At 43.9% G+C, this 117,545-nt stretch overlaps 1 protein-coding gene across 1 annotated transcript; it reads right to left on the bottom strand.

Annotated features, from left to right (window-relative positions):
- Window positions 1-9,540: 9,540 nt before the first annotated feature.
- Window positions 9,541-105,342, bottom strand: LOC139404698 (microtubule-associated protein 4-like; the record flags this gene model as incomplete). Its single annotated transcript, XM_071147311.1, has 17 exons — window positions 9,541-13,509; window positions 14,037-14,184; window positions 16,888-17,000; window positions 17,265-17,346; window positions 20,093-20,185; window positions 30,405-30,467; window positions 32,305-32,579; window positions 36,638-36,700; window positions 37,020-37,173; window positions 40,750-40,992; window positions 42,928-44,031; window positions 44,107-44,711; window positions 95,027-96,376; window positions 102,139-102,249; window positions 103,779-103,868; window positions 104,972-105,085; window positions 105,204-105,342. Coding segments are annotated over 17 exons (4,752 nt in total), but the record flags the coding sequence as incomplete, so codon positions are not given.
- Window positions 105,343-117,545: the final 12,203 nt, after the last annotated feature.

Genomic DNA, 117,545 nt, shown 5'->3' with positions numbered 1-117,545 from the left:
TTTCTGTGTTATGCACTAGAGCCTGTTACCATATATGTGATTGAATATTATCTGCTGTTGGCTTGTGTGGATGTATGTGTGTGTTATGCAACATAGCTGACTTGAAACATTGTTAACAGTTTCAGGACCATGGGCCTTTCTCATGATGTAAAAATACAGAATAACATAAAAATGGACACATACAGAACGTAGTGTAGCAAACCACAGACTGTTTTTGTTAGAACTCAAACTTAACAATAACAGAAACCAGATATGTGATAACGGTATCTAGGGAATGAGCGCATAGATACTCGACACAGCAAGTTACATCTATCAACTGGAGCGCCCGGGGGCTAGTACCAGCTCGTACGACAACAATCAACGATAGGCTGGGTGAGTTTAAACCACGCCCAGTCTCTACTCTGACAGGCCGCTCGGAAGCAGGAACTACTACTGTCATCTGGGTATATTATAATATCTTTGTCAGGAAAAAGTCAGTTCTCTGCTTGCCCTGCGAGGTGGGACAGAGAGCCCGTATATACGAAAATTGCATTTACCACTTATTGCTTAGCTAATAAAAAATACATAGTATACAATCGGTGACTCATTGTCATATTTATCCTGATACCAGATTCGAATTGACGCAACTCTAACACTATCCCAAAAAGGTTCAAGAGACAGCGCACTTCTTAATCAAATAAGCTACTTTAACGCAAATGTTGTTATCATCTGTTGCCCTGTGAAATCAGCAAAACAAGCTCAATAACTCAATGCATGCATGCACTCCTATTGAATATGTGACTCATTTCAGATAACTAGGCATATGTCACACGTCACTACTTCACAGGAGAGGCATTTCATTTTTTTTTTTTCATCAAAATTAATTTTTTGGGAGAAATGCCTTCTGGAACATGTGGACTTTCATGTGCATTAATAACAACCTTGTATTCCATCTGTAAATACAAATAAAATAGTTCAATTATGAGCCTAGTTGGTTTAGACACCAGGAACCAGGAATTTTCCCGCTAGCCATGATTGGGTGAGATAATGGGTGGGCTGGATTTGTCGGGAGATTAATTTGGATTGGTCTGTAGAATCTGTCTATAACGTGAGCTTGCTCGTTATGTGTTGATAGACCTTTCTACCGCGCCGTTTTTGAAAGATATAAAATTAGCCACCAAGAACTACAAAAGTTTTGCTACTTTTCTCAACAACATTGATAACCTGAAATTATCAGGCGCTATCATTAGATCAGTTGGAAAAAGTGACGGGCTACTTTCTGCACTAGCCACGGTCAGTGTGAACCAGATGACTTGACACAACGCTGGCCAAAAAAATTGTAATAATTGGCCACAATTAAAACTGGCTACAAAAAAAAATGTGTTAAATGGTTTCAGTCTGCTGTGAAGTGTTCATCCATGTGTACGGGTATAAGTCTAGCTACATTTTCAGATATTATACGTTTCTAATTTGGTCAGAAAGTCCTTTTCATTGCAAGTCAAAGCATACTGTTCACTAGCTAGCGAACGTTAGATTGCTGGCTCGCTAGCTAACATTTACGTGTATGAATCAGAAGTCCATTTGCATTGCTAGTTATAGCCTAATGTTAGCTAGCTAACACTGGACCTAGTTGTTAGCTTTAGCTACCTGCAGATTCATATTACAGCTATGACAATGTTTGTACTGGTAGTAGTATGAGTTGGGATTATGCCAGTTCATTGTTTTGCTGGATAGGTACAAGGCTAAACAAAAGACTCCACTTCGCCAGATGATACAGGGATGCAAACTTGTGAGGGCCCAAAAAAGTGATACTTTTTTTTTTGCACTGAAACATGCAAAGAAAATCCCCGCCAGGGGGAAATGCAGGTTTTAACTAATTAAACAACAAAGAATATGATCTACATGATCAGTCTCTATGTGTAAAATAACAAGTGGTTAATGTGAACCTAACTCACAGCTAAAACATTTTTAAAGAAAGCAATCCAATTGTTGCCTAGACTTTCCTGCAAATGACACTCAAGTCTTGAGAAAAAACAATACACTAATATTGCAGTTAGCCATGACAGCCTGTATAATAGAACGCTTGTGACCACACACATCTAAATATTGCACTTGTGAAATAAACATCTTAAAGTAGAAATAGAATGAAACAAACAGGCATTCTATTTTTGCTCTATTATAGTGGCCACTATAGTAGATGTAGATCAAGTGCACAATGCTACATGTGTGAAAAAATAACATTCACCAAGTAAAAAATTTAATAATCCCCTCTCACTCACGTGTTACTGTCTAGTTCAACCTAACAAAAACAATATACTTGGGCTACTCTGCACATTATTACATTGTTCACGTCCTGCCTGTGGACATCTGTTCTACAATGTGCCAGCAGGGCATGATACCCTTTGTTGGTATAATTGATCTCTTTCAGGCAGAGAGTACACCTGGCATACCCCTTTTTATCCACTGTATTGAAAAAGTGAGAAGGAAGGAAAGTGTGTGGTGTTTCTTTCAACTCTATGGTGGCATCCAGCTTAAGCCAGGCCCAGCTCCAGCTACATTTCATCCCTGAATCCACTTGTTTAACAAGCAACGCCTCATTTTCACGTAATTCTCTCATTCTGAAAATTAACCACATACTGTAGAGGGAAAACATTAGTTCACCGATAGTACTCTAGTTAGTTTGTTAACTTGTTAACATTTCACACAGATCAAGTAAGCAACTAACGCGTCATAACTTGAGGAACGGCAAGGAGTCGTATACCAGTTAATACTATAGAGAATGGTTAGGTTACTAACGTTAGCTCATCTGATGTTGTAACGTTAGCTGTTTGCTCATTTTCACACCATAAACTCAATTATTCGATCAGTTAAATTGGCTAATGTTGCTCAACATTTCTCTGGCTAAGCTAACAGAGAATTCGACCCAGCTACTGTAGCAAGATCCTTAACAATGCTAACAATACTTGTTCCACCACACTTTCTCCCTCACCTCAAACTTTCCAAATGCCAGTTGTTTTTCGGTTACAGCTCATGAAGTACGCTTCCTCACTCCTGTCTCCGTGGTCAGGCTTCTGTAAGAATTATAAGAATTTCTAGCTTAAAGTATGCCTAGCAATGTAATAACCTTATTAATATAATGTAGCTGCCATAACACATATAACTCAACCTATTTTCATTTAGACTATGCACATACAAAGGAACAGAGCTGGCTTACTGCTGAGCACTGATAACAGTATCTCATGACAAACACCAGCTGCATGTACACTCCCAACCTTGAGAAACAGGAGCAGACAAGCACACACACTTAATCTCCTTCTTAGCTGAACATTGTGTGACCAAGAACAGGCACGACGAGATTCTATGATGACGCATGGTCCAACTGAGCCAATCCAAGAAGACTACACCTCAGCCTGAACCAACCCGAAGACCCGATCTTCTAGAATCAACCTACTTTCTGTTCTGTATATAACGCATGTGCAAACTGTTAGCAGGCTTCCTTTTGCTGGTTCCACATTGAACTAACAGAAGGGCCCGTAATTACGCTGTACCAGATATCTTTACTCATAATTAAACTGTCACTTGTCATACAATTTACCACCTTGTCTGAATCGATCCTTGGCCGACTCATCCCTCTTCATGTCCCATTATCAACACTTCTCACCTACCTCTTCGTTACTGCTCAGAGGACGCGCTGCTGTAGGTGTCAACTGCCATGCCATTCCACTCACCGCCCTTTCAACACGCGCTGATGCTGTCTTGTTCGCATACAACCAGTTGTGATCCGAAGACCCCCCCCCCCCGCCTAAACTTTTCTCATCGGAGCTACACGAATCACGTAGGTCACCTATTTTGGAATCAAAACGGCAAATTTCGCTGAAAGGTGAGTAGTTTCCATCCCTGATGATTACATGACCCATCAAGTTAGCCTGGTGTGTCTGAGAGTGATTAAGGCCATCTATTTTTTTTCATGATCATGTGTACATGTCTAGACAAAAGTGACCATTTCCTTCACATGACCCATACATTTACCCATACAAGTGTGTCTGGGTAAGAATCATCTAATAATAATAAAATATTGATCAAATATTTTTATCTGGACACTTTCAGTTTTTGATTCTGAATGGGTGTAGCCACACAAATGCTCTCCAGTAGCTCTTCTGTGGGGTTACAAGTTAATACACTTTTAAAGCAGAATGACTTTCCCATTGTTCCTCAACTGCAGTGTATGATATACCATTTTCTAGTTCTGGGTCTCTACTTTTATCGAATGTAAAAAACACTATTTAAAATTTTGCTACATAAAACCGAATGGAGGCATCTGGTCACATATGCATTCACCTGTACTGTTAATAGGCCTAGGCTACATCTTGATTTACCCAGTTTATCAATAGAGATATACCATTCAAATAATTTATTACCATTATGTTGTTATGGCGTTAGATTGGTAAAAAAAATAAAGTCAAATTGATTGTATGATTGTACAATTGCTTCATTAACGTATACAGTGCTTTCTGAAAGTACTCAGTCCCCTTGACTATTTCCACAGTTTGTTACCTTACATCCTCATTCTAAAATTGATTTCTTTTTTTAAACAAAAAATCCTCATCAATCTACACACAATACCCCATAATGACAACGCGAAAACATGTTTTTAAATGTGTCTTCCGCAGAAAGACAGATTTTTACCTTGTCAACTCGTGGATTTGATTTAGCAATCTTTCGGTTAACGTTACTGGCCCAACGCTCCTATCCACCTGGGCACTATAGTCCTGCCAGTATGTTATGTAACGTTAACTAACTAGCAAACCAAGAACATTTAACATGAACTAGCTAGCTTTGACAATTACATTGTATTTATTACCTATATCATATTAACTAAACACGTACATTTCCAGAACAATTATTCTTACCTTGGTCAGTAAGTGGCAGTTGTTGGCAACTGGCAAGCTAAAGCTAACGTTAGCTGTTTTAACTAACATTAACGTTACAAGCTCGATGAAAACTCTTGCTTGCAAGCAGTTCCGAATTTATTTATTTTCTTCCTCTGTCAGGTGGAAATATATTTTAAATCAATGTTATACATATGTAATTAAATAAAATGTAATTTTCCATGAGAAAACTTTTGGTAATGACTGGTCTTCTCCTTCGTCAGATGTATTTTTCTTTTTTTTAAATAGTAACGGTCGCTCTGTCTGTTAATGGGGATCCTCTATGGAGGGAGATAGCTGCCAAAAGGTTGAATGTACTTATCGTTAGGATTGTAATAAAATCCATATGTAAATTGTTAGGATCATAAGAGAAGCCATGTGAAACGTGAAATGTAAACTTTAAATCAGATCTGTAAATGTACTATATTACGACTACGAATTAACATTTACAAGTACCATTTTTTGTCATTTACATTTTTGGGGTATATATATATATATATATATAGAGAGAGAGAGAGAGAGAGAGAGAGAGAGAGATTTTTAAAAAAAAATTCTTACTTTACCCTTTACTCGGTTATAGATATTTTTTATACCTACAAACTTTTGTAGGTAATGTGGCGTCTGCAGTGGACATGAACCAAATGTAGCTAGTTGGAGTTAGCTAGTCAATCAAGCAACTCTAGCCCAGATATTAGAGTCATTTTTGCAGCTTCTGGTTTAATTTCCAAAATAAAAGTCTAGAGCTTATTTTAGAATGTTACACCAGTAGATGGCTTAGTATAGGCTTGGGCCTTCAGCAAATGACTTGTGTGAGAATGATAAAGACACAGAATAGTCTTGTCTAGAATAGCCACCTGAGCTGCAAAATAGAAAGTAAATGTGATTTAGGCTAGGCCTATTCTGCCATCTACAAATGCCATGCTGTTGTGTGTTATTTAAAGGCCATATAATTGCATAATTTGATTGTTCTCTATCAACAATGACAAGCCACCGGGGTCTGACAATCTGGATGGAAAATTACTGAGGATAATTGCAGATGACAAGTCCAGAACAGACTATGGGAGGCACACAGTACTATATAGAGCCATGACTACATGGAACTCTATTCCACATGAAGAAACCGATGCCATCAGTAAAATTAGATAAACACCTTAGGGAACAGAGGGGACTGTGAAGCTGCCTTTTCAGCAGCTAATGGGGATCCATAATAAATACAAATACAACTATTTTGTTTAACATTTATTTAGAGAAGATATTTAGAGGACTGTGAGCTAGGGTCTCTTTTTACGGGGAGCCCTATAATAAAAACAGTTATAAAACACAATTACATTTAATTTGAAATTATTCCTCAAGACACCAGTCCCCAGAATGATGGTCTAAATTGCAATGCCTACAAGTTGAAGGCCTATTGTTAAAAATTTGGATAGGCCTAAATTAAACACAGAATTATTCAAGTGATAGGCTAAATAACTTTGGAGAGTTTAGATCATTTTGAATACACACATGGATTTAAATAAACAAATGGATAAGACTGTTCTATTGTCTTTTATTTAGTTCCTATTGCAACTCAGACAAATGACTGAATGGATGCCATACTGACTGACTGAACTGAATGAATGATGAATTAAATGTTCAAATATGTTGGAATGACGAGTTGCACGCGTCATGCATGCCCTGCACTTTATTTGGCTAGTAGGCAAATAGGCCCACATTAGGGTATAAAGACTCTATATGGCTACATGACTCCAGAAGGGCATCTTCTGAGGGCTGCTTTTCCGAAGATGCGAGGTGCTGCATGGAGATCACAAGCTCTTCAACTGGGCAGCAGTGTCGTGATGGAGGGAAGAGCCTACACGGAGACTACCTAAGACCACTGCAACAGAGTTATTGTAAAGAGTGGGAATGAGCTTATGCCAGATTTAGCCGACGTTTAACCTCTCCCTTGTTAATTTCAAAGTCAATATGTTCATGACTCGATTCATATAAATAATGTAAAATAATTTTTTATTCATATTAACCTACATGATATGCATTGGCCAGATTTTGAGGAATGAAATATCTAAATATTCTACACAAAAGTGGTCATAATTAATAGATTCACAAAACATCTATTATTATTTGGTTTCATTATTCCTGATAGATACTGATTATGATTCATTATTTTTTTTAAATGTATTTAACTAGGCAAGTCAGTTAAGAACAAATTCTTATTTTCAATTACAGCCTAGGAACAGTGGGTTAATGGCCTTGTTCAGGGGCAGAAGGACAGATTTTTACCTTGACAGCTCGGGGATTTGATATTGCAACCTTTCGGTTACTAGTCAAACGCCCTAACCACTAGGCTACCTGGTAGATAATACTGATTATGATTCATTATCAAAGGTAGATACTACTGGTTATGATTAATTATTCCTGGAAGATACTAAAAATCAAATCAAAGTTTATTTGTCACGTGCGCTGAATATAACAGGTGTAGATCTTACAGTGAAATGCTTACTTACAGGCTCTAACCAATAGTGCAAAAAAAGGTACTAGGTGAACAATAGGTAGGTGCTCGGTCTTCCTTTTCCTGTAGTCCACAATAATCTCCTTAGTCTTGGTTACGTTGAGGGATAGGTTGTTATTCTGGCACCACCCGGCCAGGTCTCTGACTTCCTCCCTATAGGCTGTCTCGTCGTTGTCGGTGATCAGGCCTACCACTGTTGTAACATGGTGTTAGTATGTTCACAAATTTCACGTTTACGTGAAATTTGTCTCGCTCCATAGGGCTTGGGAAAATTAGAAATTGTGATTGACAGCTCACTGAAAAATATATTTACAGATATGTTATAGATTCACATGTCTCTTTCATCTCATTATGTTTAATAAGTAGCAGATATACCTCAAGGAATATGATAATAGGCTAGCTACGTAATTCCATTTCTGATCCAACTTTTGCATGCAACTGTCACGTTCTAACCTTTATTTCCTTTGTTTTGTATTTATTTAGTATGGTCAGGGCGTGAGTTGGGTGGGCAGTCTACGTTTGTTTTTCTATGTTTTGGGGCATTTCTATGTTTCGGCCTAGTATGGTTCTCAATCAGAGGCAGGTGTCATTAGTTGTCTCTGATTGAGAATCATACTTAGGTAGCCTGGGTTGCACTGTTTGTTTGTGGGTGATTGTCTATGTTGATGGCTTGTTTCAGCGCAGCTCGCATTAGCTTCACGGTTGTTATTTTGTTTACTGGTTTTGTATAGTTTTCAGTGTTCAGTACTTTCTTGACTAAAGATTTACCATGGACACTTACCACGCCGCATATTGGTCCTCTGATCCTTTTCGCCTCTCCTCTTCAGATGAAGAGGAGGACGACCGTGACAGCAACGCCCACTTTGTGAACCTAATGCCAAAGGTCAATAGCATTACCATCAGGTTAGAGAAGGTTATAAGATGTGACTGTGTATTTTACACACATATTTTAATGTCAATTTCTTTATGTATTTGATAAATACATTACCAAATATATTTACATATGTTTCAATTGTATTTAAATATATTCCAATATTTTTTCCGTATGGGTTAGGCTTACACCGAAGCGAAAAACTACAAAGGACTTATTATATGTGCACCAGACAGATTTTTTAAAAAGGAAATAGAGGGTAGACTTTTCTCATGTGAGGCCTAGTCCCATCACCCTCGTTGCCATCCAGGTTGCTTGGTGGAGGAGTGAATTCATAATTTATTGTCTCATAGGGAGATTTGCTTGTCAAAAATACAAGAGTAGGCTATATGAGACTATAGCTGAGATCTATTGGCCGATTATAGGCCAACAGTTTCCCCCCAAAGCCAATGTTTCTTTGCGGACACACAAAAATAAGATTGATCAGCTCCAGTCAACTCCAAATATTTCTGTCATACACTAGCATACACTCAATGGGGATTATAAAATGCCTGTCCAATTTCTTTTTAAATAAGCAGATTTCCCCATGTCCACCCTGAATGGACAATGCTTTGACTTCTGAACAAACTATTTGACCTAATAATCATTTTGGTGGATGCAAACATTTGTCCTATTTCACATTTGTACAAGTGTGTATTATACACATTTGAATTGGAAATGTATTTAGTTGCATATCCCAACTCCCCCTGAGACCCTCAGAGAGTGGGGTCATAGCCAGGGTCAGTAAATATCAGGAAGTGGACCAGGAAGTGATGAAATGTGTGCAGCTTGTTTAAATCTACAGTTCACTGTCACTATGTGACTTGAATTGATTCCTCTTATGCATAGCCGCGGGAAGTTGCGGTGCTGAGGACGCAGCAACCTGATTAAAAAAAAAGTAATAGTGATTTGTGAACTAGGCCTTTATTACTCCTGTATTAACATGGGAAATACTCCTCAGCACCAAGCCCCCAAATAGTTCATGTGAGATTGTCTTCCGACAGGTAGGACTCACTTCTACAATACCATTTCGCTGCTCTTCACTAATCAATTGCAGTCATAATCAACAATGTTATCATGCCTCATTAAGTAATTCTCCAAAGGGAATGTGTCAAAATGTTTCCTGCTTTCTATTTGCAATGTAAATCTACATCCTGTACGTATGGCTCATCTGTGGCAGAGAGGATTACGTAATTAATCAAAAGGCAAGCATAATATCTTAAACATTTGTATTTTATTACATTTTTAATCATCACATCACTAATGAACAATTAACCACAACAAACACTTCTTTCAAAACCCAAAAAACAAATCCTAAATAAATGAAAAAACAAAAATCAAAAATAAAATAAATTGACATAAGTCATCCTAACACATCCCAATTGTTTCTGCTCTTGAGTAGGTGTTTTCTATCAGTACACTTTGTGTGAGCTAACAGCTAGAAGCAGATCTATGGAGCTCATTGTTGCATCACTGGAGAACTCTAAGTATAACACAAGCCAAACCTGACAGCTGCTGTTAGTCTTACACAAAGGTGTGTTAGGACGTGGAGCTTTCCATGATACTCCAGGGCAGAACAATGTTACTAAATGACCCGATACAAACTCTGATTTCTAATCCCTCTTCCACGCATTTTGTATGTTATACAGTGCAATTCATACATATTAGTTTCAATCCCTTTCATGTTACATGCATCTTGTTTTCAAATCAACGCGAGGTCGTCCACTGTATCCTACAATGTCAAAATCACATCTAAAAAGACCTTCCTGTAAATAACACTATTTAAATTTCTTAAGACTGGGGTTGTGGGGATGGACAAAGGTTATGTGAAAGTTAACACAACTCTTACAATTTGTGAAAGAAAGGCTGTTCAATAGACAGCAATGCACAAACTGGACCAGATCCCACTATGCCTTCCATAAGCCCTCTAACACTCCCCCCCCACTGACACAACCACACACCAATGGGAACACAAGATAAATACACAAGATAAATACACATAGAAAAAGTGTTGTTTCTTTAGTACACTAAATCTCCAGAACATTCTTTCACTTTAGCAGCCCTTTTCTTGGAAAAAAAGGTAGACTTGCTCAATAATAATAATAATTAATATTACTCATTACCATTAAATCTGTTAAAGGTAGATGAACATAAAAGCTATACTTAACATCCTTATTACACCCCCCCCCCCCCCCCCCACACACCTCCCACAATTGTTGTTTTCATATTGTTGTTGTTGCTGTGGTGAAATAGTGTATAAACAGTCCAAATCTATATTTCTAAAAAAAAAAAACGTGTGAGATCTCAAAGAGAACATGAAGACCAGGGGTGAAAGTGATAGTAAAAGTGGTTGTGGACAGGCACAAGGATGTCCCCATCAGACGAGGAACGTGGCACCAGAGGCCATACTACGATCCACCTCAGCAGGCGCTCCTCTGATGCACGACAAACCTCTCAAATATCAATATCTACAAACCTATAGAATTTAAAAATAAAATATTGTCGATAACAATAAAATCTATTTTCTTAAAACATTTGGCTCTGGGGATTATTCCACACATCTCAAAAGATTGTTACCCTCAAACAATATTTCATGGTGGTCCTAGGAGCAAAATGGGAGGCCATCAAGATGAAACACAGTTCTATGCTGTACAGGAGTGTGCTAAGCTCCTTAACAGTGTTTGTTATGTGGCCCTTATGCATTGCAGACATATCCAGGGATAGCTTCAATCAAATACACATTTCCATCACGGTGAACCCTCTTTGATATATTCAAGCCTTTAAGGTGCTATTAATAGTTTCCATACCTCTGATTTAAGAGCATATTAAAAATGTCAGTTGTATTATTCTTGCACATTTTGGAGTGTTGGTGCTACTTTTAGGAGGTCTACATTTTGACTTGAATTAGCGGGGCGTGGGGGGGGGGGGGACGACAGATCATTACTCAAAAACATTACTTGATGTATTGTCCTCATTTTGAGTACAACACAAATAAACCCGATGAACGTATAGCTGATTTATATACCAAACTGCAATATAATTTTCAGGCAAAATGACAACCTCTGACTCTCTTCCTGCCCACTGTCTAAAGCAAAGAACGCAATAATAAGGAAAGATAAACCACTGACTATGATTTGCCCCCCAAGGACAAATATATTGAACCACAACACTGCAAGTCATAATGCACATAGGCTTTCTGCTCTGGGCATGATATTACCTGGCCATGCACTAAAATTAAGCAATTGGAGGCAATCGTTGGATACATTACTACATGTACAATAAGCCACATCGAATGTTCCACTGCCAATAGCCTGACAAAAGAAGTCCTTCAGCTAGTCCACTTATAACTGTCAAAAAACAGAACCCTCAGAAAAGAGCTGAAATGAAACAACAAGGATTAGTTACAAAATATAATTATTGTAAATCCTAATCAGACTACAGAGCCACCAGGCGGCTTTAGGGGTCTGTTACTCTCCAGGGACAAGGGCCCATCAGCTTGAGCTTCCAGCTCGAGTTCCATCCCCGTTTCAGGTAAACAGGACAGGAGGCACGTACAAGACACGCAGCTCCACCAATAACCAAGACCCTTCCCTTCAAATAACTCATCTTCACACAAGTCCCTTGTACTGTATTCAAAATAAAAGTTTCCAAACTCTACTTTCTTCAACTTTCCCAGACTACTATTCTGACAGTGGAATATTCAACGTTCAGAACAGTTTGTACATATTATATACGCAAACTGTTTTGATCATTGAATGTTCCACTGCCATCACATTGTTGTTTTAACACACTGAAGTGGACACGTCTTTCACTACGCCTCAGTGTTCGTTGTCTCTCTGTTCTTATCCGTCTTTATGTCCCTCCTCACATTCCCAACATGCTTCCTCGGTCTCAAAGCCCTAAACAGAGTTGCGTCTTCATGACTGTGAGCCTTTGTTTCAAGAAAAAAAAAACGTTTGCATGTATTCAAGAAGCTCTCCGAGTCCTAACGGTAAATAGACCATCCAGCGTATTGCTTGTACGAGAAAGAATACTAATAAAGAAGGAAACGATGAGAAAAACCTTCTACCAAAACAGCAAAACAGATGAGGAAAATAAACCAAAGTCGAGAGAGAGAGAGAGAGAGAGAGAGAGAGAGAGAGAGAGAGAGAGAGTAAACGGAACAGAACACCACAGCTCATTGTAACAGCAGAATTCACTCAAACACACCATCACAAACACATAGATTAAAGAGAGTTAAATAGCCTACTGTTCAAACAGTCTACTAGTTTCAAATGCTCTGACGATGGACAGTGAAGAGAGGAAGGAGGTGAACCAGTGAGTGAGTCGATGGTTAGTGAATACTGAGTGAATAGTCAATGGTTATTGGGAACACACGGCAGACCTACATGCTCACAAGTAAAGGGGTGCTACACACATATTAGTCTCCGTACGTAACCCACAGGTGAGTCTAGGAGGGTTTCCCATTGGGTAGTGTCTATGGGGGTGTCTGTACGAAGCAAACAGGTTTGTTCAAGGCCGCTGTTGCCTGGTAGATTACGCTCTCTCTAAAACGGCACTAGTACGTACTGTAATACTGGACATGACTGGCGTCTGCTACTGTGACTGCCATGTTCTGCTCTTGTAGAGACCAGGAAACATGATCTAAAATGAGTGCTGTTGTCAGAAAGCCATCACCTGATCAGAGGGACCAACGGAAAACCATGATCCTAGGAAAGTCCTCCGAGCACATTAATACAAGATTAGCACAACCAGACAAATCAGAGAGAACATGGCAAGCCTCCGTTACCCTCCCATTGATATCCCACCCTGCCTGAAGCTTGGCCTACTGTATGTACAATGTCAGCTCAGCCAATGGGAACAGGACAGCGGTAGGTAGGTAGCGCAGGGTAGGCGTAATAACATGATACATGAATTAGATCATAGGAAGGGTGAGGTGTTTGGAACTGGGGTGTGGGGTTGAGGGTCATGATCCGAGTCCTGCTAGTGTGCCGTTGCCCCATGCCCTGGCGGGGGGAAGAGGGAGGGGGCTGGGGGTAGCCGGCAGAGGCCAAGAAGTCATTGAGAGAGACACTGGGTTGCAGGTGTGAGGGGCTGTTGTCTGGGGCTGGCCAGGTTATGATGTCGGCGCCGTGATCCGTGCGAGAGCAGGCGTTCTAGCAGAAGTTGAGCTTGAAAGACTCAATCTGTAGCAGGAAGAAAAGGAAAGAGGAGAGAAGTTGAGAGAAGGATAGAGGAGAGAAGGAGAGAAATGGAGAGGAGAGAAGAATAGAGAGGAGAAGAAGAGAGGAGAGAAGAGAGGAGAGGGAGGAGAGAAGGGGAGAGAAGGATAGAGAGGAGAAGAAGAGAGGAGAGAAGGAGAGAGAGGAGAGAGGAGAGAGAGAAGAGAGAGAGGGGAGAAAGTGAGAAAGGAGGGAAGGAGAGAGGAGTGAGAGAAGAGAGAGAGGAGAGAAGATGAGAGAGGAGAGAAGGAGGGAGGAGAGGAGAAGAAGAGAGGAGAGAAGGAGAGAGAGAAGAGAGAGACGAGAGAAGGTGAGAGAGGAAAGAAGGAGAGAGGAGTGTGGGACAGGAGATGTTGAGATGAAGAGGGTAGAGGGATAACACAAAGAAGAATTAGAAGCCTGTAGAATAAGAAGTCAAAGGTAATGTGGAGGTCAGGGACTTTGTATCCCAACTTCAATAGGCCCCTCTCCAGACCAGACTCTCTACTTACTTGTCTCAGGGATGCTTGAGTCCAGGCCCTGGGGGTCATGGAGGCCCTGGCAGGGGGCATCCTCCTTTACCCCATTCTCCCGGGCTGGAACTGGGGTATCACTGGGGGGAACATCATTCCCCTCTGCTATCTCCTGGGCCCCCTCAGCCTAGAAACAAACGCAGGGTGTCAGTTGGGGCAATGGAACAGGGGTTTCAGTGTGTGTACAGTAGGACAAGTGGGATAATAACAAAAAGAGTACTCAAAGAAAACAGGCGCTGACGTTGTCTTCAAATGGTAAGAAACTCATTAAAGCTATTACAGTACCAGGGTGAGTGGTTTAACGGTATCAAATCATGTGGAAAATAACATATATATTCAATCAAAAATATTAGATGAGGAATATAACTTTCAGCTATATTTAACAATTGGAATAATAATAATCGGAATCTTTAGACTGGGGTTTAGGAGTACGGTATGTCAGGGTCCATAAATCATGTGTCTCTATTTCACAAAAAGACTACAATGGAAGAGATCAATGACAAAATCCAGGGGAATTTAGATAGTTTGGTAAATGTGTTTGTATTTCAATATATTTCAAACCCATTAAACCCTTGTTTTTTTTTGACCATTTTCATTCAAAGGAAATGTTCCTACCGAAACCATAGAGAGTACCAGAACAACAATGATGTAAACATGGACTGGTCAAGTGTTGTGTTAGATGATAGGTATGTGTAGGCATACTACAACATCTCTGAAACAGACCTATAGCACATTACTGTCATTATATTCTCAACTGTATACAAGTATTGATGAGATGAAATCCTAAAGAATGTGATGGAGGACCAACTGAGAACATGTCCCGTCGTGTGTGTTTATGATCAACTATGTACTCTCTATGCATTGTAGAAAGATCAAGTTCATTCCCAGTGCCAGAGGAGATGAATGGTGCAGCCATTGAGATGGTGGTCATGTGACTGATATTATGGGCTGTGATAGGCTGAGGGGACAGGCGACATCACACTAGATAGGACTGGCTGATGCACAGACATCCCCTACCCACCTAGATGATTGTAAAAAGATGGAGGGTCCCTAGGAGAGGAGCCATAGTAGTTCCTTCCTGTATTACCAGCCTCTCCTCTTGGTCATCCTCATTCCCTTCACACATGTCCTCTTATGGGGGAATCAGTCTGACCCTCATTCCCCCTCATCTCCCCACTGTAAGGGTGCACATTCCCCTCCTCTGTCTCTCTCTCTCTCTCTGTCTCTCTCTCTCTGTCTCTCTCACTTTATCTCTCTCTCTCTCTCTCTCTCTCTCTCTCTCTCTCTCTCTCCCTCTCTGTCTCTCTCTCTTTATCTCTCTCTCTCCCTCTGTCTCTGTCTCTCTCTCTGTATCTGTCTCTCTCACTTTCTATCTCTCTCTCCCTCTGTCTCTCTCTCTGCCTCTCTCACTTTATCTCTCTCTCTCCCTCTGTCTCTCTCCCTCTGTCTCTCTCACTTTATCTCTCTATCTCTCTCCCTCTGTCTCTCTCACTTTCTCTCTCTCTCTCTCTCTCTCTCTCTCTCTCTCTCTCTCTCTCTCTCTCTCTCTCTCACTTTCTCTCTCTCTCTCTGTCTCTCTTTGTCTCTCTCTCTGTTTCTCTCTCTCACGTTCTCTCTCTCTGTCTCTCTTTGTCTCTCTCTCTGTTTTTCTCTTTCTCTCTCTCTCTCTCTCTTTGTCTCTCTGTCTCTCTCTATCACACACACACACACACATACGCACACACACAAACAAGCAAAATAGTGGGGAGCGACACATTCCACAGCCGATATTGTCCACAGTGTAATAACGTGACTTGATTATCGGTCAGTAAACAGGGCCAGATAGTACTTACCGTACCTGTGCCATTGGCTATCTTGGCTATCTTCCCTTAAATGTTTTTCAGAATGCTATCATTGTGTTGATCACATTTCCAAGTTGTTATCTCGACTATGCCATTTGATACAGGTTGAACATCTGACATGCAGTAAACCTACGAGACTAAACCAGGCTGAACATATCAGACATACGAGACTAAACCAGGCTGAACATCTGACATGCAGTAAACCTACGAGACTAAACTAGGCTGAACATCTGACATGCAGTAAACCTACGAGACTAAACCAGGCTGAACATCTGACATGCAGTAAACCTACGAGACTAAACCAGGCTGAACATCTGACATGCAGTAAACCTACGAGACTAAACCAGGCTGAACATCTGACATGCAGTAAACCTACGAGACTAAACCAGGCTGAACATCTGACATGCAGTAAACCTACGAGACTAAACCAGGCTGAACATCTGACATGCAGTAAACCTACTAGACTAAACCAGGCTGAACATCTGACATGCAGTAAACCTACGAGACTAAACCAGGCTGAACATCTGACATGCAGTAAACCTACGAGACTAAACCAGGCTGAACATCTGACATGCAGTAAACCTACGAGACTAAACCAGGCTGAACATCTGACATGCAGTAAACCTACGAGACTAAACCAGGCTGAACATCTGACATGCAGTAAACCTACGAGACTAAACCAGGCTGAACATCTGACATGCAGTAAACCTACGAGACTAAACCAGGCTGAACATCTGACATGCAGTAAACCTACGAGACTAAACCAGGCTGAACATCTGACATGCAGTAAACCTACGAGACTAAACCAGGCTGAACATCTGACATGCAGTAAACCTACGAGACTAAACCAGGCTGAACATCTGACATGCAGTAAACCTACGAGACTAAACCAGGCTGACATCTGACATGCAGCAGACTAAACTGTAATGTGTATGTAAGTAGGAGTACAAAGTTACTCAGTATGAGGTTCCTCTGTCTGGTGACCTCACCTCGATGTTGCCACCGCTGGGCCCGTGACACAGGTTGTCCATTGAACCCACTTTGGATTTAGCCTTATCCTTGAAGTTCACTTTCTGGGACTCGATCTTCACATCGCCGCCCCCTGCAGGAAACACACAGTCACTGCATAGGTCTGAGGAATATATCAGTTGGTGATTATGGATGTTTTGTTTAATCTTTATAATCATCTTTGGTAGTCATGTTTGAATGTTCCTTGATTACTTTTGGATTTCATCTATCAATACTTGTATAGAGTTGAGAATATAATGACAGTAAGGTGCTGTGGTCAATCAAACCCATAGAGATACATGAATTACTGTGTACATACAGGATGACAACTCAACAGGTCTACCCAAGAAAACCTTACCAGGCTTGTGTTTGATGTTGGCCTTGGAGCCACACTTTGATGTCACTTTGCTTAAGTCCACCTTTTTGTTGAGTATCTGAACCTGCAAACCGTACAACAGACCCAGTTACACACACCGAAGAGGTCAAAGAGCCATGGCAGCCATCTTCTTCGCCGTGCAGTTGAATCTATTTACCTTTATCATCAGCCATCTGTTCTGCACTTCCCCTTCTACCAATGTGTCCAGCGCATACAGTAGCAATAAGAGCACAATCAATCAAAGGAGGAAGTATACATGGAGAGCCAATCAGAGTTGAGTGTCTGTGCAGGTCAGAGGTCAGACAGGGAAGGGTGGTGTTTGGTGTTGAGTGAGTTAGAGAGACAGAGACAGGGGAAGTCTAAGCCAAGGGCAGTAGCAGGCACTACGGAGGAGGGTTATCTAGAGCTACCATGCTGTCTGAAAAAAATATATCACACAACAGCCTCTTGTCGCCAAGGTCCAAAAACAACAGAAAGAAAAAACTGTGATTGAGTGACGTGTCTCTGGGCCTCTCGCTTGGACCAGCAGTCTAAGGCGTTACTACAGACCCGGGAGTTCATTCCGGGGCTGTGCCACAACCGTCCGTGGCCGGGAGTCCCGTAGGACGGAGCACAATTGGCCCAGTGTTGTTCGGGTTAGGGGAGGGTCGCCAGTTGAACGGTGTTTCCTCCGACACATTGGTGCGGCTGGCTTCTAGGTTAAGCTGGCGGATGTTAAGGGGCGTGGTTAGGTGGGTCATGTTTTGGAGGACGCATGACCCCACCTTCGCCTCTCCCGAGCCCGTTGGGGAGTTGCAGCGGTGAGGAAAGATTGCAAATTGGGGCCACCAAAATACAGTGGGGCAAAAAAGTATTTAGTCAGCCACCAATTGTGCAAGTTCTCCCACTTAAAAAGATGAGAGAGGCCTGTAATTTTCATCATAGGTACACTTCAACTATGACAGACAAAATGAGAAAAAAAATCCAGAAAATTAAATTGTAGGATTTTTTATGAATTTATTTGCAAATTATGGTGGAAAATAAGTATTTGGTCAATAACAAAAGTTTATCTTATACTTTGTTATATACCCTTTGTTGGCAATGACAGAGGTCAAACGTTTTCTGTAAGTCTTCACAAGGTTTTCATACACTATTGCTGGTATTTTGGCCCATTCCTCCATACAGATCTCCTCTAGAGCAGTGATGTTTTGGGGCTGTTGCTGGGCAACACGGACTTTCAACTCCCTCCAAAGATTTTCTATGGGGTTGAGATCTGGAGACTGGCTAGGCGACTCCAGGACCTTGAAATGCTTCTTACGAAGCCACTCCTTTGTTGCCCGGGCGGTGTGTTTGGGATCATTGTCATGCTGAAAGACCCAGCCATGTTTCATCTTCAATGCCCTTGCTGATGGAAGGAGGTTTTCACTCAAAATCTCACGATACATGGCCCCATTCATTCTTTCCTTTACACGGATCATTCGTCCTGGTCCCTTTGCAGAAAAACAGCCCCAAAGCATGATGTTTCCACCCCCATGCTTCACAGTAGGTATGGTGTTCTTTGGATGCAACTCAGCATTCTTTGTCCTCCAAACACGACGAGTTGAGTTTTTAACCAAAAAGTTATATTTTGGTTTCATCTGACCATATGACATTTTCCCAATCTTCTTCTGGATCATCCAAATGCTCTCTAGCAAACTTCAGACGGGCCTGGACATGTACTGGCTTAAGCAGGGGGACAAGTCTGGCACTGCAGGATTTGAGTCCCTGGCGGCGTAGTGTGTTACTGATGGTAGGCTTTGTTACTTTGGTCCCAGCTCTCTGCAAGTCATTCACTAGGTCCCCGCGTGTGGTTCTGGGATTTTTGCTCACCGTTCTTGTGATCATTTTGACCCCACGGGGTGAGATCTTGCGTGGAGCCCCAGATCGAGGGAGATTATCTGTGGTCTTGTATGTCTTCCATTTCCTAATAATTGCTCCCACGGTTGATTTCTTCAAACCAAGCTGCTTACCTATTGCAGATTCAGTCTTCCCAGCCTGGTGCAGGTCTACAATTTTGTTTCTGGTGTCCATTGACAGCTCTTTGGTCTTGGACATAGTGGAGTTTGGAGTGTGACTGTTTGAGGTTGTGGACAGGTGTCTTTTATACTGATAACAAGTTCAAACAGGTGCCATTAATACAGGTAACGAGCGGAGGACAGAGGAGCCTCTTAAAGAAGAAGTTACAGGTCTGTGAGAGCCAGAAATCTTGCTTGTTTGTAGGTGACCAAATACTTATTTTCCACCCTAATTTGCAAATAAATTCATTAAAAATCCTACAATGTGATTTTCTGGATTTTTTTCTCATTTTGTCTGTCATAGTTGAAGTGTACCTATGATGAAAATTACAAGCCTCTCTCATCTTTTTAAGTGGGAGAACTTGCACAATTGGTGGCTGACTAAATATTTTTTTGCCCCACTGTATATATAAATTTAATCTAAAAAATAAATATATAATTGCGTTCAGGCAATGACGTGCCAGTGCCAAAAGGGGGCAGCACTGTAGCATTTCCTAGACTGGAACAGAATCCTGAAAATAATTGTCAATTGCAGGACAGTAACTCAGATCATTCGAGTCAGGTTCTTGAAAAAGGTCTCCAACCGAAAAGTCTCCAATAAACGGGCGGGAGTTATTATTTTTTGTATCAGTCTAGTTCAGCCTGTCTCAAACCTGTTCCAGCGGAGGCTTCAGTAGACTAATAAATAAAACCCCCCGTGGTATTTATTGGTCATGACGTGCGGTCGGTCGTATGGGGTTGGGGGCCATTGAAGCTAAGCTGCAATCCGGTACTAACCTTCCCTCCACCAGGAACATGCTTGATATTGTCCTTGGAACCCAAGCGTGAGGTGACGTGGCTGAAGTCCAGCTTTTTGGAGACTATCTGAACCTACAAACACAGCATAGCAGGCAGAGAGGAAGAGTAAGGGTCACCGTGGGGGTTAAGGTTAGAAGGTCGGGATAGTGCTGTGACGAGGAAGGAAGAGAAGTGTGCAGAAACATCGAGAGGCCACAGACAGAGAGGTGTATTAAGTCACACATGCGGGTCCCACATCCACACCTGCCCTTTGAGGACGCTCAATTGCTGCCGTATTGAAACAGGCCCCTCTTTAAATGGGATTGTATTATGATAGTGATGCTTCCTCCTGTTGTGTATTGTATGTTGTTGCTAATATACTTGTGTTGTTACGAGTGCTAATTACAAGAACTGTGGTGATATTGCTATGTATATTGCTATGTATATTGCTATGTATATTGTATATTGCTATGTATATTACTATGTATATTGCTATGTATATTGTATATTACTATGTATATTACTATGTATATTACTATGTATATTGCTATGTATATTACTATGTATATTGCTATGTATATTACTATGTATATTGCTATGTATATTACTATGTATATTGCTATGTATATTGCTATGTATATTACTATGTATATTACTATGTATATTGCTATGTATATTGCTATGCATTTTGCTATGTATATTGCTATGTATATTACTATGTATATTGCTATGTATATTACTATGTATATTGCTATGTATATTGCTATGTATATTGCTCTATATATTGTATATTGCTATGTATATTGCTATGTATATTGCTATGTATATTGCTATGTATATTGCATATTGCTATGTATATTGCTATGTATATTACTATGTATATTGCTATGTATATTGCTATGTATATTGCTATGCATATTGCTATGTATATTGCTATGTATATTGCTATGTATATTGCATATTGCTATGTATATTGCTATGTATATTGCTATGTATATTGCTATGTATATTACTATGTATATTGCTATGTATATTACTATGTATATTGCTATGTATATTGCTATGTATATTGCTATGTATATTACTATGTATATTGCTATGTATATTGCTATGTATATTGCTATGTATATTACTACGTATATTGCTATGTATATTACTATGTATATTACTATGTATATTGCTATGTATATTGCTATGCATATTGCTATGCATTTTGCTATGTATATTGCTATGCATATTGCTATGCATTTTGCTATGTATATTGCTATGCACCGCATTGTTGGTTAAGGACTTGTACGTATGCGTTTCACGGTAAGGTCAAATCATATGTTATTGGTCACATACACGTGATTGGCAGATGTTATTGCGGGTGTAGCGAAATGCTTGTCTACACCTGTTGTATTTGGCGTATGTGACAAATACAATTTGATTTGATTGGATATGCCCTTTTAATGGTCTTAAGTGGATGGAGTAAGTCACTGTTAGTTTAATAGTCACTCTGATGATATCCAGCCATATTGAGACATTCGTACTTGTTAGCACATAGACCGATAATCACAGTGTGACAATATGAAATTAGTGCTACGAACCCACAAACCCACTACTTGGATTTAGACAGGAACGTGACAAAACGTCATACTGTTCACGAGACATTTTTGTTAGAAATCACTGCACCCACCCTTGTGCTGACAGTTAAGTAAAGGAACCACACACACACACACACACACACACACACACACACACACACACACACACACACACACACACACACACACACACACACACACACACACACACACACACACACACACACACACACAGCTATCCTTGTGGGAACCAAATAATTGATTCCCATCCAAAATCCTATTTTCCCTAACCCGTAACCCTAAATCTAACCCGAACCTTAATTATAACCCGAACCTTAATTGTAACCCTAAACCTAAAACTATACCTTACTGTAACTCCTTGCCCTAATCTTGATTCTAACCCTAACCCTAAACCTAACTCTAAACCTAACCCTAAAACTACATCTGACCCTAAAACTACACCTGACCCTAACCCTAACCCTAAAACTACACCTGACCCTAACCCTAAACCTAACCCTAAAACTACACCTGACCCTAACCCTAAACCTAGCCGTAAATCCTAAATCGAACCTTAATTCTAACCCTACTTTAACTGTAACTAAACCTAACCCCTAAGCCTAAAATAGCTTTTTTTTTGCCTCGTGAGGACCGGAAAAATGTCCCCACTTGTCCAAATGTTTCTTGTTTTACTATTCTAGTGAGGAATTCTGGTCCGTAACAAAGGTAGTTAAACAAAAACACACACTAAGCAGTAGGAGGTTTAAGCTCAGATCCCTGACAGCCATAGGAGACTGGTGGGTATCAATGTGGTAATTATAGAGATTTAGTAGAGTGTGACTGAGCAGAACTCAGAAACACATAATGACTTAATGACTGAGAACAGCCCTCAGCAATGACTCTGTCTCAGGGCATTTAACACTATGCGGTATGGCAGGCAGGCCCATGTTAAAACCATCAGTCAGGATATACTGTATATATTCGTACTGCTGTCAAGCAACATTGTCAATATGGACTCCCGTCTCTCTGGCTCTGGTTTGAGCCTTGTGTTACTGTATGAGGTCCTGTGAGGAGTACGCCATCCGATCTGGTATCCCATTTACCATTCTTCCATATCTCAATAATCACTGTGTTTTTGAGGTGAAACCTGAAATACAACATGAATCAGAACGGTTGTATTTTAAACGCTTGTTTCTTTTCTGTGGTCCGCTGCCACGAAATCTCACATTGATGATAAACTCCAGAGAGATGAGAGCTGTCTGGCTGTAAACACACTGGTGTGCAGTCCACTGTGAGGGCTGTCTGGCTGTAAACACACTGGTGTGTCGTCCACAGTGAGGGCTGTCTGGCTGTAAACACACTGGTGTGCAGTCCACTGTGAGGGCTGTCTGGCTGTAAACACACTAGTGTGTAGTCCACTGTGAGTGCTGTCTGACTGTAAACACTCCGGGGTGCAGTCCACTGTGAGCGCTGTCTGGCTGTAAACACACTGGTGTGTAGTCCACTGTGAGTGCTGTCTGACTGTAAACACTCCGGGGTGCAGTCCACTGTGAGCGCTGTCTGGCTGTAAACACACTGGTGTGTAGTCCACTGTGAGTGCTGTCTGACTGTAAACACTCCGGGGTGCAGTCCACTGTGAGGGCTGTCTGGCTGTAAACACACTGGTGTGTAGTCCACTGTGAGTGCTGTCTGACTGTAAACACTCCGGGGTGCAGTCCACTGTGAGCGCTGTCTGGCTGTAAACACACTGGTGTGTAGTCCACTGTGAGCGCTGTCTGGCTGTAAACACACTGGTGTACAGTCGACTGTGAGCGCTGTCTGGCTGTAAACACACTGGTGTACAGTCCACTGTGAGCACTGTCTGGCTGTAAACACACTGGTGTACAGTCCACTGTGAGCGCTGTCTGGCTGTAAACACACTGGTGTGTCGTCCACTGTGAGGGCTGTCTGGCTGTAAACACACTGGTGTGTCGTCCACTGTGAGCGCTGTCTGGCTGTAAACACACTGGTGTGCAGTCCACTGTGAGTGCTGTCTGGCTGTAAACACTCCGGGGTGTCGTCCACTGTGAGGGCTGTCTGGCTGTAAACACACTGGTGTGTCGTCCACTGTGAGCGCTGTCTGGCTGTAAACACACTGGTGTGTCGTCCACTGTGAGAGCTGTCTGGCTGTAAACACACTGGTGTGCCGTCCACTGTGAGGGCTGTCTGGCTGTAAACACACTGGTGTGCAGTCCACTGTGAGCGCTGTCTGGCTGTAAACACACTGGTGTGCAGTCCACTGTGAGCGCTGTCTGGCTGTAAACACACTGGTGTACAGTCCACTGTGAGGTCACACCAGTGAATCATGACTCTCTTTTCAGGCTTCATTCTCACAATGGAAAAGTCAGGAAGAGTGTCAGTCGGTCGGTCAGTCACTTGTTCATCTACTTTTAGACAGCAGTCCGTCAGTCCATGCAGTGAATGAGGGACAATCAGAGAATGAGTGAGTGCATGTGTTTCCGTGTGTGAAGAATGAAATGTGTCACAAAAAAACTGTAAAACCGCATTGTTTTCATTAACAAACAGAAGGCGGAGATATGAGCAGCTTGGGGAAGGTTGGAGGAGATATGAAGAGACACTTTAGAAGACAATGACAAGAGGATAGAGACAAATAAAGAGAGAGAATAGTAAACAGTGGGTAGTAAACAGAGAGTAGTAAACAGAGAGTAGTAAACAGAGGGTAGTAAACTGAGGATAAGAGAAAGAGTAGTAAACAGAGAGTAGTAAACAGAGGATAAGAGAGAGAGTAGTAAACAGAGAGTAGTAAACAGAGGATAAGAGAGAGAGTAGTAAACAGAGAGTAGTAAACAGAGGATAAGAGAGAGAGTAGTAAACAAAGTAGTAAACACAGAGAGTAGTAAACAGAGAGTAGTAAACAGAGAGTAGTAAACAGAGAGTAGTAAACAGAGAGTAGTAAAAAGAGAGTAAGAGCGAGAGTAGTAAACAGAGAGTAGTAAACAGAGAGTAAGAGAGATAATATTAAACAGAGAGCAGTAAACAGAGAGTAGTAAACAGAGAGTAGTAAACAGAGAGAGTAGTAAACAGAGTAAGAGAGAGAGAGTAGTAAACAGAGAGTAGTAAACAGAGAGTAAGAGAGTAGTAAACAGAGAGTAGTAAACAGAGAGTAGTAAACAGAGAGTAGTAAACAGAGAGTAGTAAACAGAGAGTAAGGGCGAGAGTAGTAAACAGAGAGCAGTAAACAGAGAGTAGTAAACAGAGAGTAAGAGCGAGAGTAGTAAACAGAGAGTAGTAAACAGAGAGTAAGAGAGATAATATTAAACAGAGAGCAGTAAACAGAGAGTAGTAAACAGAGAGTAGTAAACAGAGAGTAAGAGAGAGAGTAGTAAACAGAGTAAGAGAGAGAGAGTAGTAAACAGAGGGTAGTAAACAGAGAGTAGTAAACAGTGAGTAAGAGAGAGAATATTAAACAGAGAGTAGTAAACAGAGAGTAGTAAACAGAGAGTAAGAGAGAGACTATTAAACAGAGAGTAGTAAACAGAGAGTAGTAAACAGAGAGTAAGAGAGAGAATATTAAACAGAGAGTAGTAAACAGAGAGTAAGAGAGAGACTATTAAACAGAGAGTAGTAAACAGAGAGTAAGAGAGAGAACATTAAACAGAGAGTAGTAAACAGAGAGTAGTAAACAGTGACTAAGAGAGAGAATATTAAACAGAGTAGTAAACAGAGAGTAGTAAACAGAGAGTAAGAGAGAGTAGAAAACAGAGAGTAGTAAACAGAGAGTCATAAACAGAGAGTAGTAAACAGAGAGTAGTAAACAGAGGGTAGTAAACAGAGAGTAGTAAACATAGTAGTAAACAGAGAGTAGTAAACAGAGAGTAGTAAACAGAGAGTCATAAACAGAGAGTAGTAAACAGAGAGTAGTAAACAGAGGGTAGTAAACAGAGAGTAGTAAACATAGTAGTAAACAGAGAGTAGTAAACAGAGAGTCATAAACAGAGAGTAGTAAACAGAGAGTAGTAAACAGAGAGTAATAAATAGAAAGTGAGAGAGAGAGAGTAGTAAACAGAGAGTCGTAGTAAACAGAGTCGTAGTAAACAGAGAGTCGTAGTAAACAGAGTCGTAGTAAACAGAGAGTCGTAGTAAACAGAGTCGTAGTAAACAGAGTCGTAGTAAACAGAGAGTCGTAGTAAACAGAGTCGTAGTAAACAGAGAGTCGTAGTAAACAGAGAGTCGTAGTAAACAGAGAGTCGTAGTAAACAGAGTCGTAGTAAACAGAGTCGTAGTAAACAGAGTCGTAGTAAACAGAGTCGTAGTAAACAGAGTCGTAGTAAACAGAGAGTCGTAGTAAACAGAGAGTCGTAGTAAACAGAGAGTAGTAAACAGTGAGTAAGAGAGAGTCGTAGTAAACAGAGTCGTAGTAAACAGAGTCGTAGTAAACAGAGAGTCGTAGTAAACAGAGTCGTAGTAAACAGAGAGTCGTAGTAAACAGAGAGTAGTAAACAGTGAGTAAGAGAGAGTCGTAGTAAACAGAGTCGTAGTAAACAGAGTCGTAGTAAACAGAGTCGTAGTAAACAGAGTCGTAGTAAACAGAGAGTCGTAGTAAACAGAGAGTCGTAGTAAACAGAGAGTCGTAGTAAACAGAGAGTCGTAGTAAACAGAGTCGTAGTAAACAGAGTCGTAGTAAACAGAGTCGTAGTAAACAGAGTCGTAGTAAACAGAGTCGTAGTAAACAGAGTCGTAGTAAACAGAGAGTCGTAGTAAACAGAGTCGTAGTAAACAGAGTCGTAGTAAACAGAGAGTCGTAGTAAACAGAGAGTCGTAGTAAACAGAGAGTCGTAGTAAACAGAGAGTCGTAGTAAACAGAGTCGTAGTAAACAGAGTCGTAGTAAACAGAGAGTCGTAGTAAACAGAGAGTCGTAGTAAACAGAGTAGTAGTAAACAGAGTCGTAGTAAACAGAGAGTCGTAGTAAACAGAGTCGTAGTAAACAGAGAGTCGTAGTAAACAGAGTCGTAGTAAACAGAGAGTCGTAGTAAACAGAGAGTCGTAGTAAACAGAGTCGTAGTAAACAGAGAGTCGTAGTAAACAGAGTCGTAGTAAACAGAGAGTCGTAGTAAACAGAGAGTCGTAGTAAACAGAGAGTCGTAGTAAACAGAGAGTCGTAGTAAACAGAGTCGTAGTAAACAGAGAGTCGTAGTAAACAGAGAGTCGTAGTAAACAGAGAGTCGTAGTAAACAGAGTTGTAGTAAACAGAGTCGTAGTAAACAGAGTCGTAGTAAACAGAGAGTCGTAGTAAACAGAGAGTCGTAGTAAACAGAGTCGTAGTAAACAGAGTCGTAGTAAACAGAGAGTCGTAGTAAACAGAGAGTCGTAGTAAACAGAGAGTCGTAGTAAACAGAGTCGTAGTAAACAGAGAGTCGTAGTAAACAGAGAGTCGTAGTAAACAGAGTCGTAGTAAACAGAGTCGTAGTAAACAGAGAGTCGTAGTAAACAGAGTCGTAGTAAACAGAGAGTCGTAGTAAACAGAGAGTCGTAGTAAACAGAGAGTCGTAGTAAACAGAGTCGTAGTAAACAGAGTCGTAGTAAACAGAGTCGTAGTAAACAGAGTCGTAGTAAACAGTCGTAGTAACAGTAAACAGAGTCGTAGTAAACAGAGAGTAGTAAACAGTGAGTAAGAGAGAGTCGTAGTAAACAGAGTCGTAGTAAACAGAGTCGTAGTAAACAGAGAGTCGTAGTAAACAGAGTCGTAGTAAACAGAGAGTCGTAGTAAACAGAGAGTAGTAAACAGTGAGTAAGAGAGAGTCGTAGTAAACAGAGTCGTAGTAAACAGAGTCGTAGTAAACAGAGTCGTAGTAAACAGAGTCGTAGTAAACAGAGAGTAAACAGAGAGTCGTAGTAAACAGAGAGTCGTAGTAAACAGAGAGTAAACAGAGTCGTAGTAAACAGAGTCGTAGTAAACAGAGTCGTAGTAAACAGAGTCGTAGTAAACAGAGTCGTAGTAAACAGAGTCGTAGTAAACAGAGTCGTAGTAAACAGAGTCGTAGTAAACAGAGAGTCGTAGTAAACAGAGAGTCGTAGTAAACAGAGAGTCGTAGTAAACAGAGAGTCGTAGTAAACAGAGAGTCGTAGTAAACAGAGAGTCGTAGTAAACAGAGAGTCGTAGTAAACAGAGAGTCGTAGTAAACAGAGAGTCGTAGTAAACAGAGTCGTAGTAAACAGAGTCGTAGTAAACAGAGAGTCGTAGTAAACAGAGAGTCGTAGTAAACAGAGTAGTAGTAAACAGAGTCGTAGTAAACAGAGAGTCGTAGTAAACAGAGTCGTAGTAAACAGAGAGTCGTAGTAAACAGAGTCGTTGTAAACAGAGAGTCGTAGTAAACAGAGTCGTAGTAAACGTCGTAGTAAACAGAGTCGTAGTAAACAGAGAGTCGTAGTAAACAGAGAGTCGTAGTAAACAGAGAGTCGTAGTAAACAGAGTCGTAGTAAACAGAGAGTCGTAGTAAACAGAGAGTCGTAGTAAACAGAGTTGTAGTAAACAGAGTCGTAGTAAACAGAGTCGTAGTAAACAGTCGTAGTAAACAGAGAGTCGTAGTAAACAGAGTTGTAGTAAACAGAGTCGTAGTAAACAGAGTCGTAGTAAACAGAGAGTCGTAGTAAACAGAGAGTCGTAGTAAACAGAGTCGTAGTAAACAGAGTCGTAGTAAACAGAGAGTCGTAGTAAACAGAGAGTCGTAGTAAACAGAGAGTCGTAGTAAACAGAGTCGTAGTAAACAGAGAGTCGTAGTAAACAGAGTCGTAGTAAACAGAGTCGTAGTAAACAGAGAGTCGTAGTAAACAGAGAGTCGTAGTAAACAGAGAGTCGTAGTAAACAGAGAGTCGTAGTAAACAGAGTCGTAGTAAACAGAGTCGTAGTAAACAGAGTCGTAGTAAACAGAGTCGTAGTAAACAGAGTCGTAGTAAACAGAGTCGTAGTAAACAGAGTCGTAGTAAACAGAGAGTCGTAGTAAACAGAGTCGTAGTAAACAGAGTCGTAGTAAACAGAGAGTCGTAGTAAACAGAGTCGTAGTAAACAGAGAGTCGTAGTAAACAGAGTCGTAGTAAACAGAGTCGTAGTAAACAGAGAGTCGTAGTAAACAGAGAGTCGTAGTAAACAGAGAGTCGTAGTAAACAGAGAGTCGTAGTAAACAGAGTCGTAGTAAACAGAGTCGTAGTAAACAGAGAGTAAACAGAGAGTCGTAGTAAACAGAGTCGTAGTAAACAGAGTCGTAGTAAACAGAGTCGTAGTAAACAGAGAGTCGTAGTAAACAGAGTCGTAGTAAACAGAGAGTCGTAGTAAACAGAGAGTCGTAGTAAACAGAGAGTCGTAGTAAACAGAGTCGTAGTAAACAGAGTCGTAGTAAACAGAGAGTCGTAGTAAACAGAGAGTCGTAGTAAACAGAGTCGTAGTAAACAGAGAGTCGTAGTAAACAGAGTCGTAGTAAACAGAGTCGTAGTAAACAGAGAGTCGTAGTAAACAGAGTCGTAGTAAACAGAGTCGTAGTAAACAGAGTCGTAGTAAACAGAGAGTCGTAGTAAACAGAGTCGTAGTAAACAGAGTCGTAGTAAACAGAGAGTCGTAGTAAACAGAGAGTCGTAGTAAACAGAGTCGTAGTAAACAGAGTCGTAGTAAACAGAGAGTCGTAGTAAACAGAGAGTCGTAGTAAACAGAGAGTCGTAGTAAACAGAGTCGTAGTAAACAGAGTCGTAGCAAACAGAGTCGTAGTAAACAGAGAGTCGTAGTAAACAGAGAGTCGTAGTAAACAGAGAGTCGTAGTAAACAGAGTCGTAGTAAACAGAGAGTCGTAGTAAACAGAGAGTCGTAGTAAACAGAGTCGTAGTAAACAGAGTCGTAGTAAACAGAGTCGTAGTAAACAGAGAGTCGTAGTAAACAGAGTCGTAGTAAACAGAGAGTCGTAGTAAACAGAGAGTAATAAATAGAAAGTGAGAGAGAGAGAGTAGTAAACAGAGAGTCGTAGTAAACAGAGTCGTAGTAAACAGAGAGTCGTAGTAAACAGAGAGTCGTAGTAAACAGAGTCGTAGTAAACAGAGAGTCGTAGTAAACAGAGTCGTAGTAAACAGAGTCGTAGTAAACAGAGAGTCGTAGTAAACAGAGTCGTAGTAAACAGAGAGTCGTAGTAAACAGAGAGTCGTAGTAAACAGAGTCGTAGTAAACAGAGTCGTGGTAAACAGAGAGTCGTAGTAAACAGAGAGTCGTAGTAAACAGAGAGTCGTAGTAAACAGAGAGTCGTAGTAAACAGAGAGTCGTAGTAAACAGAGTCGTAGTAAACAGAGTCGTAGTAAACAGAGAGTCGTAGTAAACAGAGTCGTAGTAAACAGAGAGTCGTAGTAAACAGAGTCGTAGTAAACAGAGTCGTAGTAAACAGAGTCGTAGTAAACAGAGAGTCGTAGTAAACAGAGAGTCGTAGTAAACAGAGAGTCGTAGTAAACAGAGAGTCGTAGTAAACAGAGAGTCGTAGTAAACAGAGTCGTAGTAAACAGAGAGTCGTAGTAAACAGAGAGTCGTAGCAAACAGAGAGTCGTAGTAAACAGAGAGTCGTAGTAAACAGAGAGTCGTAGTAAACAGAGAGTAATAAATAGAAAGTGAGAGAGAGAGAGTAGTAAACAGAGAGTAGTAAATAGAGAGTCATAAACAGAGGGTAAGAGAGATGGGGGTGAGAGATGGGGGTGAACTCACTTTGGCCTGTCTGGTCTCTTTGGAGGAGGAGCCTTGGCCCAGGGCGTCGCTCCTGCCAGAGACCTGGGGAGACAAGGCCCACCTTGGGTCAATACTACACACAGGAAAACCAACGGAGGGGTGGAGAGAGGAAGGGAGGGAGGGAGGAGAGGGGGCTGCAGGACTACCTCCTCTAATTTGAGGATGTATCCAAAACAGCAGGGCTATGTTTATTTCAGAGAACGTGCAAGCCTGTGTTACTGGGCACATGCAGTTTGGGGTCCATAGCTCAACATGTGGAACCATATTTCTATCAACGTTGGTTATTGGTTAGTCCAACATTGGACTTGGACATTCCATCATGTTGACACTTGACAGTAGAAGTGAAAGGTATAGTATAAGGGGACAGACAGGAAAAAGAAAGTGAGAGGTGAAGTTGTACAGAGGTTAGATGGATGCAAGATGGATGCAAGATGGTCAATGGAATCAAATGGAGATTTATGGCGGAAGTCACAGAGTTAACTGAGGTTAACTGGGAAACATTTTGAATGAAAATAGAAGACAAGCTTGAACCAGTTACTAGGTGGGACCAGTTACTAGGTGGGACCAGTTACTAGGTGGGACCAGTTACTAGGTGGGACCAGTTACTAGATGGGACCAGTTACTAGGTGGGACCAGTTACTAGATGGGACCAGTTACTAGGTGAGACCAGTTACTAGATGGGACCAGTTACTTGATGGGACCAGTTACTAGATTGGACCAGTTACTAGATGGGACCAGTTACTAGATGGGACCAGTTACTAGGTGGGACAAGTTACTAGGTGGGACCAGTTACTAGATGGGACCAGTTACTAGATGGGACAAGTTACTAGATGGGACCAGTTACTAGGTGGGACCAGTTACTAGATGGGACCAGTTACTAGGTGGGACCAGTTACTAGGTGGGACCAGTTACTAGGTGGGACCAGTTACTAGATGGGACCAGTTACTAGATGGGACCAGTTACTAGATGGGACCAGTTACTAGGTGGGACCAGTTACTAGGTGAGACCAGTTACTAGGTGAGACCAGTTACTTGATGGGACCAGTTACTAGATGGGACCAGTTACTAGATGGGACCAGTTACTAGATTGGACCAGTTACTAGATGGGACCAGTTACTAGATGGGACCAGTTACTAGATGGGACCAGTTACTAGGTGGGACAAGTTACTAGGTGGGACCAGTTACTAGATGGGACCAGTTACTAGGTGGGACCAGTTACTAGATGGGACCAGTTACTAGATGGGACCAGTTACTAGATGGGACCAGTTACTAGGTGGGACCAGTTACTAGATGGGACCAGTTACTAGATGGGACCAGTTACTAGGTGGGACCAGTTACTAGATGGGACCAGTTACTAGGTGGGACCAGTTACTAGGTGGGACCAGTTACTAGGTGGGTCCAGTTACTAGATGGGACCAGTTACTAGATGGGACCAGTTACTAGGTGGGACCAGTTACTAGGTGGGACCAGTTACTAGGTGAGACCAGTTACTAGGTGGGACCAGTTACTAGGTGGGGCCAGTTACTAGGTGAGACCAGTTACTAGGTGGGAGAAGAAACCAGCAGGAGGGGGTTGTTAACTGGGAAAGCTCTGATGCGGGACCTGGCGTTAGGAGCAGGGTACTATGGGAAAATAGCGTGTTAACTGGGGCATCATCTACTGAACATAACCTGGCTGTAGGAGGTAAAGCCATTAGATGGTCAACACTGAGACTCAACATGGAGAACCCTACAGAATATTAGAACAACAGTGTCTGTAAAGCAAGGCCATCTGTGAAACAGAATACCTAATGTTTAAAACCCAACCTGGCTCATCAACATGGTATCCCCCCCCCCAATCCCCAAAAGCACCCCCTCCATCACTGATGCACGACTCCCTACCTTCCCCCCTCCGGGCTGGTACTTCATGTTGTCCGTGGAGCCGATCTTGGAGCGCACGTTGCGGATGTCAGGTGCGGGGGCTGTGCTTGGGTGGGAGGTGGTCCCTGAGGCGCTGACATTGCCCCAGGTGGTGTTAGAGGTGGGACGGGGGACACGGGGCCCAGGGGGCTTCTTCTCTGGTACTGTGGAGGAGGGGGCGGGGGCTGGTTTAGTGGTGGTGGGGCGGACACGGGGGGTGGCATTGGTGGTGCTGGTCCGGGGCCGGGTGGAGTCAGCTAGAGGATGAGGAAGAGGAGGAGGAGGAAGAGGAGGGAGAGAGAGGATGAGGAAGAGGCGGAGGGAGAGACGGAGGACGAGGAGGAGGAGGAGCAGGAGGAGGAAAAGGAGGAGGACGAAGAGGAGGAAGAGGCGGAGGAGGAAGAGGCAGAGGAGGAGGAAGAGGAGGAGGGAGAGGAGGAGGGAGAGGAGGAGGAAGAGGAGGAGGGAGAGAAGGTGAAAGAGGAAGAGGAGCAGGGAGAGGAGGAGGAAGAGGAGGAGGGAGGAGGAGGACAGTAATAAAACAGGTTATGAAGCTGTAAAAAGTAAACAGATAAATTATATACAGTGCCCTCCGCAATCATTGGAACAGCAACACGTTTGTTGTTTTGGCTCTGTACTTCAGCACTTTTTACAGTTTTTACAGACACACAAATATCATACCCCCAAGACATGCTAACCTCTCACCATTACAATAACATGGGAGGTTAGCATTTTATATCATACCCCCAAGACATGCTAACCTCTCACCATTACAATAACAGGGGAGGTTAGCATTTTATATCATACCCCCAAGACATGCTAACCTCTCACCATTACAATAACTGGGGAGGTTAGCATTTTATATCATACCCCCAAGACATGCTAACCTCTCACCATTACAATACCTGGGAGGTTAGCATTTTATATCATACCCCCAAGACATGCTAACCTCTCACCATTACAATACCTGGGAGGTTAGCATTTTATATCACACCCCCAAGACATGCTAACCTCTCACCATTACAATAACTGGGGAGGTTAGCATTTTATATCATACCCCCAAGACATGCTAACCTCTCACCATTACAATAACTGGGGAGGTTAGCATTTTATATCATACCCCCAAGACATGCTAACTTCTCACCATTACAATAACTGGGGAGGTTAGCATTACTGGGGGGTATGATATTGGTGCGTCTGTAACTTTCTCACTCATCATTATTCACGATTCATCCAGGACTATCTGAAATCATGGTAGAATCCACATTTATGTGTTTAGAGACATATTCTATTCTTATTTACAATAAAAGTGACTGCAAAATGACACAATACATTATTTACCATTCATTTCTATTGGGCAAAAAATAATCTGAAACACAACCAAAACAAACTGCAAATGAATCCAACAAGTTTGTAGAGTCACAAGCTTGATGTAATCATTGCGTGCTAGGAATATGGGACCAAATACTAAACTTCTGACTACTTTAATACACATAAGTGAATTTGACCCAAAACTTCTGGTCCAAAAAATAATTTTAATTTCGGAACGGCTCACCTGACATGGATGAAAATACTCTCAAATGAAAGCTGACCGTCTGCACTTTAACCTCATAGTCATTGTACCATTTGAAAACCAGAAAACATGTGTCACTGTCAGCCCAATAATTAATGAGGGCACTGTAGGTCAGCTCAGAGTATAAACCAGACAGGCGCACCATAAACCCCAGTATAAACCAGACAGGACCACAGTAAACCCCAGTATAAATCAGACAGGAGCACCGTAAACCCCATACTAAACTAGACAGGACCACCGTAAACCCCAGTATAAACCAGACAGGACCACAGTAAACCCCAGTATAAACCAGACAGGACCACAGTAAACCCCAGTATAAACCAGACAGGAGCACCGTAAACCCCATACTAAACTAGACAGGACCACCGTAAACCCCAGTATAAACCAGACAGGACCACAGTAAACCCCAGTATAAACCAGACAGGACCACAGTAAACCCCAGTATAAACCAGACAGGAGCACAGTAAACCCCAGTATAAACCAGACAGGAGCACCGTAAACCCCATACTAAACTAGACAGGACCACCGTAAACCCCAGTATAAACCAGACAGGACCACCATAAACCCCAGTATAAATCAGACAGGACCACAGTAAACCCCAGTATAAATCAGACAGGACCACAGTAAACCCCAGTATAAATCAGGCAGGATCACCATAAACCCCAGTATAAATCAGGCAGGACCACTGTAAACCCCATACTAAACTAGACAGGACCACCGTAAACCCCAGTATAAACCAGACAGGACCACCATAAACCCCAGTATAAATCAGACAGGACCACAGTAAACCCCAGTATAAATCAGAGAGGACCACAGTAAACCCCAGTATAAATCAGGCAGGATCACCATAAACCCCAGTATAAATCAGACAGGACCACAGTAAACCCCAGTATAAATCAGACAGGACCACTGTAAACCCCAGTATAAATCAGACAGGACCACAGTAAATCCCAGTATAAATCAGGCAGGACCACTGTAAACCCCAGTATAAATCAGACAGGACCACAGTAAACCCCAGTATAAATAAGGCAGGACCACAGTAAACCCCAGTATAAATAAGGCAGGACCACAGTAAACCCCAGTATAAATCAGGCAGGATCACCATAAACCCCAGTATAAATCAGACAGGACCACAGTAAACCCCAGTATAAATCAGACAGGACCACTGTAAACCCCAGTATAAATCAGACAGGACCACCGTAAACCCCAGTATAAACCAGACAGGACCACCATAAACCCCAGTATAAATCAGACAGGACCACAGTAAACCCCAGTATAAATCAGAGAGGACCACAGTAAACCCCAGTATAAATCAGGCAGGATCACCATAAACCCCAGTATAAATCAGACAGGACCACAGTAAACCCCAGTATAAATCAGACAGGACCACTGTAAACCCCAGTATAAATCAGACAGGACCACAGTAAATCCCAGTATAAATCAGGCAGGACCACTGTAAACCCCAGTATAAATCAGACAGGACCACAGTAAACCCCAGTATAAATAAGGCAGGACCACAGTAAACCCCAGTATAAATAAGGCAGGACCACTGTAAACCCCAGTATAAATCAGGCAGGACCACAGTAAACCCCAGTATAAATCAGGCAGGACCACCATAAACCCCAGTATAAATCGGGCAGGACCACTGTAAACCCCAGTATAAATCAGACAGGACCACAGTAAACCCCAGTATAAACCAGACAGGACCACAGTAAACCCCAGTATAAATAAGGCAGGACCACTGTAAACCCCAGTATAAATCAGGCAGGACCACAGTAAACCCCAGTATAAATAAGGCAGGACCACAGTAAACCCCAGTATAAATCAGGCAGGACCACAGTAAACCCCAGTATAAATCAGACAGGACCACAGTAAACCCCAGTATAAATCAGGCAGGACCACAGTAAACCCCAGTATAAATCAGGCAGGACCACTGTAAACCCCAGTATGAACTGCTACATGTATTATCCCACTTCATATCTAACTGTTATCGCATGATGAACTACATGTGCCCTGCCTGCCAAGACTTAAACCTTACATCCTCCCTGAAAGAGTCTTATTTCTGAGCAGACAGACATGCTCGGTTAATAAAAATCATCACTCTTTACGCGTATGGAAACGGCTTCTGCCTACGTTGCTGGTTATGCAACGTTGAGATGTAGTGTCAGTGTCAGCAGGGTGACAAACTCATGTCAACAGCAGGGGAAAGTAATCCCTAGAGTGTTGAGATGTAGTGCCAGCAGGGGAAAGTAATCCCTAGAGTGTTGAGATGTAGTGTCAGCAGGGGAAAGTAATCCCTAGAGTGTTGAGATGTAGTGCCAGCAGGGGAAAGTAATCTCTAGAGTGTTGAGATGTAGTGTCAGCAGGGGAAAGTAATCCCTATAGTGTTGAGATGTAGTGTCAGCAGGGGAAGGTAATCTCTAGAGTGTTGAGATGTAGTGTCAGCAGGGGAAGGTAATCTCTAGAGTGCTGTGTCAAGGTTTTCCTCTCTTCGGCTTTTAGAAATACATTTTCCTTTTTTTTTCTCTGAGACTTCACCACCTCTTTGTCACGGCCTGCATGCGTCATCTATGTGTTTCTGCGTGACCACTGTGTCACTCTTCATTTCTGTCCCACTCTGTGCAACAGCCGCCTCTAATCCCCCAGCTGGAGTTACAGTCCTGTCTGGCTGAGAGACCTCGTGCTGCCTTTAAAAGGAGGAGAGAGAGAGAGAGAGAGTGGAAGAGAGGAGTGTTTCTGTACCTGTTGTTGACTTCAGAGTGCTGGGCTTGATTTCCTCTCCTGGCTTGCTGTCAGTCTTTGATGCTGAGAGGCAAAACAGAAGAGATCGTTCATGATCAGAGCTCAGCCTGTTCCTGTTCCTCCAAACAAACTTGCCAAAGTTTGTTTGGCAAAGCAGTGAAGTCAGGTTGTGGAATGCAGAAACAGTTTTGTACCCTGCTGGCTCGACATCAGACACTTTGAGTCACCAAAATAATTGGTGGCAGTGTGTGTGTGCGCACGGGTGTGTGTATGCGTGTGTGGGTGTGCACGGGTGTGTGCGGATGTGTGTGTGCGTGGGTGTGCGCGGGTGTGTACTGTATGCGTGTTCAAAGATGTGTAAGTGTGTGGTATAGAGACTCACCCAGGGGGCGTCTGGTTGCGGGTGTGCTTGTGGCGGTGCGGGGCGCCATGGCTGGTTTACTGGTTGCCGTGGTAGCAGAGACGTTTTTGGGGGCAGCATTTGGAGCCGTGGAGGTGGTGGTCGCCTTTGGTACTAGAGTACGTCTCTCTGTGGTCTGGAGGGAGAGAGAGACAGGGAATGTGTGGTAAACAGAGAGGAAGGAAGGAAGAAAGGAAAAAGGAAGGAAGGAAGGAAGGAGGGAGGGAGGGAGGGAGGGAGGGAGGGAGGGAGGGAGGGAAAGGAAGGAAGGAAGGAAGGAGCTCCACTCTTCAGTCACAAATAATGGAGTACTGGAATTCAATAGAAATAAAAGGTTGAATGTATTACGTAGCACTCTAAAAAACTTAAGCTGTGGGAAAGAACCTCCTCGTGGCATCATGTTACATTCATAAAAAACATTGGATAATGACATATTCGTAAAAAACACTTACCATAAATATGTCTTATTTGATGTACAACAAAAATATCAACAAAATCCTTATAATGTAATTGCACCTTGTAGGATTATTTATGATATCACTCTTATTGCCATCTGTCCTCTGTCCTCTGCAATCAGAGCAGAGCAGAACAAGGGCCAGGTCCCATGGTGTGTTTTGAAGCATTTTCATAATGCACTGCTCTATGGGGTATTTTCACAACAGTGGGCACGTTAAATTGCCTCACCCCTCATGCCCCTGGGATGTTTTTCAGACAAAGTTGTGATAATGTCCCTGTTCCTAGTTAAAGAGGCCACCACTAGAGGACAATTGCAGATAATTACTGTCTGGAGCATGTGTGGAACTCCTAGTTCAGACTTAGTTACAACTATGGGCCATCATACACAGCAGTAGCGGGCACTATCATCCAGAGAGGGCTGGTGTTTGTCCAGACCTTCGCTCCAACCAAGCAGTAACACAGGTGATTCATTCAACTAATCAAGAGTCAAACTAAATCAGGTGTGCTTTGGCTTGTCTGGAACAACAACCTGGACTCACACTGGCCCGCTGTCGAGAAGATTGGACACTTCTTTTACTGAATACGGTCTACGGTAACAGATGGCCCTGCTTTACACCATCTATCACCTCAGAGAGCACAGGTCAGATTAATACGATCAAGATTTCAGGAAAGAAGTGCTTATTTATGTCCTATTCCTCTCCAGACAATCTTGTCACGGAAGCATCTGGAATGTGTTGCATCGGAACTGGGAGGAATCGAATGGCATGCGACAGAATCCTCAATACACAGGAGAGGCAGGTGTTGGCAGGTCTCTGGTTTCACAATAGGATGTGTGTTGCCTTGGCGCTGACGTAAGGATTGCACTGGGAACCAGGGATATTAAAAGAAGGCCAATGCCTGTCTGATTTCCCCATGCGTGGACACACCGCCCGAGGGAGGCTTTACATGGAAACCCGCCTTGTTTTCCCCACAGCCTCCTCATTCATTCCTCTGTCATTCATGTCTTGCGATACTTTGAGCTGCCGGACCTTTTGCCCTAGACGTCATTACCGTACTACAATAAACATTAGTGTCATACATACAGTACCAGTCAAACGTTTGGACACACCTACTCATTCAAGGGTCTTTATTTCATTTAGACTATTTTCTACATTGTAGAATAATAGTGAAGACATTAAAACTATGAAATAACACAATATGGAGTCATGTAGTAACCAAAAACGTATTAAACAAATCAGAATATATTTTAGATTCTTCAAAGTAGCCACCCTTTTGCCTTGATGACAGCTTTGCACACTCTTGGCATTCTCTCAACTAGCTTCACCTGGAATGCTATTCCAACAGTCTTGAAGGAGTTCCCACATATGCTGCTTTTCCTTCACTCTGCAGTCCAACTCATCCCAAAATACTCAATTGGGTTGAGGTCTGGTGATTGTGGAGGCCATGTCATCTGATGCAGCACTCCATCACTCTTCTTCTTGGTCAAATAGCCCTTACGCAGCCTGAAGGTGTTGAAAAACAAATGATTGTCCCACTAAGCGCAAACCAGATGGGATGGCGTAACTCTGCAGAATTATGTGGTAGCCATGCTGTTTAAGTGTGCTTTGAATTATAAATAAATCACTGACAGTGTCACCAGCAAAGCACCCCCACACATCATACCTCCTCCTCCATGCTTCATTGTGGAAACCACACGTGGAGATAATCCGTTCACCTACTCTGCATCACACAAAGACACAGTGGTTGCAACCAAATATCTCAAATTTGGACTCATCAGACCAAAGGACAGATTTCCACTGATCTAATGTCCATTGCTTGTGTTTCTTGGCCCAAGCAAGTGAGTCTTCTTCTTATTGGTGTCCTTTAGTAGTGGTTTCTTTGCAGCAATTCGGCCATGAAGGCCTGATTCACGCAGTCTCCTCTGAACAGTTGATGTTGAGATGTGTCTGTTACTTGAACTCTGTGAAGCATTTATTTGGGCTGCAATTTCTGAGGCTGGTAATTCTAATGAACTTATCCTCTGCATTAGAGGTAACTCTGGGTCTTCCTTTCCTGTGGCGGTCCTCATGAGAGCTAGTTTCATCATAGCGCTTGATAGTTTTTGCGACTGCACTTGAAGAAACTTTCAAAGTTCTTTAAATTTTCCAGATTGACTGACCTTCATATCTTAAAGTAATGATGGACTGTCATTTCTCTTTGCTTATTTGAGCTGTTCTTAACATAATATGGACTTGGTCTTTTACCAAATAGGGCTATCTTCTGTATACCAACCCTACCTTGTCACATCACAACTGATTGGCTCAAATGCATTAAGAAGGAAAGAAATTCCACAAATGAACTTTTAACAAGACACACCTGTTAACTGAAATGCTTTACAGGTGACTACCTCACCTGAAGCTGGATGAGAGAATGCCAAGAGGATGGCTACTTTGAAGAATGTAAAATATATTTTGATTTGTTTACCACTTTTTTGGTTACTACATGATTCCATATTGTGTTATTTCATCGTTTTGATGTCTTCACTTTTATTCTACAATGTAGAAAATAGTCAAAATAAAGAAACACCCTGGAATGAGTAGGTGTGTCCAAACTTTTGACTGGTACTGTAGTTAAAGGCAAATATGTTACACCAGCAGTTTAGAGAAGTGGCTGTACATCATGTACATTGTAGTGTATATCTGATACAATTAACTGGTGAGAGTGAGAGACTTAGGTGTGGTGAGGGAAGCCTTGAGCGACTGATGGTTGTCCCTGATGGTTGTCCTTAGGTCTCTCTAGTAAATGCCAGGGAAGGAGTGATGAATGCAGGATGCCCTTGTGGCCTCTCCTCTGACCCCTCACCTCTGGCCCCCTCCCCTCTGGCCCCCTCCCCTCTATGAACCCTGCTCTGACTAACTAGCACTCGGGACTTACTGGGAGCCTACGGGGCTTACTGGGAGCCAAGTTTAAAAAGGTGGATACCTTACAGGCAGATTATGCTCTGAGCACCACAGAAGTCAGTGTCTAATTTACAACTCCTGTAAAAATGTACATAGTAGCTAACTAAGCTAACACTTCTGCTAAACAGAACTGAACATGCCCATTCTTCTGATCAACAAGATGATGAGAAGGAGATTGAAAGACATGCTAGGAGAGTAGAAGTAGATAGTAGTTTTGCCTAGACAGACCGACACCACACAGTGGTAAGGTATGGAGGTGCCAATATCTGAGGTGGAGGGGACTGCGGCTGTCCCTAAAGCAGGGCAGGGGCACTCACCTTAGACTTGACCTCACGGGGCGCAGTAGTGGAGGTGGCGGCGGCAGATGTGGAGAGGTTGGCTGCGGACAAGGGTCGCTTGTGGGCAGTGGTGGGGGTGGGGGCCTTGGGCATGGGCGTTTTTTTGCTGAGTGTGGCTGAGGTGGAGGAATGGGTGGGGCGTTTGGGGGCGGCAGCACTGACGGATGCTGCCGAGCTCGGCCGCGGCTTAGCAGCGCTCGGTTTGGTTGCCCCAGCAACAGGCTGCGCGATGGGCGGCACACCAGACAAATGGAGAGCAAAAGAAAGAACAAAAGAAAGCGAGAAAGAAAATAACAAAAAACACATGATAACAGCAACAGGACACCAGCAGCAGGATAACAGAAACAGGATAACAGCAACAGGATAACAGCAACAGGATAACAGAAACAGGATAATAGCAGCAGGATAGCAGAAACAGGATAACAGCAACAGGATAACAGCAACAGGATAACAGAAACAGGATAATAGCAGCAGGATAGCAGAAACAGGATAACAGCAACAGGATAACAGCAGCAGGTTAGCAGTAGCAGGATAACATAAACAGGATAACAGGATACCAGCAGCAGGTTAACAGCAGCAGGATAACAGCAGCAGGATAACAGAAACAGGATAACAGCAACAGGATAACAGCAGCAGGATAACAGAAACAGGATAACAGAAACAGGATAACAGCAACAGGATAACAGCAGCAGGATAACATAAACAGGATAACAGCAACAGGACACCAGCAGCAGGATAACAGAAACAGGATAACAGCAACAGGACACCAGCAGCAGGTTAACAGCAGCAGGTTAACAGCAGCAGGATAACAGCAGCAGGATAACAGAAACAGGATAACAGAAACAGGATAACAGCAGCAGGTTAACAGCAGCAGGATAACAGAAACAGGATAACAGCAACAGGATAACAGCAGCAGGATAACAGAAACAGGATAACAGAAACAGGTTAACAGCAGCAGGACAACATAAACAGGATAACAGCAGCAGGATACCAGCAGCAGGTTAACAGCAGCAGGACAACATAAACAGGATAACAGGATACCAGCAGCAGGTTAACAGCAGCAGTATAACATAAACAGGATAACAGCAACAGGACACCAGCAGCAGGTTAGCAGCAGCAGGATAACATAAACAGGATAACAGGATACCAGCAGCAGGTTAACAGCAGCAGGATAACAGGATAACAGCAACAGGATAACAGCAGCAGGTTAACAGCAGCAGGATAACAGAAACAGAATAACAGCAACAGGTTAACAGCAACAGGTTAACAGCAGCAGGTTTACAGTAGCAGGATAACAGCAACAGGTTAACAGTAGCAGGATAACAGCAACAGGATAACAGCAGCAGGATACCAGAAACAGCATAACAGCAACAGGTTAACAGCAACAGGTTAACAGCAACAGGTTAACAGCAGGAGGATAACAGCAGCAGGATAACAGCAATAGGTTAACAGAAACAGGATAACAGCAACAGGATAACAGCAGCAGGGTAACAGTAGCAGGTTAACAGTAACAGAATAACAGCAGCAGGATACCAGAAACAGGATAGCAGCAACAGGATAACAGCAGCAGGTTAACAGTAGCAGGTTAAGAGTAGCAGGTTAAGAGTAGTAGGTTAACAGCAGCAGGATAACAGCAGCAGGATAACAGGAGCAGGATAACAGAAACAGGATAACAGAAACAGGATAACAGCAACAGGATAACAGGAGCAGGATAACAGCAGCAGGATAACAGCAGCAGGATAACAGCAGCAGGATAACAGCAGCAGGATAACAGCAGCAGGATAACAACAGCAGAATAACAGCAGCAGGATAACAACAGCAGGATAACAGCAGCAGGATAACAGCAGCGGAAGCAGCCCTAACCATAATCAACAGAATACCAACAAATGGAACTGTGTGCCTGACAAAAACAAACACTCAATGAAGAAGTTACATCGAGTTCAAATCTGCACTAAAACAACAAGGACCAAAATCTTTTTATTGTTCTGATAATAATGTTATGACTGATATTACTTAAATGAAAGTGAGTTCCATGGACTACTTTTAGTCTTATCCCACTACTATATGGACAAATAAAGAAGAAGAAGCAGCAGCGTTAGCAGCAAGAATGATGTAAGATTTGATAATGTTCCACTTTAAACCTTGACTCTGGCCTACCTTGGTCTTCTTGTCTGGACTTGGCAGGTCCCGGCTTGGTGCAGCACCGCTCCCATTGGTTGAAGGTTTACTTGCAGTTTTTTTGGCCTTATCAGCTGTCTCTGCTATCTTGTCCGTTTTCCTCTCAGGACTTTTAAGCTCTTTTTTCTCGGATTTCTCATCCTTCGCCTTGTCTGTTTTCTCTGTCTTCTTCTCCTCCTCCTCCACCTTGTCTGTTTTCTCTGTCTTTTTCTTCTTCTCCTCCTCCTCCACCTTGTCTGTTTTCTCTGTCGTCTTCTCCTCCTCCTCCCTGTCTGTTTTATCTGTCTTCTTCTCCTCCTCCACCTTGTCTGTTTTCTCTGTCTTTTTCTTCTTCTCCTCCTCCACCACCTTGTCTGTTTTCTCTGTCTTTTTCTTCTTCTCCTCCTCCTCCACCCTGTCTGTTTTCTCTGTCTTCTTCTCCTCCTCCTCCCTGTCTGTTTTATCTGTCTTCTTCTCCTCCTCCTCCACCTTGTCTGTTTTCTCTGTCTTTTTCTTCTTCTCCTCCTCCTCCACCTTGTCTGTTTTCTCTGTCGTCTTCTCCTCCTCTTCCCTGTCTGTTTTATCTGTCTTCTTCTCCTCCTCCACCTTGTCTGTTTCCTCTGTCTTTTTCTTCTTCTCCTCCTCCACCACCTTGTCTGTTTTCTCTGTCTTTTTCTTCTTCTCCTCCTCCTCCACCCTGTCTGTTTTCTCTGTCTTCTTCTCCTCCTCCTCCCTGTCTGTTTTATCTGTCTTCTTCTCCTCCTCCACCTTGTCTGTTTTCTCTGTCTTTTTCTTCTTCTCCTCCTCCTCCACCTTGTCTGTTTTCTCTGTCTTCTTCTTCTCCTCCTCCTCCCTGTCTGTTTTATCTGTCTTCTCCTCCTCCTCCACCTTGTCTGTTTTCTCTGTCTTTTTCTTCTTCTCCTCCTCCACCTTGTCTGTTTTCTCTGTCTTTTTCTTCTTCTCCTCCTCCACCTTGTCTGTTTTCTCTGTCTTTTTCTTCTTTTCCTCCTCCTCCAACACCTTGTCTGTTTTCTCTGTCTTCTTCTTCTTCTCCTCCTCCTCCTCCAGCTTGTCTGTTTTCTCTGTCTTCTTCTCCTCCTCCACCCTGTCTGTTATCTCTGTATTTTTCTTCTCCTCCTCCTCCACCTTGTCTGTTTTCTCTGTCTTCTCCTCCTCCACTTTGTCTGTGGGCTTCTCTGCTCTGTCTGTTTGTTTCTCAGCTGTTACTGTTACCTTTCCAACATGGGCTGTCTTCTCCTCGTCAGACTGTGTTTCCATCTTGTCAAATGTGTTCGACTTCACCAATGTCTCCTGTTTTTCTGGGGTCTTCTCCACTTTTTCAATACTCTGTTCTTTCTGTTCTGTCTTCTCAGGTGTTTCCACCTTATCCATCTTCTCTACCTTTTCAGTCTTCTCATCCTTATCCATCTTCTCAGTTTTTTCTTCTTTTTCGGTCTTTTGCACCATATCCATCTTCTCTACCTTGTCAGTCTTCTTGTCCTTGTCCATTTTATCCATCTTCTCTGATTTCTCTTCTTCATCTGTGTTTTCTGCCTTATCTGTTGGCTCCAGCTTTTCTGTTTTCTCTGCCTTGTCCATTTTATCTATCTTCTCTTCTTTGTCCAGTGGGACTGCGTACTCCACCTTCACTGACGCTTCAGTCTTCGCAGTCGTATCCTTCTTCTCCACTTTGTCTAGTTTATTGAGCATCTTAAATTGGTCCAACTTCTCGAAGTTGTCCATCTTGTCCTCTTTCTCTAGTTTGTCCATCTTATTGGATTTTACTGTGTGAGAGAGAGAAAGGGAGAGAGAGAGAGCGAGAGAGAGAGAAAACACAACATATTTTAGAACCATACCGATCATGTGAATGAAGTGTCATGACTCTCTCTCCTTGCTGAGGATTAAAGGTGCCAGATCAGGATTAAAGGTGCCAGATCAGGATTAAAGGTGCCAGATCAGCTCGGCACATGGCTGACAGATAGCTTTTATAACGAACACCCCAAGACAGAAGAAGGCTATAACTAAGAAGGACATTGTGACCTCTGGTAGACAACCTGAGACTTATATCGAACCACTTCCCATAGACGGTTAGAGTAGTTTCAACAGAGAAAGACATCTATGTGTAAATATATATTGCATTTCTAATTCGAATGAGCGGTTGTTAGGGTGTAAGTATTCTGGTTACGGTGAGCGTAGTTTCCAAATGTATGTACGATAAGATGACTCTTTGTCTCTCCCTCTCCTTACATACCCCGCTCTTTCCATTGCGTAACCAAACGGTCATGCTTTTGTTAGTCCACTAGGGACCTGTTTTCATTGTATTATATATGTAATCAATAACCTATGCTGTGTGTTTACATATTCTGTGTGATGATTTAGTTAGTTTGTAAAGAAATAATTAAGCCAATTTGTGTATTGCTGATTCACCACTTAGGTTAAGGTTTGTGCAGATATCCAACAATTACGCAACGTTCAGAATGAGACTGATGAGGTAATAATTAATAATTGACTGTTATTGATGTAAGAGATCTGTATATCTTTAGAGTTTAAGTCGGGAGACAGTAACTCGTTAAACAACTTTTCCCGTGGTGCCCCAAATTCCTAATGAGTTGATTGTTACATGATTAATTCAATCGAGTGATAATTAAAAGTAGTAGGTAATTATTCGACAAATAGCAGTCATCAGATTAATGACAGTCACGTCACGACAGAAGTCATCATCAAATGCCTTGCTGACCTCAAAGATTGACCTCAAGTACCACCACAGAACAGGGCAGATGACCAAACTGGATGACAAACATTTTAAGTGATTAACCACAATACACACGCACACAATATCCTTTAATCAGGACTCAATCATGGACACTCTTACTGACAGTTGTGGCTGCTTCACGTGATGTATTGTTGTCTCTACCTTCTTGCCTTTGTGCTGTTACTTTGCCACCATGTTGTTGTCATGTTGTGTTAATACCATGCTGTGTTGTCATGTGTTGCTGCCATGCTATGTCGTTGTCTTAGGTCTCTCTTTATGTGGTGTTGTGTTGTCTCTCCTGTCGTGATGTGTGTTTTGTCTTTTTATATTGTATTTTTATTTTTAATCCCAGGCCCCCGTCTCCGCAGGAGGCCTTTTTCCTTTTGGTAGGCCGCCATTATAAATAACAAGTTGTTCTTAACTGACTTGCCTATTGCCTAGTTAAATAAAATAAATATGATAAATAGTCCCAAAGGGCAAAGGTCAAAGGCTTTCAAAAAACAAACTCTACTGAATTTGGAACAAGTGGATATTTAATAATGCAACTATCAGATGAATCAACAGCTAATTAAAATGTGGGGACTGGAATTATCCTGTGGGCTCAGCTCGATTTAGAGATGGCCTTTGACCCTGGCAATCAAACCAATCAGCAGAGCTGAGGCAAAACCACAACCAAAATGACCATGACCATCTCTTAAGGTCCATCTCTCAATATTGTCATGGACAGAGAGACAGACTCCCAGACAGATAGAAAAATTCACACACAATTATTGCGTTCCTAAAACATGTATGTATGCACCAACACAAACCTACGCAGTTACACATATACCAGCCTACACGAAGACATACAACTACTTCCATTTCATTTAGGCTACATATTGCACTAGTACAGTACATAGTGTCACCTTCATTCTACAAACCATACAGTATCTTGAAGTGTTCTGAGTAAAGAACAAAATCTTTATCTTCACAGGGGAAAAAGTGGCAGTGGTTTTTAAAGACCCTTTGGTCACTGCAAATGTTTTATGATGCTCTGCTTGTCTAATTAAGTATGGTCTTCTAGTAAAATATGGCTTGTCTAATTAAGTATGGTCTTCTAGTAAAATATGGCTTGTCTAATTAAGTATGGTCTTCTAGTAAAATATGGCTTGTCTAATTAAGTATGGTCTTCTAGTAAAATATGGCTTGTCTAATTAAGTATGGTCTTCTAGTAAAATATGGCTTGTCTAATTAAGTATGGTCTTCTAGTAAAATATGGCTTGTCTAATTAAGTATGGTCTTCTTGTAAAATATGGCTGTGAGCGTGAAGCAGGCAGGCCGGTCTGTCTGTCTGTCCTTCTGCATTAGACCCAGGGCTGGACACACTGAGATATGGCGGCACAGTCACCCAGAGAAAGCCTAATTAGCATTGTCACATCAGCTGAAACAAGCTCTGCAGCCTTGACACTTTCAATGGAGGGACAAGACCCGACTAAGCCTTGGGTAGAATATGGGTGGAATAGGTCATCAAGAGGACACACAATCACCATATCCCAAATCTAACAAACTCAACAGAATGTTCTAGCAATGTGCAGTATGTGAAACACACAAACTCACATTTACCACTCTTTTTTCCTGGACATATCCCTGAAGCTCTGCCCCCTTCCATCCCCCTGACTGGCAACGTCCCCCTCTCCAGAAGCGGGTCCCATCCCTCACCCACCCTCATTACAGGGCAGGCCATCTGGGGTACTGGCCCGCTCCACACCACAGGAGAAATTAGTGGCCTCAGGCCCTAACGTTTCCACAACACCTCGGGCCCTAAACCCTAACGTTCCCGAGATTTCCCACAACACCTCAGTCCCTGAACACTAATGTTCCCACAACGTCTCAGGCCCTGAACCCTAACGTTCTCTAATGTTCCCACAATGTGTCAGGCCCTAACGTTCCCTAATGTTCCCACAATGCCTCAGGCCCTGAACCCTAACGTTCCCTAATGTTCCCACAATGCCTCAAGCTCTGATCCCTAACCTTCCCTAAGGTTCCCACAATGCCTCAGGCTCTAGCTGTAGGACTAACAATAGTTACTGCCAGTAGGTGACAGAAAGGCCATGTGTTAGTGTATCTTATGTTTACTATACTGACCTGAGGATACAGAGCTAAAGGGCTGATGACATTACACAGTTGGACAGGAGAATTACCTAATGGAACCAATACACCAAGAAATCTAAAATGCAAAGAGCAAATAGCTCCTTCATGTTTAAATAGACCCGTATCTTCATGGCTAAATAACCAACTAAATCAATATGATTCTAGGGGTTTGTGGAGTAATACAGAAATGCATACTATTTCAGCTGTGCAGTGTGTCAGCTACAACCCAGTAAAACAGCTCATCCACTACATACCATGGATGAGATATCGTTGACTGTCATATTTCCATCCTATAACCCCCCCCCCCCCCATTTGCTTAAAAGTCTATTAGCTCCATACACTGTTATGAGATCTGAAATGAGCCATTTTGAAAAGTCTCAGTATAATCAGCCAGAGCAAAGCCCAGATGATTTGTGTGAGAGGAAGCAGGACGGTCCACTTACCACCTGACCCTACTTCAATTACTGCACACCTGAAACCCCTACCTTTGGTAATACGTCTCCAATTGTTTTGTCGAAGCACCCAAATGAGCAATTAGAGAGCAACGGGCTGTCTGAAGTGGGGGATCGTGGAGCAAGGGGGGATAGAGAGGGGGAGGAGACCCATGTTGAGTCAACAGAAAAACCTATTGCTAGCGGAGACGCCTTACATGACCATATATGGTGCTCCACAAACTTCAGAAGAGGAGAACTGAGGAAAAACAGAGAAACCAATAGGTGGACTAATTAATTAACCTCTTGAAACTATGGGGGCGCTATTTCATTATTGGATAAAAAAACGTGCCCGTTTTAAGCGCAATATTTTGTCACGAAAAGATGCTCGGCTATGCATATAATTGACAGCTTTGGAAAGAAAACACTCTGACGTTTCCAAATCTGCAAAGATATTGTCTGTGAGTGCCCCAGAACTGATGCTACAGGCGAAACCAAGATGAAACTTCAAACAGGAAGTGAGCAACATTTTTGAGGCGCTGTTTTCCATTGTCTCCTTATATGGCTGTGAATGCGCCAGGAACGAGCCTACACTTTCTGCCGTTTCCCTAAGGTGTCTGCAGCATTGTGACGTATTTGTAGGCATATCATTGGAAGATTGGCCATAAGAGACTACATTTACCAGATGTCCGCCCGGTGTCCTTTGTCGAAATTGGTGCGTAATCTTCAGCTGCAAGCATTCTTCCATGGGATTCAGAGGAGAAAGCAGACTTCCACGAACGATATATCATCGAAGAGATATGTGAAAAACATATTATCGATATTATGGAGTTAATTTGGAAAAAAGTTTGGCGTTTTGATGACAGAATTTAATTTTTGTTTTATTTTTATTTTTTTCGGTTTTGAACAAAACGGAGCGATTTCTCCTACACAAAGAATCTTTTTGGAAAAACTGAACATTTGCTATCTAACTGAGTCTCCTCATTGAAAACATCCGAAGTTCTTCAAAGGTAAATTATTTTATTTGAATGCTTTTCTTGTTTTTGTGAAAATGTTGCCCGCTGAATGCTACGCTAAATGCTACGCTAGCTATCAATACTCTTACACAAATGCTTGTTTTGCTATGGTTGAAAAGCATATTTTGAAAATCTGAGATGACAGTGTTGTTAACAAAAGGCTAAGCTTGAGAGCTAGCATATTTATTTCATTTCATTTGCGATTTTCATGAATAGTTAACGTTGCGTTATGGTAATGAGCTTGAGGCTGTATTCACGATCCCGGATCCGGGATGGCTAGTATCAAGATTAAGACCCAAATCCAGTCAGACTACACAATATAGTAATTTGGCGGGTGCTTAAATTTGTCCTACTTCACACATGTACCAGTGTGTATTATATACATACATGTGTGGATTGGAAGTGTGGCACATCGACAGATCTTTTTCACCTTGGGGATTCGAACTAGCAACCTTTCGATGACTGTCCCAACACACTGCTAGGCTACCTGCCACCCACGACAAGACAAAGAGAATTGAAGTAGACAAGGCAGGACGACTTGAGGCTTCGTCTCTATAGTCCACAGCACAAACAACGATGAGCTTTAAAGAACATGTCTGAATAAATCACATATAAACTTGATATCTTACTTAGCGAAGATATTTGATATCCAATGTGCTCCTTTCACCCCCACCTCTCTAAACAACCTCATCAACTGTGCTCCATTTTCATGTCATATTCACCAGGTAATGGATGAATACCAACAGAGGTGATCTGTGGAGTACTACGAGAACTTTGGGACCTAGAAATCCGCTGAAGCCAACACACTCCTCAACAGCCAGCTCTGTGTCTCAGTCTCCCCATTCACTGAACAGCAAGGGTAAAAAGGTAAACAGGCAGCCATTTCTTAACCCTTCAGTAGAAGGACGTTAATAAATCATGAATAGAGCATCTGATTAGAATCATCCATCACTCCTAGGGTCTATGAGGCTGATATCATTGTGAGGGAAGTCATTATCTGGAGATGTGATGACATTGTGGCGGTCACGTGTGAAGCCATTATATACAGTTCCAGTCAAAAGGGTTGTTCTATATTTTTACTCTTTTATACATTGTAGAATAATAGTGGAGAAATCAACACTATGAAATAACACATATGGAATCATGTAGTAACCCCAAAAAAGAATTAAACAAATCAAAATATATTTTATATTTTAGATTCTTCAAAGTAGCCACCCTTTGCCTTGATGACAGCTTTGCACACTCTTGGCATTCTCTCAACCAGCTTCACCTGGAATGCTATTCCAACAGTCTTGAAGGAGTTCCCACATATGCTGAGCACTTGTTGGTTGCTTTTCCTTCACTCTGTGGTCTAACTCATCCCAAACCATCTCAATTGGGTTGAGGTCGGGTAATTGTGGAAGCCAGGTCATCTGATGCAGCACTCCATCACTCTCCATCTTGGTCAAAAAGCCCTTAGACACACCTCAATCTCTATTAAGGTGGCTAAACAGCATTGAATCCATTTTTTGACCCTTGCATTTTTTTTTATGAGAGGTGATAAAAAAAAAACATGACAGAGATACTAACATCTTCACGTGGATGTTGAGCCCATTGGCTACTTCAAGTACCATCATTGCATCAGATGAGGAAACCCCACTTGCCACCAGAAAATGTCAACGTTAACTATGAGGAAACCCAAAACTGGGATACTTGACTACCCGCTACAACACTGACACTCAAAACTACCAATGAATATTCTGACTACTTTCTTGGCTATTTCTTTCTGGTTCCTCAGATGACTAGATCAATCCTCAAGGCAAACATAGTCTCATTAAAAGACAGTCATTACACCTCCAGCTCACCTGGAAAGCCTTCCAAAGGAATGATCCCCCTCAGCGACACATCAAGGAAGCTGCTGGCCATCCATAGAATGTCTGGAGTGATTTAGTGAGAGTGGACGCCATGGAGTTTCATTGCATTCAGCTGTCAAATAAAGGAGCCATTCTTCTTCATGCTGAAAGCTGCTCATTTGGTGTGTGACTCAAGTGTGGATCTGATCACCACAAAGGCTTATATTCAACAAGGCAACTTCAAAAAGGCAGAAATAAATTAAAAACCCAGGCAATTAATCAAAAGTAATTCCATATGGTGTCAGGCTGGACAGTCAGCTTTTGGAAGGACTTAGGCATCATCTACTGAACACTGTATACTGGCATGACACTAGACATACACACACAAGGATGATCCACATTAATCATGGCAATGCTTACTGCAGGCGTCATCAACTAAATTCAGATTTTTTTTTCTGGAGCGGTCAGGGGCCCAAAATAAATCGATTGCAACAATGCTCAAACAGATGAAATGTTTCACTGAAACATCATCCTCTATTGGGTGTGGGAATACTTTGGGAACAGATTTCCCAAATTAAAATCACATGGAGCTGATTGGCTGGTGTTTTAAATTTTATTTTTTTTATATGTCCAATAAATAAAACAATTTGCTCAGAAAACTTAGGGGGCCAAATAAAATCACCCAAGGTCCAAATACAACTAGTGGGCCGCCAGTTGGGGAACACTGACTTACTGGGTCCTCTGCCCTCTGGATTGGAGTTATTTATCTCTCTGACACACACACACACACACACACACACACACACACACACACACACACACACACACACACACACACACACACACACACACACACACACACACACACACACACACACACACACACACAGCACAGTTACTGCACCGCATCCTTCATGGCAAGACAGGTCATTGCATAGGACTTTTCTAATCTACGATGTGACAGACATCAGGAAAGGTCAGGAAAGTGTTGATAAAAGCATTCAGAAATAATTTAGACCCCATTCCCTTTTCCACATTTTGTTACGTTACAGGTGTGCCAAGCTTGTAGCGTCATACCCAAGAAGACTCGAGGCTGTAATCTCTGCCAAAGGTGCTTCAACAAAGTACTAGGCAAAGGGTCTGAATACTTATGGAAATGTGTTTTATTTTTATTTTTTATTTTATACATTTGCTCAAAATTCTGTAAACCTGCTTTTGCTTTGTCAGTATGGGGTATTGTGTGTAGGTTGATGTGGGGGAAAAACAATTTAATACATTTTATAATAAAGTTGTAACTTAACAAAATGTGGAAAAAGTGAAGGGGTCTGAATACTCTCCGAATGCACTGTAAGCGTTGATAACATATGAACCTAAAGTCTCTATTACATCCAGGCCTCCATCAAATCAAATCGAGCTTCATAGAGCACCTTTCAGGCATGAATGCAACATAACACGCTACACGGTTACAAGCCTAGTGAAATAAAGGTCAAATAAAACAAGGAAAAAAGGAAAAATTGTTTGTTTTGGCTCCAACAACAAGTACTTCTCTTGATTTAGCTGGAGGGAGTTGTGAGCCATCCAAGTATTTAAATTACTAATACAGTCTAATCATTTATCTGTGGAGCTAAAAAGGGATTCGATCTTGCAACCTTTCAGTTATTAGTCCAACGCTCTAACCACTAGGCTACCTGCCACCCTCATATAGTAGTACACTGTGGCCTTGGTACCAGCATATAGACCATATATGCCAGCAGCATACAGCCAGCAGCATACATACAATATGCCAGCAGCATAATGACAAGAGGAGTTATTCACCCAGTCAGATATAGAGGAGTTATTTACCCAGTCAGATATAGAGGATATATTCACCCAGTCAGATATAGAGGAGTTATTTACCCAGTCAGATATAGAGGAGTTATTAACCCAGTCAGATATAGAGGAGTTATTAACCCAGTCAGATATAGAGGAGTTATTTACCCAGTCAGATATAGAGGATTTATTCACCCAGTCAGATATAGAGGAGTTATTAACCCAGTCAGATATAGAGGAGTTATTAACCCAGTCGGATATAGAGGAGTTATTAACCCAGTCAGATATAGAGGAGTTATTTACCCAGTCAGATATAGAGGAGTTATTTACCCAGTCAGATATAGAGGAGTTATTAACCCAGTCAGATATAGAGGAGTTATTTACCCAGTCAGATATAGAGGAGTTATTTACCCAGTCAGATATAGAGGAGTTATTAACCCAGTCAGATATAGAGGAGTTATTTACCCAGTCAGATATAGAGGAGTTATTTACCCAGTCAGATATAGAGGAGTTATTAACCCAGTCAGATATAGAGGAGTTATTTACCCAGTCAGATATAGAGGAGTTATTTACCCAGTCAGATATAGAGGAGTTATTAACCCAGTCAGATATAGAGGAGTTATTTACCCAGTCAGATATAGAGGAGTTATTTACCCAGTCAGATATAGATGAGTTATTTACCCAGTCAGATATAGATGAGTTATTCACCAAGTCAGATATAGAGGATTTATTTACCCAGTCAGATATAGAGGAGTTATTAACCCAGTCAGATATAGAGGCGTTATTAACCCAGTCAGATATAGAGGATTTATTTACCCAGTCAGATATAGTGTAATGCCAAGAGGATTTAGTCAATAAATTGTTTACTATCCATTTTCCTTTCTTTATGTGCCAGCAAGTGTTTGCATATAGACCATTGGTAATGTTACCATGGCTACGTTCAGTTGAAAAACGTTCTAGAACGTTGCAGATAGAAATGCCCTGAAGAGAGCCAAAGTTGTTCCTTATTCAACATGTTAGAGAGGCATGTTTGTTCTACATAGCATATTTCTATCAGAACGTTCCAAAACATTGATTCCTGCTGAATGCACCCCAAGGTTGTTAGCTACAGTCAGCGAATGAGGTAACATGACTGAACAAGGTTTATCCTAAACAAACTGTTAATGGTCCGGTCCGATACGTTTTATTAATGTAAAATGTGGTCCACCAATGCATGATAGAAAGTAAAAACTGTATATTTTCAACGATTTCTCTGAGGAAAAGAGGGAGACTTGGCTAGTACATTGGCTACAGAACATGGCTATGAAATGTAGTGGAGAAAAGTGCGAGGGTTGAACGAGACTACAAATTCATACACTTTTCTATACTCAAGGGAGAGAAAAATATAGCTACAGTAGACTGTTGTTTTACTATTAAACTCAATTCCGTTATTGTTTTTAATTTCGTAAAGCAGCTTGTGTTTCTTAACCAGGCGAATGGTATCTAACTAGAAGACTGGTGGGGACTGGTTAGCTACGAGGAAGCAAGAGAGTCGCCTGTGTGATGTGTAATCGGAGGTGGAGCCGGAGCAGAGCCTTTCTGCCCACACTCATCGCTTGCTCCCCGCAGCTCACAAGCTGATGTAGGCTGGGCGTTCCGGGTGTGGCGTGTCCTTCCCACTGCTGAACAGAACATCTGTGCTGCTAATATTAATTGTGCTTATCACTGAAAAGCTCTCAATCTTTTCAAAACTCTTGGTCAGTCCACTTAGTAGTCAGAATTTAGTCACAGAGATAATATAGTCTCGTCTCCGTGAACTGAAATCAATAATAATTTTCCTTATTAAGTTATAGTTTTTTTTAGGGACTATTTAGTCAGCCATAGTCTCGTCAATTGCCACTGAAAAATAGGTGTGACTAATATTTTAGTCACTATTTTTGTTGACGAAATGAACACTGGCACACACAAGACCAGAAATAAACAAACAGAAGCGTTTACAAAAACACATCTACATGAAAAAGCCTTGCACAGAAGCGTTTACAAAACGCTACAGAGCGCTCCCTAAAACATTAGAAGACACAGTCATTATTCTGTTTAGTAGAAGATAATGAGTGGAACATTGTATGACAATTATCTGCTTCGTTCTGGGGGTAAACATCCCAGTATGACTCCAAGTCATGAAGAAAGACACTGAAGTAATTCAAAATGACAGCAGCATGTAAAATGACTGGAGCTTGTTTGTGTTTAAGTTCCTTTGTCTCTCCTCCAGCCTCATCGCCTAATCACTCTCTCCAAACAGGGAGAGGGAGAGGGAACCAAGGGAGCCAGTACAAATACATCTAGGCAGATGCTTAGACTGGGCCAGACACATGTTTCACTCTCCATAGGACCAGACAGGGCAAATCTGCTAATTGATATTCCCTACACTGCCGTTGGGGAGCCAAGGTGAATACCTGAACAGAGCTAGCCGGCCTGCATGTGCGTGAATTCATGAAAGTGCATGCGCCACATGAATACCCTATGTGCGCAAACTGCCTTTGAAAGGTCCTAGTCAAGCCAGCGCACACTCAATCAAGGTAACACGCACACACTGAATCAGTCAGACTGGTGGTATCAGCTCAGTTGTGAATCAGACAGACTGGTGGTATCAGCTCAGTTGTGAATCAGACAGACTGGTGGTATCAGCTCAGTTGTGAATCAGACAGACTGGTGGTATCAGCTCAGTTGTGAATCAGACAGACTGGTGGTATCAGCTCAGTTGTGAATCAGACAGACTGGTGGTATCAGCTCAGTTGTGAATCAGACAGACTGGTGGTATCAGCTCAGTTGTGAATCAGACAGACTGATGGTATCAGCTCAGTTGTGAATCAGACAGACTGGTGGTATCAGCTCAGTTGTGAATCAGACAGACTGGTGGTATCAGCTCAGTTGTGAATCAGACAGTGATGCACCATCTCCTGATACACATTATTAGAGCCTGACCGAAATGGGATTTTTGGGTCTGACACTGATTTTAGTGAGGCAAAAGTCACCGATTAAGGATATATGTGTCGATATATTGTTTTTTAAAGGTGGAATGAAAAACAGACCTTTTTAACACTAATTATGCTCCAAATGATGAACATATATTCTAAATTATGATTTCTTAATTAACATTATTTAAGAACATTTTATTTCTGGTTTACATGATAACCACCAACAAGAAACTATATTCTCTATAAATACAAAACACCTGTTCAGTTTATCTTCTTAGGTACAACTTAAAGATGTGTCTATCTAAGGCAGTGGATAAGAATCCAGATGTGTCTGTGCTGAAGCACCACAAGCACACTAATAAACCAGAAGGCCTGAATGAATTCAACTTTGTCTGAAAGTAAATCTGAAACTGCACTGTTGACAAGTACACAACCTACTGCATGCAGTGAAATGGAGTAACTTGCAGTTCGTAATGCCACCACTAGATGTCAGCGTCAACATTTGAGTAGATTCGAACCAGTGCTTAACAACAGTCAAAGGTCATGTAAACAGACGTATTTATGATTCTATGTATATAATATCGCCGATTTATGTGTGGAATAAAGACCGATACAAATTTTTCGTTGAAAGACTAATATTGGCTGATAATATTGGTCAACCGATTTATCGGTCACACAATCTGGGCCATCTGCAATCTGCAGTGCCAGACAGCATCACCTACCCTCCAATGTGGTGAAAGGGTTGGTACCCATGCTTTCACCAAAGCCGGTGCCAAGGTTGGTGCTCTTACCCGCTCCAAAGCCGGTGCCCAGGTTTGTGTCCATGCCCAGGCCGGGGCCTGTCCCGTTCAAAGCCTGACTGCTGAGGGGTACAGGCAGCAGCACGTCCTGCTCCTTGTCTGCCCCCATCCCCTCCATGATGCCCTCTAGAGGCGAGGTGCCCCCACAGTCTCTCATTGGGGGGAAGGGCAAGAGGTTTAAGGTGGGGTCTTGGTCCTGCCTCAGGTCGGAGCGGGTGGCACCTGCAGCGGACATGGTGGGGGGCGCCTGGTCGTCCGCCACCGTCATTGAGCGCTTCATGGTGGAGTGGGGGGAGCGGCGCGGGGCGCCCATGGACGATGTCAGCTCGTCCAGCCCAGCACCAGGGTAATGGTCAGGCAGCTCCAGGCTAGAAGGTACTGAGAGGTGGGAACACTCAGACATGGTCCGACGCATGGCCTTCCGCTGCTGTTCAGCACGTCCCATGAAACACGGCGCAAGTTTCACCTCCTCCTCTTCTTCCTCGTTCTCCTCCGAGGAGCCCTCGGCCATTTGACGGCCACCTAGTGCTGACATGCTGTCCTCGTCCTCCCTCTCCAGGTAGTTGTCATTGACAACCCCGATGACACAATAATTAGTGACGCCAGTATTCTGGGGTGGAAGGGTCTCGGGGTTCCACGCTCCGGTGCTGTCTGGGCCTGGTTTTAGCGAGCTAGAGGGCGAGGGTATGTCCATGCGTCTGGCTGGGGAACCAGGTACGGGGGGCAGTAGGACACCGTTGTTCCCATAGCCCATGGGGGAGGGGGAGGAAGACACTGGGCTTTCTGGACTCTCCCCGGCACTGTCTAACCCAGGAAAGCCCCCCCTGCCGGGTACCTTACGATCCGCATCCATGCCACCGCCTGCTGGAGGGTCAAAGAAGCACAGCTTGTCCTCATCTGTGAGTCCTGTGGCCCCTCCGAAACTCCTGGGGGGGCCCATGTCTCCATGCTGCCAGTCCCAGGCCTGGGTGGCAGGGGCCACGGAGGGGACCTTACACAGTTCGCTGTACTCCGAAAACGGAGAACCAGGCTGCTGGTTGGAGAGAGAAGACATGCTTTCCCTCCTTTCTCACACTCACTCTTGATTTTTTTCCTCAGGGTACGATTCTTTGTCCTCTCTTTGTTTCCTTTCCTCTGTGGGTCTGTTGTTCCTGCTGGTTAGGATGCACAGGTGGGTTCTGTCTCGGCTGCAATAGGGGCAGTGATGAGAGCGAGCGTGTGTGTGTGGTGGAGCCTCTCTGTGTGTGCTTCTTCGCTCTCAATCGACCAGGAGGAAGAGGAGACTGAGACTGTAAACTGGATGTGCTGCCCTTTCTCTCTCTCCTCCCTCACTCTCTCTCTCTTTCCCTCCTCAATCTCCATCTCGCTCGCCCTCCACCCTTTCCATCTCTCTCCCTCCTCTCCCTCCTCTCTCTCTCTCTCTCTCTCTCTCACTTCCAGTCTTTTGCATGGCTATTGGTCATGTGACTAGTGTGGGTTCTCATTGGCTGCTGCTGACTCACAGCTCCCTGCCCCTGTAGTGGAGCATTCATCCCCCTCCTCTCTTTTTTCTCTCTTTTTTTCCCTTTCTACCCCCCACTCCACCTCTCTCCCCCTCTTCCATACTCCTCCCTAGGCAACCTGCGCTTACAGTGATAGTGAGGGGTATGGCACACACACCTAGGGAGATGTGAGTGAGGTCTGGGGCGGCTGCTTTAGGGGAGTATGAGCCTAGAACAGCAAAGTGATCCATATCTGGGTAACATCTATTTGACCTCTTTCTGTGTCTTTCCACCTCACTTTCCCGCTTTGAAACTTACACACCCTCACTGTGTATCTCTGAGCCAGACAGACAGTAGTGTACCCTGACAGAGGCCTCTGTTGAGCAGTGCCAAAGTCTAGAGTGAGAGAGAGAGGGGGAGAGATTTATGAATGTACGTGTCTGTGTGTAGGCGTGTTTAGGTATGTGTGTGGTTAATTCAGGTTCAATTTCAATTTGCGGCATTACTAAAGGCAAAATGAGAAACTGGAGTACGGTACACAACATCAGTCCACTTCCTGATTTAAAACATACCATTATGTGTTTGTATACCCGTAAACATTAGATACCAGTCGGTTAAGGTTAGGTCAGTAGCGCCACAGAGTGACAGTTACAGCCAAAATGACAGTTCTGACTGGAACAAATTTCCGTCCTTGGATTGTGTGAAGCTTCTGTGGCTTCGAACAAAATAGACAGATTGTCCTCAGAGAGAGACTGTTTCTGTACAGCCTTCATCTTTGGTTTAAGAGACGACCCTGATGGCATCTCGGTCGCCATCGCGACCGTCGCCCCCGGTTACCAAAGGAACAAGTCTCTCCCACCAAACATGTGTTCGCTGCTCACCACAAAAACACCAACAAACAGAAACACACACACGAACACACAGGGCTCGACCAGTATTCCAGTGCCCCAGCAGTAATGAGGCCGTGTTACACTAGCTTCAGTACGGTGCTCTGACAGGAGAGACAGGAACACAATGAGACAGATCAGATCAGTGGGACACAAACAATTCAGATGCTAATCACAAGCCGAGTAGCTACCATAAGCAAAATGGCTGCCTACTCAATAGCATGGTGAATGAAGCAAACTACACTGAACAAAAATATAAACGCAACATGGAAAGTGTTGGTCACTTTAACCATATCTACATGTACATACTACCTCAATCAGCCTGACTAACCGGTGTCTGCATGTAGCCTCTCTACTGTATATAGCTTGTCTACTGTATATAGCCTCACTACTGTATATAGCCTCACTACTGTATATAGCCTGTCTATTGTATATAGCCTCTCTACTGTATATAGCCTCGCTACTGTATATAGCCTCTCTACTGTATATAGCCTCACTACTGTATGTAGCCTCTCTACTGTATATAGCCTCTCTACTGTATATAGCTTCACTACTTTATATAGCCTGTCTATTGTATATAGCCTCTCTACTGTATATAGCCTCACTACTGTATGTAGCCTCTCTACTGTATATAGCCTCTCTACTGTATATAGCCTCACTACTGTATATAGCCTGTCTATTGTATATAGCCTCTCTACTGTATATTTCCTCACTACTGTATATAGCCTCTACTGTATATAGCCTCTCTACTGTATGTAGCCTCACTACTGTATATAGCCTCACTACTGTATATAGCCTCTCTACTGTATATAGCCTCACTACTGTATATAGCCTCGTTACTGTATATAGCCTGTCTATTGTATATAGCCTCTCGACTGTATATAGCCTGTCTACTGTATGTAGCCTGTCTACTGTATATAGCCTCACTACTATATGTAGCCTCTCTACTGTATGTAGCCTCTCTACTGTATATAGCCTCGCTACTGTATATAGCCTCTCTACTGTATATAGCCTCTCTACTGTATATAGTCTCACTACTGTGTATAGCCTGTCTACTGTCTATAGCCTCTCTACTGTATATAGTCTCGCTACTGTATATAGCCTCGCTACTGAATATAGCCTCTCTACTGTATATAGCCTGTCTACTGTATATAGCCTGTCTACTGTATATAGCCTCTACTGTATATAGCCTGTCTACTGTATGTAGCCTGTTTACTGTATATAGCCTCTCTACTGTAGGTAGCCTCTCTACTGTAAATAGCCTCTCTACTGTATATAGCCTCTCTACTGTATATAGCCTGTCTACTGTATATAGCCTGTCTACTGTATATAGCCTCTCTACTGTTTATAGCCTCTCTACTGTATATAGCCTGTCTACTGTATATAGCCTCTACTGTATATAGTCTCGCTACTGTATATAGCCTCGCTACTGAATATAGCCTCGCTACTGAATATAGCCTCTCTACTGTATATAGCCTCTCTACTGTATATAGCCTCTCTACTGTATATAGCCTGTCTTTTTACTGTTGTTTTATTTATTTTCCTACCCATTGTTCATCTAATACATTTTTTGCACTATTGGTTAGAGCCCGTAAGTAAGCATTTCACTGTAAGGTTTTAAGCTAGAGTTCATATAAGGAAATCAGGAAATCACCTGTTGTATTTGGCGCAAGTGACAAATAAACTTTGATTTGATTTGTGCTGGGGACAATAAAAGGCCACTTTAAAATGTGCAGTTTTGTCACACAACACATTGCCACAGATATCTCAAGTTTTCAGGGAGCGTGCAATTGGCATGCTGTCTGCAGGAATGTCCACCAGAGTTGCTGCCAGAGTATTGAATGTTAATTTCTCTACCATAAGCCGCCTCCAATGTTTTTCTAGAGAATTTGGCAGTACATCCAACCGGCCTCACAATCGCAGACCACGCATAACCTGCCAGCCCAGGACTTTCCCATCCATTCTTCACCTGCAGGATTGTCTGAGAGATATATCTGGGCTATTTCTGTCTGTAATAAAGTCCTTTTGTGGGGAAAAACTCATTCTGATTGGCTGGGCCTGGCTTCCTATTAGGTGGGGCCTGGCTGCCAAGTGGGTGGGTCTATGCACTCCCAGGCCCACCCATGGCTGCACCCTTGCTCAGTCATGTGAAATCCATAGATTAGGGCCTAATTAATTCATTTACATTCACTGATTTCCTTATGTGAACTCTAGCCTAAAATCTTTGAAATTGTTACATGTTATATTTTTGTTCAGTATATATACACTTGCTATGTGAAAAAACAAGACTGTTTTTGGATACAGTACTTTGCATGATTCATCAATTTGTTTAACAAGCAATATCAACCATTCATGATCACATCAGAGTTGCTCACTGTACGTTGTGGTGGTGTCCTGTACCTGAGTGCATCAACAGCTGAGCCTGGTATACATTAGTATAGTAGAGTATTGTAGTGTAGTATTGTATAGTGCAGTATTGTGGAGTGGAAATATAGTATAGTAGAGTATAGTATAGTACAGTGTGGTATTTTGGAGCGGAGTATAGTGTAGTATTGTATAGTGTAGTGTAGTATTGTGGAGCATAGTGTCTTGTAGCATAGTGCAGTATTGTGGGGTGGGGTATTAGCATTGTATAGTGTAGTGGAGTATAGCATAGTGTGGTCTAGTACAGTATTGTATAGTAGAGTATAGCGGTGTGCAGTATAGTACAGTGGAGTATAGTATAGTGGAGTAGTGTGGTATTGTGGAGTAAAGTATAGTGTAGTATTGTGGAGTATGGTATAGTGGAGTATAGTATAGTGGAGTAGTGTGGTATTGTGGAGTAAAGTATAGTGTAGTATTGTGGAGTATGGTATAGTGGAGTATAGTATAGTGGAGTAGTGTGGTATTGTGGAGTAAAGTATAGTGTAGTATTGTGGAGTATGGTATAGTGGAGTATAGTATAGTGGAGTAGTGTGGTATTGTGGAGTAAAGTATAGTGTAGTATTGTGGAGTATGGTATAGTGGAGTATAGTATAGTGGAGTAGTGTGGTATTGTGGAGTAAAGTATAGTGTAGTATTGTGGAGTATAGTATTGTGGAGTATGCTCAGCAAACAGTGGAATAGTAATTTGGATATTTGGGCCATGTCAACCCTGCCGACTCATGCCATGTCGACCCAACCGACTCATGCCATGTCAACCTTGCCGACTCATGCCATGTCAACCCTGCCGACTCATGCCATGTCGACTCTGCCGACTCATGCCATGTCAACCCTGCCGACTCATGTCATGTCGACCCTGCCGACTCATGCCATGTCAACCATGCCGACTCATGCCATGTCAACCCTGCCGACTCATGCCATGTCAACCCTGCCGACTCATGCCATGTCAACCCTGCCGACTCATGCCATGTCAACCCTGCCGACTCATGTCATGTCGAGCCTGCTGACTCATGTCATGTTGACCCTGCCGACTCATGCCATGTCAACTCTGCCGACTCATGCCATGTCGAGCCTGCTGACTCATGTCATGTTGACCCTGCCACATCGCATCCCTCTCTCTCCTAAAGGCGTGACATCCGAGCCCCTCAGGGACAGGAACACAGAGCGCTCCCTCTCTAGTGATGACCTCACTCTGCCTGGCCCGGCTAGGTGGGTGGCTGGACGCACACACGCACACACACACACACACACACACACACACGCACACACACACACACACACACAAAAAGGCCAATTTACATAATCCCGCTGCGCTACTGAGGCATCGTGCCTAATCGACCAATAACAAGGACGGAGAAAAGAAGACATTAAGTAAAGCAAACCATCCAATCATTTCATTTAGCTGTGGACATTTGGAGAAAAGGTGATCGGTAAATCAAATCACATCTCACCTCCTGTTGCACGCGTTTGTCTCAGCTTCATCTCTAACCATAGAAGTCATTGTGAGGTGAAAACGACAGCATGGGGAAAAAGATCGGGCATTTCCAGATTAATCATATCAATGACATATCCTGCAATGTTCCATACCAACAATGGCCACCCTATGCACCGGAGCCTTGTTGTCTTTCACCAGTGAACTACTGTATATACTGAGTATGCTGCAGAGAGGGTGGATAGGTGGCTATTAACTGAGAGAACTGATGAGACTAAAAAAGGGCGTTTATCAAACCCGGTGCCCTACGGAGTATGCAAATAGGCCAATCGGTCAAGCTATTAAACTAGCAACACTCAGTACATTACTCAGAAGGATTGTTATACACAGAGGTTCAATACTTAAAATGTGAGCTGTGAAAGGTTACAGCTGTAAATAAGTGAGAGAGAGAGTGAGAGACAGAGAGACAGTGAGAGACAGAGAGAGAGAGAGCGAGACAGAGAGAGGCAGTGAGAGACAGAGCGAGAGTCAGAGAGAGAGAGAGAGAGAGAGAGAGAGAGCAAGAGTCAGAGATAGAGCGAGAGTCAGAGAGAGAGAGAGTGAGAGAGAGAGACAGTGAGAGACAGAGCGAGAGCGAGAGTCAGAGAGAGAGAGAGAGAGAGAGAGAGAGCGAGAGTCAGAGAGAGCGAGAGTCAGAGAGAGAGAGAGAGTCAGAGAGAGCGAGAGTCAGAGAGAGAGAGAGTCAGAGAGAGCGAGAGTCAGACTACATGGGACTCAGTGTTATTAATGCATTCACTTCTGAGAGAGAAAAATAAAGGGAAGAAAGGTGTGGAGGGAGAGATCAGAAGACAGAGAAGGAGAAAACAAGTGAGGGGAGAGAGAAAGAGAGCCAGTCTTTAGTTGTTTTATTTATATCTCAATCAGTACACCCCTCCCCCTTCCCCCTGCTGTCACACCCCATTGTTTCCTTGGTATCCCCCTCTTCCCAATGTCGCCAAAGCAATTGCCTCCCGTTTCCATGGCAACAGAATCCTTGCCACGGGGCGGCAAACAAGTGGGGGGGGAGTCATCTCGGCAACACAGGGAGCCAGTGGAAGATATGAAGAGAGGAGGGAAGGGGAGAGAAAGCGAGAGAGGTGAGATGGTGGAAGAGGAAGGAGGTGAGATGGTGTGAGGGGGGAAGGGGAGAGGGAGGGAGGGAGAGGGGTGGGAGGGCGAGATGAAGGGAGAGAGGTTGGAGGGCAAGAGGGAAGGAGAGAGGTGAGAGGAGGGAAGGGGAGAGAGAGCGAGAGAGGTGAGATGGTGGAAGAGGAAGGAGGTGAGATGGTGTGAGGGGGGAAGGGGAGAGGGAGGGAGGGAGGGAGAGAGATGGGAGGTGGGAGGGCGAGATGAAGGGAGAGAGGTTGGAGGGCAAGAGGGAGGGAAGGTGAGGGAGTGAGTTGAGAGGGGGAGGGAGAGAGGTGGGAAGGCAAGAGGGAAGTAAGGGGGGGTTGAAATCAACTGGGGGCATATTAAAATATTCAGCATATTAGGCCGTCCTAGTAAATAAGAATATGTTCTTAATAAAATAAATATTATTATCTGCTAAGCTATGAGCTAAGGAGCACACTGCTCAAGGCAATGGTATCTTTCAATGAATCAGTCAGTCTGCTACAGTCTCTGCTGCTAATGCCTATGCAAGTCTGTTAATCCAGCAATGTCTGTGACATGTTGATAGACTAGCCTCCAGCGTTTCAGCTGTAAATAGTTTAGTCTTAGGCTGAGCAGGAACACAGGGAGCAGAGCACAACAGTCTCCCCGACCCAAACAGAGGGAGAAGATTGAGTTTGATAAAGCTGAAAACGTGGTGCTGTGGAGTGTGACAGTCACACACTGTGGCCATATTGTTTAAGCCTCAGATCCTCCACTTCCACCATTAACTACTTGCCTGCCTTGGATCAGTGCTCTACATCACACCAGCTTCAAAATCAGAGAGAGAGAGCCTTGCTTTGTGTACATTGTGTTTGACACCTCCGTTTCCAGACATGAAGGCACACATTACCAGACATGTTACGTGGTAAGGTTGCAGAGAAGGTGCAGAGAAGAGAACAGATGTAGAATCAGTGGTTAAGGGGGGAGGGGGCGAACCCGAACTAACCAACAAACGGCGACAGTCCAGTGGACGAGTTTGACAGTTGCTGGCCTGGGTGGAGACCAAACAGTGGAGGAACTTCTCCAGCTCCTGGTTGTCCTGCTCCGTTTGCCCATTCGACTGTGGGTGGAATCCCGAGGAGAGACTCACCGACGCTCCCAACAGGGAACAGAAGGCTTTCCAATACCGTGTGACGAACTGGGGGCCACGATCCGAGACAATGTCCTGGAGAAGTCTATTTAATTGAAAAACATGGGTAGTCATGAGATCAGCGGTCTCCTTCGCTGAGGGAAACTTGGGTAAGGCAATGAAATAGGCTGCCTTGGAGAACCGATCAACGACCACCAGGATAGTGGTAAGCCCTTGGGATGGAGGTAACCCTGTGTTAAAGTTTACGGACAGGTGGGACCAGGGCCGGCTGGGGATGGGCAGAGGTTGGAGAAATCCAGCCCGTCGCTGTCGTGAGGACTTGCTTTGTGCACAGATGGAACAGGCCACAACAAAGTATCTCATATCCATCATGTTGGGCCACCAGAATTTCCACCTCAGGAACTCCAGTGTCCGATTAACCCCTGGATGCCCAGTTAATTTAGAGTAGTGTCCCCATTGTAGACCTCGGGAACGGGCTGATCGCGGAACGTAAAGTCTGTTAGTGGGTCCCCCGCCGGGATCAGGTTCTCGGGTCTAAGCTTGTCGGACCGTGGCCTCAATACTCCATATCAGAGGGGCCACAATGCGGGAGCTGGGGGTGATGGGTTTGGAGTCCCTCTCCTCGTTAGAGGCATCATGTTGGCGGTCGTCTGCTTTCTGACTCTTGGATCCCGGGCGATTGGCTAGTGTGAAATCGAACCTGTTAAAAAACTGAGACCACCTAGCTTGGTGAGTATTCAAACTCTTGGCTTCCTGAATGGAGACCAGGTTCTTATGGTCGGTCCAGATCACGAAAGGATGATGTTCCCCCACCAACCAATGTCTCCACCCTTCAAGGGCCCTTAACTGCCAAGAGCTCCCAGTTGCCTACATTGTAGTTGCGTCCCGGTGGCGAGAACCGGTTGGAGAGAAAGGCGCATGGGTGCAGTTTCTTGTCCTCGTTCCGCTGTGAAAGGACCACCCCTGCTCCGGTGTCTGAGGCGTCCACCTCTACCACACAGGGACGAGTAGGATCAGGATGAAAAAGGATGGGTCCAGAGGTGAAATGTCCCTTGAGCTCCATGAATGCCCTGTCAGTCTCGGGAGTCCAGCAAAAACGGGTCTGGGACTTCTGGGTTAGGACCGTGAGAGGCGAAGCCACCGCACCAAAATTGCGTATAAAACGCCTGTAAAAATGGCAAACCTGAGGAACCGCTGGACCTGCTTGAGTGAGGTGGGACGTGGCCAGTCGGCAACCGCCTCAACCTTTACAGGGTCCATTTGGATGTCTGCGGTAGAGATAATCTTGGGATACATGGAACTCACACGGAGGTGTGGAGCCGGGTAGGAGTTCTAAGGCACAGTCGTATGGACGATGAGGGGGGGGGGCTTGCCTCTTACTGAAGGCCTCCCAGAGGTCGAAGCATTCGGGAGGGAGAGCGGAGAAGTCTTGGTATTAAATGGATGCAGGAGGACACAGCGAGGCTCTTGGTGGGGGTCTTAGACACTTAGTCTGGCAGTCCTTACCCCAGTCTAGTAGGTGTCCCGTGGACCAGGAGAAGAGGGGGTTATGTAGTGCTAGCCAAGGGTACCCTAGGATAAGGGGGTTCACGGGAGCAGTGATCAAAATAAATCTAAGAGTCTCTGAGTGGTTCCCCCCAACCTGCAGTAGAATGGGCTTGGTCTGATATTCCACTTGACTGGAGCCAATCCATCGAGGGCTTGAATCTGCAGAGGGATGATCAATTAAATTATCTGCGGCCCCGGAGTCCATGAAGGCTTGAATCTGCTGACGGTTGTCCCAGTGGAGGGTTGCAGGTAGTAACAGACGGTGACTGGGTAGCCAGGAGGTAACTGCACAGCTCGTCAGGGTCTCATCCTTGTCCTGGCGAGCCCTGGCGTTTCCCATCAGCTCTGGGCATGTAGCACGGAGATGGCCGAGACCTCCACAGTAGAAGCAGCAGCCTTCGCGCATGCGCCTGTCACTCACCTGTAGGCTCAGATGTGTGCGTCCCAGCTGCATGGGCTCCTCAATGCTGGGTTCAGGGGGCTTGTGGTGCTCAGGGAACTGGGATACTGGGGTGGTATCAAAAAGGCGCTGTCTCACTCGTTCTTGGAGGCAGTTGTCAATCCTGATTGCCAGCGTTATCAGGGTCTCGAGGTCCTCTCCCAGTTCCCGTGAGGCCAGTTAATCCTTGATGGAGTTAGACAAACCCTGGTGGAAAACGGTGACCAGGGTCTCCATATTCCACCCACTCTTGGCGGCAAGGGTGCGGAACTCAATGGCGAAGTCAGACACTGGTCTGGCCCCTTGGCGGATGTTGAACAGTCGGCTGGCCGCTTATCGTCCACCGACTGGGTGGTCGAAGACTCGTCGGAGCTCGGCAATGAAGTCCAATATGGAGCTGCAGGATGGTGGCTGCTGTTCCCATACCGCCGTTGCCCACACCAGGGCCTTACCTAAGAGTAGAGACATGATGTAGGCGATCATGGCCCGATCGGTCTGGAACGAGGAGGACTGTAGCTCGAACACCAGAGAACACTGAGTGAGGAACCCCTTGCATCCTCCTGGGTGGCCGTCATACCGCTAGGGGGGTGGGATCTTGGGTTCCCGTTGCAGGTTCCCTGGAGGAACTACGGCAACGTCTGTAGCACTGGGCGATGAGACTTGGACATTGGCTCCTCCTGGGTTGAGGTTGGACTGTGGTTGGAGGGAGTCGGTAAGTGCCCGGAGGGTATCTGATATTTGGGAGACTTGTTCTTGCTGCCGCCCCAGCAGTGCTCCTTGGTAGGTGACAACATTTTTGATCTGGGTGATCTCTGCTGGGTTCATGTTTGTGCATAAGCTTGCTGTGACGTGGTGAGGTTGGACCCAGGTGCAGAGAGAGACCAGATGAGGAATCAGTGGTTAAGGATCACCATAATACTTTACTGAGAAACGGTAGCCACAGGATCACAGTACACTTGAAAAAACAACAAACACTAAGTCTTAAAAACTTTCAGAATTCAAGCTTCTGCCAAGGACAACAGAAAACACATGTCTTATAACAGGGAAATCATAATGAGTAAATTGGACACACCTGAGTGTCGTTAATGTCTCTAGGATGGTCTCTGCCGCTCTCTGGTGACAGGTGGAACCACGACAAGACAGACTGCTTAAAATAGCGTGCTGTTAAAAATAACATGACAATGTGCTTTGATTGCTTACCAGGAATGGATATTGAAAGGATTTATGTATGATGTAGTTGATGCTTCAGCGGGCTACTGCCTTGTAGTCCATGGGAAAGTTTAAATCTCTCCTCAGGGTCTATTTCTGAACATTGACATACAGTGTAGGTGTACGTAGAGCCATATATTTGGCTTTGAAATACTTGGCTCTCGGTGTACACATTAAGATCTGTATTATTTCCACCCATTGAGTAGCTATTGTCTGACGAGAAGATGCCTACTGCCTTCTGTAGCGGCACATTGACATTGTAATGGTCCTGCAGCATACACTGGTGCCCCTACTACAGTGTTGTAAATGGTCTGAGATCCGTCTCACCATCTATCAACTTGAAATATATTTTCAATCTTGTCTGTCTTTTGTGATACACTTCCGGCGCCGACAGAGATGGCCGCCTCGCTTCGCGTTCCTAGGAAACTATGCAGTTTCTTGTTTTTTTACGTGTTATTTCTTACATTAGTACCCCAGGTCATCTTAGGTTTCATTACATACAGTCGAGAAGAACTACTGAATATAAGATCAGCGTCAACTCACCATCAGTACGACCAAGAATATGTTTTTCGCGACGCTGACCGTGTGTTCTGCCTTACAAACAGGACAACGGAGTGGATCCTATGCAGCGACCCAAAAAAACGACTCCGAAAGAGAGGGAAACGAGGCGGTCTTCTGGTCAGACTCGGGCACACCGTGCACCACTCCCTAGCATTCTTCTTGCCAATGTCCAGTCTCTTGACAACAAGGTTGATGAAATCCGAGCAAGGGTAGCATTCCAGAGGGACATCAGAGACTGTAACGTCCTTTGCTTCACTGAAACATGGCTCACTGGAGAGACTCTATCCGAAGCGGTGCAGCCAACGGGTTTCTCCACGCATCGCGCTAACAGAAACAAACATCTTTCTGGTAAGAAGAGGGGCGGGGGCGTATGCCTCATGGCCAACGTGACATGGTGTGATGAAAGAAACATACAGGAACTCAAATCCTTCTGTTCACCTGATTTAGAATTCCTCACAATCAAATGTTGACCGCATTATCTACCAAGAGAATTCTCTTCGATTATAATCACAGCCGTATATATCCCCCCCAAGCAGACACATCGATGGCTCTGAACGAACTTTATTTAACTCTCTGCAAACTGGAAACGATTTATCCGGAGGCTGCATTCATTGTAGCTGGGGATTTTAACAAGGATAATCTGAAAACAAGACTCCCTAAATTTTATCAGCATATCGATTGCGCAACCAGGGGTGGAAAGACCTTGGATCATTGTTACTCTAACTTCCGCGACGCATATAAGGCCCTGCCCCGCCCCCCTTTCGGAAAAGCTGACCACGACTCCATTTTGTTGATCCCTGCCTACAGACAGAAACTAAAACAAGAGGCTCCCACGCTGAGGTCTGTCCAACGCTGGTCCGACCAAGCTGACTCCACACTCCAAGACTGCTTCCATCACGTGGACTGGGAGATGTTTCGTATTGCGTCAGATAACAACATTGACGAATACGCTGATTCGGTGTGCGAGTTCATTAGAACGTGCGTTGAAGATGTCGTTCCCATAGCAACGATTAAAACATTCCCTAACCAGAAACCGTGGATTGATGGCAGCATTTGTATGAAACTGAAAGCGCGAACCACTGCTTTTAATCAGGGCAAGGTGTCTGGTAACATGACCGAATACAAACAGTGCAGCTATTCCCTCCGCAAGGCTATCAAACAAGCTAAGCGCCAGTACAGAGACAAAGTAGAATCTCAATTCAACGGCTCAGACACAAGAGGCATGTGGCAGGGTCTACAGTCAATCACGGACTACAGGAAGAAATCCAGCCCAGTCACGGACCAGGATGTCTTGCTCCCAGGCAGACTAAATAACTTTTTTGCCCGCTTTGAGGACAATACAGTGCCACTGACACGGCCTGCAACGAAAACATGCGGTCTCTCCTTCACTGCAGCCGAGGTGAGTAAGACATTTAAACGTGTTAACCCTCGCAAGGCTGCAGGCCCAGACGGCATCCCCAGCCGCGCCCTCAGAGCATGCGCAGACCAGCTGGCCGGTGTGTTTACGGACATATTCAATCAATCCCTATACCAGTCTGCTGTTCCCACATGCTTCAAGAGGGCCACCATTGTTCCTGTTCCCAAGAAAGCTAAGGTAACTGAGCTAAACGACTACCGCCCCGTAGCACTCACATCCGTCATCATGAAGTGCTCTGAGAGACTAGTCAAGGACCATATCACCTCCACCTGACACCCTAGACCCACTCCAATTTGCTTACCGCCCAAATAGGTCCACAGACGATGCAATCTCAACCACACTGCACACTGCCCTAACCCCTCTGGACAAGAGGAATACCTATGTGAGAATGCTGTTCATCGACTACAGCTCGGCAGTCAACACCATAGTACCCTCCAAGCTCGTCATCAAGCTCGAGACCCTGGGTCTCGACCCCGCCCTGTGCAACTGGGTACTGGACTTCCTGACGGGCCGCCCCCAGGTGGTGAGGGTAGGCAACAACATCTCCTCCCCGCTGATCCTCAACACTGGGGCCCCACAAGGGTGCGTTCTGAGCCCTCTCCTGTACTCCCTGTTCACCCACGACTGCGTGGCCACGCACGCCGCCAACTCAATCATCAAGTTTGCGGACGACACAACAGTGGTAGGCTTGATTACCAACAACGACGAGACGGCCTACAGGGAGGAGGTGAGGGCCCTCGGAGTGTGGTGTCAGGAAAATAACCTCACACTCAACGTCAACAAAACTAAGGAGATGATTGTGGACTTCAGGAAACAGCAGAGGGAACACCCCCCTATCCAAATCGATGGAACAGTAGTGGAGAGGGTAGCAAGTTTTAAGTTCCTTGGCATACACATCACAGACAAACTGAATTGGTCCACTCACACAGACAGCATCGTGAAGAAGGCGCAGCAGCGCCTCTTCAACCTCAGGAGGCTGAAGAAATTCGGCTTGTCACCAAAAGCACTCACAAACTTCTACAGATGCACAATCGAGAGCATCCTGGCGGGCTGTATCACCGCCTGGTATGGCAACTGCACCGCCCTCAACCGTAAGGCTCTCCAGAGGGTAGTGAGGTCTGCACAACGCATCACCGGGGGCAAACTACCTGCCCTCCAGGACACCTACACCACCCGATGTCACAGGAAGGCCATAAAGATCATCAAGGACATCAACCACCCGAGCCACTGCCTGTTCACCCCGCTATCATCCAGAAGGCGAGGTCAGTACAGGTGCATCAAAGCTGGGACCGAGAGACTGAAAAACAGCTTCTATCTCAAGGCCATCAGACTGTTAAACAGCCACCACTAACACTGAGTGGCTGCTGCCAACACACTGACACTGACTCAACTCCAGCCACTTTAATAATGGGAATTGATGGGAAATGATGTAAATATATCACTAGCCACTTTAAACAATGCTACCTTATATAATGTTACTTACCCTACATTATTCATCTCATATGCATACGTATATACTGTACTCTATATCATCGACTGTATCCTTATGTAATACATGTATCACTAGCCACTTTAAACTATGCCACTTTGTTTACATACTCATCTCATTTGTACATACTGTACTCGATACCATCTACTGTATCTTGCCTATGCTGCTCTGTACCATCACTCATTCATATATCCTTATGTACATATTCTTTATCCCCTTACATTGTGTACAAGACAGTAGTTTTGGAATTGTTAGTTAGATTACTTGTTATTACTGCATTGTCGGAACTAGAAGCACAAGCATTTCGCTACACTCGCATTAACATCTGCTAACCATGTGTATGTGACAAATAAAATTTGATTTGATTTGATTTGATTTGGTAAAGTCGAAACATCCAAAAACCGCCTCACCGTTTTAGTCATGTTGTAGCAGACGTGCTCGGAACTCTCATCCATTTCTATTCATTATGGATGTGCTGTCGACTGGTCAATCCGCTCTGCCGACTTCACAGTCATTCACATTCTGGGCACACATGGTCCTTGATCCATCCAACAAGCTCCCCAAATTCCCTTCATTTCAATAAATATGGACGCTAAATCAAGTGGGATGATTTTTGGAGGATAAATATATGTATTCATGAGTTCATGTCCAATCGATAGGACATCTTAGTAGATGGCTGCATTTCGAGGCTTAGGTTTATGAGGAGATTGATTGGGCATTTTATTTGGTTTGCCATGTAATGCCAGCATGTGGTTGTCAAGCCTTTGACCCTGAAGTGATGAGACATTTCTCAATAATATCCCTCCGTAATCCAGCACCATAGTAAGACCACTGCCATTTAAACACAGCGGACGAGAGATGAGTATATAGTGTGAACCACTGCACTAAGAAGAAGAAAAACTAATTTCTCCTTTAACCAGCACCACATCAGCTCTATTCAACCTTCAAATACAGTACGAGAGGGCGAGAATTAACTATTTCTGCCAATGAGAAGAAACTGGAAACAGGACAAGCTCAAAGTAAAACACTGTCAGGTTGTTCCAGTTACGGAATCTAAAATTAATTATAGAATGTCTCCGGTAAATCAAACAGTGTTAGCCCCAGGGTTTGATGCTCCAATGTAGACATTTTGATTCCATCATGTCAGGTCTGTGTCAGGGGAGTGAGTGGAAGGATAGAGGTAGAATAGCATCTCTGCTGCTCTCCTTTGCCCTGTCTGGGTAGAGATTATATTATTCGTTGACGGCAGACAGCTCCCTTCCTCATTCCCCATGCAGACAGCCGCCCGCCGGTTTAGGAAATCACCCGATCCCAGAGCCCGTTATAGAAACAGAAACATTTCCAGGGATGCTTCATTTACATGTTTTGCATAATTAAGAGACTGATACAGAGTGACTGGTACTGTAATATAGCTACAGTGACCCCCCCTTTTAGACTGATACACAGTGACTGGTGCTGTAATATAGCTACAGTGACCCCCCCCTTTTAGACTGATAGAGAGTGACTGGTGCTGTAATATAGCTACAGTGACTCCCCCCTTTTAGACTGATACAGAGTGACTGGTGCTGTAATATAGCTACAGTGACCCCCCTCTTTGCGTTGTTGTTTCTGTGTACGTGATTAGTTTCCCTCCAATGAGGTTGCATGTGAAAAAATGCATGCATGTATTTGTGCTGTGACCTGTTTGTGAGTTAGTTAGTGTGATGTTTCTGTGAGTTGGTGTGTGTGTTTGTGTGTTGGTGTGTGTGTGTGTGTGTGTGTGTGTGTGTGTGTGTGTGTGTGTGTGTGTGTGTGTGTGTGTGTGTGTGTTTGTGTGTGTTGGGGTGTGTCACTGATAAAGTGCATTTAGCCTCAGCATACTTTCTCAGTATCAGTCGCCATCCCCATGGCAACATAAACTGCTGCTCAGTCACCATGGCAACTAGCCAGACCCTCCCCCCTCACCAAAGGTGCATGTAGAACTGTCTATCACTGTAACTGTCTACTACTGTAACTGTCTATAAGTATAACTGTCTACCACTGTAACTGTTTCCCAATGTAACTGTCTACCACTGTAACTGTCTATAACTGTAACTGTCTCCCACTGTAACTGTCTCCCAATGTAACTGTCTACCACTGTAACTGTCTCCCAATGTAACTGTCTACCACTGTAACTGTCTATAACTGTAACTGTCTCCCACTGTAACTGTCTCCCAATGTAACTGTCTACCACTGTAACTGTCTCCCATTGTAACTGTCTACCACTGTAACTGTCTCCCAATGTAACTGTCTCCCACTGTAACTGTCTCCCAATGTAACTGTATATCACTGTAACTGTCTCCCACTGTAACTGTCTCCCAATGTAACTGTCTACCACTGTAACTGTCTCCCAATGTAACTGTCTCCCACTGTAACAGTCTATAACTGTAACTGTCTCCTATTGTAACTGTCTCCCAATGTAACAGTCTATAACTGTAACTGTCTCCCACTGTAACAGTCTATAGCTGTAACTGTCTATAGCTGTAACTGTCTCCCAATGTAACTGTCTACCACTGTAACTGTCTCCCAATGTAACTGTCTCCCACTGTAACAGTCTATAACTGTAACTGTCTCCTATTGTAACTGTCTCCCAATGTAACAGTCTATAACTGTAACTGTCTCCCACTGTAACAGTCTATAGCTGTAACTGTCTCCCACTGTAACTGTCTCCCAATGTAACTGTCTATCACTGTAACTGTCTATCACTGTAACCGTCTTCCACCGAAACCGTCTACCAACTGTTTTCCACTGTAACCGGCTACCATTGTCTACCATTACCACTGTCTATAAATATAACCGTAACTGTCTACTAATGTAACTGTCTCCCACTGTAACTGTCTCCCACTGTAACTGTCTCCCACTGTAACTGTCTCCCACTGTAACTGTCTATCACTGTAACTGTCTATCACTGTAACTGTCTATCACAGTAACTGTCTACCACTGTAACTGTTGACTACTGTAACTGTCTATAACTGCAACTGTTGACTACTGTAACTGTCTATAACTGTAACTGTTGACTACTGTAACTGTCTCCCACTGTAACTGTCTCCCACTGTAACTGTCTATCACTGTAACTGTCTCCCACTGTAACTGTCTCCCACTGTAACTGTCTATCACTGTAACTGTCTCCCACTGTAACTGTCTCCCACTGTAACTGTCTCCCACTGTAACTGTCTATCACTGTAACTGTCTCCAACTGTAACTGTCTCCCACTGTAACTGTCTATCACTGTAACTGTCTATCACTGTAACTGTCTATCACTGTAACTGTCTACCACTGTAACTGTTGACTACTGTAACTGTCTACAACTGTAACTGTTGACTACTGTAACTGTCTACAACTGTAACTGTTGACTACTGTAACTGTCTACCACTGTAACTGTTGACTACTGTAACTGTCTACCACTGTAACTGTCTACTAATGTAAAGGTCTACCACTATAACTGTCTACCACCGAAACCTTCTACCAACCGTCTACCAACTGTTTTCCACTGTAACTGTCTACCGCTATAACTGTCTATAAATGTAACCGTAACTGTCTACTAATGTAAAGGTCTACCACTGTAACTGTCTACTACTGTAACTGTTGACCACTGTAACTGTCTCCCACTGTAACTGTCTACCACTGTAACTGTCTACCACAGTAACTGTCTATCACTGTAACTGTCTACCACTGTAACTGTCAATCACTGTAACTGTCTACCACTGTAACTGTCTACCACTGTAACTGTTGACCACTGTAACTGTCTACCACAGTAACTGTCTACCACTGTAACTGTCTACCACAGTAACTGTCTACCACTGTAACTGTCTAATAATGTAACTCTCTACTAATGTAACTGTCTACTAATGTAACTGTCTAATAATGTAACTCTCTACTAATGTAACTGTCTACTAATGTAACTGTCTAATAATGTAACTCTCTACTAATGTAACTGTCTAATAATGTAACTCTCTACTAATGTAACTGTCTACTAATGTAACTGTCTACTAATGTAACTGTCTACTACTTTAACTGTCTACTACTGTAACTGTCTATCACTGTAACCGCCTTCCACCGAAACCGTCTACCAACTGTTTTCCACTGTAACCGGCTACCATTGTCTACCATTACCACTGTCTATAAATATAACCGTAACTGTCTACTAATGTAACTGTCTCCCACTGTAACTGTCTCCCACTGTAACTGTCTCCCACTGTAACTGTCTCCCACTGTAACTGTCTCCCACTGTAACTGTCTATCACTGTAACTGTCTCCCACTGTAACTGTCTATCACTGTAACTGTCTATCACTGTAACTGTCTATCACAGTAACTGTCTACCACTGTAACTGTTGACTACTGTAACTGTCTATAACTGTAACTGTTGACTACTGTAACTGTCTATAACTGTAACTGTTGACTACTGTAACTGTCTCCCACTGTAACTGTCTCCCACTGTAACTGTCTCCCACTGTAACTGTCTATCACTGTAACTGTCTATCACTGTAACTGTCTATCACAGTAACTGTCTACCACTGTAACTGTTGACTACTGTAACTGTCTATAACTGTAACTGTTGACTACTGTAACTGTCTATAACTGTAACTGTTGACTACTGTAACTGTCTCCCACTGTAACTGTCTCCCACTGTAACTGTCTCCCACTGTAACTGTCTCCCAATGTAACTGTCTACCACTGTAACTGTCTCCCATTGTAACTGTCTACCACTGTAACTGTCTCCCAATGTAACTGTCTACCACTGTAACTGTCTCCCAATGTAACTGTATATCACTGTAACTGTCTCCCACTGTAACTGTCTCCCAATGTAACTGTCTACCACTGTAACTGTCTCCCAATGTAACTGTCTCCCACTGTAACGGTCTATAACTGTAACTGTCTCCTATTGTAACTGTCTCCCAATGTAACAGTCTATAACTGTAACTGTCTCCCACTGTAACAGTCTATAGCTGTAACTGTCTATAGCTGTAACTGTCTCCCAATGTAACTGTCTACCACTGTAACTGTCTCCCAATGTAACTGTCTCCCACTGTAACAGTCTATAACTGTAACTGTCTCCTATTGTAACTGTCTCCCAATGTAACAGTCTATAACTGTAACTGTCTCCCACTGTAACAGTCTATAGCTGTAACTGTCTCCCACTGTAACTGTCTCCCAATGTAACTGTCTATCACTGTAACTGTCTATCACTGTAACCGTCTTCCACCGAAACCGTCTACCAACTGTTTTCCACTGTAACCGGCTACCATTGTCTACCATTACCACTGTCTATAAATATAACCGTAACTGTCTACTAATGTAACTGTCTCCCACTGTAACTGTCTATCACTGTAACTGTCTATCACTGTAACTGTCTATCACAGTAACTGTCTACCACTGTAACTGTTGACTACTGTAACTGTCTATAACTGCAACTGTTGACTACTGTAACTGTCTATAACTGTAACTGTTGACTACTGTAACTGTCTCCCACTGTAACTGTCTCCCACTGTAACTGTCTATCACTGTAACTGTCTCCCACTGTAACTGTCTCCCACTGTAACTGTCTATCACTGTAACTGTCTCCCACTGTAACTGTCTCCCACTGTAACTGTCTATCACTGTAACTGTCTCCAACTGTAACTGTCTCCAACTGTAACTGTCTATCACTGTAACTGTCTATCACTGTAACTGTCTATCACTGTAACTGTCTACCACTGTAACTGTTGACTACTGTAACTGTCTACAACTGTAACTGTTGACTACTGTAACTGTCTACAACTGTAACTGTTGACTACTGTAACTGTCTACCACTGTAACTGTTGACTACTGTAACTGTCTACCACTGTAACTGTCTACTAATGTAAAGGTCTACCACTATAACTGTCTACCACCGAAACCTTCTACCAACCGTCTACCAACTGTTTTCCACTGTAACTGTCTACCGCTATAACTGTCTATAAATGTAACCGTAACTGTCTACTAATGTAAAGGTCTACCACTGTAACTGTCTACTACTGTAACTGTTGACCACTGTAACTGTCTCCCACTGTAACTGTCTACCACTGTAACTGTCTACCACAGTAACTGTCTATCACTGTAACTGTCTACCACTGTAACTGTCAATCACTGTAACTGTCTACCACTGTAACTGTCTACCACTGTAACTGTTGACCACTGTAACTGTCTACCACAGTAACTGTCTACCACTGTAACTGTCTACCACAGTAACTGTCTACCACTGTAACTGTCTAATAATGTAACTCTCTACTAATGTAACTGTCTACTAATGTAACTGTCTAATAATGTAACTCTCTACTAATGTAACTGTCTACTAATGTAACTGTCTAATAATGTAACTCTCTACTAATGTAACTGTCTAATAATGTAACTCTCTACTAATGTAACTGTCTACTAATGTAACTGTCTACTAATGTAACTGTCTACTACTTTAACTGTCTACTACTGTAACTGTCTATCACTGTAACCGCCTTCCACCGAAACCGTCTACCAACTGTTTTCCACTGTAACCGGCTACCATTGTCTACCATTACCACTGTCTATAAATATAACCGTAACTGTCTACTAATGTAACTGTCTCCCACTGTAACTGTCTCCCACTGTAACTGTCTCCCACTGTAACTGTCTCCCACTGTAACTGTCTATCACTGTAACTGTCTCCCACTGTAACTGTCTCCCACTGTAACTGTCTATCACTGTAACTGTCTATCACTGTAACTGTCTATCACAGTAACTGTCTACCACTGTAACTGTTGACTACTGTAACTGTCTATAACTGTAACTGTTGACTACTGTAACTGTCTATAACTGTAACTGTTGACTACTGTAACTGTCTCCCACTGTAACTGTCTCCCACTGTAACTGTCTCCCACTGTAACTGTCTATCACTGTAACTGTCTATCACTGTAACTGTCTATCACAGTAACTGTCTACCACTGTAACTGTTGACTACTGTAACTGTCTATAACTGTAACTGTTGACTACTGTAACTGTCTATAACTGTAACTGTTGACTACTGTAACTGTCTCCCACTGTAACTGTCTCCCACTGTAACTGTCTCCCACTGTAACTGTCTATCACTGTAACTGTCTATCACAGTAACTGTCTACCACTGTAACTGTCTACCACAGTAACTGTCTACCACTGTAACTGTCTAATAATGTAACTCTCTACTAATGTAACTGTCTACTAATGTAACTGTCTAATAATGTAACTCTCTACTAATGTAACTGTCTACTAATGTAACTGTCTAATAATGTAACTCTCTACTAATGTAACTGTCTAATAATGTAACTCTCTACTAATGTAACTGTCTACTAATGTAACTGTCTACTAATGTAACTGTCTACTAATGTAACTGTCTACTACTTTAACTGTCTACTACTGTAACTGTCTATCACTGTAACCGCCTTCCACCGAAACCGTCTACCAACTGTTTTCCACTGTAACCGGCTACCATTGTCTACCATTACCACTGTCTATAAATATAACCGTAACTGTCTACTAATGTAACTGTCTCCCACTGTAACTGTCTCCCACTGTAACTGTCTCCCACTGTAACTGTCTCCCACTGTAACTGTCTATCACTGTAACTGTCTCCCACTGTAACTGTCTCCCACTGTAACTGTCTATCACTGTAACTGTCTATCACTGTAACTGTCTATCACAGTAACTGTCTACCACTGTAACTGTTGACTACTGTAACTGTCTATAACTGTAACTGTTGACTACTGTAACTGTCTATAACTGTAACTGTTGACTACTGTAACTGTCTCCCACTGTAACTGTCTATCACTGTAACTGTCTCCCACTGTAACTGTCTCTCACTGTAACTGTCTATCACTGTAACTGTCTCCCACTGTAACTGTCTCCCACTGTAACTGTCTCCCACTGTAACTGTCTATCACTGTAACTGTCTCCCACTGTAACTGTCTCCCACTGTAACTGTCTCCCACTGTAACTGTCTCCCACTGTAACTGTCTATCACTGTAACTGTCTACCACTGTAACTGTCTATCACTGTAACTGTCTACAACTGTAACTGTTGACTACTGTAACTGTCTACAACTGTAACTGTTGACTACTGTAACTGTCTACCACTGTAACTGTTGACTACTGTAACTGTCTACCACTGTAACTGTCTACTAATGTAAAGGTCTACCACTATAACTGTCTACCACCGAAACCTTCTACCAACCGTCTACCAACTGTTTTCCACTGTAACTGTCTAACGCTATAACTGTCTATAAATGTAACCGTAACTGTCTACTAATGTAAAGGTCTACCACTGTAACTGTCTACTACTGTAACTGTTGACCACTGTAACTGTCTCCCACTGTAACTGTCTACCACAGTAACTGTCTACCACTGTAACTGTCTAATAATGTAACTCTCTACTAATGTAACTGTCTACTAATGTAACTGTCTAATAATGTAACTCTCTACTAATGTAACTGTCTACTAATGTAACTGTCTACTAATGTAACTGTCTACTAATGTAACTGTCTAATAATGTAACTCTCTACTAATGTAACTGTCTACTAATGTAACTGTCTAATAATGTAACTCTCTACTAATGTAACTGTCTACTAATGTAACTGTCTACTAATGTAACTGTCTACTACTTTAACTGTCTACTACTGTAACTGTCAATCACTGTAACTGTCTACCACTGTAACTGTCTACCACAGTCACTGTCTACCACTGTAAATGTCTACCACAGTAACTGTCTACCACTGTAACTGTCTACCACAGTAACTGTCTATCACTGTAACTGTCTACCACTGTAACTGTCAATCACTGTAACTGTCTACCACTGTAACTGTCTACCACAGTAACTGTCTACCACTGTAACTGTCTAATAATGTAACTGTCTACTACTTTAACTGTCTACTACTGTAACTGTCAATCACTGTAACTGTCTACCACTGTAACTGTTGACTACTGTAACTGTCTATAACTGTAACTGTTGACTACTGTAACTGTCTATAACTGTAACTGTTGACTACTGTAACTGTCTCCCACTGTAACTGTCTCCCACTGTAACTGTCTATCACTGTAACTGTCTCCCACTGTAACTGTCTCTCACTGTAACTGTCTCCCACTGTAACTGTCTCCCACTGTAACTGTCTCCCACTGTAACTGTCTCCCACTGTAACTGTCTATCACTGTAACTGTCTACCACTGTAACTGTCTATCACTGTAACTGTCTACAACTGTAACTGTTGACTACTGTAACTGTCTACAACTGTAACTGTTGACTACTGTAACTGTCTACCACTGTAACTGTTGACTACTGTAACTGTCTACCACTGTAACTGTCTACTAATGTAAAGGTCTACCACTATAACTGTCTACCACCGAAACGTTCTACCAACCGTCTACCAACTGTTTTCCACTGTAACTGTCTAACGCTATAACTGTCTATAAATGTAACCGTAACTGTCTACTAATGTAAAGGTCTACCACTGTAACTGTCTACTACTGTAACTGTTGACCACTGTAACTGTCTCCCACTGTAACTGTCTACCACAGTAACTGTCTACCACTGTAACTGTCTAATAATGTAACTCTCTACTAATGTAACTGTCTACTAATGTAACTGTCTAATAATGTAACTCTCTACTAATGTAACTGTCTACTAATGTAACTGTCTACTAATGTAACTGTCTACTAATGTAACTGTCTAATAATGTAACTCTCTACTAATGTAACTGTCTACTAATGTAACTGTCTAATAATGTAACTCTCTACTAATGTAACTGTCTACTAATGTAACTGTCTACTAATGTAACTGTCTACTACTTTAACTGTCTACTACTGTAACTGTCAATCACTGTAACTGTCTACCACTGTAACTGTCTACCACAGTAACTGTCTACCACTGTAAATGTCTACCACAGTAACTGTCTACCACTGTAACTGTCTACCACAGTAACTGTCTATCACTGTAACTGTCTACCACTGTAACTGTCAATCACTGTAACTGTCTACCACAGTAACTGTCTAATAATGTAACTGTCTACTACTTTAACTGTCTACTACTGTAACTGTCAATCACTGTAACTGTCTACCACTGTAACTGTTGACTACTGTAACTGTCTATAACTGTAACTGTTGACTACTGTAACTGTCTCCCACTGTAACTGTCTCCCACTGTAACTGTCTATCACTGTAACTGTCTCCCACTGTAACTGTCTCTCACTGTAACTGTCTATCACTGTAACTGTCTCCCACTGTAACTGTCTCCCACTGTAACTGTCTCCCACTGTAACTGTCTCCCACTGTAACTGTCTCCCACTGTAACTGTCTCCCACTGTAACTGTCTCCCACTGTAACTGTCTCCCACTGTAACTGTCTCCCACTGTAACTGTCTATCACTGTAACTGTCTACCACTGTAACTGTCTATCACTGTAACTGTCTACAACTGTAACTGTTGACTACTGTAACTGTCTACAACTGTAACTGTTGACTACTGTAACTGTCTACCACTGTAACTGTTGACTACTGTAACTGTCTACCACTGTAACTGTCTACTAATGTAAAGGTCTACCACTATAACTGTCTACCACCGAAACCTTCTACCAACCGTCTACCAACTGTTTTCCACTGTAACTGTCTAACGCTATAACTGTCTATAAATGTAACCGTAACTGTCTACTAATGTAAAGGTCTACCACTGTAACTGTCTACTACTGTAACTGTTGACCACTGTAACTGTCTCCCACTGTAACTGTCTACCACAGTAACTGTCTACCACTGTAACTGTCTAATAATGTAACTCTCTACTAATGTAACTGTCTACTAATGTAACTGTCTAATAATGTAACTCTCTACTAATGTAACTGTCTACTAATGTAACTGTCTACTAATGTAACTGTCTACTAATGTAACTGTCTACTAATGTAACTCTCTACTAATGTAACTGTCTAATAATGTAACTCTCTACTAATGTAACTGTCTACTAATGTAACTGTCTACTAATGTAACTGTCTACTACTTTAACTGTCTACTACTGTAACTGTCAATCACTGTAACTGTCTACCACTGTAACTGTCTACCACAGTAACTGTCTACCACTGTAAATGTCTACCACAGTAACTGTCTACCACTGTAACTGTCTACCACAGTAACTGTCTATCACTGTAACTGTCTACCACTGTAACTGTCAATCACTGTAACTGTCTACCACTGTAACTGTCTACCACAGTAACTGTCTACCACTGTAACTGTCTAATAATGTAACTGTCTACTACTTTAACTGTCTACTACTGTAACTGTCAATCACTGTAACTGTCTACCACTGTCTCCCACTGTAACTGTCTACTACTGTCTCCCACTGTAACTGTCTACCACTGTCTCCCACTGTAACTGTCTACCACTGTCTCCCACTGTAACTGTCTACTACTTTAACTGTCTCCCACTGTAACTGTCTCCCACTGTAACTGTCTATCACTGTAACTGTCTACCACTGTAACTGTCTATCACTGTAACTGTCTCCCACTGTAACTGTCTCTCACTGTAACTGTCTATCACTGTAACTGTCTCCCACTGTAACTGTCTCCCACTGTAACTGTCTCCCACTGTAACTGTCTATCACTGTAACTGTCTCCCACTGTAACTGTCTCCCACTGTAACTGTCTCCCACTGTAACTGTCTCCCACCCTAACTGTCTCCCACTGTAACTGTCTCCCACTGTAACTGTCTATCACTGTAACTGTCTACCACTGTAACTGTCTATCACTGTAACTGTCTACAACTGTAACTGTTGACTACTGTAACTGTCTACAACTGTAACTGTTGACTACTGTAACTGTCTACCACTGTAACTGTTGACTACTGTAACTGTCTACCACTGTAACTGTCTACTAATGTAAAGGTCTACCACTATAACTGTCTACCACCGAAACCTTCTACCAACCGTCTACCAACTGTTTTCCACTGTAACTGTCTAACGCTATAACTGTCTATAAATGTAACCGTAACTGTCTACTAATGTAAAGGTCTACCACTGTAACTGTCTACTACTGTAACTGTTGACCACTGTAACTGTCTCCCACTGTAACTGTCTACCACAGTAACTGTCTACCACTGTAACTGTCTAATAATGTAACTCTCTACTAATGTAACTGTCTACTAATGTAACTGTCTAATAATGTAACTCTCTACTAATGTAACTGTCTACTAATGTAACTGTCTACTAATGTAACTGTCTACTAATGTAACTGTCTAATAATGTAACTCTCTACTAATGTAACTGTCTACTAATGTAACTGTCTAATAATGTAACTCTCTACTAATGTGACTGTCTACTAATGTAACTGTCTACTAATGTAACTGTCTACTACTTTAACTGTCTACTACTGTAACTGTCAATCACTGTAACTGTCTACCACTGTAACTGTCTACCACAGTAACTGTCTACCACTGTAAATGTCTACCACAGTAACTGTCTACCACTGTAACTGTCTACCACAGTAACTGTCTATCACTGTAACTGTCTACCACTGTAACTGTCAATCACTGTAACTGTCTACCACTGTAACTGTCTACCACAGTAACTGTCTACCACTGTAACTGTCTAATAATGTAACTGTCTACTACTTTAACTGTCTACTACTGTAACTGTCAATCACTGTAACTGTCTACCACTGTCTCCCACTGTAACTGTCTACTACTGTCTCCCACTGTAACTGTCTACCACTGTCTCCCACTGTAACTGTCTACCACTGTCTCCCACTGTAACTGTCTACTACTTTAACTGTCTCCCACTGTAACTGTCTCCCACTGTAACTGTCTACCACGGGAACTGTCAACCACTGGAACTGGAACTGTCTACCATTGGAACTGTCAGCAATCTGACCTTTCCTACCATTTTCACTACATTCATATTTATGCAGTTATGCAATCATACATCATTCCATATTAATTCAAGTCTGCCATGTATCTATTCGTCTGCCATTCATAAACACTCCCATGTTGCTTTTTCAAGCCTTATATAGCCAATGCAAGCCTTAGACAGCCAATGCAAGCCTTATATAGCCAATGCAAGCCTTAGACAGCCAATACAAGCCTTATATAGCCAATACAAGCCTTATATAGCCAATACAAGCCTTATATAGCCAATGCAAGCCTTATATAGCCAATGCAAGCCTTAGACAGCCAATACAAGCCTTATATAGCCAATGCAAGCCTTATATAGCCAATGCAAGCCTTAGACAGCCAATACAAGCCTTATATAGCCAATGCAAGCCTTAGACAGCCAATACAAGCCTTATATAGCCAATGCAAGCCTTAGACAGCCAATACAAGCCTTATATAGCCAATGTAAGCCCACAGGGATTTCATTATTCACATATCATTGTCTAGTTCACAGAAAACAACAATTGTCTGTCACAACAAAACACAACACACACACACGCGCGCACACACACACACACACACACACACACACACACACACACACACACACACACACACACACACACACACACACACACACACACACACACACACACACACACACACACACACACACACACACACACACACACACACACACACATTCTCTCAGAGGAAGAGAGAGATCAAGGCCTCGCTGTGCTTTGCAATGCTGCTGAGGGCCAGCGGACAGCAGAGCAGCCCTGTTGTGGATAGATTTGTCTGTCTCTACGGGGGCTGTGTCAGAAGCCTTATTTATAACCCCAGGCCCTGAGCCCACACCTGAGCGCCCAGCTCTCATCAACACGCCACATCAGCTAGTCGCTGAAAATATCTAATTTAAATAAATATTCACACCCCTGAGTCAATTTTTGTCAGTTTTACTTTAGTGGCTTATTGCAAACAGGATGAATGTTTTGAAATATTTTCACTATGTCATTTAGGTTAGTATTGTGGAGTAACTACAATGTTGTTGATCTATCCTCCGTGCTCTCCTATCACAGCCATTAAACCGTGTAACTTTTAATGTCACCATTGGCCTCATTGTAAAATCCCTGAGCGGTTTCCTTCCTCTCCGGCAACTGAGTTAAGAAGGACACCTGTACCTTTGCAGTGACTGGGTGTATTGATGAACCATCCAAAGTGTACTGAATAACTTCACCAAGCTCAAAGGGATATTCAATGTCTGCTTTTTTGTATTTTAATTTTTTATCAACTAATATGTGCCCTTTTTGCGAGGCATTGGAAAGCCCCCTGGTCTTTGTGGTTGAAACTGTGTTTGAAATGCACTGCTCGACTGAGGGACCTTACTTGTATGTGTGGGGTAGAGAAAATACTATTATTACGCACAGTCCATGCAACTTATTATGTCCTTTTTAAAGCCCATTTTTACTCCTGAACTTATTTAGGCTTGCGATAACAAAGGGATTGAATACTTATTGACTCAAGACACTTCAGCTTTACATTTCTAATTCATTTGTAAAAATTCCCCCCAAAATTATGACACTTTTACATTATACGGTATTGTATGTAGGCCAGTGACACAACATCTCAATTGAATACATTTTAAATTCAGGATGTAACACAACATGTGGAAAATTGGTCATCAACCCATCCTTAGCAGTGTTATAATAAGTGATTTAAAATAAAAAACCTTGCACTTTCTGTATAACCAAATTCACCAAATTGTTTCTATAAAAGTCAGTTGAGTGAGATACAATCGTCATATTTTATGTATAAAAAAAACAACTAAGGCATTTCAAACCAAACGGATAAAATACTACATGTTTTTTGAGAATCGCAACGTTAGTAATGAAAATGTGTAGAATAGAGATACAGATCTTGATGTACGACTAGGCCCTGGGGGTATTCCGTATCGCCCTCACCACTCTAATCTAATGAGTTCTTCACCCTTCTAATCTACTGTGTTCTTCACCTTTCTAATCCACTGTGTTCTTCACCCCTCTAATCTACTGTGTTCCTCACACCTCTAATCTAATGTGTTCTTCACCCCTCTAATCTAATGTGTTCTTCACCCCTCTAATCTACTGTGTTCTTCGCCCCTCTAATCTACTGTGTTCTTCATCACTCTAATCTACTGTGTTCTTCGCCACTCTAATCTACTGTGTTCTTCACCCTTCTAATCTACTGTGGTCTTCGCCCCTCAAATCTGCTGTGTTCTTCACCCTTCTAATCTACTGTGTTCTTCGCCACTCTAATCTACTGTGTTCTTCGCCCCTCTAATCTACTGTGTTCTTCACCACTCTAATCTACTGTGTTCTTCGCCCCTCCAATCTAATGTGTTCTTCACCCCTCTAATCTACTGAGTTCTTCATCACTCTAATCTACTGTGTTTTTCGCCCCTCTAATCTACTGTGTTCTTCGCCCCTCCAATCTAATGTGTTATTCGCCCCTCTAATCTACTGTGTTCTTCATCACTCTAATCTACTGTGTTCTTCGCCCCTCTAATCTACTGTGTTCTTCATCACTCTAATCTACTGTGTTCTTCGCCCCTCCAATCTAATGTGTTCTTCGCCCCTCTAATCTACTGTGTTCTTCGCCCCTCCAATCTAATGTGTTCTTCGCCCCTCTAATCTACTGTGTTCTTCATCACTCTAATCTACTGTGTTCTTCGCCCCTCTAATCTACTGTGTTCTTCATCACTCTAATCTACAGTGTTCTTCGCTCCTCTAATCTACTGTGTTCAATAGAGCAATGCTGTGTCCTGGCATTCAACATGTCCTCATAGGAATACAACACAGAGAGAACAAACCTCCATCCAAACACCATTAGCTCTGTAACATTCCCTCACCCAAATAGCCCCCACACATTAATAATAACCCCTTTCTATAACACCACTGCCCGGTGTTGCCTGTGACGTGAAATCACATCGGTCACATCACGTCACAAGCCATCAACTCACAACGCACAGATACTTGTCCCTCCTAGGATCCTGTCCGTCAACGGCCCATTGAAAGAATCCGCCCCCCCCAGGAACACCGAAAAACACTATAGATAAAAATAGGTGGCTGAAATATTTATGTCGCTTGATGTTTTGGGTTGCCGGCCTAAAACAACACCAGTGACTCAGCTTTGAGGGCCTTTATGTTGCTGTGTGCAGCCAAAGTGACATGAGGACAACGTGGGGGCACATTGGTGGCACGTGGGCACCGTTATCCAGGATGACACCTCTGTTTTGGGGCTGTCCTCCTCCCGCCGCCCTCCAAAAGGCAGAGTTATCAGACTGACTGCCTCAACTCAAAGCCACAATGCTGGATGAAAACAATCCCAGCACTGCTTGAATTATGTAAACCACAGAAATCACACCAATATTACATTGGTTCACAGGTGGTAGGGTGGGGGTGGAGGGTTGTGTATGGGAGTGGGGGGGGCAAGGATATGTTCCTTATTGGTTGGTCTATAAATATGCTAATGATATGCCAATTCAGCATCAGTTGATAGAACATTCCAAAATACCATGGAAATGATTGCATCATAATACCAATTGCCAGGGTTGGAGCTTCCAAGCCTGTTCTACTTATTTGAATTCTATGGACGACACACACAGACAACACACACAGACTGCTGTTGGGCTCATCCCGCCCCTCATCCCCAAAGAAATAGCATGCTGGGTGAGGGACGGGAGACAGCGGCCCAGTCTCCTGTCTCCTACAGGGCCTAAATAGCACCGTCAGTGACACAGCTCCACCCCGGCACACTGACAAAGAGGACAAATTACAGAGGGGCAACAGAGACAGCTGTGTCTGTTCCAAAAACGCACACAAGCTATTAATCTCAACGAACAGAACGCAACTGTTAAAAGTCTGTTATTCCCCCCCCCCCCCCCCCCCCCCTACACAATTTGTGTTACCCTTGTAGATGAACAATGGACCCTGTTGCAATGGCTGACTCAAAGTGCCAGACAAAATGAAGCACTTTTTTTCCCCTCAGGAAATCGATCAAAAACAACTTCATCAGTTGACACACTCCACTGTTCCCCTATCTATCTCCACAGGTCAATAACGGCCTCACGTCTCATCACAATGAATCTCTGTCTGCAACAAGCCCATTGAGGATGCCACAGACAGGAAATGATGCAGGATTAGACGGTAAACTGAATCTCCTGTCCAATTCTTCATTAAGCATAGCGGTTCCCACTGAGCCTCGTTTTAACGTGTCAACGACATCTATTTATATACCGGCAGCTCATTGGTCGCCCGCATAAACATAAATATTTCACAAGCTACTCGACGGACAATTTCTCCAAAGTGAATCAGAAGGTGTCGTGACTTTTATAACTCTCCATTCCCGAGGAACCCAGAGGACAAAATATACAAATAAATGGGTGTAGTTTGGGAAGTAGGCACCTGATGGTGAAGTTGGCGTCTAATTGGCTGTATCTTGAGGGGCATGTACTGTACACATGGCAAATGTCGCTACGCTTAGAATAAACCTGTGCTAAAGAACTGACTGCAATGCTTTTTTACCACTGTGAGCGCCTAGTTCTACATCTGATGTTAGTCGGCACCACCGACTGAAAGGAAAGGGGGGTACCTAGTCAGTTGTACAACAGAAAGGGGGGTACCTAGTCAGTTGTACAACAGAAAGGGGGGTACCTAGTCAGTTGTACAACAGAAAGGGGGATACCTAGTCAGTTGTACAACAGAAAGGGGGATACCTAGTCAGTTGTACAACAGAAAGGGGGGATACCTAGTCAGTTGTACAACAGAAAGGGGGATACCTAGTCAGTTGTACAACAGAAAGGGGGGATACCTAGTCAGTTGTACAACAGAAAGGGGGATACCTAGTCAGTTGTACAACAGAAAGGGGGGATACCTAGTCAGTTGTACAACAGAAAGGGGGATACCTAGTCAGTTGTACAACGGAAAGGGGGGATACCTAGTCAGTTGTACAACAGAAAGGGGGATACCTAGTCAGTTGTACAACAGAAAGGGGGATACCTAGTCAGTTGTACAACAGAAAGGGGGATACCTAGTCAGTTGTACAACAGAAAGGGGGATACCTAGTCAGTTGTACAACAGAAAGGGGGATACCTAGTCAGTTGTACAACAGAAAGGGGGATACCTAGTCAGTTGTACAACAGAAAGGGGGGTACCTAGTCAGTTGTACAACAGAAAGGGGGGTACCTAGTCAGTTGTACAACAGAAAGGGGGATACCTAGTCAGTTGTACAACAGAAAGGGGGGTACCTAGTCAGTTGTACAACAGAAAGGGGGATACCTAGTCAGTTGTACAACAGAAAGGGGGGGTACCTAGTCAGTTGTACAACAGAAAGGGGGATACCTAGTCAGTTGTACAACAGAAAGGGGGGTACCTAGTCAGTTGTACAACAGAAAGGGGGATACCTAGTCAGTTGTACAACAGAAAGGGGGGATACCTAGTCAGTTGTACAACAGAAAGGGGGGTACCTAGTCAGTTGTACAACAGAAAGGGGGGATACCTAGTCAGTTGTACAACAGAAAGGGGGGGTACCTAGTCAGTTGTACAACGGAAAGGGGGGGTACCTAGTCAGTTGTACAACAGAAAGGGGGATACCTAGTCAGTTGTACAACAGAAAGGGGGATACCTAGTCAGTTGTACAACAGAAAGGGGGATACCTAGTCAGTTGTACAACAGAAAGGGGGATACCTAGTCAGTTGTACAACAGAAAGGGGGGTACCTAGTCAGTTGTACAACAGAAAGGGGGGTACCTAGTCAGTTGTACAACAGAAAGGGGGATACCTAGTCAGTTGTACAACAGAAAGGGGGGTACCTAGTCAGTTGTACAACAGAAAGGGGGGATACCTAGTCAGTTGTACAACAGAAAGGGGGGATACCTAGTCAGTTGTACAACAGAAAGGGGGGATACCTAGTCAGTTGTACAACGGAAAGGGGGGATACCTAGTCAGTTGTACAACAGAAAGGGGGGATACCTAGTCAGTTGTACAACAGAAAGGGGGGATACCTAGTCAGTTGTACAACAGAAAGGGGGGATACCTAGTCAGTTGTACAACAGAAAGGGGGATACCTAGTCAGTTGTACAACAGAAAGGGGGGATACCTAGTCAGTTGTACAACAGAAAGGGGGGATACCTAGTCAGTTGTACAACAGAAAGGGGGGATACCTAGTCAGTTGTACAACAGAAAGGGGGGATACCTAGTCAGTTGTACAACAGAAAGGGGGGCTACCTAGTCAGTTGTACAACAGAAAGGGGGGATACCTAGTCAGTTGTACAACAGAAAGGGGGGATACCTAGTCAGTTGTACAACAGAAAGGGGGGTACCTAGTCAGTTGTACAACAGAAAGGGGGGATACCTAGTCAGTTGTACAACGGAACTGTGTCTTCCACATTTAACCCAACCCCTCTGAATCGGAGAGGTGTGGGGGGATACCTAGTCAGTTGTACAACGGAACTGTGTCTTCCACATTTAACCCAACCTCTCTGAATCGGAGAGGTGAGGGGGGATACCTAGTCAGTTGTACAACGGAACTGTGTCTTCCACATTTAACCCAACCCCTCTGAATCGGAGAGGTGAGGGGGGCTACCTTAATTGACATCCAAGATTTTTGGACAATTTTTTACGCGTCCTTTCCTGATTGAGATAGGTTTCTGCTTATAATTTCCGACATTTTGGTAGGCTATTTGTTAGTCAACTTGTCTACAATTAGATACACGCAGCTTCTCTTCTGTCCTTATATGTTGACCTAGAAGACTAAAAAAACCCAGAATAATGTCATTTTAAAAATCGATAGAATGAATGCTTCAATCTAGTTGACATCAGTAAAGTTCTCGGTCATCTCTGCTTTTTTTGCGGAGCAAAGACATTTAGGGACCGGGGAGTAAATGCAATAACAAAACAAACTGGAAATATTTTCTGTGTGAAACGCCCAAATGACATAAGTTTGGCCGGTTATAAGCAAAACAGAAATCTGTGAAAATGTCACGTTTCTGATAAGATTTCAGTTAGGCTTGGATACATATTTTATGTGGTTGAAATACTATCAGCTTTTATGATGCTGATAAAGATAACACCTCCACAGATGTTCCCTAACTGCACATTCACATTCTCTCAAGATGCTGAAAGAAATAAATCATATTTCTCCACATCTGTTCTCGAGTCAACATTTTGCATATTATTTTACTGCAAGAATTCTGGAAGATATTAATATTACAGCTATGTGAGAGGTTTTAAGACTTACAGCAGTGGTGTAAAGTACTTTAAAGTACTACTTAAATAAAAATACTTTAAAGTACTACTTAAATAAAAATACTTTAAAGTACTACTTAAATAAAAATACTTTAAAGTACTACTTAAATAAAAATACTTTAAAGTATTACTTAAATAAAAATACTTTAAAGTATTACTTAAGTAGTTTTTATGGGTATCTGTACTTCACTATTTATATTTCTGACAACTTTTACTTCACTACATTTCTAAAGAAAATAATGTACTTTTTACTCCATACATTTTCCCTGACACCCAAAAGTACTGGTTACATTCTGAATGCTTAGCAGGACAGGAAAATGGTCTAATTCACGCACTTATCAAGAGAACATCCCTGGTCATCCTTACTGCCTCTGATCTGACAGACTCACTAAACACAAATGCTTTGTCTGTAAATGAGTGTTGGAGTGTGCCCCTGGCTATCTGTAAAAGATGTCTGAGTGTTGGCGTGTGCCCCTGGCTATCTGTAAAAGATGTCTGAGTGTTGGCGTGTGCCCCTGGCTATCTGTAAATGATGTCTGAGTGTTGGCGTGTGCCCCTGGCTATCTGTAAATAAAATAAAAACAAGAAAATGGGGCTGTCTTGTTTGCTTAATATAATATAAGGAATATTAAATGACTTCTTACTTTAACTATCACTTTTGATATTTAAGTATATTTTAGCAATTACATTTACTTTTGACTTGGTAATATTTTACTTGGTGACTTTCACTTTTTCTTGAGTCATTTTCTATGAAGGTATCTTTACTTTTACTCAAGTATGACAATTGGGTACTTTTTCCACCACTGACCTACAGTCAAGGTCCATATTTCAGATTCCATCAGATTCCATTTAACCCATCGGAACAGTAGGCTACAGTTGACGTGCCACAGGACTATTGGAAGTCCCCGTCTTGTGACTGTCAAATTTGTATAGCGCCTCACAATCATCACGCATAATCCTCTTTTGCCACTTCACCAAATCTTTCCCAAACATTATTTTTCTGGCCTTCCCTTCAATTTATTTTCAACTCTACTTTTGCAGCTTTTCTCTTATTGAATTAAACTCCAACATTTGTCCTTTTTGCCTCTGTGGATCTCCGTTAAGTTATCTGCCCGCTCCCAAAACCATTTGGTGTGTAGGCTGTTTGGCGTGTGTAGGCTGTTTGGCGTGTGTAGGCTGTTTGGTGTGTGTAGGCTGTTTGGCGTGTGTAGGCTGTTTGGCGTGTGTAGGCTGTTTGGCGTGTGTAGGCTGTTTGGCGTGTGTAGGCTGTTTGGCGTGTGTAGGCTGTTTGGCGTGTGTAGGCTGTTTGGCGTGTGTAGGCTGTTTGGCGTGTGTAGGCTGTTTGGCGTGTGTAAGCCTACAGTTAGGCCTCAAAGTTTAGACTTATGCACTAAGGTCAGAGAGCCTAAAATAATGAAATAAAAACCTCAATGTAGCGTATAAATGACACAAGAATAATACATTGATTAATTTTTTAAAGTTATTGTTTTCTCTTTATTCTCTGGGTCTGAATATGGCAGCTTATGTACGGGACTTTGTGGGGGGGGGGGTTCTGGCTAACCTTCACTCAGCCCTCCCAGCCCTCAGAGAGAGCACACAGAACACCCCAGGAGACTCAAGGGATTCTAGCCTACATCTGGATTCTTTCATTTTTTACCTGGTAAGTTGATTGAGAACACATTCTCATTTACAGTAACAACCTGGGGATAGTTACAAGGGAGGATGAATGAGACAATTGTAGGATGGGGATGATTAGGTGACCATGATGGTATGAGGGCCAGATCGGGAATTTAGCCAGGACACCGGGGTTAACACCCCCTACTCTTACAAGGAGTACCATGGGATCTTTAGTGACCACAGAGAGTCAGGAGACCTGGTTAATGTCCCATCTGAAAGACAGCACCCTACACAGGGCAACATCCCCAATCACTGCCCTGGGGCAATCTTTTCTTTTTCGACCAGAGGAAATAGTGCCTCCTACTGGCCCTCCAACACCACTTCCAACAGCATCTGGTCCTACATCTGGTCCTACATCTCTCAACAACAAACAACATCTCTCTCAATACTATTCTATATTCCACTTTCATGTCCTAGTGTCCCCTGCCTGTCGCTGAATACAGTATATATCTACCCTGGCCTGGACATAGTCACAGCACCTGCAATCCCTGACAGACTTATCACATTGATTTATCCATGGATTCAGCCTCAAGCCATCTGTTTTCAGCCCTGTCTAGCCCTGTCTTGAAGGGGTTTGTGTCACTGTGGCGCATTGCAACGCAAGACTTTCCTACAATCTATTTAAACAATGTTCCACAATCTATTTCCCACAATCTACGCCCATAAAGATCACATAGATTTCCTGACTCACCTGTTGTGGTGGCCGTCGTGGAGGCAGAAGGGAATCGGCAGGACATGGAACGAAAGAAAGAGGTAATAACAATCAACATGTGACCTGATTTGAGTGTATATTCATTCAGACATGTTTTTGGTTAGTGAGCGGTCATGCATGGCAGTGGTTTGGACAAAACATCAACAGAGAACTGTTTAGAGGCTCCTCTCTGAACTAAATGTTAGCTATAGAAGAGACAGAGTGGAGGGAAAAAATGTTTAATTCAACAGAGAGGTTAAGAAGACATGAAGAAGTCATGGACCTTCAACATACTAGACTAAGAGAGACACCGGGACACAGCAGAAAGGAAGACAGAAAGAGAGAGAGAGGTTTGGTGATGAAAGAAAATGCCAGTGAAACTGGTGACACCGCAATGTGGTGAGTGTGTGTGGTAGTTAGTAGCACACCCTGGACCACACAGGGTTAATGAGAACACTCCAGCACTGCCCAGACGCAGCAGTGCCTTGTGGGTAAGAGGAAACTCCCCCAAAAAGCCAAACCACGCCCCTCGGACAGGGTGTTTCTTAGTTAGTCAGTCAGGCTGTCTAGACTGGGCTATTGGGTCGGTCCCAGCCCAGCCGTAGAGCCACATGCCCATGCAAGGTATTGGTCGACTCCTCTAATCCTCCTGGTGAACATCACACGCCACTGCAACAAACCTTCAGACATTGGGGCCACCACCACGGTGAGGGGCTCTGTGGGTTTGGCGAAGCAGGGGAAGAAGGACTGGGCGGTGGGGTTCAGACTGGAACCTGGTGAGGTGGGGCTTTTGGTGGAGGAGGAAGAGGAGGAGCGGGACTTCTTGGGTATCTTCTGTGATGGGGATTTGGCCTTTTTGCCCCTCCTGGGGTAGAATTCAGGCACGGTTTTGGGGGAGCGGAGCGGGACTGGACTGGGTGTGTCGAAGGCCAGGCCCACAGGTAGGGAGTGCCCTGGACTGATGTCACTGAACTCAAAGCAGTTGTTGTTGAAGTGGTAGTCGTTGATGAGCCAGGAGCTGTCGGAGGGGGAGAAAGGGGGTGCGGTCGCTGTGAGCTCACTAGGCTTCTCCAATGGTGATAGGCCACTATCTGGTTGGTGGGGGGGGCTAAAACTCACAGCATCTTCAATATGGACATCCTGCATTGAGGTGTCATGATCAAACATCACTTTGACCCCTGACTCATGAACTAGGGAAAAAGTTGGGGAGAAAGCCTCTTTGTCATTACCCAGGCTGGCAGTCTCTGTATCCATAAGCAGGTCTTGGTAGCTGGCGGTGAATGGGTCTCCAGGACACGTGGGGAAGGAGCCTCTGGGCGAGAAATCTCCCTGACTGGTGGGGATGGAGACGGGGGTGGTAGGCAGGAGATCGCAGCCCATGGCAGGTGGAGGGGAGGTTGGGGCCATGAGAGGGAACAGATTCTGGGTGAGAGATGAAGGGAAGAGGTCTTCACTGGCAGGGATCAGCCCCATGTCACCCATGCTAGAGCAGGGGTTCTCCAGGCGCCAGGGGTGGACGATGGGGGGCGCTAGTTGGTCTAACACCCCCTCAGGGAGGTGAGCGGCAGAGGAGGGCACGAAGGGCTCGGCTGTGACTCCCCACTCTTCTGGAAGATTCTTCCTGCTCTTGCCCCTCTTTCCCCTGCCTCCACTCCTCCCTGGCTCTTCCCGCTCCCAGCCCCCCACCATCCTGTCCCTGTCCTTCCGGGGGGTGACCCTGTGGTGGCCCTCTGACGGGATTGTGTTCTCAGCCTGAGTCTCCGGTTGGCCCCTGTCGTACACCTCGTTTCGGGGCCTCCTCTTCTTCTTCTTCTTCTGCTGTTGTTGTTGTTTGCAGTCATTTCCCTCGTTGCTCTCCATCTCCTCCCCCATGGCCAAGGCCTCTTGGTGGGGCCAGCCACAGTCAGGAAGGTCCTCGGGGCTGGCCGCCAGGTGGCTTGCACGGTGACTGATCATTGTGGAGAAGCTTGGGGTGAACGGCAGGTCGGTGGGAATGCAAACCTTGTCTGTCCAGCCATCGCCCAGGGCACCTTGTTTGTGAAGAGGGAAGAGAGTTTAAAGCAGGCATGTACAGTGCATAAGTATTCAGACGCCTGGACTTTTTCCACATTTTGTTACGTTACAGCCTTATTCTAAACTGGATTCAATTGTGTTTTTTTCTCTCATCAATCTACACACAATACAACCAAAATGACAAAGCAAAAACAGGTTTTTAGAAATGTTTGCAAATTTATAACAATAAAAGTATATATATATATTACGTTTACATAAGTATTCAGACCCTTTACTCAGTACTTTGTTGAAGCACATTTGGCAGCGATTACAGCCTCGAGTCTTCTTGGGTATGACCCTACAAGCTTGGCACACCTGTATTTGGGGAGTTTCTCCCATTCTTCTCTGCAGATCTCCTCAAGCTCTGTCAGGTTGGATGGGGAGCATCGCTGCACAAGTTCAAGTAAGGGCTCTGGCTGGGCCACTCAAGGACATTCAGAGACTTGTTCCGAAGCCACTCCTGCGTTGTCTTGGCTGTGTGCTTATGGTCGTTGTCCTGTTAGAAGGTGAACCTTCTCCCCAGTCTGAGGTCCTGAGCACTCTGGGGCAATTTTTCATCAAGGATCTCTCTGTACTTTGCTCCATTCATTTCCCCTCGACCCTGACTAGTCTCCCAGTCTCTGCCACTGAAAAACATCCCCACAGCATGATGCTGCCACCACCATGCTTTACCGTAGTGATTGTGACAGGTTTCCTCCAGACGTGACGCTTGGCATTCAGGGCAAAGAGTTCAATCTTGGTTTCATCGGACCAGAGAATCTTGTTTCTAACGGTCTGAGAGTCTTTAGGTGCCTTCAGGCAAACTCCAAGTGGACTGTCATGAGCATTTTACTGAAGAGTGGTTTCCATCTGGTCACTCTACCATAAAGGCCTGATTGGTGGAGGGCTGCAGAGATGGTTGTCCTTCTGGAAGGTTCTCCCATCTCCACAGAGGAACTCTAGAGCTCTGTCAGAGTGACCATCGGGTTCTTGGTCACTTCCCTGACCAAGGCCCTTCTTCCCCGATTGCTCAGTTTGGCCGTGCGGCCTGCTCTAGTAAGAGTCTCGTGGTTCTAAACTTCTTCCATTTATGAATGATGGAGGCCACTGTGTTCTTGGGGACCTTCAATGCTGGAGACATGTTTTGGTACCCTTCCCCAGATCTGTGCCTTGACACAATCCTCTCTCAGGGCTCTATTGACAATTCCTTCAACCTCACGGCTTGGTGTTGGCTTTGACATGCACTGTCAACTGTGGGACCTTATATAGACAGGTGTGTGCCTTTCCAAATCATGTCCAATCAGTTGAATTTTCCACAGGTGGACTCCAAACAAGTTGTAGTAACATCTCAAGGATGATCAATGGAAACAGGATGCACGTGAGCTCAATTTATAGTCTCATAGCAAAGGGTCTGAATACGTTTGTAAATGAGGTATTTCTGTTTACATTTTTGTATTAAAAAAATAACTGTTTTCGCTTTGTCATTATTACTGTGTGTAGATTGCTGAGGATTTTTTTTGTTGATATCCATTTTAGAATAAGGCTGTAACATAGCAAAATGTGGAAAAAGTCAAGGGGTCTGAATACTTTCCAAAAGACACTGTACTCACTCTTTCACTCCCTCTCGCAAAGCATTTCTCATCCAGACAAAAGCGTGCACTTCAAAGGGCTCAAAACCATATTCAACAGTGCAGTCTAAGACATGAGAGTAGTAGCAGTCACAGTGTGCAGCTGTGGACGCTCATTGGAGGTCCATTCAACATAACTGAACTGGCTCTGTACGGGGGCCGCTGCAACTTATAACTTGCCACTGAACACTCAAAATGCACCATGGGTTTAAATCAGGCATTCTAATTGGCCCGTTGCCTTTGTTCTCCTGTGTGAATGAATAGTCACAGGGAGGGATTTAAGGGTGATACTGTGACTCAGTGTTACCCTAGGGACATGCTGGAGTACTGAATGGGATTTTAGGAGGGGGAGAAAGATGTGTTTATTTCAAAGTGTGTTCATAGTGTGTGGGTGATTGAATGCAAGAAATACAAACATAAACACAGGTATTGGTCAAGTACACAGAAACAGGCACAGTACAATACACAGTACCATGCACAAACATAAAAACAGCTTTGAAAAGCAGGAAACACAAAATATCTTTGTACATTTCGAGAACAACATTGTGCAGTAAATCAGACGTAGAGTTTTATTTAAGCAATAAGGCCAGAAGGGGTGTGGTATATGGTCAATATATCACGGTCAATGTGGCGTGCCTGGACACAGCTCTTAGCCGTGGTATATTGGCCATATATCACAACCCCCCTGAGGTGCCTTATTGCTATTATAAACTGGTTACCAACGTAATTAGAGCTGTAAAAAAAATACATGTTTTGTCATACACGTGGTATACGGTTTGATATACCACGGCTGTCAGCCAATCAGCATTCAGGACCCGAACCACCCAGTTTATAATGTACAGTATAGCCATCCATTAAGGTCAATCATATCTTGATTGATACAGGATTGATTCTTTTTCCGGACTGTTTGGAATGATGAGGTAGCTAGTTAAATTCTAGAACCCCGTGCTGCCAAGTTGCTCAGTAAAGCTGTGCTCGTTCTGAGGAGAGGAGGAATGGAGGGATGGAGGAATGGAGCGATGGAGGGGGATGGGATTTAGAGGAATGATTACCCAAGGCTGGATCAATGTGCCTCGGTTGTCTCTCTGATTGGTGGAACTCTAACGGAGCATCTCTTTGTGGTGCCCTATAACGTTTCTCTCTCTCTAGTCATATTTTTACATGAATCAACCCCACACACACACACAAACACACACACACACACACACACACACACACACACACACACACACACACACACACACACACACACACACACACACACACACACACACACACACACACAATATGTTAGAGCAGAGAAGGGTGACAGTAAAGCAGCACTTAGAGCCGTTCCCTCGAAGCTCTGGAGAGCTGTTAATGTGGTGAACAGCAACAGGAAGGTGGCCGTTGTGGTTCTCTCTATGTACAGAACCATGGTTTGATGTGGTACAGCATCCCTGGCTCCATGACAAATGCAGCGGAAGAATGTCATTTGGCATGTACTGGGAGTCACTGAAACACTTCTGTTCCACTTGGTTCCGAGCACTTCTCCTCGCAACCTCGCTCAGCGCACACACTAACGGTAACATTGGGAAACATAAGGCAGCTCACCATAACCATGACTAAGACGTGACACATTTAATACGCAATGACTTCTGCAGCAGAGGATGTTTTGTTTGCTAATTGTTGTGGTTGTTATGCTTCCCATGAGTTAGAGTGTCTCTGACGAGGGAGGGGTGTGCTGCATTGTTGAGTCATAACAGCCAGGACACTTTTTCCCCCCTCACTAGCAAGAAGGGTCTTTCAGGGATAAACATGAACGCAATACGCATTCAGATATTGTACTGATCAAATTAGTTTTGCCATATCGAGTTCCCGAATGAATTATTCTCTACAACACAGCCAAGCTCTGGAGTCTGGATTCATTCCAGAGGCAGGATGCCTGCAAAGTTTATCTTTCACCCTCAGGCTTTCAATCTGTTTGCATCCTACAACTCTTTCACACAAACAGGCTAGTGGGACATGGTACAGACCACTTCCTGTGTAGTAACCTAACACTGGGACACGGTACAGACCACTTCCTGTGTAGTAACTTAACACTGGGACACAGTACAGACCACTTCCTGTGTAGTAACCTAACACTGGGACACGGTACAGACCACTTCCTGTGTAGTAACCTAACACTGGGACACGGTACAGACCACTTCCTGTGTAGTAACTTAACACTGGGACACGGTACAGACCACTTCCTGTGTAGTAACCTAACACTGGGACACGGTACAGACCACTTCCTGTGTAGTAACCTAACACTGGGACACGGTACAGACCACTTCCTGTGTAGTAACCTAACACTGGGACACGGTACAGACCACTTCCTGCGTAGTAACCTAACACTGTGACACGGTACAGACCACTTCCTGTGTAGTAACCTAACACTGTGACACGGTACAGACCACTTCCTGCGTAGTAACCTAACACTGGGACACGGTACAGACCACTTCCTGCGTAGTAACCTAACACTGTGACACGGTACAGACCACTTCCTGCGTAGTAACCTAACACTGGGACACGGTACAGACCACTTCCTGCGTAGTAACCTAACACTGGGACACGGTACAGACCACTTCCTGTGTAGTAACTTAACACTGGGACACGGTACAGACCACTTCCTGTGTAGTAACCTAACACTGGGACACGGTACAGACCACTTCCTGTGTAGTAACCTAACACTGGGACACGGTACAGACCACTTCCTGTGTAGTAACTTAACACTGGGACACGGTACAGACCACTTCCTGTGTAGTAACCTAACACTGGGACACGGTACAGACCACTTCCTGTGTAGTATCTTAACACTGGGACACGGTACAGACCACTTCCTGTGTAGTAACCTAACACTGGGACACGGTACAGACCACTTCCTGTGTAGTAACCTAACACTGGGACATGGTACAGACCACTTCCTGCGTAGTAATCTAACACTGGGTCTTAGTTGTGCTATAGCCATGTGAACCCTGGGGTATTAGGAGAATGCTGAGTGACAATAGCCACAATATTATGACATACAGTATTCTATATCATCGGAAGGTCTACGGTGTAAGGTATTCCCAGCAGGGGTTTCCCCCGGTGAGAGGCGTGAGAGAACCACAGCTCTAGCTATAGCGCCACTCAGTGGACAAGAGAGGGTATTAGCAAAGAAGTTCCATTTTAATTTTTTAATTTGACCTTTATTTAACCAGGCAAGTCAGTTAAGAACAAATTCTTATTTTCAATGACGGCCTAGGTTCAGTGGGTTAACTGCCTGTTCAGGGGCAGAACGACAGATTTGTACCTTGTCAGCTCGGGATTTGAACTTGCAACCTTCCGGTTACGAGTCCAACGCTCTAACCACTAGGCTACCCTGCCGTTGGTGCCCCGTGTGAGGACGCTCTAGTCTAGTCTACACGGGAGTGGAGTTGGGGTGGGACTGGGAGATGAACCCCACAGGAGGGGGTATTCCTGATGCTCTAAGCCCATAAAGCCCTCAGCCAAAACCCAGACCTCATCAACTGAACTGGGCATGAGGTATGGAGGAGGGGTAGGGGCTGGATGCCGCTGAGTATACCGGCACCGGTATGATGAGATATTCAGATAGATAAGTTGGCTGAGGGGATGGACCGGGCTGACAGATGGCAACGGCTATTCAGGATTTGTGGCACACCCTCTAGTTTGCATATTGACTTTTACAAATGCCATACATGCATGCCCAATAGGAAACAGACAGAGAGAGAGAGAGAGAGAGAGAGAGAGAGAGAGAGAGAGAGAGAGAGAGAGACAGACAGACAGACAGACAGACAGACAGACAGACAGACAGACAGACAGGCAGACAGAGAGGCAGACAGAGAGGCAGACAGAGGCAGACAGAGGCAGACAGACAGACAGAGGCAGACAGGCAGACAGAGGCAGACAGACAGACAGAGGCAGACAGGCAGACAGAGGCAGACAGACAGACAGAGACAGACAGGCAGACAGAGGCAGACATACTGAAAGACATACACATAGGCCCTAAGAGCTGGCTTAAGATGTTGGTAGGTACTGAGAGGTACGTAACTTGGCACTGAGGTAGGTACTGTTATTGATATGTGTGTGTCTTAGTGTGTATTTCCCTCTACCTGTAGACATGTCCTTGGGCGTCTGGTGCTCAGCGATGCTGGGAGGCCTCTTTGCTGACAGTAGAGCCATCCCCATGTCCATATTCACCCCCATGGCATGCTGGGAGAAACCTGCCACACAGAGATGCAATCAGCATCCGTACTCGCCAAGGGTCTCAGAGTAGTATGATCTAGGATCAGCCCCACCTCTGTCCATGTAATCCTATTCATTGTGATCTATAAGACAAAACTGATTCTAGATCAGCACTTCTAGTCTGAGATGCGTTGTAAATACAGGCCCAAAGCCGCTTTGAACTGATCCCGATACAGAGTCAGACAAATGTCACACAGACCAGGACCAATCAGAGCTTAGATCAACCTCTGAGAGCCCAATGAACAGGTTGAACATTAGTCATCGCACACGCAGACAGAACGAGACGTTATCAATCTGAAGAGCTCATTGAGGAAAGTTCGAAAGATGATTAATGTAGAACGAGGCCTTTCAGATGCAGAAACGAGGGACAGAGATGTGAAAATGGAGTTCTATTCATCAATAAGTGTCCCTGAGTCAGGACTGCCTAGCAACACTTTCTGAGGCAAGTGCAGTCCAAAATGTCACAGACAGCAAGAAAGTGACACAGTAATGCAGTGTTTCCAAAACTCTGTCCTGGGGTCCCTAAGGGGGGCACGTTATAGTTGTTGCTCTTAACACTACACAGCTGATTCAAATAATCAAAGCTTGATGATTAGTTGGTTATTTTAATCAGCTGTGTAGTGCTAGGCCAAAAACCAAAACGTGCCTCCCTTGGAGTCCCCAGGACCGAGTTTGGGAAACGCAGCAGTAATGAGAATTCCGTGCGTGTGTTCCCTTTTGTGTGTTTATGTGTCTGTGTGTGTCTTTGAGTGACTAGCCCTACAGCAGTGATTCAGTCGTACCGAGATGACAAATGCCATTAGGCTGTGGTGGGGTTGTATCTGCCGCAGCTGGCATCGTAGACGCACAACTCAACTCAGCCCATAACTCTCAGACCAGCACAAATTAGGCCAGTCACAACTCCTAAGCCACCAATGTGGCAAAACAGAGCATGGTCAGCTCAAGGGGCACTAAGTAAATACTCTGTAGTATGGCACCCAGTTTATAATAGCAATAAGGCCCAAGGGGATGTGGTATATGGCCAAAATACCACAGCTGTTCTTATGGACTACAAGATGTGGAGTGCCTGGATACAGCCCTTAGCCGTGGTATATTGGTCATATACCACAACCCTTTGAGGTGCCTTATTGCTATTATAAACAGCTTACCAACGTAATCAGAACAGTAAAAATTCATGTTTTGTAATTCCCGTGTTATACGGTCTGATATACCACGGCTGTCAGCCAATCAGCATTCAGGGCTCAAACCACCCAGTTTATAAATACATGTTTTACATTCATTGCATAGTCTTTGTAATGTATTACACTCAGTTTACAATCTTTTTTTAGCCAGCACGTATTCTTATCGTGTGATTGTATACGTCATTTGACGTTAAAATTGAATTAAAATCTGCATAACTAATTATGACCGGAGTGAAGTGTTTCTGATGGATGGCATGGTATTATTCTGGCAAAAGCATGTAGGATGTGTGTAGCTCAAGTATTGACAATTGAATCAAAGACTCTACCTGAGGAATCTCTTATCAGACCACTATCCATCATCTGGGGCGGGATGTTGGGCTGGGAGCTCCACTGATCAGGGACGCCCGCCATGGAGCCTGGACAGAGAGAGAGGGAGAGAGATAGAGGGAGGGAAGGGAGGGGGGGCAGAGGAAAGCGCATGAATAACAGGATCAGAGAGGGGAAATAGAGGGAGAGAGATAAAGAGAAAGAGAAAGGGAAGGAAAGAGGGAGCGAGAGAAAGAGTGAGAGAAAGAGCGAGAAAGAGAGAGAGGTGGGTGTGACTAAGCATGAGACCTTCCACTCCAAACTGAACAGTACAGTACTCTCTTTAAGGGTGAACAACACATCTCTTTAAGGGTGAACAACACATCTCTTTAAGGGTGAACAACATCTCTTTAAGGGTGAACAACACATCTCTTTAAGGGTGAACAACACATCTCTTTAAGGGTGAACAACATCTCTTTAAGGGTGAACAACATCTCTTTAAGGGTGAACAACATCTCTTTAAGGGTGAACAACATCTCTTTAAGGGTGAACAACACATCTCTTTAAGGGTGAACAACATCTCTTTAAGGGTGAACAACACATCTCTTTAAGGGTGAACAACATCTCTTTAAGGGTGAACAACACATCTCTTTAAGGGTGAACAACATCTCTTTAAGGGTGAACAACACATCTCTTTAAGGGTGAACAACACATCTCTTTAAGGGTGAACAACATCTCTTTAAGGGTGAACAACATCTCTTTAAGGGTGAACAACACATCTCTTTAAGGGTGAACAACATCTCTTTAAGGGTGAACAACATCTCTTTAAGGGTGAACAACACATCTCTTTAAGGGTGAACAACACATCTCTTTAAGGGTGAACAACACATCTCTTTAAGGGTGAACAACACATCTCTTTAAGGGTGAACAACATCTCTTTAAGGGTGAACAACACATCTCTTTAAGGGTGAACAACATCTCTTTAAGGGTGAACAACACATCTCTTTAAGGGTGAACAACACATCTCTTTAAGGGTGAACAACATCTCTTTAAGGGTGAACAACACATCTCTTTAAGGGTGAACAGCACATCACTTCAGTCACACCTGTAGGAGTTGAGTTTAAATCTCAACTAGCTTTCCAAATCAATATATAAGATATGGTTCAGGATAAACATGATTTAATGTACAATAGTGCAGTATCAGGTGTCTTACCTGAGAGGAAATCTGTTGCTGCAAAGACCTGGTGCTCTGCCGAGTTTGGACGCACTTCCCCCTGTGGTTCTGGGCGCGAAGCTGATATCTGTCCCCCCGGTGTCACATTAGAACCTGAAGTGTCGGGAACACAGATCACCTCACATTAGTTCCACTCTCTGGCAACACACCGCAAACCCCCCCCCCCCCCCACTCACTGTACAGAACAAGCACAAAAACCTCACTCACTCACCTGTATTTTCCACTACATAAATATATAACAAGCCTGTTAAATCTAAAACAGCATTTGATATTGGTAATTCTCTAGCCCCTCTCTCTCTTTCCAGTGCAGTCTCAGCTGTATCTCTGTGTAAGCAGTAGCTCTGTGATGATCAGTGGCTGCAGTAGCCTGGGCCGTGGTGACGTCTCCCTGTCTGTGACTGGTTCTGCCCCCCCCCGCCCCACCGCCCCCATCCCAGGGCTTTGGATCCTAACTCCACTATCTAGGCCCTCCGCCTGATCGCCAGATCCGATGTGCCTGTTATTTGGCCGTTGTGAGAGAGAGCACCCCCCCCCCCCCGTATCCCGCAGTTACAGAGAGGGTGACAGTGAAGCGGGTGGACAGGACGACACCCAAAGTCATAAACACAGCCCTGCCGCATCCAAAAGCCAGACAGGGGGGCAGGCAGGGGGAATTTGGACTTCCCAGACGGGCCACGGGACTTTTCGTCGGTCAGAGAGGGCACTGATTAATTCGAAAGCACCGGTGTGTCCTCACATGTTTCTGTGTGTGTGGGTGTGTGTGTGTGTGTGTGAGTGTGGCTCAGAGTTCGATAATACATTAACCTATTCAGAGAGACAAGACAAGACACAAAGAGTTGAACCAGATAGGCTGTTTGTATTTGTTAATTTATTATTGATCCCCATTAGTTCCTGCCAAGGCAGCAGCTACTCCTCCTGGGGTTTATTATTGATCTCAATTAGTTCCTGCTATGGTAGCAGCTACTCCTCCTGGGGTTTATTATTGATCCCCATTAGTTCCTGCTAAGGCAGCGGCTACTCTTCCTGGGGTTTATTATGGATCCCCATTAGTTCCTGCCAAGACAGCAGCTACTCTTCCTGGGGTTTATTATGGACCCCCATTAGTTCCTGCTAAGGCAGCAGCTACTCTTCCTGGAGTTTATTAAGGATCCCCATTAGTTCCTGTCAAGACAACAGCTACTCTTCCTGGGGTTTATTATGGATCCCCATTAGTTCCTGTCAAGGCAGCAGCTACTCTTTCTGGGGTTTATTAAGGATCCCCATTAGTTCCTGTCAAGGCAGCAGCTACTCTTCCTGGGGTTTATTATGGATCCCCATTAGTTCCAGTCAAGGCAGCAGCTACTTTCTGGAGTTTATTAAGGATCCCCATTAGTTCCTGCCAAGGCAGCAGCTACTCTTCCTTGGGTTTATTATGGAGCCGCATTAGTTCCTGCCAAGACAACAGCTACTCTTCCTGGGATTTATTATGGATCCCCATTAGTTCCTGTCAAGACAGCAGCTACTCTTCCTGGGGTTTATTATGGACCCCCATTAGTTCCCGCTAAGGCAGCAGCTACTCTTCCTGGAGTTTATTAAGGATCCCCATTAGTTCCTGTCAAGACAACAGCTACTCTTCCTGGGGTTTATTATGGATCCCCATTAGTTCCTGTCAAGGCAGCAGCTACTCTTTCTGGGGTTTATTAAGGATCCCCATTAGTTCCTGTCAAGGCAGCAGCTACTCTTCCTGGGGTTTATTATGGATCCCCATTAGTTCCAGTCAAGGCAGCAGCTACTTTCTGGAGTTTATTAAGGATCCCCATTAGTTCCTGTCAAGGCAGCAGCTACTCTTCCTGGGGTTTATTAAGGATCCCCATTAGTTCCTGTCAAGGCAGCAGCTACTCTTCCTGGGGTTTATCATGGAGCCGCATTAGTTCCTGCCAAGACAACAGCTACTCTTCCTGGGGTTTATTATGGATCCCCATTAGTTCCTGTCAAGACAGCAGCTACTCTTCCTGGGATTTATTATGGATCCCCATTAGTTCCTGTCAAGACAGCAGCTACTCTTTCTGGGGTTTATTAAGGATCCCCATTAGTTCCTGTCAAGGCAGCAGCTACTCTTCCTGGGGTTTATTATGGATCCCCATTAGTTCCAGTCAAGGCAGCAGCTACTTTCTGGAGTTTATTAAGGATCCCCATTAGTTCCTGTCAAGGCAGCAGCTACTCTTCCTGGGGTTTATTAAGGATCCCCATTAGTTCCTGTCAAGGCAGCAGCTACTCTTCCTGGGGTTTATTAAGGATCCCCATTAGTTCCTGCTAAGGCTGCAGCTACTCTTCCTGGTGTCCAGCTACATTAAGGCAGTTATATACAATTAAAACAACATTACATTTCACAACACATGAAGTGTGTTCCCTCAGGCCACATGTGTCTGTGTCTCTTCACAGTCCCCGCTGTTCCATAAGGTGTATTTTTATCTTTATCTTTTTTTTTTTTTTTTTTTACATCTGATTCTACTGCTTGCATCAGTTACTTGATGTGGAATAGAGTTCATTGTAGTAATGGCTCTATGTAGTAATCAAATCCAAGATGGCGTAGCAGTCAGACGTCTTTGTCCTGTCGTGTCCCTTGTATATATCGTTTTACATCTTTTTCTTTGCATATCTTTTAAAATATTTTGCTAAACCTCAACTTCTAAATACTCTCCTGCAACCCGCCTCACCCAACGTGGCGTGGATCTGCTTTTTCTAAAGTATTTATATTTACAAACTGAACATTTTCAACTGGATCTTCACATCTAGCTAACCGCAATCCCGGATGACTACTCCTGGCTAGCATTTCCATCCCAGAGCAAGCACCAATTAGCTTGAAGCTAGCCCGGCCAGGGCTCCTGTGCTACCACCGAAGCATACTCCTGGGCTACAATATCCGGAACCCTTCTACAGCCGGTACGGGGCACGGAACCCCGCAGATCCCCTACGACTGGAATACCGACATAATCTGCCCGAGGACTCCAACAGGCCCCTCAGGCGCTGCTACCTGCTAGCTACCTAGAGCTACTTGGAACCCTACTAATTCCACGACTGGTCTATCGACGTTACCGCACGAAGAGGCAAAAACAGACTTACCCCCATCGCGACGTCCCCCAAAGGCTAACTTGCTAGCCCCTGCTATCTGCTTGCTTGCTAACCCGGTCTGCTAACTGCTAGCTTGCCTGCCCGGTCTGCTAACTGATAGCCCCTGCTAACTGCTTGCTTGCTAACCCGGTCTGCTAACTGCTAGCCCCTGATAACTGCTTGCTTGCTAACCCGGCCTGCTAACTGCTAGCTTGCCCCAGTCTACTAACTGCTAGCTTGTTTAGCTCCGGCCTACTAACTATTAGCTTGTTAGCATCGGCCTGCTAACTGTCTGAATCGCCAATATGCCTTAACCAACCATGTTGTTCCACCTCCTACATATGCGATGACATCACCTGGTTTAAACATCTCTAGAGACAATATCTCTCTCATCATTACTCAATGCCTAACAACGTTTGCCATGTTTCTGTCGATGTTATGGAGCTAATTTGGAAAAAAATTCGGAGTTGTGGTGACCGCAATTTCCGGGCATATTTTGAAAATCTGAGATGACAGGGTGATTAACAAAAGGCTAAGCTGTGTCTCAATATATTTCATTTGTGATGTTCATGAATAGGAATATTTTCTAGGGATATTTATGTCTGCTGCGTTAGCTAATTAGTTTCAGGCGATGATTACGCTCCCGGATCCGGGATGGGTAGTATCAAGAGGTTTTAATGAGTCCGGAGTGAAGGATATACTCAAACAAACTGAACGATCTACGATTAAGACTATCCTACCAACGGGACATTAAAAACGGTAATATCTTATGTTTCACCGAGACGTGGCTAAACGACGACACAGATAAAATAGAGCTGACTGGCTTCTCCGTGCATCGGCAGTACAGAGCAGCTACATCTGGTATGACAAGGGGCGGGGGTGTGTGTCAATTTGTCAATAACAGCTGGTGCCCGATATCTAATATTAAAGAAGTATCGAGGTATTGCTCGCCTGAGGTAAAATACCTCATGATAAGATGTAGACTGCACTATCTACCAAGAGAGTTCTCATCTGTAATATCCGCAGCAGTCTATTTACCACCACAAACGAAGCTGGCACTAAGACCTCAACCAACTCTATAAGGCCATAAGCAAAGAAGAAAATGATCACCCAGAAGCGGCGCTCCTAGTGGTTGGGGACTTTAATGCAGGCAAACTTAAATCAGTTTTACAAAATTTGTACCAGCACGTCACATGTGCAACCAGAGGGAAAAAAAACTCTGTTTGCTAGACCACCTTTACTCAACACATAGAGACGCCTACAAATCTCTCCCTTGCCCTTCATTTGGCAAATCTGACCATAATTCCATTCTCCTGATTCTTGCTTACAAGCTAAAACTAAAGCAGGAAGTACAAGTAACTCGCTCAATACGGAAGTGGTCAGATGACACGGATGCTACGCTACAGGACTGTTTTACTAGCACAGACTGGAATATGTTCAGGAATTCATCCAATGGCACGGAGGGGTATACCACCTCGGTCACCAGATTCATCAATAAGTGCAACATCCGCATCGAGCTAAAGGCTAGAGCTGCCGCTTTCAAGGAACGGAACACTAATCCGGACGCTTATAAGAAATTCCACTATGCCTTCAGACGAACTATCAAACAAGCAAAGCGTCAATAAAGGATTAAGATTGAATCCTACTACACTGGCTCTGATGCTCGTCGGATGTGGCAGGGCTTGAAAACTATTACGGACTACAAACGGAAATCCAGCCACAAACTGCCCAGTGACACGAGCTTACCAGACAAGCTAAATGCCTTTTATGCTCGCTTCGAGGCAAGCAACACTGAAGCATGTATGAGAGCACCAGCTGTTCCGGACGACTGTGTGATCACGCTCTACACAGCCGATGTGAGTAAGACCTATAAACAGGTCAACATTCACAAAGCCGAGGGGCCAGACAGATTACCAGAACGTGTAGTCAAAGCATGCGCAGCCCAACAGGCAAGTGTCTTCACTCACATTTTCAACCTCTCCCTGACTGAGTCTGTAATACTTACATGTTTCAAACAGACCACCATAGTCCCTGTGCCCAAGAAAGCAAAGGTAACCTGCCTAAATTATTACTGCCCCATAGCACTCACGTCGGTAGCCATGAAGTGCTTTGAAAGGTCATGGCTCACATTAACACCCTCATGCCGGAAACCCTAGACCCACTCCAATTTTCATACCGACCCCCAACAGATCCACGGATGACGCAATCTCAATCGCACTCCACACTGCCCTTTCCCACCTGTACAAAAAGGACACCTATGTTAGAATGTTGTTCAGTGTTCAACACCATAGTACACACAAAGCTCATCACTAAGCTAAGGACCCTGGGACTAAACAACTCCCTCTGCAACTGGCTCCTGGACTTAGTAACGGGCTGTCCCCAGGTGGTAAGGGTATGTAACAACACGCTGATCCTCAACACTGGGTCCCTCAGGGGTGCGTACTTAGTCCCATCCTGTACTCCCTGTTCACCCACGACTGCATGGCCAAGCATGACTCAAACACCATCATTAAGTTTGCTGATGACAGCCTATAGGGAGTAGGTCAGAGACCTGGCAGTGAGGTGCCAGGACAACAACCTCTCCCTCAATGTGAGCAAGACAAAGGAGCTGATCTTGGACTACAGGAAAAGGCGGGCCGAACAGGCCTCCATTTAACATCGACAGGGCTGAAGTGGAGCGGGTCGAGAGCTTCAAGTTCCTTGGTGTCCACATCACCAACAAACTATCATGGTCCAAACACACCAAGACAGATGTGAAGAGGTCACGACAACACCTTTTCTCCCTCAGGAGAATGTTTATTGTCTAGTCACTTTACAAATTACCTCGACTATTTATTTATTTTATTTTATTTCACCTTTATTTAACCAGGTAGGCCAGTTGAGAACACCTTTATTTAACCAGGTAGGCCAGTTGAGAACAGCTAACCTCTACCCCCGCACATTGACTCGGTACCGGTACCCTCAGTATATTGCCTGGTTATTATTATCTAATTTTCTTGTGTTACTTTTTTCGTTTATAATTTTTTAAAACTTGAGTTAATTTAGTACATTTTTTCTTAACTCTATTTCTTGAACTGCATTTGTCACGCCTTGGTCTTAGTATTTTGTGTTTCCTTTATTATTTTGGTCAGGCCAGGGTGTGACATGGGTTTATTATGTGGTGTGTTTTGTCTTGGGGTTTTCGTAGGTATTGGGATTGTGGCTTAGTGGGGTTCTCTAGAAAAGTCTATGGTTGCCTGAAGTGGTTCTCAATCAGAGGCAGGTGTTTATCGTTGTCTCTGATTGGGAACCATATTTAGGCAGCCATATTCTTGTTCGTGGGTGATTGTTCCTGTCTCTGTGTTTGTTTGCACCAGATAAGGCTGTTTAGGTTTTCACGTTACGTTTCTTGTTTTGATCATGTGTAGTTTCTTTATTAAACAACCATGAATCAAAATAACCACGCTGCATTTTGGTCCTCCTCTCCTTCACCGCAAGAAAACCATAACAGCATTGTTGATTAAGGGCTTGAAAGTAAGCATTTCACGGTAAGTTCTACACTTGTATTCACCAGTTGTATTTGATTTGATAAAGTCAATCTCTCCTCTACATTGAGTGAATATAAAGTGACAGAGGCATTCAGGGGAGTTCGAGGGACATTAATTAGGTTACTTACATTATGACTGCCAACGCCCCAAGGAAAATTTACATTTGACACGACAACTCAGCGACACAATGGATTATCTGAGCAGAGTTTGGGTCACTGATAAATCACCGTCTCAACGCAGCCTCGGAATGGTAACATTGCAGAGATTTTTACGTTTGCTCCCTTGACTTTGTGCCAAAGGGATAGAGGAAAAATAACTTGTTTAGAGGGAAGAATATTTCCTTATTGTGCTGTATTACTGTCCGAGGGGTTGACATCTGGCAGAGCAGTTTTGAAAGGGAATTACTGGCTCCTGGCAAGAAAGTGAATGTGTTTGAAAAATAAAAAAACACAAAGTCATAGCAATCAATCAATCAATAGCTTTCACTTTTCACAATGTATAGTCAAGATAGCTTAGCAAAGCAATGAGGTACTGGGATGAGATGAACTGGATCAAACCGTGTCTGAATGCCTCCAGTACAGTCCATGATAAGGCATGTTTTGTGAGCCTCTCTCCAGGAAACTGGGACAGACCACTCAGGGGGCTTGGAGCTCGGCAGAACTAATAAATCAATGGTAAGAAAAGGGGTGACAGATCGAGAGGTTTTATGCTGTGAGAGGACAGTGCTTGGATCTTTACGAAGATGGGAGGCGAGGGAGCACTGAGGACAACCCAGATGAGAGAAAGGCCTGGGTGGGTCACAAAAGCATCCGAAAACAGCGGGACACTGACAGCTCCCGGCGGCCCAACTCTCCAGAACCCACACACATTACTAAATAAATCAACTTCAGACTGGGGGTGCGTGGGCGGGCGTCTGTGCCCAAACATGCCAAGTCATGTAGCACTCGTAGCAGCCTGCCCCTGGAACCCAGTGTGGGGAGCGAGGCTGCATGACCTCCCATTGTTCAGTCAACAAGCTGTGAGCTATTGAAATACGCCAGCCCAACTGAACACAATGGGTTTGTTTGAGGGCATTGGGGAAAACAAATCAAGGCCAAAATGAAGGGGGCCCAGACAGAAAGAGAGAGAGAAGGGGGGGGGGGGGGAGATATTGGTAAACCATAAGTTAGGGCTTTCTGGGTCAGTAACAAGAAGAGCAGTGAACTTTTAGATGACTTTGCCTGGAGTTTTATAACTGTGGCCCTCTTTCTATCCATCCGTCTCTCTGTCTCTGTCTCTCTCTCTCTCTCTCTTTCTCTCTCTCTCTGTCTCTCTCTGTCTCTCTCTGTCTCTCTCTCTCTCTCTCTCTGTCTCTCTCTCTGTCTCTCTCTCTCTGGCTCCTAGCGTACTCTGTGGCTCTGTCTGACCCAGATTACTACTGCTGTTTCTGTGGGCAGAGGATCTCAGTGTGTGTGTAAGTACCATGCCGTCTATATATATATCCCTGTCATGGTTCAGCTGAACAGGCAGCATCCTACAGGGTCAGTACAGGGCTGGCTGTCTGAGTCGGAGAGAGATAAAGTCCCTTTGAATGTGTACGGACGGGTGTGACACAATCACCGCATCCATCTCAGTCTCTAACACAACCCAGTAACATTCAGTCTCTAACACAACCCAGTAACATTCTGTTCTGCCCATCTCAGTCTCTAACACAACCCAGTAACATTCAGTATCTAACACAACCCAGTAACATTCAGTCTCTAACACAACCCAGTAACATTCAGTCTCTAACACAACCCAGTAACATTCTGTTCTGCCCATCTCAGTCTCAAACATAACCCAGTAACATTTAGTCTCTAACACAACCCAGTAACATTCAGTCTCAAACACAACCCAGTAACATTCAGTCTCAAACACAACCCAGTAACATTCTGTTCTGCCCATCTCAGTCTCAAACACAACCCAGTAACATTCAGTCTCTAACACAACCCAGTAACATTCAGTCTCTAACACAACCCAGTAACATTCAGTCTCTAACACAACCCAGTAACATTCTGTTCTGTCCATGTCTCTGTCCATGTCCATGTCTCTGTCTCTGTCCATGTCCCTTTCCATGTCCCCGTCTCTGTCCCTGTCCCTGTCCCTGTCTCTGTCCCTGTTTCTGTCCATGTCCCTGTTTGTTTCTGTTTCTGTCCCTGTCTCTGTCCATGTCCCTGTCACTTATGCCGATTAGACACCTGGACACCTGCATCTCAATAGGACTCAAATGAAAAGGAGAACAGGGGGAAGCCCTAACTTCCACACGACACATAATCCATGTAGAAATATTATTCAGGAAAATATTTTTTGCCCGACTTAGTGTGGGGACAGAACATTTTAAATGAGACTGAGTGGTAGGGAAGGCAGAGCAAAACAAAATGACAGAGCAGTGGAAATGTCAGGTTTAGCCTCGGCTAGCTCCACAGTGTTGTCCTCCAGCTGACCCCAGGTTTTCCCCCCGCTCATTATTCCCAATCGGAGCTCTGCATGCTGGGTAAACACGCTACCAAGACAGGGCGAGGGACAAGGGCAGCACCACAGGGGGAACCTCCAAAAAAGATTGGTTCGGGGGATATATCTACGTCCAACAGATGGACCGTGGATTTAACTTGACGTGGTGCAGACGCCTGAATCGACTGAAACATCTGATAAACGTTGACATGCTGGTGATTTGTCCTATGAACAACGCAAAATAAAAAATAGAACATAGTAAATTCTAATAAATAAAAAAAATGGAACAAAAAAAGAGCTTAAACCACATAAAATTGATGAACATAGAAGAGTTGTATGTTGTGGTCAGACAGGATGACACATCCGATACACAGGTGCAGGGTCTTGACCAGTCTTTAGATCACAGCTCTGGGTTTTTTAATTGCTACAGTCTGTCACCCTGCAGCTTTTCCCTCTGGAATACCCCCCCAGACAGACACACACACACACAGACACAGACACAGACACACACACACAGACATACACACACACACACACAGTCAGAACTAAGCTGAATGCTGTGCCATATGTGTGTGTGTGTGTATATGTGTGTGTCTGAGTGTGTCTGAGTTTGTTTGCGTGTGTGTGTGCGTGTCTGTGTGTTCGCGTGTCTGAGTGTGTGTGTGCGTGTCTGAGTGTGTGTGTGACATTGTTGCCGTCCCTAGCATGGACTGTAAAGGAAGCCAGCGAGCATTTGACCTCTCTTGATTAAAAAATTATTAAATGAATAGCCAATCAGTGTTGAGCTAAACTGAGCAAGCGCAACTGTGATTGGTCCTGGCGCACCAAAAAAAAGTGTGAAGGGAAGCCAGTTTGGATCTGGCTTCAGACCAATCACATCACATCAAAAGCAAAACGTAATTGACAGAATTGTTGCATCGATGGCGATTTGATGCCATTCTGTCACACCTCCTTTTCATGGCTGAACAGTCACTGATGGCCTGTTTGAACAGATAGTGTCCCCTTCCGTGGTCATCTCATCTCTGTTACAACTTACAGTCCCACAGGAAGACAACACGTTACATCGCCCTGTCCCACAGGAAGACAACACTTTACATCGCCCTGTCCCACAGGAAGACACCACATTACATCTCCCTGTCCCACAGTATAGTACACCACCAACCATTTTGAGAAGCTCTAAATGTGGATTTAATGTCATTGGGATGAGGGATTAGAACTTTACATGTGGAAATGGCAGAAGATGAAAGAGCTAGCTTCCACTACAGAGGACATCAGTGAGGAATGAGGATACACTGGTGTGCTTTCCCAACCTACGGGATTAAAGGCAGATCATGAATACACTGCTCAAAAAAATAAAGGGAACACTTAAACAACACAATGTAACTCCAAGTCAATCACACTTCTGTGAAATCAAACTGTCCACTTAGGAAGCAACACTGATTGACAATACATTTCACATGCTGTTGTGCAAATGGAATAGACAACAGGTGGAAATTATAGGCAATTAGCAAGACACCCCCAATAAAGGAGTGGTTCTGCAGGTGGTGACCACAGACCACTTCTCAGTTCCTATGCTTCCTGGCTGATGTTTTGGTAACTTTTGAATGCTGGTGGTGCTTTCACTCTAGTGGTAGCATGAGACGGAGTCTACAACCCACACAAGTGGCTCAGGTAGTGCAGCTCATCCAGGATGGCACATCAATGCGAGCTGTGGCAAGAAGGTTTGCTGTGTCTGTCAGCGTAGTGTCCAGAGCATGGAGGCGCTACTAGGAGACAGGCCAGTACATCAGGAGACGTGGAGGAGGCCGTAGGAGGGCAACAACCCAGCAGCAGGACCGCTACCTCCGCCTTTGTGCAAGGAGGAGCAGGAGGAGCACTGCCAGAGCCCTGCAAAATGACCTCCAGCAGGCCATAAATGTGCATGTGTCTGCTCAAACGGTCAGAAACAGACTCCATGAGGGTGGTATGAGGGCCCGACGTCCACAGGTGGGGGTTGCGCTTACAGCCCAACACTGTGCAGGACGTTTGGCATTTGCCAGAGAACACCAAGATTGACAGTCTGGAGACGCTGTGGAGAACGTTCTGCTGCCTGCAACATCCTCCAGCATGACCGGTTTGGCGGTGGGTCAGTCATGGTGTGGGGTGGCATTTTTTGGGGGGCCGCACAGCCTCCATGTGCTCGCCAGAGGTAGCCTGACTGTCATTAGGTACCGAGATGAGATCCTCAGTCCCCTTGTGAGACCATATGCTGGTGCGGTTGGCCCTGGGTTCCTCCTAATGCAAGACAATGCTAGACCTCATGTGGCTGGAGTGTGTGTCAGCAGTTCCTACAAGAGGAAGGCATTGATGCTATGGACTGGCCCGCCAGTTCCCCAGACCTGAATCCAATTGGGCACCTCTGGGACATCATGTCTCGCTCCATCCACCAACGTGGCGTTGCTTGCACCACAGACTGTCCAGGAGTTGGCGGATGCTTTAGTCCAGGTCTGGGAGGAGATCCCTCAGAAGACCATCTGCCACCTCATCAGGAGCATGCCCAGGCGTTGTAGGGAGGTTATACAGGCACGTGGAGGCCACACACACTACTGAGCCTCATTTTGACTTGTTTTAAGGACATTACATCAAAGTTGGATCAGTCTGTAGTGTGGTTTTCCACTTTAATTTTGAGTGTGACTCCAAATCCAGACCTCCATGGGTTGATAAATTTGATTTCCATTGATAATTTTTGTGTGATTTTGTTGTCTGCACATTCAACTATGTAAAGAAAAAAGTATTTAATAAGATTTCATTCATTCAGATCTAGGATGTGTTATTTTAGTGTTGCCTTTATTTTGTTGAGCAGTGTATATAGAGGCTTTAGCCACATTTCTTCACATTTCTTGTTTGTACATTATTAGGATGAAAAGAGGGTCAGGCTTTGGTGTGCGTTCACAAGTTTTACAGTAGGGAGGCAGAGCAGGCAGCAGAGAGGATAGTGGAGCAGGCAGCAGAGAGGATGGTGGAGCAGGCAGCAGAGAGGATGGTGGAGCAGGCAGCAGAGAAGATAGTGGAGCAGGCAGCAGAGAGGATGGTGGAGCAGGGAGGCAGAGAGGATGGTGGAGCAGGCAGCAGAGAGGATAGTGGAGCAGGCAGCAGAGAGGATGGTGGAGCAGGCAGCAGAGAGGATGGTGGAGCAGGCAGCAGAGAGGATAGTGGAGCAGGCAGCAGAGAGGATAGTGGAGCAGGCAGCAGAGAGGATGGTGGAGCAGGCAGCAGAGAGGATAGTGGAGCAGGCAGCAGAGAGGATAGTGGAGCAGGCAGCAGAGAGGATGGTGGAGCAGGGAGGCAGAGAGGATGGTGGAGCAGGCAGCAGAGAGGATGGTGGAGCAGGCAGCAGAGAGGATGGTGGAGCAGGCAACAGAGAGGATGGTGGAGCAGGCAGCAGAGAGGATGGTGGAGCAGGCAGCAGAGAGGATGGTGGAGCAGGC

Source organism: Oncorhynchus clarkii, unplaced genomic scaffold, assembly GCF_045791955.1.
Source record: "Oncorhynchus clarkii lewisi isolate Uvic-CL-2024 unplaced genomic scaffold, UVic_Ocla_1.0 unplaced_contig_13633_pilon_pilon, whole genome shotgun sequence".
NCBI classification, from domain to species: Eukaryota; Metazoa; Chordata; class Actinopteri; order Salmoniformes; family Salmonidae; genus Oncorhynchus; species Oncorhynchus clarkii.
The sequence above is the reverse complement of the archived record's forward strand: the minus strand, read 5'-3'. Positions and strand labels throughout refer to the sequence as shown.